Source organism: Camelus ferus, chromosome 26 (genome assembly GCF_009834535.1).
Source record: "Camelus ferus isolate YT-003-E chromosome 26, BCGSAC_Cfer_1.0, whole genome shotgun sequence".
In the NCBI taxonomy this organism is placed as follows: Eukaryota; Metazoa; Chordata; class Mammalia; order Artiodactyla; family Camelidae; genus Camelus; species Camelus ferus.
Window position 1 is genome coordinate 10,874,248 of NC_045721.1, and position 132,023 is coordinate 11,006,270.

General features: G+C 42.2%; 2 protein-coding genes, 1 long non-coding RNA gene and 1 other non-coding gene across 13 annotated transcripts; 2 read left to right on the plus strand and 2 right to left on the minus strand.

Moving 5' to 3' along the window:
* The first annotated feature begins 13,255 nt into the window (after positions 1-13,255).
* On the plus strand, positions 13,256-14,216 carry LOC116659978. Its single transcript, XM_032468397.1, has 2 exons — positions 13,256-13,295; positions 13,557-14,216. Exons 1-2 carry the CDS (start codon positions 13,256-13,258, stop codon positions 14,189-14,191), a joined length of 675 nt encoding a protein of 224 aa, XP_032324288.1. The 3' UTR covers positions 14,192-14,216.
* On the plus strand, positions 14,103-86,854 carry MFHAS1 (malignant fibrous histiocytoma amplified sequence 1). Of its 3 annotated transcripts, XR_004315411.1 has the most exons (4): positions 14,103-17,224; positions 74,715-74,841; positions 79,716-79,826; positions 84,151-86,854. XR_004315411.1 is itself a non-coding variant. In XM_032468650.1 (3 exons), the coding sequence occupies exons 1-3, from the start codon at positions 14,233-14,235 to the stop codon at positions 84,182-84,184; spliced, it is 3,153 nt and encodes a 1,050-aa protein (XP_032324541.1). In that variant the 5' UTR covers positions 14,103-14,232; the 3' UTR covers positions 84,185-86,854. The 3 variants fall into 3 exon arrangements, 1 of the variants encoding a protein (XP_032324541.1); XR_004315412.1 differs by lacking the exons at positions 79,716-79,826; positions 84,151-86,854 and adding an exon at positions 19,960-20,041 and having other exon boundaries at positions 74,715-74,833; XM_032468650.1 differs by lacking the exon at positions 79,716-79,826.
* LOC106729083 lies at positions 22,075-115,643 on the minus strand. Of its 8 annotated transcripts, none has more exons than XR_004315417.1 (8): positions 115,403-115,640; positions 90,724-90,869; positions 64,342-64,446; positions 52,923-53,044; positions 45,599-45,895; positions 39,093-39,217; positions 24,145-24,191; positions 22,075-23,310 (listed from the first exon to the last, which is right to left on the minus strand). It is a non-coding gene; the product is annotated as an uncharacterized LOC106729083 (long non-coding RNA). The 8 variants fall into 8 exon arrangements; XR_004315418.1 differs by lacking the exons at positions 22,075-23,310; positions 24,145-24,191 and adding exons at positions 35,822-35,976; positions 37,898-37,942; XR_004315416.1 differs by lacking the exons at positions 22,075-23,310; positions 24,145-24,191 and adding an exon at positions 35,822-35,976 and having other exon boundaries at positions 37,898-39,217; positions 115,403-115,643.
* LOC116660116 lies at positions 24,317-24,451 on the minus strand. The gene has a single exon (XR_004315501.1). It is a non-coding gene; the product is annotated as a small nucleolar RNA SNORA1 (small nucleolar RNA).
* Positions 115,644-132,023: the final 16,380 nt, after the last annotated feature.

Here is a 132,023-nt window from a genome sequence, read left to right on the forward strand (position 1 = left end):
TGTCTTCAAGGTTCAGCTCTGTTGTAGCATGTATCAGAATTTCCTTCCTTTTTAAGGCTGAATAATATTTCATTGTGTGTAGAGACCACATTTTGTTTACCCAGTTGTCTCATAATTCTTTTTAACTGTTTTATTTCTATCTTTACTTACAAATTCACTGAATTCTTTAGGGGCAAAAGGGCACATAGAATGTGTGGTAGTGGTATTTTTCAAAACCCCAAAGAGGTGAGGAATCTAAGAATCAAACTATAGAATTTAAAGGCTTTGTAAGACCTTTCTAGGGACTCCAACAATCCGAAGTTAACCATTTCAAAAATAAAAACAAACTGTTCTCCACAGTTGTGAGGCCAGGCTGTTCTTTTGTTTAATGGATACAATATCTGTCCCACAGTAAGACATCATTGCAGAGTGCTCTGAACCAGTGAGGCTGGCTCTGTGTGCCCTGCTTGGCTGGTTGGGAAAGAGGACTATGCTCTGGCATGTTGATTCAGTGCCCCTGGCAAAGGCACTGCCAGTGTTTGTTCCCGGACAGAATTTCTCAATACATCTCACATCAGCTTGTAGAGCAGCAAGATGCTGTGAGCCTGCATAAGTCACTTCTAATGTGGTCTCCTGAAAGAATATATAAATGTCAGAGACTCTGATGAGAATAGATATTTTGCATTATTAATGTCAAGCAGGGAATGAAAATCTGAAGATTCTAAATTCATTGTAGTTAATTACATATTGATGGGGTTGGGATCTTGGAATTACAGTTCTAGGACTTCCCAACTTCTTTCCAACCAAATCTTTAAAAATATTACACTAAGGTCAACATCAGGACCATGTGGAGATAACACTGTGTAAAATTGTTTTTAATGTACAAGAAATTTACAATATTTTAATTATATCAACTAAACTAGCAAATTGTGTAATTGCAAAATTTTCATCATTGACATGAAATCTTATTGATTTCAATAATGGACCTAACAGAACTCTAACATATGCGTTAGAGTTAATGGATGGTCAACCATTTTACTGCTTTCTGCATTTTGTAGTTCTTGTGAATATATACATTTACAGACCCCTCTTTATTAAAATGCCTTGTAAATGAGAGAGGAAAGAATGTTCACTTCACATTCCATTTTTATTATTGGAGGAAATGATAGTATTTACCAACTTGAAGTCTAAGCAAACTAAGCATGGTATAAAATTAAGTTTTCTAATGAGGTGGAAGTGCTATCCAAAATATGCATAAATGGAGACTCATGGACTATTAATGTTGAATGAAATTTACAGATCACATAACTCAGGGGCCATAAGCTCTTTGGATACATGATTTGAGAATGCAATGAAAGCTATGGATCTTTTCTCTCAAAAATGCATATAATTTTGCTTATAAGTTCATGTGTTCCTGAACCACCTGATGCCACAATTAAGCATCTGATGTAATTCAGCTCTTTCCTTCTATGCTGAATGGCATTGAGGGTCATGGTGGCTAAACGACTCACCCACAGAAACAGAGTGAGATAAGGTAGAGAGTTCACTCTAGTTACAAGCGATTTTTACTATGACTTGGTTATGAAATTCCTAAGCAAGTAATTGATGTGAGACGCCCCATGGGCCCAAATATATCTCCCCACCCAGCTTCTGACAGTACCTCAAATTCTAGCATATGGGGGTTTCAGGTAGCATATAGTCAGACCTTCGTATTGGAGAGGGGATTGTTTCCAGGACCCCCATGGATAACAAAATCCGTGGATGCTCAAGTCCCTTATATAAAATGGTGTTGTATTTGCACGTAACATACACAATTCTCCCTTATACTTTAAATCATCTCTAGATTATTTATAACACCTAATACGATGTAAATGTTATGTAAATAGTTGCCTGCACATGACAAATTTAAGTTTCGCTTTTTGGAACTTTCTGAAATTTTTTTCCCCTAATACTGTCAATCAACAGTTGGTTAAATACTCAGATGCAGAACCTCAGGATACAGAAAGCCTGACTGTACTTGTATTAACATGGACAAGACATTAAGTGCTGTCCATTCAAATGACAGGTGAAGGCATCTAGTGTATGATGGGGTCACTGACCCAGACTCTCCTTCCCACTCTAAATTGGCCTTTGGGACTCTTGGTCTCCTTACTTGGTTTTGACTGTGATGCCTTTATGCAAGTTGCCTACTTTTCCAGTGACCAGCTCTGCAGAACATGAAGAGAAAGGGCCAGAGAAATCTGGTGTCAAAAAAAAGGAAGGAAGGTAGGAAGGTAGGAAGGTAGGAAGGAAGAAAGGAAGGAAGGAAGGGAGAGAAAGAAAGAAAGCAGAAAAGAAGGAAAGAAAGAAAGAAAGAAAGAAAGAAAGAAAGAAAGAAAGAAAGAAAGAAAGAAAGAAAGAAAGGAAGGAAGGAAAGGAAGGAAGAAAGAAAGAAAGGAAGGAAGGAAGGAAAGGAAGGAAGAAAGAAAAAAGAAAAAAGAAAAGAAAAGAAAAGAAAAGGTGGGGCAGAAAACTCTCTTTAATAGGATTAAAGTTAAGCAAAGGCAGCATTTTCAGAACTTGAACTGATTCAAATTTTTTTTTAGCTGGAAGTGAGAATCCTGGAAATGTTTTGTATTATAATACTAGGCAACGTATTCTCAACATTGTTGAAATGTATTTTAAAATCCTCAACTTTATGAGTCTCATGCAACTAATGTGGAGAAACTGCACATGTTGCATAAGGGTGGTGTTAAGGCCAGGAAGGACACTTAGATTGGTATTCCAGGAAAAGGGGGGATTTCCTTTTGAACATATTTGCTCTCAAACAAACCACAAATTGAAATACAGCAATGTAACGTTAACTATAACAATATAACAATCACTTTTTGTGATTGCTTGAGCAAAATGTATGTACTTTTTGCATGACTTTCTTTTGAAATATAACTTACTCTAATGATAAAGATAATATGTATTATAGAAGATTTGGAAAATAAGAAAGAAAGTAAAATGGTTATAATTCCAGCAAGCACAGGTAACAACCACTGACAATTTGATGCATGTTTTTGGTGATATTCTCGGGCTTTTTCCTGTGAAAGTCCCTTTATACCACCTCCCCACACCTCCAACACACAGACACACACACATACACAAATATACATATAGATATTGTGATGGAGCAGGACCCTGTGAGGACTTCCCTGGTTGCCCCTCCCCTCTTGTCCTCTGCCTGCCTCTTGCTTGCAGAAAAACTTTAGCCTCCTAGGCCTTCCCTGAGTTCCAAAGAATAAATTTAATCATAGGAGTGAGAAAATGCAGAAACAAAGGAAAACAATCAAGCAAGACAAAATAATAATAGTTTAGCCATTAAACAAAGTCAAGGACCCTTAGTTCCTCCTCAAGGGCTATAGATAACATTCTAAGCCAAATCCTTTGAGCTGTTTTGCAGATACTGAAACCCCCACCAGGTGGAAGAAGTTAACTACATGTTGACTACAAGCACATAGACCCCAGATGGGTTGCAACCAGAAAGTTGATGATATTGACTCATGATTACCTCACCACTAGCCAATCAGAAGAAGGTCCATGAGCTGATCACACACCCCACAACCCCTCTCCTCACCCTGTTTTTAAAAACCTTTCCTTGAAAGCCAATTGAGGAGTTCAGGTCTTTTGAGCACTAGCTTCCTGGACTCCTTGCTTGGCATCTGCACTTCCCTTTACCACAACCTGGTACCAGTAGATTGGCTTTACCTGGGAGCAGACACAAGTTTGGCAACATGAGATTATGCTTTATATGAAGAACTATATATCTTGATATTTTAAACAAATGTTACAACATAGGTATCTTAAAAATTACTAAATTTTCTTGGAAAACAATTTCTAATGGCTACATAGATTCTATCATATATGTGTGCCAACATTTATTTAACTGTTCTCTTACTGTTGGAAATCCAGGGTGTTTTCCTTGGATGATCCTTGAATATCCTTGGATGTGGATCTTTGGGGGCATGTTTATTTCTTTAGGACAATTCCCAGGAGCAGAACATTTCTTTAGGATTTTGCTGCATATTATTAAATGCCCTACACAAAGTTGTACCAGTACACTCTTAGCTATAATACTGAGAGTGCCCCATTTCCTTATTCTTCTATTAATATTATGTGTTAAAGCATTTTTTCTTTTGTTTCTTTTTATTGTATCTCTATGAGATGATGGATGCTAACTAATAGTGGTAATCATTCATAATATATGTAAGTCAAACCATTATGCTGTATACTTTAAATTTATACAGTGATGTATGTAAATTTATCTCAACAAAACTGTAAAAAATAATGATATATATACTCTATGCCAATTTTGTGGCTAAATATGGTATCCTATTTTAATTTGCATTACTTTGGAAATTAAGCTATTTTAAAAATATATTTACTATCTATTTGTATTTCTTCCAATGTAAACTGTTTTCTTTGCCTCTTTTTAAAAATTGTTATTCATTATTTGCAAACTGATTTGTAGGGATTCCTTATATATCTTGAATATAAATCCTCCATTGTAGGTACTGAAAATATTTCCCATTTGTCATTTTCTTTAGCTTATGGTGCCACTTTTTCCTTCCCAAAAGTGGCAGGAAGTGTCACCTATGCTCCCAAATTGATTTGAGCTGTACTGCTTTACAGTGGGAACAGGCCTTATCACACTTATCTGGTGGGATGAATGGGGGTGTGGGACACATAGAGGATTTGGGGAGTTAAAGCTGAAGTTTCAGGATTGAAGTCCTCAGCCCCTCTGGTCTCTCCCAGATAGTCCCATTCTAATTGCCGAGATCATACATTTTCTCAATAAACACACCACTTTTAGTTTTAAAAACAGCTGCAATATAGAATCTGGTGGTATTGATCCGTGTCTTTTTAGATGCTTTTTAGACTGACTTTCAGCAGTTGTAGATGGCTGGCTGTGGTCAGAAAGGATCCTGGTACATACTTGGATTCTGACTCTGCTTTTCTGCCTGCTTTTGGCCAGGCAACCTTGGCCTGAAGCCTTTCTCCTTCTCACTCTCATTGTACTTCCTTGAAAGGCTACAAGAACTGAACACGCTTTATCATCCTCTCTTTTGTTTCCTGGACTACCCACTCTCACCCCATCTGCTTTGACATAAGCATTTTCTTAGATGGTCTGTAACTTGCAAACTCACTTTCAGAAAACAATTTCTATGCTAAGAGTGTTATGGTTTCAAGGAAGAGAAGCCAATTCAAGGGTGCTGTTGCAAAAGCAGGGGATTTATTATAAGTATCTAGGGCAGGGAATGTAGCTAAGACTGAAAAATACCAGGCAAGAAACCAAAATGTTGGAAAACCAAGAAATATGCTCTCTTATTAATATCTGCGATCATTGCATGTCTGCCTTTTTCTTTCTTGGTGAACTGGATTTCCTCTTCTCCCAAGTTCCTCTGACAGTCTAAGATAGCTGCTCATGGTTTCGCATTTAACACCTGGACACACAGAAAGACTGATTTTCCTACTTTCAGTCCTGAATGGTAGCAGAATATAGCACCCTGGATTATTCCACTTTGGCATAAGGATTATTTTGAGCTGAAGGCAATTGAGAAGAAGCAGATACAAGAAAAGCTCCCTGTCTTCCATTTGCCTAAAAGCAGGACATATATTTACAAAGGTGTCCCTCCTCCCCTCTCTACCCGGAAGGACAAAGGTTAATCTCCATAGACAACTTTAGACCCTTATCAATGGAAAGGCACTGATCTAAATGTTCATAACCACCACCATCCCGCACTACTACCAAGACTGGTCTCCACACCTTTCCTATGTCTTCAGCTGGAGATGCTATATAAACCAGAGTTCTAAGTCACTGTTGTGAATGGCTCGTTTTTGACCTGGGCATCTCCCATATATACATGAAGTATACACATGAATAAACTTCTATGTGCTTTCCTCTTGTTAATCTGGCTCTTATTACAGGGGTCACAGCTAACAACCCAGATAGGTAGAGGGGGAATTATTTTTTCCTCCCCTACAAAGCTAAGCTGCTAGGATAAAGCTCCAGTGATTTTTTCAGTTTACTTTGGGACACAGTGTCATTTAATCTGTACATCATGTTAAACTTGTTTGAACAAAAACTTACTTTAAAGAGCCAAAGTAAGAACAAAAGAACAATACATTTAATATTCTATACTAGAACAAAACCCAAATTCCTGACACGTCAACCTAATACACCTAGTTTTGAGAATGTAAATTAAATGTTAGTATAATTATATTTAGGAACCATATGACCATGGAACAGTATCATATCACCTTACAAAGGAAGGGAAAGGCTTTCTCAAATTCTTTAACATCTGAAGAGCCACTGTAGTGAGGGAGCAAAGGAACAAAAGGGAAGAGTCTTCTAGGCTTCCATCAAATCTGCTCTGAGAGTTTTGACGTAGACAATATCTTTGTAACTTATGAGAGGTCCACAGCTTTTGAAGACTGTCTTAATCAACAAGAGACAATGCTTTACTTTTCCATCTTGATGAAGACAACAGAGACAGAAACCTTCTCAAATTCTCTTGTATTCAGGCACCCTGCAGAGTCTTACATAAATATGTGTTGGGTTAATAATGACGTTATGACCACCTGTGATATGTGTATTATGATGTACCACCATCCCTTATAGTCACAAGGCATTATTCCAGGGCATTTCACCATTTCATGGGATGAAGTAGAGCAGGTCAGGAGTCAGGTTTCATTGTTCTGTTCTATAGAAGAGTAAACAGAAACTCTTTTTTTGCTACAGGAGTAATATAGTATCAGGAAGAGCATAAATGATTACTTTGGCTTCCCTGTCTTTTAATAGACACCTGGCTTTATTATAATAATCACCAAAATTACAGTTCTTTGGGAGGACTTCACATTTGTGTTGCTACGCTTTGCTGTATGATATATGTCATACTTTATCACCGTAGACTTTGCTTCTATTTTAGAAACACAATATTTCTCAAGGAAGAGGCAATATCCCAGTGTCATTTATTTAAAAGCTGGAAGTTAACTAAATTTGTTTTTAAAAATGGGAAATATTTTGCAAAACTGTGCAGACAGAAGCAAGGTCTTAAATAATTTGTCTCACTATCACCAAATCTCATGGATAAACATTTCAGACTAGTAACTGAAACACCACTGCCAGGGCCACACAGTTTGTGCACTGCAGACCCTACCCTTGGAGGGAGGGACCAGCAGCTGAAACCACCTGATTGTCGTAGGTCTTTGGGGGTGGTGCCTTGTTCTGCTTTTCACAAAGGCACACATAGGCACTTTTCACAAAGACGCACCATATGGTGCCTCCCTGTCCATGACTTATCTTCAACCTTAGGCACAGAAGGCGAGGGCAACTTCTGCTCCCCATCCTCCCCATTCCCTGCTCCTTGACAGGCTTCATCTCAAAGTGCCAAGTGTGCTATAGTTTAGTTTCATTTGTCATAACTACTTCACAGATGTTTTTCATTTATTTTTTACTGGAATGATTTTCCTCCATTTTCTCATAAAGAGGATGTTTACACCAGGATTGAGACTGAGAATGGTGGGGGGAGTGGAGTGGAGGGCTCCAGAATACTGCTGTTTACAGACCCTGAGGGCAAGTTCTGGAATTCTAGGTGACATTGCTGCAAATCCTTTAGCCTTCAGTGAAATTGCCTAAATCCTGCAGAATATCTTCAGCTGAAAGTACTTCCAACAGATGCTAAAAATACATTGCAGTTTATTCTCCTCAGTAGGGAGCATATGTGTTCCCACTTGACCTGGAAACACAAAGAGATCCAATGTTAAATTTAATGCTGCCCATTCCAAGATAAATTTGTTTTTTTGTCGAGCAAGGGGAAGGAAAAACAACAGACATATTGGTATGATTTTGCCTTTGCTCTCTGGCGGAGTTAGTGCTTCAAATACATTTTTTATGTTCCCTGCTGGTAGTTAAACGACCACTCTCAGTCTTCTTAGCCAGTGCTGATACAAAGTGGCTTGCATTCAAATCAGACGGTGAGTCCAAGGCAGATTTATTAAATTTGGGGGAAGAGGGTGAAGTATAGTTTGGTTTTTTTTTTTAACCCAAACAAAAATATCACATTCTTTGTATCTAATCTTAGCTTGATAATTTAGCCTTCCATCTTTTTCTTTCTTTCTTTTTTTAGTGCTCTTCTCAAAAGACAAAATCTGAAATGCCCTTTAACTGAAGTATAGATTTTATGGACATTTGTATTCAATCCTTCCCCTCTAAAACAAAAAGCAGACAAATCAAACACAACTTATCTACAGATGGCATAGAAATTCTGTTTCCTGCTGTAACGTTGAATAACAGATATTCCACCCAGTTCTTGGGGATACTATTTGTTTAGAGCTTTTAGTTGCTCAATATGACATTCTTCATTTATAAGAGCAAGTTCAGTTTCTACTGAAGACGGGGTGTCAGCCCTGCTCTCCAGCTGGTACCACTCTCTGCAGCTTAAAATACAGCCTGTTGATGGTGAACCAAGACCCATTCCCCTCCACCCCCTGCCCAACCCCTCAAGGAATAGCACAGAGATTAAACATGAGCTTTGGACTCTGCCTTGTTTTGAGTCTGGATTCTGCCAGTTAGTAGTTCTGCCTTCATTTTTCTCCATCTGTAAAATGAAGCTAATAGTGGGACCTGCTGTTCAAGGATGTTGTGATGGTTAAATGAAATACTGCATGAAAAGTCCATAGCACAGTGCCTGAGTACATAGAAAACCTTAAATACATATTAGCTGCTAACACTGGTAATAGATTTCTCAGATTTCTCAGTAATAGATTTCTTAGATTTCTCAGTCATGCCCAGTATCAAAGAGCTCAGCTGACACAACTTTGAAGATCCACTTCCTAAACTGTCCTACGGCAATTCTTAAGGCTTGACTTCTAGCCTCTTCTTTGGGGCAAGCCTAAAATCATGACATCCTTTCCTTTTCCTCTTTCTGTTTTTCCTTTGATTTCCTCCATTTCTACCTCCAACAAAGCCAAACCAAGAAGGGTGTGGTCTGATGAAAATTATGGACATGCTTTTTCTCTAATTTACCTTTAACCAGATAGGAGGGAGCATTTTTGTTGTTATTGTTTATTTAAAGCAATATTCACTGGATCTAAAAATTACAAGGAAGGAGAAATGTGGGAAGCCCTTTCCCTCTTTTCATGATAAAGGCAGCATCTACTGGGGTTCTCCAGACTTCAAGGAGACAACTAAGAAAATTTTCTCATGAAATGTTGTAGCCCACCCTCGGGGCTCATTTACACTGAAGGCTTAAGGAATAGCCACATTTCCCTTCAAAGTTAGACAGGTAGTTTTGATATTAAAAAATATTACTTAAAGATGCTAACCATCATCTGAGCCTTCAGCAAGTCATAATCTTTTTGCTGATGGAGGGTCTTGCCTTGCTGTTGATTGCTGCTGACTGATCAGGGTGGTGGTTTGCTGAAGGCTGGGGTGGCTGTGGTAATTTCTCACAATAAGACAATGAAGCATGTGCATCAATTGACTCTTCTTTTCATTTAAACACTTAGAGGCCATTGTAGGGTTATTAAATGGCCCAATTTCAATATTATTGTGTTTCTGGGATGCCAGAGAAGAGGGAGGGAGACAGGGGAGGGGTTGGTCATTGGAGCAGTCAGAACACACACATTTATTAAGTTTATCATTTTATATGGCCACAGTTCATATGCCCAATCACAAAAGGAACATCAAAGATCACAGATCACCATGACATATGACAATAGTGAAAAAGCTTGAAATGTGAGAATTACCAAAATGTGGCACAGAGACATGAAATGAACAAATGCTGTTGGGAAAATGGTGCCAATAGACTTGCTCACTGCAGTGTTGCCACAGACCTTCAATTTGTGAAAAATGCAGTATCTGGGAAGTGCAATAAAGCGAAGCACCATTAAATGACCTCTGCCTGTACTAATTAAATAAATCATAACTATTTTGAAAGTCTAAAGCAGCTGAAGCAAGTAAAAGTCCTGCATTTCTGGGAAGCTGTGTTTTCTAAACTCTTGAAAGTTAAAGGGAGAGCAAGATAGAGACCAAGCAGGTTAAATAACTGTACTGGATTCATAGGAGTGCCCTGGTTTTAGACATAAAATGTCTCCTATGCTGGGAAAACCCTCAGTCTTATGCATACTGGGACATTTGGTCACCCTAAAATAAAGACTTAAGTTGTTTTTGATGAAATTAAAATTCAGTGGAAAGGGCACTTAAGTGATTTTTCCAAATTATGTATCTTTAATATAAATAGAATAACAGAAATATAAACAGAAAAAGCATATGACCAAATATTTTCATAAGAAGCTATCATTAAATAGGGAAATCCTGGAGACTTTGTCCTTGCAGCTATAGTGGTTCATTTGGTAGTACTTATTCAAATTGCAAACTTGATTCCTACAAGGAAATAATTAGCCTTTACAGGGCTCTTTTTGAAATCCCAAACCTTAATGTGATATCAGTTATCCTACAGGTTAAGAAAGGAGAAAGTTTCCAAAGGAAATTGCTTAACATTTTCCATGATGGGAGGTCAAGGAAGGACAAAGGGTGAGCTGACCTTCCAGAGAGCAGTGCTGCTGGCACGGTGGGGATGGAAGCCAGATTACTGGGCCCAAGGATGGACCCAGTGGGGAGATACCAGATGACCCTAGACCACTTATGTAAGATATTTGACAGGGAAAGGAAATAAAGCAATGAACCAGTAGCTAGGGGGCTGGCAAGGTCAGGAGAAAAATCTGTCAAGATGGAGGAAAGTCTAGTGTGTTAAAGACAGAACAAAAGAAACCAGAGATGGAAAGCTTACTTGGAGCTTGTTGCTCCAAAGAGCAGAGGACTCCTGTGGCCTGGGCCATTCTGACTGTTACTGACAAATATTTGAAGGGAAGACTCTTGCACCTGTGTCTGGGATCCTCCCTTCTAACTAGTCACTTCTTTTAAGGCCTAGACGAAGACCCAGCCTTTTCACATGTGCTCTCCTACTCCTTCAGATGACTTGTGCCCTAGCAGAAGGTCTGGGAGCAATCCAAGGGCCATTGTACAGCAGCAGCTAATATATGAAAATAGTCTCAGAGTAAGAAAAATAAGAGAAATGAAACGCTTTTGGAAAATTTATAGATTAAGTCCATGATGTTGGGTGAACATCCATGGCAAGAAAACTTGGAATAACCAGTCCCTCCTCTCCAAACTGAGATTATTACTTTTAGCTTTTAGGAGAACTCCAACCTGTGCAGGGCCACCCTAACAATGGCAGGGCCTGGGGCAAGAGTACAAATGGAAGCCCATATACCATATGCCTGAGAGTTAAATGTGCTACTTCAAGCTAACAAATAGGGCACACCCACTCCCCCTCTCATCCTAACCCGGGCTCCATCCAGCACAGTGAGGAGCCTGTGGGCTCACAGGGATGGTCAAGCCCCATCCACACCTTCAAGGCCTAGGAATGTGCACATCAGCAACTCCTAAATGACTGTGAAAGGCTGCCCACCTTCTCCAAGCAGGCTTCAGGCTGTCTGCACCAGGAATTCAGGGTCCTTCATGATAAGCGTGATCTAGAAGGCTGAGGGGGCATGTCCATCAACCTCTTGGCTCATCAGAAATTTTATCACAAGGGGTAGGGAGTAGCAAGAGGAGAACCGGCTTGGGTGCCCAGACCAGGATCCTTCTTGCCTGAGTTTAAAAATCATACTGGACACACTGTCTTCTCCTGGAGTTACATTTTATCGTTGTATTCTCCTTATCTGATTTTCAAATAACTCTTGGATAAGACTTTACTGCGAGGCTGCCCACAATACTGACTGCAACGGCTCAGAGCCGGCTGAAGGGCTCAGAAAGAATGCAAACTCATCCAACACCAGGCTTTGGTGCTCCAATGAGAGGCCCCAATCAGGATGTTCTCTGGTCCTCTCCATCTCTTTATCTAAAGCAAATTGCAGATTACAAAGTAAGCACAGTGTTTTCAAAGACCTTTGAGATGGAAGTGTAATTTTCTGATGGCTTCTAAAGCAGTTTAGCCTGGGTCATTTAGATCAAATTCAGACCACTTCAGTTTACCCCGAGGAGGGTAGGAAGCTCTTGCCTTCTCCAGTCTCTGTAACCAGGAGCTAAAGCCTGGAGGAGTCGAGGGTCTGACTCAAGAATACCATGATGGGGGAGGGTATGTCTTAGTGGTAGAGAGCATGCTTAGCATGCACTGAGTCCTTGGTTCAATCCCCAGTACCTCTATTAAAAATAAATCAGTAACCCTAATTACCTTCAGTCCCCTCTTCCTCCCACCAAAGAATACCACGAAGGTGATGCACTCAGGGGAATAACCCCATAAAGGGAGTTAACACACCTGGATCTACCCTTTACCTGGCGGACCAATTGGGGCAGTGCTTCTCTTAGGCCTGTGCCTCCTCTGTGAATAAATGGATCAGCCTAGATGATACAGAATTTTCCTTGGGGTAGGTGATCTGGGGAACCCTTGAGCAATTTGATCTTCCAGTCCTTCAGGCTTAACACAGCTCACTTGTCCCTGTTAACATACTTGGAGCTTCTGAGTTCCACCTGGCCCTCGGAGCATTCTCCAGTTGCAGGATGTACCACCCCAGGCTTGATAAACATCACTGGGGCAGATTTCCAGCCTGAGATGTTCAGTACCTCTCTCTGAAGAGACAAACTACTTCTATTCAAATACCTGCACCGAATTTGGGTCTCTAAATGACAGCAATGTCAAGTGTGGAGGAGGGCCACGACATGTTAACTGGTGCACTTATCCAATTAAATTCAGCTTTGCATCTCTGAAAACTATTTGCTTCATCATTAATCAAGCTGCAAGCAACGAGGGAGATGATATCCGGAGACTGGATAGGTTTCAAGGTTGGGGCAAATTCTGAAGAAATTATTTACTTAGTATAGACATGATCTCAAAGAAACGTCCTCACCTAAATAATTACATAAAAAATAAACCTTCGACTTGAGCACTCGCCTGCGGCGAATTTTGCTTGAACCCACAGCATAACAAGTACTGTCACAGTTGGGGATATGGTATTTGCCTCCCAGGCCTGTTGGATGAATGGGATATCCCAGATAAAACCATGTGTGCCCACCGCCTCCCCCCTCCCAATTAGACCAGCTTAGAGCTGTCCCCAGGGCAGCGGAGAACCTCTGTCTTGGTCGGTCTGGCACAAAATAGGGCCTCAATAAATATTTACCGAGTGCATGAATGGTTGCCTGCTTTTCTCCTTCTTTTGTTTAGTCACACTCTCGTTTTAAGCTCCTACAATGGACCCCAGGCCCCTGCATGCTGCCAGTTCTACTGGATGTAGGGTGAGCGGAAGGAGGAAGGCGGAGGTCAGAAATGAGTAACGGAGGCCAGGGATCCGATACGTGAGGGAAGAAAAGAAATCCTTAGAGGCGCAGGGCCAACAAAGAGCCAGACGCAGGCGAACTCCAGCAGGAGCACTTCGGGACCCCGATCTGCGGCCGGGACTGGACCTCCGCTTGCGTCTCCCGCCCTTTGCGACCCATGGCGCCGTTCCGCACCTGGCGAGGCGCCCCCAGCCCCGCACCGGGAGGTGATTAGCGGCCTCCGCCCCCAGGGCGGTGCCGGGAGCACGCGGCTCCTCCGCCGGTCACGTGGGGGCTGCTCCGCCGGGCGGCGCTGCTGCTTCCCGATCGCGCCCTCCCAGTGCTGGGGACGCGGCGCTCGAGCTCCCGCCCGAGCCCGGGAAAACGGAGACGGGGAGGCGGCCCAGCTCTGCGCCCGCATCATGCCCGCCGCAGAGCCAGGCGCCGCCGTCCTCGTGGAGCTCGCGGAGGGGACGACGCTGCGGGCCGCTGGGCCGCGGCAGCGAGGGTAGCGGGGCCCCGGCCCCGAGGCGCCAGAGGCGGGCGGAGCGGGAGGGGGAGCGGCAGGCATCCTCCGCGGCGCGGCGGGCGGGCGGCGGCCCTGCTGCCCCGGCGCGCCCCTGGCCCGGGAGCCCAGAGAATGCGAGCTGCGCTCCACTCCGGCCGCTGCCTACCCCCGCGCCCCGTGCCCGGGGCCCCCCGGAGCTGCTCGCTTCGCCGCCGTCCTCCAGCTGCGGGCGCCCGGCCGCTGGCTGCGCTAGGACCCGCCGCCGCCGCCGCCGCCGGTCCCCGAGGGCTGGTGGGAAGGGAGGAGCGGGAGCGAGAGGGCCCCGGAGACTGGCGCCAGGTGGGGCGCAGCGCGGCATGTAGCTGCGGGCTCCCTCTAGAAGGTGTCGGCCCGGGGCCCCGCCATGGCGGGGACGGGCAGCGGGAACCTGAAGACTGTAAGGCTGTGGCGGGACGCCGCCCTGCGCGCCAGGAAGCTGCGGAGCAAGCTGCGCCAGCTCACTCTCAGTTCAGCGGGGGGCTGCTCGGGGGCCGACCAGATCGACTCCCCCAACACCCCCCAGCTCATGCTGCCGGCCAATATCGGGGACATTGAGGTGCTGAACCTGGGGAACAACGGCCTGGAGGAGGTGCCCGACGGGCTGGGCTCGGCGCTAGGCAGCCTGCGCGTCCTGGTCCTGCGCCGGAACCGCTTCACCCGGCTGCCCCCTGCGGTGGCCGAGCTGGGCCATCACCTTACGGAGCTAGACGTGAGCCACAACCGGCTGAGCGTCCTGGGCGCCGAGGTGGTAAGTGCCCTTCGCGAGCTGCGGAAGCTCAACCTCAGCCACAACCAGCTGCCCTCCCTGCCCGCCCAGCTGGGCGCCCTGGTCCACCTGGAGGAGCTGGACGTCAGCTTTAACCGGCTGACGCACCTGCCCGACTCCCTCTCCTGCCTTTTCCGCCTGCGCACCCTCGACGTGGACCACAACCAGCTCACGGTTTTTCCCAGGCAGCTGCTGCAGCTGGTGGCCCTAGAGGAGCTAGACGTGTCCAGCAATCGGCTGCGGGGCCTGCCTGAGGATATCAATGCCCTGCGTGCACTCAAGATCCTCTGGCTGAGCGGGGCCGAGCTTGGCACCCTTCCCAGTGGCTTCTGCGAGCTGGCCAGCCTGGAGAGCCTCATGCTGGACAACAACGGGCTGCAAGCTCTGCCCGCCCAGTTCAGCCGACTGCAGCGACTCAAAATGCTTAACCTCTCCTCCAACCTCTTTGAGGAGTTCCCTGCTGCGCTGCTGCCCCTGGCTGGGCTGGAGGAGCTCTACCTTAGTCGCAACCAGCTCACCTCAGTGCCATCCCTTATCTCGGGCCTGGGCCATCTTCTCACCTTGTGGCTAGATAATAACCGGATCCGGTACCTGCCGGACTCTATCGTGGAGCTGACCGGCCTGGAGGAGCTAGTCCTCCAGGGGAACCAGATCGCTGTGCTGCCAGACAACTTTGGCCAGCTCTCCCGGGTAGGCCTGTGGAAGATCAAGGACAACCCGCTTATCCAGCCCCCCTACGAGGTCTGTATGAAGGGGATCCCCTACATCGCAGCCTACCAGAAGGAGCTGGCTCATTCCCAGCCAGCAGTCCAGCCCCGCCTCAAGCTGCTCCTGATGGGCCATAAGGCTGCAGGAAAGACCCTGCTCCGTCACTGCCTCACTGAGGGCAGAGTGGAGGGGAATCAGGGTGGAGGTGACAAGGAGAAGAGCTACCTCCCTTCATCTCCTCCCGTGAGCAAGGGCATCGAGGTGACCAGCTGGACAGCAGATGCCTCCCGGGGCCTGCGTTTCATCGTGTATGACTTGGCCGGGGATGAAAGTTACGAGGTGATCCAGCCCTTCTTCCTCTCCCCCGGGGCCCTTTACGTGCTGGTGGTTAACTTGGCCACCTATGAGCCGCTGCGCTTTCCCACCACCGTGGGCTCCTTCTTGCATCGGGTGGGGGCCCGGGTGCCTCATGCCGTCGTGTGCATTGTGGGCACCCACGCAGACCTGTGCGGGGAGCAGGAGCTAGAGGAGAAGTGTCTGGACATTCACCGCCAGATCGCCCTGCAGGAGAAACACGATGCTGAGGGGCTGAGCCGTCTGGCCCAGGTGGTGGACGAGGCACTGGCCCGGGACTTCGAGCTGCGTTCCGCCAGCCCCCATGCAGCCTACTACGGTGTTTCCGACAAGAACCTTCGGCGGCGCAAGGCTCACTTCCAGTACCTGCTCAACCACCGGCTGCAGATCCTCTCCCCCGTGTTGCCCGTGAGCTGCAGGGATCCCCGCCAGTTACAGCGCCTTCGGGACAAATTGCTCTCGGTGGCTGAGCACCGGGAAATCTTCCCCAACTTACACAGAGTGCTTCCTCGATCCTGGCAGGTACTGGAGGAGCTGCACTTCCAGCCGCCTCAGGCGCAGCGGCTCTGGCTCAGCTGGTGGGACTCGGCTCGCCTGGGCCTGCAGGCAGGGCTGACCGAGGACCGGCTGCAGAGTGCCCTCTCCTACCTGCATGAGAGCGGCAAGCTGCTCTACTTTGAGGACAGCCCGGCTCTCAAGGAGCACGTCTTCCACAACCTCTCGCGCCTCATCGACATCCTCAACGTCTTCTTCCAGAGGGATCCTTCCCTGCTGCTGCATAAGCTGCTCTTAGGGACCAGCGGTGAGAGCGAGGGGGAGGGTGAGAGCTCCCCACTAAAGGCTCTGTCCACCCAGAGCCAGGACACGCTTCGGGCCACGCAGCTCCATCATTACGTGGAGGGCTTTCTGCTTCACGGGCTCCTGCCAGCCCATGTCATCCGGTTGCTGCTTAAGCCTCATGTCCAGGCTCAGCAGGACCTGCAGCTGCTGCTGGAGCTGCTGGAGAAGATGGGACTCTGTTACTGCCTCAACAAACCCAAGGGCAAGCCTTTGAATGGGTCCACGGCCTGGTACAAGTTCCCGTGCTATGTGCAGAACGAGGTGCCCCACGCGGAGGCCTGGATTAATGGGACCAACCTGGCCGGGCAGTCTTTTGTGGCTGAGCAATTGCAGATTGAATATAGTTTTCCCTTTACTTTTCCACCTGGCTTGTTTGCACGCTACAGTGTCCAGATTAACAGCCATGTGGTGCACAGGTCGGATGGCAAACTTCAGATCTTTGCATACAGAGGGAAAGTCCCTGTGGTGGTGAGTTACAGACCTGCCAAGGGGGTCCTGCAGCCAGACACTCTGTCCATTGCCAGCCATGCATCATTACCAAACATATGGACGGCATGGCAAGCCATAACCCCCTTGGTAGAGGAACTGAATGTCCTACTTCAAGAATGGCCTGGACTGCACTACACCGTGCACATTCTCTGTTCTAAGTGCCTTAAGAGAGGGTCGCCCAATCCACATGCTTTCCCAGGTAAGGGGGGAGAGGGGCGTGGCTCTTATGCGGTGTGTTCTAAGATGTATTTTTGGAAGATATCTGTTTCTCACTTGGCAGACTGCCTAACCTCACAGGCTCCCCAGGAAAGCTTTTCAAGGTAAATACAGGGGCCTGGGGGACAAGCAAAAGGCAGTGCATGCATGAGCAACATGAAATACAGTCCCCGGTATCAGACCCTTCTAGCAGAAAGACTGGGTTCCAGTCAAAACCGTTTGGAAATGTTTGTCTCTTTTTCCCTCTTCCCGACCTTGCCCACCTTTCATGAAAGGAAATTTCAGATGGTTGAACAGAAGGTGGATGGGGTCTGACGCTGAGCCCTGGGCTATCATGCCTATTAGACAATCTCGAAGGGGTGCTCTGAGTTTGAGATGTCCATTGTCGTAGTCTTTTGTTTAAATTCAGAGTGTGATCATAAAGTAGAAATGATTGCTCATTTTTCTTAAGAAATTCCAGAGAAGAATGTTTTGTAATCAGGGTGAATGACAAAAAAGTCAGTCTGTAAGGCATGACTCACTCCTGGGATGGCTGACGCTCTAGGGCATGAAAGAGATTACTGAAATCTCTTAGGGGAGTTTTTGGGTATTTCCTGGCAGTTTTGTGCTCTACTGACATCTTAAGGTTTAGTTTTTAGTTAAGTATTAGAGAGTGGAACTTTATGGAGATGCTTTGTAAGAGATGGGAGGGACAAAAAGCTGACAAGATTTTTCTTTTTTTTTCTCTTGGGGAGTGTTTTCCAGCAGACTTTTTTTTTTTTTTTTTTAACTGTTAATAGGTGAGAGAGACTTCCAGGACTAGTGGGATTTTTTGAGTCTGGCTAATTGATATTCTAAGAGTCTTTATTTGGGAATGTGTCCATTTCTTCACACTTTGGAACTCTTCTCTAAACAGCTCTGATTTTTGTGAAGCAGACTTGGTTAACAACATTTCAAGTGTCTTGAGGACAAACTCCATGATAGCATCATTGCCAGGTTCTCCCCTCTATCCTCCACCCCCGGGTACATTGTGTGATGAAATGGAAGACCACTCTGATCTTTGTCCTAGTCTGAATGATACTTGTAATAGTATCGGGAAGGAATTGGATATTTCCAAAGGTAACATCTCCCCATTGCCCTAGATCTAGGCTGAGCTCAGTTCTTCAGCTTGAGAAAAGCTACCTTATCCAGTTACCAGTCAGCTGAGCCACCCATTTGGTATGATTATCTGGTGTCTCTTCACAGTTGGTGAGTTGGTAGACTCTTCAGTTTGTGTTATGTTGCCATTGTCTTTTATTCATGAATGCCAAATACTTCTTTATTGTGCCACTAAATAGGAGAAAGTGGTTGAGAGTTACATATTCACAGAGCAGGTTATTGAAGGAGCTACTTAAAGCCAGTTCCTAATGCACAGATGGACTGATAATAAAACTGACGTTGTTGAACAAGTAAGGATCTGTACAGAGGAATTCCAAGAACTTTGAAGAGTAAACAGTAAGGCTGAATTTTTTTTTTTCCCTAACCTCGGCTCTTTATTTTTTAACAGTCATAAATTCCACAAACAAGCTGTCTCCAGATGCAAAAATAACCCCATTGTTATTATTTTGTTATTATCTTGTTATTATTTTGCATTTTTGTGTTTCAAATAAGGCTCACCTGGCTTGCAATCCAGGCTTTAGGGAAGAGATGACTTTTTGAACATTAAATAGCCATTAAATGGTTGAAAATTATCAAATTATCTTATATAATGAGTAGGAATAAGTCATCAGCTTTTTTTTAACAGTGTACACTGTACATTTCTGTCTTATTTATGGTCAGAGGAAGAAATTATCTTTTTTGCTTCATTTAGGATTGTATTTCTTCCAGAAGTAGCAGAAGGTATGGAGTAGTGGGAAAAGATAATTATAGTACATTTATTACATTAAGAAGACAAGGGAAAAGTGCGTTTTCCTCTTTCATATTTTTCTGTGATAGCTGTCATTTGTTAGCATTTGTCACAATTCTGAAAGATTTGAGAAGAGCTAAAATAATAAAAAGCTGGAAGGTGATGTAGAAACAGAAAGAATTATAATGTTGGGTGTTCAGGTATACGTTTAAGAAAACATTCATCAAGTCTCTAGATTATTAAAATATGTTGTAATTCACCAAAAAAAAATTGAATCTCTTGATAGCCTTTTGTCTCTTTAAGAAGTCATTTTGCTTTTTAGAGACATGAAAAAAGTTGGTTACTTAGTTTTACATTTTATTAAAGTGTCAAGTTCTATAAACTAACAATTTTGTATACAATGGTGAAAAAAACATTGGATGTTTAATTTTTTAAACTTCAAGACATTAAGATTAAATAGCAAATTAATCGCAGTGTCTCCTTTGATTTTATCCGGAAGAAACAAAGTTGCATTCATATCTTAAAATTGTGTGTAAAGTCTGTTTTGGCTCTGTCATTGTCAGTAGGGCATTGAATTTTCTGGCCTGAGCTGCACTAAAGTAGTTGGCCTAGGGAAGTATAATGCTAGATTTCTCTCCTTTCTTGTTTTGGTCTACAAAAGCAATGCAGTGTTTTGGAAAATGGTTGGTTTTAAAAATTCTTGTAAAAAAGATCTAATCACATTGTCAGGGAGATGACCTATTTGTTTCATGTGAGCTGAATGGGTTAAGGGACAGCAAAGGGTTTTGGAAACTCCAAGGAGGCCTGTGATGCAGCCTCCCTGTCAGGTGTGAGTCGTTGCCTACTTTCTGCAGGTACTGACTTCATTGCCAGCACCTGACAGCCAGCCTGCCTCCTCCATCACGAATGAGCGTGGTCGAAGCTTCTTGGCCCTGAGTAAGTTTCTTCTTGTGGATATTTATTTATGTTCTTATTCTTTCCTACCACTATGGTGTCTAAACCAGGAAAGCTGATTGCTACTGGGGTTGGATGGTGTGTGTCTGTGGAGTAAGACGTGGAGGCGAGACCGTAGGTCCACAGCAAGATTCTAGTGCTTTGCTCTCCACTTCAGTGTTTGAAAGGATGCTGTGTGTTTTTTAATTGGAAGAGTGCATCTTAGTGTGTTGAACTTGGGTTGCATGTGATATTTCATGAAATACCCCACTCTCCAACTTATTACAGGTCATTCTTAATAATTAGAAAGCAACCCCAGAACTGGAGACAGACTTGGTAGATGCCCTTCTCCATATTTGATGCCTTTCATTCACTCAGTCGCTCAGTGCCTCACCACACCTCCCTATGCAAGTGTCTCTTGTCCTTGTTTAATTTCTTACACACTGTGTCCTTCTCTGAGTCCCTCAGTGAATTTTGCCTCATTCTGTTGCTGTTTGCCTAGGTCATCATATCTCTTTGATTAGGAGGAGACACCCTGAGGCTTTGTGGCTTCTGTAAGAGCCTCTCAGATGTCTGCTGAATGATTGTTTGGTCTTTTGTGAGAAATACTTTTTTTTCTTTGATATTCACATACTGTGTCAGATTCCCAGGTGGTACGGGTAGTGGTCATCTCCCTTTGTCCTGTGTCCCAGCTTCCCTCCCCTGCCCCATAGGTCCTTGTCATGTTTTCATTGTGACTGTATTCTGGTCTGGCCCTTGAATGGGCCCTTCACTTTGACCACTGGAGCAAAGCAAAATTCTTGCCTTATTCTCGCTCCATTTTAGAGTTCCTGGAATTTGAACATGACCTAGTTACTTGGCTTGAATTAGTCATTGTTTTTTAAATTTGCAAAGGTTATTGAACATCTTTTTAGTTTGGCTTTATTAATATTGATGCCTCTCAGCTTTTATTTTTGTGGAGTCCTCTTTGAAGTCTCCTGGGCTTTGTTTCATATAAAAATCAAAACCTTCACTGTGCAATGAAATAAAGAAATATGGTGCAAAACAGAGTTCAAAGACTTGAAAGGCCTTTGGAGGGTTGAAATTATTTTAAGTATTAGGTGCCTTTTCTTTGAACTCTAGAATAAACTCTCTAGCCCATCCCTGCACAAGCAGTTTGGAATCTCCTATAGAAAGTATATTTTATTAACAAGGGTTTTTGTCCTGCTCTGCCACCTGCTCATCTTATTCCCCAGTGAGTCTCACCTATTTTAGTTCTTATTCATCGACTTCATCTGAACACCTAAAACTTGTCCAGGGTGTACTTCACAGGGTTGTTTTGAGGATTAGGTGAGAATGTGTCGGGTAAAGCAGTTATGCTTCTGTGTCTGTGAAGAAGGGAGGGCCCCTGATCCGTGTACTGGAGGGGGCACGGGTTGGGGCTGATACTGGAGTGAACATTTCAGGTTGATTTCCCTGTTCATCCAGTAACTTGCTTCTCTCCATGAGAGCCTGTTTTGATTAAGGACCTGACCATTCATCCATCAGGGAGTTGTCTGTTTATTTGTTTGCTTGTCTTTATTGAAGTATAGTTGATTTACAATGTTGTGTTAGTTTCTGGTGTATAGCATAGTGATTCAGGTGTACATATAGATACATTTTTCATTATAGGTTATTACAAGATACTGAATATAGTTCCCTGTGCTATACAGTAGGACCTTGTTGTTTATCTATTTTATATATAGCAGTTTGTGTCTGCTAATCCCAAACTCCTACTTTATTCCTCCCTCCCCCCTTCTCCTTGGGTAACACTTTATTTTGTTTTCTGTCTGTGAGTCTCTGTTTTATAAATAAATTCATTTGTATCGGTTTTTTTTTTTTAGATTCTGCATATACATTATATTATATATTTATCTTTGTCTGCCTTACTTAGGATGATCATCTCTAGGTCCATCCATGTTGCTGCAAATGGCATTATTTTATTCTTTTTTATGGCTGATTAATATTCCAGTGGGTGTGTGTACACACCACATCTTCTTTATCCAGTCATCTGTCAATGGACATTTAAGTTGCTTCCATGTCTTGGCTATTTTTTTTTTTTTAAAGCAGGGGACAAGTGCCAGCCTTGTCTCTTACCCTCTCTTGTCTGTTGCAGCCCTGGCACCCTTGGGCCTGGGGCTGGAGAGGAGCGTTGTTTGTGTTTCAGGCTCTGCTTGGGGCCAGCCCAGCAGGTCTCTGTTCCCCCAGTTCAGCCTTTCTCACTGCAAAACCAGTTACGTTGGTGTCAGGTTTCCCTTGCTCTGGGGGCTACCTTCACTTCAGCGGGGAGGGCTGAGGAGGCCCCGTTTTGGCCAGCCTGCCCCAGTCCTGCTCTCGCACCAGTGAACCTGACCCTCCAATCCCTGTTTAGTTCCTCAAGGCTGCACAGACTGCAGAGCCTGGAGGGATTGGCAGGCATCTCAGATAACCACAGAATACATACGATGACACGTCTTTGCCGAACTACGAAGACCCTGTTCCATGTAAGGCATAGCAGCTTACTGGACGGTGATACACTCACTTCTCTGACTTCCGATGTTTCCTGGGACGGCGCACCCCTGCCCGGACAGTGCTGCATGGGGCTGAGTAGGCAGAAGGGACTCAAAGCAGATTGGTTATTTTTCAAGAACTCGAGAAATTCTAGTGCTTATTAATTGATTCCTTGGTAGAGTGCTTTTTAAAGGTTACTTATGTTGTTCTTTATCTCGAAGTGTATACTTTAAAGGAAGCACATATAATTTTCCCATGTGATTTTTTGGCACACAAATTCCTGCCGCCTTTCTGCATCCTCCTGACCTTTACAGAAATAGGGGGGCATGGGCAAGGGGCAGCTCATGAGGATGTGAAGGTGAGTGAAGCACAGGAGCTGGCTGCAGAAAGGTGACCACACACCTGACCACACATCTGACCTCTTCGAGACATGGGCACCCCACCCTATGTTTCGTAGCTTCTTTTTTCTAACCAGCCCCCAACCCTCCCCTGACTTTGGCCTCTAGAGTGGGAAAGTGTAAACTGTAAGGTAAGTGAGGATGTGATGTTGGTGATGCAGGAAAGAAGATGTTTTCCGTGGTAGGTACCAGCTGTTTTGCCTTCTTCCAAGAGCCGTTGCTTTCCAGAAGCTTCTTCTAGGGTTCTTGCTGTTTGAGGTCACGGGAGACCGTGGAAGAGTCGCTGCCTGTAAGCAAGGCAGCGATGGTTCGTGTGTACTGTACACCATGGTAACAACTCGCAGACGCCATTGCCAGAGGGGCCGACTTATTCGTGGAAAGGGAGGAGAAAATATTTTTAGTTACTTTTATTTTTGGTGCTGAATGCAAGAAAACATTTTCTTATTTTTCCTGCCTTAATCTAATCTCTTAGCTGAAAATAGTGATGCTTTGTTTCTTAAAGAGTAACTTAGTGAAAAACCATCAGCACATTCTCTTTTAGCTGTGGCTTTACAAAAGGCAAGGAGGAGAAACAAAGTTGGAGCGGGGCGCATGGGAGCAGGTGAGAGGCACACGGGTCCCGGTTTATTGCCTCAGTAAAGAACTTCCTGCTCTGGACTGGCAATCCTAGGCACCCAGGCTGTTCCAGCTGTTTCCTTCACTTTTGCAAATCTGTGCACAAGGGCACTTGGGAGAAGGGTGAGGAGGAAAGGAAATTGTCTTAAGTTATACCATGGCTACTTTGAAGGTTCCTGTTTTGTGTGTGCCTTTCTGCTTTTTTGGGTGGGGTGGCTTACTGAGTCTAGCCCTGCCTCTGCCTCTGCCTCTGCCTCTTCCTCCTCCTTTTTATCCAGGTGAAATTCATGTAACATAAAATTAACCATTATTTTAGAGTGTAAAGTTTTTTTCTTTTGTTAAAAGTAACATGGGCAAAATTATTTAAAGTCAATTCATTTTTACTTAATGCATTTTCATGTTAGGATTCCTCCCACTGCCCATCACCTTAGTTCCTTCAGTGTTTGAGTCATAATCTTCAAGATTGCCCTTTTAAAAAGAACTGTGGCTCAGTTCACAGTTGTCATGTTAGTCAGCCCACGATTCTTTTTAGTTGAGCATCTTTGATCTTCCCTTGAATATGGAGATACTTTGAAAATTCCCCACCTGTAATCTTTGCGATCCAAGTTCTTCAAGCAATTTGCTTTAGGGCCCTAGAAGTTAAATTGTAGGAAGCACATTGTTATTTTGGCAGATGATCTAAAATACAATGTTCTTTCATCATTTCTAATATTGAAAAGTTTTGTTACATCCAATTTTCACTCATGAGCCTAGCAAAAAAAGTCACAGGTCTCACTGTCACCACTGCAATAAAATGACTGTGATGGATACAAAACCTATGTCTTAAGGTGGGCACATCAACCATTTCTGGACACCATGAACAGCAGTACCCATTTTCATCTACAGTGAGGCTTGAAATGAACTACTTTAAAACAGTTTCTGGGCATTCAGTGCAGTCACAATGTTGTGTATTCACAACTATAAGTCAAGTCCTTCTGGAGGCAAGGAGCAGATTAGATTGGTGGCTTCCTTTCTGGGTGAATGTTCTGGAATTCTTTTGCCAGGCTCTTTGTGGCAACTTTCCTTCTGAGGAGTGACTTAAAAAGAGGGATTTTTAGGCCTTGAGATGCCACGTTGATGAATATCTTTTGAACACGGCTGCCATGAGAAGCTTCTTCCTTAGTGTTGATGAGATGACAGAAAATAAGACATGGGACCTTCTGGTCTTTTCTGTAGCATATGTGATTTAATGGGGGGCTGTCACATAAAGAACACATAGGCAAGAAGCACAAATAAGTATTGTGTAATTACTATCTTCTGTACGGTGCTTTTTTTGCAAATAGATTTTGAGTGGAGTTCTGGAATGAGTGGCAAGGCTGTAGGCAAATATGAGGGTTAAGGGGATGGGGTTGCATTGATTCAAAATTGGGTCATTACAAAATTAGACAGGCAAGGGTACCCTAAGTTTATTAGCTGGATTTTGTCATCAATCACTGTTGAATACTTGCTGCATACAGAAGTCTGTACTGAACTTGGAATTTTAGGAGAATAAAATAAAATACCTGGCCTTGGCCATGAGGAGCTGAGGTGGGATTTTGGTTGATGTAATTGTTGATTCTTGTGCATAGGGAATCTGATCATATATGGAGAAATTCATTGCATGTTTGAGGAATGACTGAAAAAAACTGGCTTTTGATTTCCCAGGGAAAAAAAAAAAGTGATCATACTGAGAAAAATTGGGAACAATTTTGAATTTGCTTGACATAAGTCATTCTTTGCAGTTGATTTTCTGTTTGGATCATTTGCTTGCAAGAAATCTTAGGCAGATCTTGCGAAGATGCTGAGAAAGAAAAAGCATTGTATCTGAGGATTTCTAAAAACTTTCAAAACTAATCAACTTTTTTGAGGAGGGGGGAAAATATCTCCTCTTCAGGAATCTTTTACAGAATCATTTATGGATTTGCTTCTGTTTTGAGAGGGATTGACGTCAGCAGGGATTTCTGAACACCAAAGACTATACGAATACTGACTCCAAAGACAATCTAAATTAAATTGGATACCTTCATAATAAACGTGTGTGGCTGCTACTTCGAGATGCCTTCGTTGAGGGATGCTTTGTTAGGTGGTTTTCTATTCTTAGCATATTAAATGTTAAAAGAGTTAAAGAGTTAATTTTCTTAGATGCTCCCTGCTCCTAAAATGAAGCATGTGATCTTGACATTGTGTTAGTACTGTGTTACAGTAGTAGCGAATTTGGGGGTAGTAGAACAAGCCTTTCTTCCTCCCTTCCCCCCTTCTTTTCTTTCTTTTAAAAATAGGGAATTTTTTAAAAAGGTAATGGAGAAGGAAAATATAAAATTAAAAAGTGATATTTCTCCTAGATACTGTTGTGTGACTTAACCAACTTTTATTATTGTTTCCATGAGAGGATTATTTTTCATGCCATAGAGGTTATTATTATATTAATGATCACATCAGTCATTCTAAGGGTATAGGGTTGGGAGAAAATACAAGAATTGGTGACACTGTTGAGTTCCTGTTCTAGAGACAGTGCTGAGTGCTGCTTAAGGGCGATCTCATGCAACCCTCCCGGCAACCCTAGGAGGGGTGATATTATCATTGTCCTGATTTTCAGGGGGAGAAAATGAGGTTCAGAAAGAGGAATGAGTTCCCCAGAAGCACCCTGGGATTTCAGCCCTTCCCCTCTGCTCTTACCTACCACTCTGCCCTGCCCCTCGGGGTTGCACTGCCCACTGCTCTGCAGCAACACAAATTCACCCCTTTCCCCTCTTTCTTAGATGTCTGTTCTGTGTCATTGAGTGCCGGCCACTGTCACAGTGTTGGGCATACATACAGGGTTGGAATGCCTGGGACCTGCCCATGTGGAGGTCACGGTCAGGTGCCAGGGAGTGGTGGGGTCTCAGAGAGGGGTTCCTGAAAGGGTGGTTTCCAGTCCCAGTGAACCTCATGGAGAAGTGGGGAAGGGCATTTCAAATTAGAATGGCTCTTGAGAAGGCGGAGTGTGGGTTCAGATAGTTCAGCAGGCCATGCCTGGGGGTGGGTGTATGTGCACAGAAGCATTTAGAAATTGTCATAAGGAAGAAGCTTTTTTCTAAAGTTTCGTTGATGGACTGGTCACAGTTTGTCATTGGCACTGCTGGCTAATCAACTAGAGTTTTGGAAGCCCTGTCTTGGCTCGTTCCTCTTCCATCGGGCGGGGCCTGTTGAGACCATGGAAGGGGTTTATGGCTTGGAGAACTGGAGAGTGGTTTCATATGATTTGCTCAGGCTCATAATCAGGTTATTGTTGGGCTGACGGAACACCTGTCCTGTGAGTTGCCCATCTAAGCACCCCACTGGCTGCTTTCTCTGTGTCTGAGTACAGAGGGAACAGGGACGTTGGCTCTTCTCACAGCCAGATGGCCACATGCCTCCATAATCCCTAGGAATGTATCCGAGAACATCGATTTTCCTTACTCTAAATCTTACCATAACAGATCGTGCGATAAAGGCGAATTTGGCTATAATACTTTTAGCATTTTATTGTGTACTAAGTTTCTCTGTCTTTACTTTGAGTTTTCTTGTGACACCACAGACTGACTGAAAATATTATTTTTTATTAATTTTGCACTGATGGAACACCATGTTTTTTGCATTTCACTTGTTTGGACTCCACTTACCATGCTGTGACAACGTTTTCCTGCAGCTTTCATTATATCACCATTGGAGTTTGTTTCCCTTGCCTCTCAATTTATCAAACTATACTTAGTTACATTTTAATGGAAATCCTAGGAAGTGCAAGATACTAAAGCACTTTATATTTTGTTTATATTTACTTTATATTTTGATTTGAAACACTTGGAACTTTGTGTTGCATTTTAAAATGGAAGCATTCCAGTAGTTAGTGGCCAGGGCTCTTGAGATTCTGCTGGGTTGGAATCCCTGTTCTAGCACTTGCTAGCTGTGTGACTTTGGATGTCATAATTGCTTCTGTCTCCTAGGCTGGCTCTGCAGATTGACCTAAGATATGTAAAATGCTTTGAACACTACTTGACATGTGGCAGGACCCTAATAGATGTTTGCTGCTGCTGTTACTCCAGAAAGTTATTCCAGGAAGCAGAAGTTTAAAGATCTATTTGGACACATGATAAAATTATGGGTAAAACTCTTCTTTTTCAGAGAAGGAGTATAGTACAGTGTGATCCCTATTCATAAACACCTTATGCTCTTTTCAAAATGCATTTTTCCCCTTATTAAAATATTTACAAATTTGGAGTGTCAAGGGGGAAAAAACCACTCATAGCTGGTTTCTAACATAATTACTATACACATTTTGTTCTATTTCTTTTCAGTTTTTTTTTCCTTTTAAGCTTAGGTTTATTAAAATGTGTAGTGATAATCATATTGTATAAATAATTTAAGTGTTTTTTTAAACCTAAGCTACCATGAGTATGGTTTCATGTTATTAGTATCCTCACGGTAGTTATAAATGCTTGCATAATAGCACATCAGGAAGATTTTTACCTTTGTTTATTTAACCATTAGATACTTGAGTAGTTTCAAGTTTTGTTGTTATGAATAATTCTGTGATGACTATACTTCTGTATAAAAGCTCTTATTTGGGCAATAATCCCCAAAGCGGACTCATTGAGTCAAAGGCAAAGAATGTCTAAGGTTTGATATGTGTTTAAGTCACTGTCCATTCAAGGAACACAGTTTATACTCCTACCTGCACAGGATGCAAGCCTGATTTTACTGCACTTCTTCAGCATTGGGTATCATCTTAAAAATGCAGTAACAATTAATGGAAAACAATATATCACTGATAGATTTTTAAATTCCTAACAATTATTAACTTTTAAATTAGTGAACATGAATGTTTCCCTGTATGAATGTTGCCTAATTTTATTGCTGCTTTGTGAGTCATCTGATCATGCCTTTTGGGATCATCATTTTGGTATTTTTTTTTTTTTAATCACGGTTATTTCTTATAATCACAAAGTTCAGTTTATATCAACACTTTATATATAAAAGATGATAACCTTTTGTCTGTCAAACTGTCGGGGAGGGGAACATTTCCCCCTACTCTTCTTGGTTCTTTTGGCAGGTCTAATAATTAAATGGACACAAGGAAGATTATAGGAGAAAAAGAAAAACAAATTTAATTTCTTATGTAGGGAGGTCTCATAGATATAGGACCCAAGAGGTGACCAAAGCAGGCTGTTTATATACCTTTTAGACAAAATAAATTTGTGAAGAGCTGACAAGACAAAGTTAGGCTTGGGAACTAATTAATAAATTAAGCAGAGTTTGGTTACGCGGCCTTCTCCACCATGAATTCCCTATCTCTGGCAGTAAGAATGTCTCTTTACCTCCTGGTACAGGGAGGGCACCTTTCACATGGGAGATTTATTTCCTTCTTTCAGGAGGACAGAAGAGGGTCAGAGTGCCTTTCTTGTACCAGCTATTTCTTAAGTAACTTTAATTCAAAATATGTGTCAAAATGGCATATTACTGGGGTGGGCTGCCTTAAACTCCTTCATTCTTAAGGTGTTTATTTATACTTAGCATGTGCCTTTTTGATATTTAAAAAACTTATGTTTTAAAACTTTAAATTTCATATGATACAATGTATTGATAGCTTCCTTTGTGATTAAATGAAATACCATCATTATTTTTCTAAATAAAGAGGTGTAACAGAAGGAATCACACTGTGAATCATAATTCTCTACCTGTATAACCTCTGCTGATAATAAAGCAGTAATATCTGTACATGGATGGTATATTCAAAAGCAAAACTCTCTCAACCCCTCCCCAGGGAGGTCCCTTTCTCCTCTCTGAACTCTTCCTTGTGATTGCTTTCAAGGAAAATAAAACCTGAAGGAGATCCTTCTGTATTCATTGTTCTGCACCTTGCTTTTGGTCACTTAAAATATATTTTGGAGATGTTTCCACATGAGCAGTTACAAACCTATTGTGTGTGTGTATGTATACGTACACATACAGCATAATATGCTACCATTGGATGTACTGTTTAGTTAGTCCTATATTGACAGACCTTTGATTCTTTCCAGATTATTTTATAGATTTTAAGCTAAGTTTTCCACCTTCCAGAATTTGGAGAAATAGTCAATTTTATTTCCTTCAGGGTTGGTGACCCCTCTTTGTGTTCAGGACACTGTTGAGATGCAGTTAGAAAAAGAAAAATCTCTGTGTCAGAATGGTGGGACTTAAAAAGGGGGCTGAGAATTATAAAAGCTTAATTCTGTGATGTAAAATAAGGGTAATCTTTTTAATTGGCTTCTGTGATGCCTATTGGAATACCATTGTTTCCACCATAATTAAGCATTTCCCAGCTTAATTCACCCATTATAATGTGATGTAATGTTTAGACATAGCAATAATTACAAATCTTGCATGTCTACAAATACACCACTGATCAAAGTAAGACAGTGGCAGCAAGAATAGTGCTGTGTCCACGTGAGACATTAATGAAAAATAATTGGTAATGAATTGATTCAGAACGTTGCTTCTGCCTTTCCACCCCAACTATCATCTAAAGGATAGTCTGCCTATACCAGTAGGGCAGTTTTTATTTCTGTGTTATAACTAGCCCCAGAATTCCATACCGTTGTATTTTCTAGACCTCAGCTTGGTGTGTTATGCACAGATATGCCCTGGATATTTTATCCTGGTACCCATAGGGGTTCAAAATTTAAGAGATTATCTGAACTGTTTGCTTCTCAGTGTGTGTCATGAATAAAGAATGGTTCTAACCCAGCCCACTAAAATGTGTTTGACCTGGAAGAACAGTAAACAAGTAAATCCTGGTAGAGTTACTTGTGTGTTTAAAAGATATTTAATTGTATATTGTGTTGAACGTGAATAAAATCACCAGTCAGGCTCTTGGAGAAAATAGATTGTTCACAGGACTCACTGAAATGCTCTTTCATTTAAAAAGATCTTTAAAATCCTCCATCTTATACTAAGTGTCCAAGTCAGTGCAGATAGCTTGGAGGGCAAGAGGGTACTGTGTTTTCTGAACATGTTATTAAAACGTGTATATTTGCTGAGATATTCCTGACTCACCTTAGCTGCACATCAACATGGCATAGCTGAAGTGCCTTGAATTCAGGGAGCTTATTGCTTATGAATCGCATGGGGAAGAGTTAAAAATAGAGATGAGAATTTTCCAGAGAACACTGATGCCCAAAGCAGCTTTCTGGTCTGCTGAGAGCTGAGCTGTTTTGTGTCCAGGTTAGAGAAACAAAAAATGGGATTCAAAGCCCCTGTAGGAGGATGCATCTGTCCTCTTTGCCAACACCACTCACCCCCAGATGGCTAGTGAGCGGCACAGCCCTGGTTGTGCCCTGCTCTAGTTTGGGGCAGGTGTTCTTTTGAATTTATTTCTTTTATTAAGCCTCTGCGACCGTGTATGCCTTTTCCCCTCTCCAAGAAAAACATGTGCTCACCCTCTGGTTACTGTGTGATGTAATGTGCATTCTCCCTGGCTGGTACCTTGTTTCCACCTTTTTTTTCCCTTGGTATAGGGAGAAGGAAAATTCACTAGTTTTGTGTTTGGTCATTTCAGGAATTTGCCTTTGGGGCTGTTGGGCCAGGCTTTCCTGTAGCCACACAGCTTATCGGTTCTCTGATAGACTCAGCCAGTTCTTGAAAACTGTTGATGCATCTTAGCCTTGCCTGTGGGACAGGGCACAGCTTTAAAAGCTTACCCAAATAGCAGGGATGATCGCATCTTGTTGATTACTAGTGCTGTTAAAATTCTCTGGCTGAGCCAAAAAAGCAGGTGACTATTTCCAAGAACCAAAAGCTGCTGCATACCCGGCCCCAGGTGTTCCATGAAGGTTGGACTCCTTGTGTCATCCCTTTTTACAGTTCATAAATCTTCTGATTTATCATGCCATTTGGGATTCGAGACACGTTTATTAGTGGGGGGATTTCCATTGAAATCAGAGCCTGCTGTAAAGCAGGAGGACGAATCAGGAATTAGAATGGTGTTCATTGTTCTTTGTTAGAAAAGAATCCTGGTTCTTCAGTTGTAGACAAATATTTGCTTTTGAAGAATCTGGGTTGTGTCGGTGGCTTTGTTCACATCCGTGCACTGACACGCTCTCTTGCCTTCTAAGGATGCAGGTGCATGCATTATGCAGACACTTGGATAATGCTTGGAGTCTGGGTGTGTGCTTTTTAAAGGGTGAATACCTTTCTGCTTCCTCCTTCTCTTCTAACTTAGCTCATTTCTATAATGGGACAGATCTTTACCACAAGGAGTCTACATAGTTTCCTAAGAAAGGTGACCCAGGACAAGGGTCCCTTTAGCTATAGCTGGAGATGGCTGTTGCCATGTGGATTTCTTATATTATGTGAAACCAGCATCAGAAAAAGAGGCCTTGCATCTTTTATCTTTCAAAGCCAGTGGATTAGGGAGAAAAGAAGCCTGGACCTCTGGGAAGCCTGCCTGAACCTTGGATTCTTTATCTGTGAATGAGGAGAATAATTCTAATGCTTCTTAAGTATTTGCTCCTGCTCTCACAACCTCCTGAAATGCTGTGAGGATTAAGTGAATTAATGCATGCCAAGGGTCCAGAGTAGTTTTTACCATATAGTAAATGCTCTGGAAATGTTACCTCATGATTCCTGTTTACAGGGGTTTACAGGGGAGGAACATTGAGGCACAGGAGGGCTAAGTAACTTGGCCCGGGGCACGTGGTACATGAAGGGCCCAGGCCATCCTCCACAATGTCTGCCCCCACCCTGTACTGCCTCTCAGGAAAACCACAGCTTTTCACCTGCCAAAAATGGCTGGTTGGTTGAATGGAAAAGGGAATAACGTGTATGGAAGGCATGTGTGTTTAACTCTGGTGCTGAACTATGAGCACTAACTGGTAATTTGCAGTGACAGTTGGGCAGGTGATGGGGAGTCTGGGGTGAACAGGCCCTGATCCCAGGAAGCTACAGTTGAGGGGAGTGGCACAAGCAGTAAACGTACAATTACAGGGTAATAAATGCCAAGGTAAGAAGCTCTCCAGAGGCCAGGAGAGGCCCGAGGAGGGGAGCTCTCTGGAGCTGCGTTGGTGGGGTTGGATGGATAGGAGCAGGTCTCTAGCTGAGTGGAGGTGATCCTTGGGGACATTCTGCAGACCAGCAGGTCCACTGAAGTGTGATGGAGTAGGGATGAGGGAGGAGGGTTGTGCAGATTATGGGGAGCCAGCCTTTACTTATCAGGGCACAAGCCATGTAAATCTTTTTTATCCTGCCTACCTGATTAGCAAAAATTCTAAGCAGAATTCTTACCAGCTTGATAAAGAGTTAAAATATTTTTGTTTTCATAGTTTTGTTTCCTAGGGTGAGAATTAAATACTGAAGGGTCAAAGGGGGAGTTGCCCGGTTTGTTTTGTAAGATTACACAGGGCAGCAGCATGGAGGTGGACTTGAACAAAGGGGGAATAGAGTCTGGGGATCAATCTCAGGTCACTCAGACGTTACGTGATGCAGGTCCCCAGGCAGGTTCCGGGGGTTGAGGGGGTCGTGGGAAGGAGACAGTCGGAATGTTAATGAGGAAGGTGGAGTCGCAGGCCTCTCCGGCTACCTAGCTGGGAGATCTTGGGCAACCTAAGTAGCCTCTCGGCTTTGTTTTCCTGTCTGTGAGGTGGAAAGCATATCTCTTTGATTGGGATGTAGGGGGTGGGATGGATTTTAACCACAGTGGGAAGAAAACTGGGGCGTTTATTTTTAAAACAGAAAGCAGCAGTGATTTGGTAAGAGCAATTTCAACAGACCTGAAATATGTTGCCTGCTGGCTTAATTGGTTTGTTAGGGCTGTTTAGTCACCCTCCTATGATGGATACCAAGTGAATTCTAGCAGATTTATAGTCTTAGGTTTGTATGTAGTATCATTTGCAGAAGAATAAAGTTTCTCATTTGTTCCTCAATTTGGAAGGGTCGTATAGAAATAAGCGACTTTATAAATATCTAGCAACCTTTCACTGCTTTAAAATATTGAAAGGATAAATGATGCTGATGGTGGCTGGCTCTGTATCATGAATTATGGATGCGGCGTGCCCTGGAGTTCTTTATGGCTGTGCATAACGAATCATCTTTTGTTCTAGCTTATTTTCGGTGGTGGTGCTTGTAAAAGAAGAGGTCAAAGCAGATGCATTAAAGAGATCTGTTTGATGCAGGATGATGGTTTCTTGCCGTCCTATTCTGTTAGTTGCTTTTGTTTGTGCTTTGTTTATTCATTATCAAATTGGTCCGCAGTAGGGTAGGATTTGGGGACAGTGGCAGGAGGACCTCCCGTGGAGTTAACAGCTGTGGGTCAGGCTACTGACAAAGCATGGAGCCTGTATATCCCTTGTGGATTCCCTGTGCCTCTAAAGCAGTCCTCTTCCTGCCCCTTCTTCCTCTTAGCTGCACCCTCTTTAAACTCTTCAAGGCAGTGGGGCCCAATGAAGATCTTTATGCTTTGAGTAAAAGCAGTTGGGCCTTAACTACTTTTTAACCTAATAATAAAATAAAATAAATTGAAATGAATTATTAACAAGCTCATGATCTTTTCTCCCACTAATTTTCTCTAGACTCTCAATGCAATTAGAGAGGATTAAAAAACAAGAAGTGCACCAGAAAATTAGTTTGTTCTCCCTGCCCCAATCCCCTGGCAAAGATTCCTTTAGGATCTGAGTAAGGTATCAAAGGTACTGTTTAAAAATTCATACATGAAGTAATGATGACTGTAAGTGGAAACCAATGGTGACATTGCATATTTTAGTCACTCATAACTTTTTCTATAGTGAAAGCACTACCTACCTTATGAGGGCAGAGCCTCCCAGACACAGATGACAGGCCTGGTTCATCTAGAATCAATTAGTCTATCTATGTATTTCATTGTGGTTAGGTGAGCTGTCTCATCTGCCCTAAGATGATCATTTGTGGGGTGATTAGGTGCACATCTCAAAACTGGAAGTGGCTCCAGACTTTGGCTCCAAGGCCCCGGCCACCTGGGGAAGCACATATCTGCTAAGGGCTGGTCCCCATGCATTCGTCAGAGCTCCAGTTTACAGTCAGTTGCAGATTGTTGGGGCTATCCTGATCTGAGAGGTTAATTACAGTTTTTAGCTCATACTAAATTTTTAAAAATCTTTGCAGGAAATATTTAACTCCATTTGCCTATAGTATTAACTAACTAAAAGTCTTAATACAGTGCTCAAGCAGTGAGAAGCAGAATAATGCCTAGACTTAACACACAGGTAGATGTTTGTCAGGATTCACATTCGCTTAATCCTGTATTCACTCAGCAGGAGCACTGTGGGACATCCAGCAGGAATCACCCTCAGAGCCTGTCCTCAAGGACCCTGGTCTAGAAAGGGACATGAGGCTTGAGCACCACTGTGATACATTTAAAGTGAGTCTAGACCCAGTGCCATGAGAATTCAGAGGATAAGGAGACTACTTCCAACTGAGTGGGTTGTGGAAAAACTAGAATTCCACTTGCAAGTGATAGGAAAGGCATTTATGAGTAAAGGAGGTTACAAACGGTCTTTTTTCTTCTAGAGAGATCAGTCAAATCCCTGGGCTTTTAACCTGTTAGCTAAAAAAGTGTAGTAATTCATAATTTTTGAATTACCACTAGCCCATTCTCATGTAACAATACTTTGCATTGCTTTTCAAATCCTGGGATGGAAATAATAACAAAAGAGTAGAAACATTGATTATTTAAATTTTTTTTTCTCTATGTGATACATATAAGGGACATATGTACCTCCATTTATTTTTATGCTATTTTAAGGATCGTTTATTTCTTTGCTATCTTAGGAGCAGTTAAAGGCATACATTTTTAATTTATGCTATACACATGTAACAGAGTTTATATGGTGAAGAAATTTATTGGGCCTACCTACACTATTAATCACTGCAATTTTAATAAAACTGTAGCCTTTGCATTCTCTGCTGGCATGGACTTGAGCTCAGTCCATCTGCTTTATTGTCTTTTTTCCTTCAAGTGAGTCCTGTTTTGTTTCCCCTTCTCTATTTTACTAATGCATCTTAGTAATATAGGAAATACTGTGACTATATTATGCATAGCTATATGCTGAAAGTAGATCATACTAAGTCATTTCTCTCTTTTTGCTCAGTGTCACATTCTAAATTTAATGTTAGTTATTTACAAATGATGGGATTTTACTTTTTAAATTGTCTTGTATCAGATATATTTCTCCTCATTCTCTAAAGAAATCTCTAATGCAAGTAAATTGTACTTTCTTGATTCATGAGTTCATATCATGATTTTATTTTGGGATTCCTCAAGGTAATTGCTTATTCAGGTAGTTCATGAGACCAGAGAGATCCAAGTGGCATTATGAAGATTTTCTATCACGTTCATGGAGTTCTGTCTTCTGCAGAAAATAAATGAAGCAATCTCTGTGACAATATATGGGAGATTGGAGAAAGAGAAGAGAATCAATCAGTGGTCATTTAGGTTCCCTGTTCCTTTTTTCCAGCTCTAAGAGTGGTATTTACTAGGTAACCACAAAGTCCTCTTCTGAGTCCCCATTTAAATGCCTACGTTTTCTCTTCTGAAAAAGCGATGATCAGTTAGGAGAGTGCTTGGGGCAGGCAAAGTGCCTGTAAAGTGGGTAAAGAGCTTCCCCAGTTTCCCTGAGTTTCTTTTTCTATCTTCCTGCTTCGAGAAAGAGCATAATAAAACCACTTCAACAAGGAGTAAAACTTTCCCAAAATTGCCCAGCCACATCCTGGGAGACCCAGCCTTTGAGCATCTTCCTCATCACTTCCGTTTGAGGTGGCATGGTTGGTGCTTCCTGTGTGGAGTGTGAGGAGGTGGGCAGGAGAGGATGTCATCTCTGCAGGTGAGGATGGTCCTTGTCCTCATTGTCCTGTCTTCCCCAGTAAACTAACAGGACACCAGCTGGTCCATAATAACCAGGCTTCTGGCCTTTTTGGACTGTGAAAATTTAGTTTTTCTAAGATACTGGATGTTAATTTTGGGAACAAAAAGTAGTTGTACTAAGTGGCCGTATGGTTTAATGGTGGTAACTTGATTTTTGTAATATGTAATTACCAGGAATTTCAGAGAAGTTGCAGGCAGCTCACCTGGAGCAACGTAAGTTTTGACAGTTGAGTGATAGGAAATTATACTCAACAGCCACTTTTTAATATGCAGAGAAGTTCTCCAGAGAATAATTGATATCATGTGTTATTGGCTGCTTTTTAGCATGACTCCCCTCTCTCAGGGCTTTCCTAGGCTGTGACCCTGGTTGGGTTACAGGCCATCTGCGTTAGGGTAATCCCTACCCTCACCAGCTCCTACACCTCTGTCTCCTTGCCCATTTTTAATTGTAGTATCCAGTTTCCAAGTATTGCCCTTTGAGTTTAGTTTCTTGAAGGAGAGCCAGGTTTTATAAGGCAGTAGTTTCTAAGCTTCTCATTTTGTGAAACATTGTTTGAAACTTAAAAAAAAAAAACCAAAAATCTAGGTGGACTCCTAATTGATTTGTTTGGAGACTAGGTTTTGTTCTGTTTTGTTTTGTTTTTTAAGTAACTAATTCATACATAAAGCCAAAAGAATTCTCAAGTAATCTTTTGGATGAGAAAAATTTTAGCATGTGTTATATAATTTTATGGTATCTCATCTCAGTTCTTGTTTTTCTTTCCTCCTTCCCTCCAATCGATAGAACAGAATATATATATATTTTTTTTTAATTAATATATATTTAATTAATTTTTGACAAAGGTACAAAAGCAGTTCAGTAAGGGAAGGGTAATAGTTCCAACAAACAGTGCTGAAACAATTAGATATCTGTATTTATATAAATGAACCTTGACCCATACCTCACACCATACACACAAATTAACTTGAAATGAATAATAGATCTAAATATAAGAGCTAAAAGTGTAAGATTTTACAAAGAAAGCATAGGAGAAACTCTTTGTAACCTTTGGACAGATGAAGATTTTTTTTTTTAGTACAGAAACTATACAAGAAAAAATTTGAAATATAAGACTTAATGAAAATTAAAAACTTTTGGTCTTCAAAAGACTTGTTAAGAAAATGAAGGGATAATGCATAGTTCAGGAGAAAATATTTGCAAAAAGTAAGTCTGATTTAAAAAAAAAAACAACAAGAAAAGCAAAATTCTTACAACTCAATAATGATAAAACCCAGTTTGAAATTGGGCAAAAGATTTGAATAAACATGCCCCCAAATAGAATATCTGAATGGCAAATCAGCATATGAAAAGATAGCAACATCATTAGTCATTAGAGAAACGCAAATTAAAACCACACTCCCTAGAATAGCTAAGATTAAAAGAACTGACCATACCAAGTGTTGGTGAGGATTTATAACAGCTGGGGCTCTCCTGCATTGCTGTTGGGAATATAAATAGTATAGTAACTATTGGAACCAGTTTGGTAATTTTTTATAAAGTTAAATATCCATTTACCATACAACTCAGCAACTTCTTTTCTTGATATTCATCTAAGGGAAATGAAAATCTATGTTTAAAAAAAGATTCATACAAAAATGTTCATAACAGCTTTTTTCATAATGGCCAAATATTGGAAGCAACTTGTCTCGTGAACAGATAAACAAATCATGGAATATAATTTAGCAGTGAAAAGAAACGAACTACTGATAAAACAATATAGGTGAATATCAAAAGCATTATGTTAAGTGAAGGAAGTCAAACACAAAAGAGTATGTACTTTTGTATCTGAATCCCTTATAAGAAATTCTAGAAAGGCAAAACTGCTATAGTGATGGAAAGCAAATCAGGAGTTGGGGGAGGGTGGGAAGGGAATGGACTACAAGGAAACTTTTTTTGGGTGATGGAAATATTCCACATCATGATTGTGGTGGAGGGAACAAGACTGGATACATTTATGAAAAAGCATCAACTTCTACACTTAAAATTAGTAAATATTATTATATGTAAATTATACCTCATTAAAGCTAATTTAAAAGATAAGTTCTGATGAAAATAATTCCTTGGATATCTTGAAACAAGTTTTTTCACATTAACATGGTATGTGCCTTGTGATTCTATCCTTTGTATATGAATATTTTAAAAGTGGAACATATTATGAAGATATAGCCAGATTTTCCACCTTAGTTTGTGTGATTGGTTATATTCTGTTAGGTTAAGCCACATGAAATTGTTGATGTTCAGTTATTTTTGACCTTCAAAAGTAGCGATTTCCTATGGTTCAACTAACAGAAGAAATTTTGTTTGCTTTCTAATTAACTGGAAAGACTTTTGGCAATGGTTACAGCTCAAGATTATGTGGCAAGGGTCAGATTTCAAGGGTTCTGTAAGCCAAAAAGCCTAAATTTTTGTTCTAAGTTATGCATGTTCTTTTCTTTCATTTGGCTTTTTCAGTTCAGTAAATGTTTCATGTATCTCTAGTGCTTTTGGGACATTCTACTTGGAATACAGTGGGTGGATATTAAGATGAGTTTGTTGACCTTGCCTGAAAGAATTTAGGTGATCAAATTAAAAGAAATGTATAGACTTTACCATACTCTCGATGTGAAATTCAACTCTTGGTCCTTGTTGTCTCCATTGTAGTCATTAACAGAAGGTATCTGGATTTTTTTTTTTACTGAAGAAACAAGTACTTGTGGATGTGTATACATGTGAGCCTGAAGAAAAAATGGAAACAAGACCAGTAGTCTGCCAAGAGCAAGCGTCTCTTTACATTTTTCAGGGGAAGTCTGTATAGTTTGCCTTTACTGAGTGGATGACCTCACTGACTCTTCCTTTAGTTATTGGTTAACTGTATTGAGCCATTAGTCATAAGTGAAATGATCAGTGCTTAAGGAGAGTTGCTTCTAGGTATCTCTGTGGCCTTTTGTTTGGAGTGCAGAAGATGTGGGGAGAGTGGCTGTCACTTCATCCTAAGACTCAATTTTGTTGTTTGCTGAGATGGTGACAGGGGCCACACTCAGCATCAAATGAAGAACCGTTTAGAAGGAAACTTCTAAAAACATATTAAGAGAATTCAGTACACCTGTGTGTCCAGGCTGGTCAACTCAATGCCCTGTTTTCCTAGGTTTCTGAATGGAGACCCATCCAAACCAAATGGAAAACAGTGGGATGCATGCTTTACGTTTCCTAACTCTGGTGTTTCATCCTTCTCTTTTTCTAAATAAGTCCAGGCGACTGAGAGGGCAGGTGGCTATTTTTATGTGGAGTGAAGCTATCCTAGCAATCAGAGATGAGGTTGTTGGTCGCTGACACATAGCACATGGCTATTGTTTTTTGGACCTCTGCCCCAAAAGATCGCGTACCCAAGAAATGATGTTATGTAAGTAGGGTGGGTTTCCATGTTTTGTTCTGTGCTCTCTTTGTGGGATCTCACTTCTGTTTGTGTTCCCTCTGACAGTAGCCTTTGCTCTTGATCAAGGATTTGCAGTTGTGAGAAGGAGCTGGCCTACCCACATTAGGCAGTTCCCTAGTTTTCATGGTGGCATTGTGGGGCAGTGGAAGACAGTACTGGCTTTGGAGACAGCCAGATGTGGTTTCAGATCCTAGATCTTCCACCTAAGGTATATAATCCTGGGCGAGTTACTTAATTTTGAGCTGCCACTTTCCTTATCTGAAAAATGGGATTAATACTGATGTCACTTAAAATTGTTGAAAAATAGGCACTAAGTTAAGTGCCGATATTCTTTTTTAAATGTTCTTCTTAAAATTATCATGTAGTAAAATTGATTTTTTTGGCATACAATTCTATGAATTTTAACTCGTGTATGTTCATATAATCACAGCAATCAGAGTACAGAAAAATTCTGTTACCTCCAGAAAACTCCCTACTGTTGACCCTTTATAATCTCACCCTTCCTCTATGACAAGGACTTGTTCTTTGAACAGGGCCTTGGGGTATAAATTATGCTTAATTTATATTTATATCACCCCAAACTTAGGGAAATCTTTAGCTTATGATAAAACAAATACATGCATATGTCAGGAATCACCTTTCTCAATGTGGCAGGAGAGTGTGTGTGTGGGACAGTATGTGGGGTATTTCTTCTCCCATTGCCCGTTTCTCAACATAATTCTGCACATTGGAAAAGCTAAACTCCAGAAAGTCTAATTTCAAAAGTACGTCCTTTGCTTTGAGATTCTTTCTAATGAAATCATACACTGACATGAAATTGAACGAAGTTGTGTTATGTACCATATTTAACATTGGCTCCAACCAAGGTTGTAAAATAGGTACTTTGTCTATAAAAATCCCTCCATCTTTTGAGGCAATCAGAGTTCTCTGAAAAATGATATTGCCCTTAGGTTACTTGTAGTCTAATTTAAGAGACAAAACTAAGGACACATTCCTGTCCCTTATGAGTTGAATTGCAGCCCCCGCCACCCCCCAAAAAAGGTATGTTGGAGTCTTAACTCCCAGTATCTCAGAATGTGACCTTATTTGGAGATAATCATCATAGAGCTAAAACTGAGACCATTAGGGTGGGCCCTAACCTACAAGGCTCGATGTCTTTTAAAAAAAAAGGGCAAATGTGGACTCAGAGACACGCACACAGGGGAAAAAACCATGTGAAGAGAAGGCAGAGAGTGGGGTTCTGCATCTTCAAGCCAAGAAATGCTAAAGACTGCAGCGAACCACTGAAGCTTGGGGAGGGGTACAGAACAGATGGCCCCTCACCACTCTCAGGAGAACCACCCTGCCAGCAGCTTGATCTTGAGCTTCCAGCCTTGGGAACTGTGACAAAATACATTTCTGTTGGTTAAGCCATCAGTTTGCAGTATTTTGGATGGCAGCCCTAGGTCATTAATACACAGTCCTGAATAAAAATGGTATTTTTAAGTGGCAGCTTCTTTGTGTATAGGGAGAAAGGACACTGGTGTTCGGTAAATTTAGTCTTGGTGCTAATGACCACTCGGTATATGACATGGACGTTTCCTGGGGCTGACACTTCCAGGTGTGGAACCTGGTACTCTCTTGACTCTTAAAAGAGGTTTTTAACATTATTGTCATGTTCACCTCTCTTCTGTCGTTCCCTCAACCTCATCTCGCTCCCTTTCTCTTCCCAATTCTTTTTCCTCTCTCATGAGTGCCTAATCTGCATCCCCTGGAAGCCTGCTTCCTCCTCCTCCTTTTGCTCTCCTCAGATGCCTTTTCACTCATGGCTGCACAGGGACGATGTGAATCAAATGGTATTGTACCTTCATCGAGCCCTCTCCCTTGACAGGAGGAAATCCATGATTGATAGGTGTTTAGGGGTGACTGCTTCTTAAGTGATTATGTTTTTGTTCAAGAAAACTCCCATCAGATACCAGCTTGAGCTCTAGACAAGACTCTGCTTTACATTTTTTAAAAATGTGATATTTGAAGATCCAAATTCATAGGGCATATTTACATAATCCACTTAAAAATTCCCAGATCCCACTGAGACCTCCAGACCTTTCCACCTTTATATTATCTTCCAACCCCACTCACATCCTCACTTCCTCACTCAGTTTAAATTCCATGATCTATTCCTGACTATTCATCTCAATTCCCTTAGTCCAGTTTCCTTGCTGCACAGGCATTTTGGCATTCAGGTATTTGAATGTAGCTGCAGAAAACAGCCACACTGAATGGTTTCATCCTCTATTGCTCTTCAGTGCCTCTAAGCTGTGTGCACTGTCCCTTATCACAGCTGAAGGAAAAGGGACAGGTCATGAGTTCAGAGCTGCAGTTAATCTCTGGGCTAAGTTCTGAGGACCTCAGACTCACTGATCTCTAAACTCCCGGCCAGTGTGGACCCTGTGGTCTGTGCATTAGAGCCGTGGTTCCCAAAGTGTTTTGTGTAGATTATCAGTCCCAGGAGATCCTCTGAAAAAGGGCTTCTAGTCAAATTATTTTCAGAAAAGCTGTATTTTGTAGAGCTGTTTTTGAAAAGCACTGAGAATCTTAGCTTATTAGCATATGAGGAAGCCTCTGAAAAGTTCCACAGCTAACAAATGTGGTGAGCCTTGTTTAAGCAAGCATTTCTTCTCATACTTATGTGACCATAGAACTTGTGTGTCTATGTAACACTTGTTAACAACCCCCAGAGTTGGTGTCATATAGAATACACTTTGAGAAATGCTGATAGAGAAATCTTGCCCACATTTACCACCATCCCTTTTTTTATTCAGAAAACTGTATCAGTTATGGATATTTTCACTTTCCCTATACCTATTTGGATCTGATCCATGAGCATTTTTCTTATTACAATTTTAGTGAAGTGCAATTGACATACAGTAAACGGCACATATTTCAAGTGTATAGTCTGATGTGTTTTGAAGTATATGTATTCCCGTGAGATCATCACCACTATCAGGATAATGAACATATCCACCACCACAAAAGGCACAGGCGTTTTTCATATAATTGTAATCATGGTGTCATGTAATCGTTTTAAGTAGCACTGACGTAGTCTGTAGCTTTAAGTCCCAGCTGAAAAAAAAAAATCTCAATATTGAGCCCTTCTTAGCCTCCAAAACTGGATGGGCCATTTAACAGAATTTTCTTATATACCAAAGCATAATAAAAAGGTGTGAACATTTTGATATAATTATATTTAGATGACACAGGGACATCTGAGTCTATTTCCTTCACTATGAAAAGACTAACACTATTTCATAGAGATATTGTAAGGATTCAGTAAGATACTAAAAAGTTTAAAATGCAAAACTCTGCCTGGCACATTGTAGGCAATTAATGAACAATTTCCTTCCTTTCCTTCCTGGTTCTTTGACCACTCTCTACGCTTCCCAGTTCAGATACTAGACACATGGCTGTTGCTCTGGTTGGGTCAAGTGTTGTTAGGCTCAGAGGTTGGGAAATGACCCAGGTCAGTATACATCGCTCATTGTATTGAAGCATTTTGTTTGAGGCAGCTCAGGTATTCAGATCATCTTGGTTTTTCTTAATCTGTTTGAAAATATTTTTACCAAAATTTGATGTTGGTGGATTATTGACAGCAGTTTGTATGTGTCAACAAGTGGGGCATTTCAGCAGATGGAACTTGCCTGACTGTAGAGGAAAACTTGCTTTAGGTTTTAGGCACTTTTAAAGTTAGTTTGTAGCAGGGAGAGTATCGCTTAGTGGTAGAGTGGGTGCTTATCATGCAGAAGGTCCTGGGTTCAATCCCCAGTACCGCCTTTAAAAGAATAATAAAATAAAATTAGGTTGTAACTGTCAAGTTTTGTTAGGTTAACAGATAGTTAAAAGTCATATACATCTATTGAGTTTACAAAATGGAAGAATGATTAATTTTGAACTCAATTTTAATTAAAATTATTATTAGAATTAATTTCTCTATTTTAATTCATCTCACTTGGCAGTTATCTATACCCAGGTTTGTTTTTAATTTTATGTACATACTACTTTCATATTATATATACACAACTTATGTGTATATATGTTTTTAATCATACATTACTTTTACATATTATTAAATGTGGTTGAGGTGACTAGACCATTTGTGGCTGAATAAAGTAAAGAAGAAAGTATCTAAAACCAGAAAATTCTCATGTTTATTTTAAGGCAGAAAAAGTTGACATATGTTGGCTTGAAAGATATCTCATTATGGAGTCAGAGATCTGAAAGGGGTATTAAATTAGAAGCAAGCCCATTCTGGGTTGGTTAACCAATGTAAGTAGGGTTCACTGTTTAATACTTAAACAGTGGGGCCACATCTGGAATTTATTTATTGATCTTTCATGAACTTTCTGTTTAAACTTCTATTGCTTTGAATTGATAGGTTTTTTTTTCCACTTTGTTTAGTGGAATGAACTTGTTTTTGGCTTTTTTACGATTTTTTTTTTTAGAATTTGGCAGTGCTTTCCAAAATGTTTCCTTCTGTACTTCCTCCAAAACAAAATTATAAACAGGTTGGCTTCTTTTTTGATAAAGTATGAAATAGTGTTTTTACTTTTCTGACTTGCAAAAGTGTCTGGTTTCAAGTAAGTTTTAATGTTAGGCCTTGAAAGATGAGAACTTGAGTTCTATTCATTTCTCTTTATCACCTAGGGAATCATATTGGCTGTTAGCAAAGTGTGTAAGCAGAGCCAGGTGCCTGCCAGGTTCCCTGTGTGCAGTAATAAACCAATGAGTGCACGTGGTAGGGAATCTGGCCCATAGGCTTGAAACTTCATGGATGCCATCCATTAACTCATGAACATTATAAGGTCTGTGCTGAGGGCCAAGACGACGCTCAGTGCCGGGAATGCAAAGATGAATAGGCTTGGAATAAAAGGCCAGTTTCATTTTTTAAAGTGTTAGTATTTTCAGTACTGAACTATGAGACCTTGTGAGTAAAATAATACAAAGCTAATTACCCAATTTTAAGTCCTTGAATTGTCTTTGGTGTGATGTATGTGATATAGGTTTCCCACCGATGGATCCCAAAGCCTGACCTAATGCACTTGGGAATGATCATGCCCTCTTTCTGTCACCTAAGGCAATTCCAGCAGGAAATAGATACACACCACCTATTTCGTACCTTCCTGGCTTCCTTTTGCTCTCTCTGCTATGATCTCTAAATCAAGGGGAAATGGAGTGATTCTTCACGAAAAGGTGCGGGTGACTTCTAGGCCATAGCCGTTTCTGTGCCAGGCCATGCAGATCACGCCTGCCTGGGTGCCCTCTGAGAGCAGCGTTAGCTGGGCAGGTCTGTCTGGCACTGTCCTTGCCTGACCCCACCTGACCAGTCAACTTTGTGCGTTGCCCAGCTCCTTGGCCACTGCTGCCAAAGACAGCTTGAGATATAAAAGGAGAGTTAGTTTTCCAAATATGGGCTCCAAACCTTCCTTTCAGAGCTGTGCTCATGAGCAGAATGTGGGGAATCCTTCATCTCAGCAGAAATGGGGAAGACTGTCCCCTACACTGTATTTGAAATAGACTCTCAGGCTGTGCTGGCTCTCCAAGCTCAGTGAGGAAGAGTATTTGGTGCTGTAAACAACTCAGTTTATTCTCTAATCTGTGTTTTCAAATCTGTTTTATGGATGGTATCCTCTAAGTCCCTCCAGATTACCTTGACAGTAACTTGCTTCAGGTGCAAATAATGGCAGAAAGCAGAATGAGTGTTCTTCACAATTGTTCAGGTTTGGGGTTTACACTTGAAGGTGGTGTGGCATTGGTAACATTCGGTTCCTTATCCAGATGACCCTTACTGAGCAGCCGCGTGCAGGCCACGGTGCGCTCTGCTTTTGTGTGGGTTGTTGTCAGGTTAGCAGCATAGCTCTGGGTTAAGGAGAGAAGTCCTTAACTCCTGGAGGTGTTGGAAACTTCAGCTTAGCTTGGGGTTTGCTTCTTACTGTGGATGTTACTCCTGAAGGAGGAATGGTGGGTGATGGTCAGTCAGGGACAAGCACTTACCAAGTTCATGAATCAGGGTTATAGAATCTGGAGAAGGTAGACTCTAGAATAAAAAATTCCGTAATGCTTACTTTCATTGTGAAGAGTAGGGATATTTGTGTCCTAAGTTAGGATGTAACAGCTCCTCTGCCTGTGTTTGCAAAGTACTTGCACCTCTGATCCTCTCTGATAACCTATATTGTTCTGGTTCTCACCAGACTGAGCTCCGGGGCGTTGGATGTCGTGTCTTATCCATCTTTGTTCTTCTAGGCCCTAGTGCAGAACCATCAGGGTCACCAGATAAAATGCAGGGTGCTCAGTGAAATTTGAATTTCAGGTAAACAACAACCAAGTTTTATTCTAAGTATGTCTTATATATACATATGTTGTTAAATTTTAATTTTAGATAAGCAATAAACAATTTTTTAGTATAAATATGTCCCATACAGTGTGCAGATTTAATTGGCCTTCTTGTATTTTTATTTGCTAAATCAGGCAACCCTATATAATGTCTCTTATTTAGAAACTATTTTTTTGAACCCAAATAGGTATAATTCTAAAATGTGACCGCACTAAAGGAAATCAAGGTGTTCACTGGGCTTGTAGAATGGGAATTGTAAAAGGAGTAATGACCCCCTTTCACGAATAGCACTTGTGAAGATGGACCACTTCACCTACAACTGCGTAGCCTTGGTGATAGAAATATGTAGCCAGGACCTGAATTAATGGATTTGCTAGTGCTTCTGACCTTCTCTGAGCCAGGCACTCCTAACCTAAGTTTTTAATGTTAGTAACAAGTGGCCATTTTGGGAGATTATGCACATTAACTAATAAAATTTTTGTGTGGGATTATGGAGTTGTGATTAAGAGACACCGGCCTCCTGCTCTGTTTCTGCTCTTTCTCTTCATCTCAGTACAGCTCTCCAGTGCTCCCCTTCCTTCCTGAGGAATGGGAAGGGGCAGGCAGGATAGGAGTTGGTTATCTGCTGAGCTAGAGGGAGATCACTTCACAGGATATGTGAGTGTGTATGTGTGGGTCGGTGTATATCCACAGTTTAACTACATAAGCAGGAGTGGATGGTAAATCCCCATTTTTATAGTAGGAGAAAGTGGAGCAGGTAGCGATGAAGTCAGGGGCTTGAGAGCAGACACTAGGCTGAGTCAGGCAGTTGCTGTTGCCAAGAGAAGAATTGGGACCTCCTTCCTCCTTTGAGTTAAATGGGTTTTTTTAAGGCCATCTTTCCATCCACAAAGTCATACTTTGAAATAGGTCTGGGTATAAATGTTTTTGTGGAAATGTAAAACAGTTCTGACCTAAAGCATTTGGAAGTAAGGACTCATGCCTTTCTCCCAGAATGTAAATTTGACTCATTAGGGCTAAAAACAGTTATAGCCTAATATAAGAACCATTTAACAGACTTTGTTCTGGTGTCACCCAAATTAGAGCTTCACATGGTGGAGAATGCCCTGTTGGCTCTACTCTATTAGGGAGAGCAAAAATAGAATACTTTTTCTCTAGACTTGAGAACCAAATCAAGGTATGGTTATTAAAAGCATCAGTGGCAAATGGCCATGGAAGTTGGAATCTCAGCCCTAACGAAGGGCAGTGCTGTCCTGAGAGCACAGAATTTGCAAAGAAACAAAATACTCCCTCCCATTGGTTTTGAAGCCCTTGAGAGCAGCAGATGCTGGATAGAAAACTGTGTGTGGTATGTTTTAAGCAGTCATGTAGTAATGACGTGGTTAACATACCAGGCACTCCTGAAACCTCAGCTCTCTGGGTATGAGGAGGCTCACGTGGTCGCGGGACCGGGCACCCTTTGACTAGAAGCTAGCATCCCCCCCCCCCCCCCGCCCCGTGTCTCTAAAACTGGGCTCTGTAGGTGTTCTTCAACATCCAGCCCTTAGCAGGGGTCTTAATTACCTGGAATTTACACTTAAGCTTCAACTTTGCCCAGAGAACATATTTTCTCTCCATCACTGAGGACTTACTGAGAATGGAGGACACGGTGATCACTCTCGAAGTCTCACAGGCCTGAGAACCCTTGTTTTATGGCAGGCATTGAAACTTCCTATTTTCCATTTACCTTAGTTTTAGCATTACTGCTAGTGTTTTGCTCAGATTAACTTCCTGCATTTGTTTTTGTTTTAAGTGCATTCTTTGGTTAAAGTGTTACAGAGTGAATGGAAAGAGAAAACTAAGGCAAGAGAAAGGAGTACACTATGAAAGCATAGGGTTTTGTTTCCAGTTGTGTTTTGCAGCAGTAGCTAAGTACTTTACACTTTCTAGTCTCTGACTGTTTCACGGCACATTAAAACTCCATTTTTGAAGACTGTGGTTAAACTTTAGACAGCAGTTCCTCACACAGAGTTAGCAGAGGCTCTCTGGGGGACTCCAGACCTCACGTCTTGGAGGGTTCTGCACCCATGCATTCATGGAGTGTTTGCTTGCTGACTGTCCATCGTGTTCCCTGAGACCCAGTGTCCCCACCTGCTAGTGTAGTACTCATTTCAGTGACAGAAACTTGGGAAATATTAAGTACTGGGAAAATATGACATACCAATATTTGGGATCAGATGACAAAATCTAGTTCCTGTTAATCAGACACCCAAGTCGAAATCATAGCACAAATGAAAAGTGCAGATTCTTGTCAGCAGAATTGGGCATCATGAAAACAACCAAAGCGTAATGAAAAAGGGAAGCAAACCTTGTACTTTTAATTGCTGTACTTCATCTAGCTCTGGAATTTTCTTCTAAACCCTTGAGGAAAACTTACATATGTAACCCTGGATAAGACTTTTGGGTTATGAAGTACAGAGGTGCTCTGTAAGGAAAAGCTGATTGGTGATTGGTTCCAAGGGTGGTAAAATCGTTGATGGAATTGTCTGAATGTATGTAGAACCCACTGAAGGAGGGAGTGGCTAGTTGGGGAAGAAGAAGAGTTCTGCTGAGGTCACATGAGTGTGAAGGGCTAGGTGGGTTGATGTGTAGTGTGGGGGCCTGGGAATTCAGGGTCTTCTGATGTTATTTCTATTAATAAATTCTGTAACTTTGGGCATCTCAGCTTTTTGGTTCTGTCTCCTAATCTTCAAAGGGAGGGGCTGGATTAGATGATCTTTAAAGTCTCTTCCAGGTTAAAAATTCTGCTCTCACTTGGAAATACACTGTTAGGAAAATAATCAGCTCTGTAGTCTACTTTTCTAATATGGGAATTATTTTCAGGTTGGGTATCAGCAAAAATACTGTTACTAATATTTTATAAAATGTATAAAGTGGGAAATGATGAGTGTGTCTTGTCATGCCTGGGTTTAGCTAAGCTATTTGTTTTTCAGTTAATGAAAGAGAACTTTAAGTGACTATTCACTTTTACCAAAGTGCGCAGATGAGAGTTAATAGTTCATAAGTGTTAACTGGTTTAATAGCTGATGATTGCCACTGGATGTACAATTTTACAGTCTAATTTTTAGTTTTGGGAGCCTCAAACTTAGTCAAGAATAGATGATCATAAAATCATCTTCCCAAGAACAGGCATAGTACTGGCTTTTCACTGTTGCTCACAGTGAAGATTTCAAACACTTTGTTAGGTTGAGTTAATTTAATTTCCTTTGCTTTTCTAAAAGTCTCTAGCATCCTGAGAAAGTCTAGTGGCTTCTTTAGAGACCTGGCTGCTTTCTGCCTCAGAGTATTTAAGGAAAGTGCATTTTCTCAAGATGGAATTTTCCCTGGGTCATACCAGGCAATTAGGGCTTTGAGCCATAAACCTTCTCCTAGGGTTTGGTTCCCTCTGAGAGAAAGGGCAAGGAGAGAACTGCACCCTTGCTAGAAAGTAAAGCTTATCTGCCCTTACCTGTTTGCAGTTTAAAGAAAGGAATCATTTATCTATACAAAAGCATAGCGCCCCCGACCACAATAAAGCAGCCACTTGGGCGTCTCACTTTGCATCCAGGAGACACAGATGCATTTTCAGCCCACACAGGCTCTTTTGGTGCCAAATTTGGGCTGAATTCTGAAGGGAACCATAAAGGTATCAATGTGCGACTGGGTAAATATCTTTATAGTAACACCACATTCTTCTTACTGATATATGTATAAAAGTAAAACTAGAATATAAAGATCTAGAGAATAGAATATGTAAAATATTACTATTAGTAATGGGTTTTATTCTATATTATGTTACTATATTACTGTATCATTATAGTAATATGACTGATGTAGAATTATGTATACACTTGTATGTATAGATAGATAGTATATGTACACATACATATGTGGGTAGATGAAGGAATAAAAATCAGTGAACTGTGAACTTTCAGAGTTAACCGTTTCAGAATGCTATGTTTTCAGCTATGTACCTTTACCATGATATTTAGTGGGGAAATGCTAAATTCAGTCAGTCTGTGATTTAAGAGGAACAGAAGTAAATCTCCCTCTCACTTTCGGCAGGCAGGGGGAGGGGGAGGTTGTTTGATTTAACCACTTTCTCCCCAACCAGTTTCACGTGTGGAGGCCCACACTGCATGGTAGTTGTGTGGACATTTAATTTTTTGTGTTAAGTAGCCTGTGGGCTGGTGGCTTATTCTGGTTGTCTGCATTTTTCATTTATTTCCTTAAAAAAAAAAAGTCCTAATGTAAGGACAAAAAGGTTTCTCAGTTCTCTGTTGAATATTTTACTTACTTGTTAAAAATGATTATCCAGCTCTGTTATTAGTCAGCAAGCTTCCCATCCTCTCACGAAGTATTTCAGTATCTCAGTTTTCAGTTGAACAATGAGGGGGTTTTGAGCTTCCCAGAGAGTTCTGTACTGTTATACGTGTGCCTCTTTGTGTTAATGGCTTTCACTTTTATTCCTTTGCTTGAGAGGGAGAAGGAAATGAAATTGGATGACTTTTTTTTCCATGCTGCAGCCTGACCGGCTCTTTATGAAATGGGGAGGAGAGTCACTCCCTCGAGATGGCTCACATGTTCAGCTGTGTGTAAATTGGGGTCAGAGTCCTTTCTCTGAAGACTGGGAGGAGTGCTATTATAATAAGTGTGCTGGAAATGATTAAAGGTAAAAGCATGTAGGACACAAGTGGCCACTTCAAGCCTTTTGGTGGCAGGTGGGACACCCTCTGAGTACAGCTGAAAGAGACTGAGGAGAGAGGGATTTGGCAGCGCAGCCCCGGCCGTGGGGACAAAACGCAAGTCCTCAGAATTTCCAAGCAGTTCGGTTCCATCAGTGTTGGGTTGTGTCTGTCTTTGCTCACCGTTTATCATGGGCTGGGGGAAGATCTCCACAGATAGGAAGGGGTGTTAGTGTACTGCTGAACATCCTTCCTGTGTGTGCCGTGCCAAGTCTGCATCCCCTTGGTATCTACGGATGTTTATCTTAAGCATGACTGTGGTAGGAGGTTGAGGTTACGCAGCTCTGCGGGCTAGACCGAGTATTGGTTATACTAAGTAGGTGATGCCATCAGAGGACGGAGTGACTTAGCCTGCTATCTGAAGTGGTTGGGAATGAAAATATGCCTTTCACTGTTTATGATCAGGAAGAACTTTAGTCAATACACATTTTTCGGGAGGCCTAGAAAGTGCGGGGAATTTACTGCAAAATTGGTTTATGCAGTGAAGTATCTTCACTTGGGTAGTTAATACATGACAATTTTAAATATAGGTCATTTTTATTTCTTAGTATATAACCACTACCTGTCTTACCAATAATGAATTCCTATTCTTCATATTTTTTTCTATCATTTAAATTAATCCTATCTACTTTTGAAAATCTCTCTCAAGACATTTCTAACGAGCTTATTGGAAATAAAAGCCCTGTGGCTGTTCCTTCCAGAGACAGTAAAACACATTTATTGTCAATTCATGAAAGGAGAAGAAAATAAAAATCACTTGTAATCTCACCAACACTATGACATTTGGGAAGCCAATGGGAGTTTCTGAGCTGAGAAATACCACAGAGGGTGTGTGGTGAATAGGCAAGCAAGGAGGGGAAGCGGGGAGGGGAGGTAGGACTGGTGCAGTACCCAAGTAAGAAACAGTGGTAGCTCGGAATCCACCCTAGCAGTGGTGCTGCTGGGAAGTGACCAAATTCTAGATCTGATGGGAAGATAGCTGAAGGGTTTGTTGATAGGCTCCAGGTTATGAGAAAAAGAAGTAAAGAAAGACAAAAGGTTTTGGCCTGAGCAACCAGAATCTAGAGTTGCCATTTATTGATCAGGGAGAGGAGGAAATTTTAATGGGAAAAATCAAAAGTTGAGTGTGGGCCCTGTATCTTTTTTTTTGTTGTTGTTGTTGTGGTGGTGCTAATTAAAAGCTTTTATTGTTTCATTCAGTCTTTTCCATGCTTTTCCACAGGGATACCTGTGCTTTTATTAATAAATCTCAGGTCAACACTGAGATTCAGATAGGGAAACATGAAGTCAAGGAAAGAAAAATTGAGGGTTAAGATCAGAACAGGCCAGTGAGGAAAAGCATCTTCAGGAGCTTGATATGATCCCCTGCAGGAGGGTCTTATAAAAGGCAATTTAATTAAATTGTAGGCTTCTAATTGAGAGCCGTTTTCCAGACAGCCTCACAGATGCCGTTTACAATATTTTGTTCCTTCTTCTGGCTCTAACTGGGTGGGCCCCCACATTTGGACTTTGCTACTTGCTATATTGCGTGCATGATGGGGCTAAGAGTACTGCAAAGGAGTATGGATTTTCCCGTGGGTCATAGATGGATCAATTCTAATCATCTTTCCAATATTGGTTTGCCCTGTGAAAGTAGCTTTTTTTTTTTTTTAATGGAACTGTTTCTGACTTTTACATGAACGAACCTAGGACATTCCATTATTTGCTCAGCTGATCATGCCTGAGAAACAATGGCAATTTTGAAGCAGAATGTTAAAAACAAAATCCACTTTATTTTCTTTGCATATGGCTAAAAGCAGGCTGGTTTAAATCTCTATCTCTAGCTTTAAGGAAAAAAGAACATATGTACCTTCAAAATACTGAAGGAGGCTACTTACTCCATTTAGAATGTCCCCAGAGTCTTCCTCTTATTCGAACTCAAATGAAGTTTTTTTCCTTCCTCCTTCATCTTTTGTTATTGCTGTTGTTCAGAACTTCACCCAAGAGTTGCTTTGTCATTCTTAGTGAAGTAAGCCAGAAAGAGAAAGAAAAATACCCTATGAGATCGCTCATATGTGGAATGTAAAACAGACAAATAAACAAACAAAACATAAATACAAAACAGAAACAGACTCATAGACATAAAATACAAACTTTTGGTTGCCGAGGGGGCGGGGGGTGGGAAGGGATAGACTGGGATTTCAAAATGTAGAATAGATAAACAAGATTATTCTGTATAGCACAGGGAAATATATACAAGATCTTACAGTAGCTCACAGAGAAAAAAATCTGACAAAGAATATATATATGTTCATGTATAATTGAAAAATTGGGCTCTACACTGGAATTTGCATTGTAAAATTATTACAAATCAATAAAAAATGTTAAAAAAGAAAAGAAAAAAAAGAATTGTTTTGTTATGCTGGTAGTATTTGGGCCTTCCTTTAAAAATAAAGCAACAGCCCAAAGTGCCCAGTAGAACTTAAATTTGCTTATTTGGCAGTTTTGGAGCATCCCTATGTGCCAGGCACTGTGTCAGGGGCTGGGGATGAAGCAATGACAGGCAACACCTGTCAGGAGTTGAAAATCTAGTTGGGTGTGTGTGTTGGGCAATCAGTAATCCAGTATCCAAATATATGAGTAAAGCTTTGAGTAAGTATCAGGAGAGTCAGGTCATGCAGGGAGTGATGGGCAGTGCCTGGGGTTATCTGAGAAGGAGGCATCTGAAGCTGAGCTCTGACCTCACACCAGCCTCCTCATTTATAACAGAGAGAGTGGGTGGAGGTCATTCCTGCCTCTGCAGATTTAGAGCATCTTAATTGTGTAGTTCTAGCTCTTTTCATGTAAGAATCTGGTGCAAGAGTCCTGCTAATTTTAAACAATGACAGGAGTGATGTATATGACCGTGCATATTTTATTTGTATTTTTGTAAAGAAACATGGTTAAGTGTGAACACAGTCCTGTTTGAAGAAGGCGGTACTATTTCCTAAAGGAAACAAATAGCGCATTTGAAGCTTGCCTCTGATGAGAACATCTGTGGGTTATTTTTCCCATTTTTAAGGGAGTAATATGGGGACAATGATTCTATGACTTGGAGTCATATCATTTTTAGGGCTGAAATGGAGGAAACTTTGGGGACTATGTAGTCTGATTTCTCCCATTTCTCTGAATGACAAAGCTGAGACAGACAAGCTCTGCCCCGGGTTTCCCTGCCAGTTAGGGGACGGGCTGGTGCTGCAGGCCAGGGTTCTTTTCCTCTCCATCCATTAGACTTTTCCATGGGATTAGAATCTGTGTCTCCATGTTCCTGCAGTCAGAATCCCAGAGAAGAGCAGATTTCCCCAATCATTTATAAAATAAGTCTCTGCTTTTTATATTTTGTCCACTTTATACAGGTATATCTGCCCCAGATAATTCTTCAATTTCTACCTTTCCTTTTTTGGTTTGTTTTCACTGACCTTAGTGTGAAAGCTAATTTTTTTCTCTTTTTAATTTATTTTTTATTGAAGTATAGACAATTTACAATGACAAGAGCCAACAATAAGCTTCCTCTACAAGAGACAGACTTTAGGGTGAAGGGCACACATAGATTGAAAGTGAGAGGATGGAAAAAGATATTTCACGCAAATGGAAATGACAGTGGGAGTAGCAATACTCGTATTAGACAAAATAGGTTTTAAAACAGAGGCCATAAAGAAAGATAAAGGACCCTATATAATGAAAAGGATCAATAAAAGTAAAAGCTTAACTTAAGAGAAATGCTAGTGTCTCATTTTTAGCCTGTAAGATATGGGTGGGTTTGCTAGTGTTTATGGGAAGGGGGCTCAAGGTGACATCCAGGGGAGAAATGACCATGTCTTTACCTTCCCTTCTCTCTCCTCTTTCCCTCCCCTGCCCTTGCACTGCCCATCCTGTACCCAGCTTTCCCTTTAAGTCTTTCTCTCTCACACAGACCCCCCTCTCTTCCTCTCTCACATTCTTATATGCAAACTGGACACCTACTTTGTTTGTTTTCACATGTTGGTTAAAACCATGCTAATTTGTAAACCCAAACTGCCAAAGCACAAGAGAGATCACTGAGAGGTAATATGGAAGGGCATACAGTATTCTTCTGGCTTATTTCACTCAGCATACGATTCTCAAAGTTCACCCATGTTGCAGCATGTGTGAGCACTTCCTTCCCTTTTAAAGTTGAGTAATATTCCATTGTATTAATATATACTGCATTTTGCTTATCCATTCATCTGTCGGTGGGCACTCGGGTTGCTTCCACATTTAAGCTGTTATGAATAATGCTGAGAGTAGAAATACTTCTTTGAGAGCTTGCTTTCCATTCTTTTGAGTATGTACCCAGAAATGAAACTGCTGGATCATACAGTAATTCTATTTTTAATTTTTTTCAGGAACCGCCGTACTGTTTTACATAGCAACTACACTGTTTTATCTTCCCACCAATACTTGTTATTTTCCGTTTTTTTGATAGTAGCCATCCTAATAGGTGTGAAGTGTTATCTCATTGTGGTTTTGATTTGCATTTCCTTAATGATTAGTGATGTTGAGCATCTTATCATGCGCTCATTGGCTATTTATATATCTTCTTTGGAGAAAATCAAGCATTTGCCTCATTCCTATTTAAAATCTTTTGTCCTGAATGCCTAGAAGGATAACTTGTTTGGTCATCTGTTTCAAGAATATATAAAGAGCTTGTCCACATTAGCAGAGTATTTGCACCATCATCTAAGAATCACAGTGTTATGAACATCTAGTTGCTGATTACTTATTGATAAGTTTCTATTTCAGAATACTAAATTTATAGACACAGAGCTTAGTTATGCTTTGCTAGAGTCACAAGGCCACTGTTCCCCCATTGCTCTCCCTAACCCAGTTCAACTTGTACAAAAATACCTAAACATGGAACTATGCTTAGTCTCTACATTAGACAGAATGAAATTCATCCACATGTAAAGAGCCAGTTTAAATAAATAATGAGATGACTATTACTATGGGGAAAAAAGAAGAAAGACTGGTTCACTTCCAGCAACATGATGAAATTCATAGAAGAAAATGCAGTCAGGCTTTTTGGACTCACGTGAATAGAAAAGGGGAACAAAAGAAAGCCAGCTCCACTACATTTTTTTCTCTCCTAAATTATTACTGCACATAAAAATTTTGAGTTCATAGATGCATTGCCTCACTCAGGAAGTGTTTAAAATAGAAAGCTGGGTGCTTTTTCTCAGAAGTTTAGAACCGTTGATACAACTTGAAACAGCCCACAGAAGTAGATATTTTTGAGTGGGATGCAATCCAGAACCTGGTGCTACTTAAGCTACACATTTTGTTAGGAACAACAGAGTAGGCTAACATTTGCATTTGAAATAATAAACTTCCCTCCTGCATCAGAGTCTGCACAGAATTGTTTAGTTGTGCTTAAAAAGAAATTCTTCATTTAAGTGTTTGGTTTTTCTCCTACTCCTTCCTCTCTATCTTGTATGGTATGTACTCTTTTAGATCAGATACATCCTAGGTCAGGGTTCAGCAAACTTTTTCTGTAAAGAGCTAGATAGTAAATGTCTTCAGGTTTGTAAGTCATAGAGTCTCTCTGGCAACTACGTAACTCTGTTGTTGTAGTAAAGTTGGAAAGCAGAGTTGTACCATCTTGGAAAGCAGCCATGGATAATCTGTAAAAGACTGGCCATGGCTATATTCCAATAAAACTTTATTTACAAGAGCAGGCAGTGGGCCCTATTTTGGTTATCCCTATTCTAAATAATCTCAGGGGGCCATGGAAAGTTTAATCTCAACACATGGGTAATGAGAGCCATCTCCAGATGTTGACTCTCCTCCCTGGTATTAATAGGATCCCAGATATTCTTAGAGGGGTACATGATCTCTTACATTTTTTAATATGGAACCCTATTCAGTGACTAGAATCTTGAGAGAGTAAGAGAGAAAGCGTTATAAATATTTATAGATGCTAAAAATTAAATTGCTGAGATAAAAATTTGTTCTCATGAAAAGATAATTATATAGCAAGTTTGGAATTCAGTTTTCAGTTTTCATTTTCTTGTGGAAACATCTTCATTGTGAGGAAAATGAGGGAATTAATGAACAAATGTTTCCTGAGCGGAACCATGATGCTCTACCAGGCCCTACGGGCAGCTGCTGACATGGCTGCCACATGCTTCCTGCTCCGAGGCACTTACCATCTCAGAAAGATGCTCAAGGCCTACAAGAGAGGATATTTTTAAAAATATGTTTTAACTTTTAGGGGGTATTTTATTTTAAAATAAACTCTTTTGAGGCATAATTTACATGTAGTAAAAAGATACTGATTTTAAGCCTATGATAAGTTCCATGAGTTTTGACATGCAACCACCATCCCATTCTTAACAGTATCTTTTGAAGAGCAACAGTTTAAAAATTCAGTTTATCAGTTTTTTTTTTCCCCTGGTTACTACTTTGGTTTTTTTTTTTTTTTTTTTTTTGGCTATCTCAAGATTAAGAAGATTTTCACCTAAGTTTTCTTCTAGCAGTGTTATTATTTTGACTTTTACATTTAGATCTAGACTCCATTTCAAGTTATTTTCGGTGTATGCCATGAAATAAAGGTTGAGGTTTGTTTTTTCCATACAGATATCCAGTTGTTTCACCACCACTTGTTGAAAAAACTATCCTTTCCCTTTGGGATTAACCTGGACCCTTTTGTCAAAAATTGATCGACCATAAATGTACTTATCTATTTCTGAACTCTGTTCTGTCCTATTAATCTATACATATATTCATGTTACCTTGATTTTTGTAGCTTTACGATAAGTTTTAAAATCAAGCGGTGTTACGGAGAAGATGTCTTTTTAAGTTCAATTTCTTTTAATCAAACTTTTCTCAAATACTTTATTCTAGTTACTTCTGAAAACTGAAGTAAGCATATTTCTTTTTAGACTTGGACACTAAGCTGACTTTAAAGACAAGGAAAGGAAGGGGGAGGGCATAACTCAAGTGGCAGAGTATATGCTTAGCATGCAGAAGGTCCTGGTACCTCCTCCAAAAATAAGAAACCTAATATCTCCCCCTCCAAAAATAAATAAATAGATAAATAGATAAATAGATAGATAAATAAATAAATAAAGACAGACAGACAGACAGACAGACAGACAGACAGACAGACAAGGAAAGGATACTGAGAATATAGGATGGTGATCTTCATTGTGAGATTTGATGACCTTGGGCTTCAGTTTTCTTGACTGTCAGAAGATATGGACTCTAGAATAGTCCCCACCGATGTCTCATTTAAATCTAAAACCCTGTAATTTTGGATGGCTAATAGACAATTTTTTCTTTTACTTATGTACTATGCTGTGATTCAAGTTTTAAAATAGCCAAGCAAAAACAATACTGAAAACCAAATAGCTTAATGAAAACAGTGGCTGACCCTTAATAATAACTTAGTACCCTTTTTTAGTCAAAATGCTTCAGGAAAATCTTGATGCCAAATGGGACTCTTTAGTTTAGGAGCTTTTACAATCTTTGCTCCCTTAAGCCTTTCATCTTGGTGTTTCCTAACACATATAACTCCAAGTTATTAACTCTTAGTGGCCAGAAGCTGTGGGTCGCCTCTCCTATCAGGATCCATGGGTGAATCTCAGGATTGGAGAGAACCGGAGGACATGTAGCCCCTGATCTTGAGGTGGGCCCTTGAAGCAGCAGCCTTGGCACCACCCAGGAACTTGGCAGAAATGCATAAGATCAGGTTGTATCCCAGGCCTACTGAGTCAGGTGTGTGCAGGTAGATACCTTCAAGACTGAGAAGCACTGTGTGGTCATCTCTGTGGCCTTCCCACCAGAGCTTCTGGCCTCTGGACCTCTGAGGGTAACCCCACTGGAGATAACCTGTTCCATCTGTGCATAGTTCTGTCCAAGTTTCTTTTCTCTCTGGATCTCCACCTGGCCTCCCATCTGCATTTCCAGGTAGGAAAAGATATTTGGAGAAAAGTAGGAAGAAACAAGGCTTCTGTATTAGGGAAGCTGAGATAGTTCCAGAAATCCTCAGCGGACTTCTGCTTACATTTCATTGGCCAGAACTGTCCCATGGCTCCCAGACCTTCAAGGGAATCTGTGCAGGCAAGGATTTTAATTAGGCCTATGCTCTTCCCTGACACACAAGCCAGGGCCCTGTGAGTGTGGAGGAAGAGGAGTGGAATATTGGGTAGGCAGCTGGAGTGTATCACACACACACACACATGTTTGTGTTTGTGTTACAGTATTTCTGGAAGGTGCCTGAGGAATGGATAACGGTAGTTACTTCTTCAGTATAGACTGGCATTCAGAGGAAGAGGGACATTTATTTTTCACTTTATATTCCTTCCTGCTGAGATTACTTTCTTTTTTAAGAATGAATGTATGTTAACTTTAAAGGAAGGAAGTTGATAGGGAAGTGACAGAACCCCTGGGTACAGCTGTCCAGCCACTTCTTCAGAGCCTGTGGGCTTCAGCCTCAGCTGTAAGAGGAAAGGTTAGACTAGACCCCATCTTGGACTCCTGGGTCTGAGCCACCTCCACTTAATGACTCAGAGAAGGGGATTAAGAATCAGCTCCTTTAGTCACAAAAGAAACCTAGCATCTTGAAGAGGTTCTCATTCAGTCTTTTTTAAGGGCTGAATTTTGTCTCCCTGACCTCTAAATTCTTGTGTTGAAGTCCTAACCCACAGTACCGCAGAACGTGACTGTATTTGCAGAGAGGGTCTTAAAGAGGTGATAAAGTTAAATGAGATCACGAGGGTGGACCCTAATCCAGGATGATTGTGTCTTTATAAGAAGAGGAGACTTGGATACAGATGCACACAGAGGGAAGACTGTGTGAAGACACAGGGAGATGACAGCCAGGAGAGAGACCTCTGAGGAAACCGACCCTATTGACACTCGGATCTCGGGCTTCTAGCCTCCAGCACTGCAAGCTACTCAATTTCTGCTCTTTAAGCCACCCAGTCTGTAGTCCTTTTTTATAGCAGTCCTGGCAAATTATACAGTCTTCTATCCCTTTACACTTTCATGGGGATAGTTATGTATTTTGCTGAATCTCCAGGATAGTGTGAAATTGCACCAGACTTGGCTATTCCGTCTATTCCTGTCCCCGTGAAAGCTGGTCCCCAGGGAGTGCAGCCCTGGAACCTGGAGATGTGAACGTGGGCTGGGAGCAGGGCGGGTCTCTGGCAGGAAGAAGCAAGTGTCTGTTACCGTGAGGCCAGCGCCAGCCTCTCCCCACACACCCCACTCCTGGGTTCCCTGGAGCTCTGCCTCCAGCTTGTGTGCCTCTTCTCTCATCCACCTTCTGTCCTTGACCTTCAGAACCAATGGATGCTCTCCTGTGGTCTTGATTCTTTGGCCTCTGGCTGTGAAATCCGCAGGGTCTACACACCTGTTCCAGCCCCAGCCCTCTGTCTGAGCCAGGCCTTGGCCAGGGCCAGAGGACCCTGAAATGGCCTGCAATGTTCCAGTTTAAGGGACACTTGATCTTTCCTGAGGCCAAACGAGAGCCCACTTTCCAATCTGGAGTGGGCAGTGACCGTGGGGCACTCATGCTTGCCCTAGGGGAACCCAAGCATGCATTTCTAATGGATGCTCCATTAGCAGAGGTTGGCTTCGGGGCAGTCCACTCCCTGCTGAGCCCCTTTTTTGTGAGGCCTTTGCCTGCCTATTTATGGATTTCTTCTCACGGAGCACAGTGTACGGGTGGGACGGGGCAGCCTCAACGGTCAGCATGTCCACCTTGCAGACGCACTGGTGTCAGAGCAGAGAGCCGCACAGATGGAAATATTTAGGTGTGGCTGGTGCTGTGAGCTTCTGGAGGGTACTGATTTTTGCTAAATAAGGAATGAAAAATACTTATTTATATGGAAAATTAAATCTCACTGCTTTTTGTCTGATTTACCATTGTTTTTTTCACTCCAGAGAAATTTGCCATGATGAGAACAGTGGCAGGCCTTTTATGCGAGCGTTCAGCTTTGCATTATGCACGATGTGGCTGAGCTCTTTGAAGCCCAGGGAGGCAGAAGCATCTCCGGGTGGAGGGTTTTACTGGCCATACAATTTCTTTCTTCGGCCCTGACCATTCTCCATGCTAAGCCTGAAACTGAGTTCGCAGATAACACTCTTCTTGGTGCTGGTGGGTTTTGGTACCGTGTGTCGAAGCATGAGGATGGATGAATTAGGGAAGAGATGGAGGGCAGCAGGGGAGAGTGCAGGACATGTTTGTTTGCCCTGTTTTAGAAATTGTTCTACTTCATGCTAAATTGGCGAGGTGTTTACTACAGAAGCCTAGAAAATTCAGTAGAAAATACATTTTCACAGTGTTTTAAGCTGGAACAGACTACTTTAAGCTGAACAGGCCTTGGAGATAAGCCAGTTCAGCTTCTTCCTTTTATAGCAGAAGGACTGAGGCCCGGAGGAGTCAGGGTCCCCAGGAACTGGCAGGGAATTAGTGCAGCGCCAGGATCCGGACCCAGGTCTTAATGCCCAGCTCCTGGCCCCTTCCCTTCTAGAAGGGATGCTCACCGGGCCTTTGCAAAAGCATCTCCCTGGATACAGAGGGATATGGTAAAGCCAGAGGGATACACTAAAGCCAAGGTTTCAAAAGTTGTTTTTATAATAGTTTATTAGAGCTGCATAATTTCATTGCAAATAAGAACATGGTTAATGCACAAAATGGATATTCTCAGTAAAAAGCTGTTTATTGATTATTATGTTCTAGTCAGAGCTCTTGAGATAATTGAAGGGAAAAAGCAACAGGATTATGGCAAGACTAGAGCCATCTTTAGGATCCAAGGAAAGGAAATCCTTCTGTCCCAGCCTCTCTATGTTGCTTGTCCCAGATCCCTGTCCCCCCATTCTCCCTGCCCAGTCTATTGGTGCCTCCTGTCCTGTCATTCTTTTCATCAGTCACCCTGTCTCCCATCTCCATCCCCTTGATTTGGTCCCCCTGTCCCGTCTCTTTGTTCCCTGTGCCCACTTCAGTCCCCTGTCTTCCATCCTGGTCCCCTCCCATCTTCTGCCCTCTGCCTCAGGTGTGGTCGCCTCTCAGTGCCATCTCTATCTCTCCCTAAGGGCTTGCCCCATTTTCCCTTCTCCCCTCAAACCAGTTTACTTTGCAGCTCAAAGATGATCCAGATGTCTGCTCCCACACCTCTCTGTGTCAGTTACTCTTCCCTCTAGACTAACTCTATCTCTTATTCCAATTTCCAGTTCCCCCTGGGAGCCATCTGATCTACCTACTTCAGCTTTTCTCACCAGACTGCGTGTTGTGGCCCCACTTAGGAATTGGCTGCCTGTGGCCAGTCCTGAGCTAGCTATGGGGCCAGGGGCCCAGGGGCCTCATGAGCTCCAGGCAGGGCAGCTAGCTTTGTGCTAAACACGTGGGCGTATACGATCTCATTCAGTCCTCACAGGGACCCTGTGATGTATCGTCCCCCACCTGGACGTGGAAACTCAGGCCCAGCACTGGTAAAGCCATTGCCTGGGGACCCACTGCTGGGAGGCACCAGCCTCCTTCTTGTGCTGGGCTTTTCTGAAGTTAATCTGTGGATCCCTAATAAGTTAAAACGCTCTAATGTGAAGTAGACCCACTGTCTTTTGCACGTGTTTGGATGTTACTATGAAGGCATCTGGGCTATCAGTACAGGCTTCATATCAATAGGATTTTATAAAAACCTCACTTTAGCCCCTTGTGGTATCTACCACATGCTTGGGGTCCCAGGAGGATTCCTTTAATCTAGGTCAAGTCCTTGTAGAAACACCCGAGTGAGGTTTTAACATCACCAGAGGTTTGTGGAATTTTTAAAAGCTCCTCCACCCCTTTTGAAGAAGATGTGAAGCCCTGGAGTAGATCAAATGTTAATTCATCAGTGGTGATTGACTTGTATCTTCCTAACCCCCGGCAACAGGTAAGATTCTGTGTAGACAGAAGAACTGCAAGCATATCTGGAGGCGAAGTGATCATTCTACACTAGTGTCCTGCTGAATGAAGGTTGAAAGTACTTCCCTACATTCCATAAAATTTGCCCTGATGAAATCTGAGAACCATACAAAGCTGGGTGGAAATAGGCTTAGTAGTAAGTGACCTTCCATTTCCACTCCCTCCTCCTTATTCTTTGACCTCCTGCACGGGGGCCTTGGAGGCATCCCGTAAGCTTTGCACGGAAGCCGCTAATCCCCGCTGCAGTTCATTCCGGCTCCATCTGGCAGCTGCTTCCTCTCACACCCGAGGCCAGGCAGGCAGTGGCCTTGGACCCCAGGGGGTGGCCAGTGTGACCATCTGTGTGACCAAGACCCCGTCCCGTTCTGACTCAACTTCTCTCATCTTGAAGGAAGAGGGCTGGGGACGGATGCTGGAGCTCTCTTGCTGGAGAGCTTTTCTCTGTCACTTGTGCTGTTTTTTCTTAATCAAATGTGTGATTTGGTTTTGTGAAAGCTTCCAGTAGCTGCTGCTTTTCAATTGTTTAATTTCATGATGCAAACTCGTCTCATCTTGGAGTCTGGAATCACACTTGACACGTGGCCAGGGCCCAGATTCCCTGACTGGCCAGCAGGCTGAGGTTTGCCCCAGGGCATCCCTGAGTGGGAAGGTGCCCTCAGAGCAGGAACCAGCCCCAGGGGTGGGCCTGGGGAGACCACAGGGTCCCCTGTGGGCACAGAGACCCACCCTACAAAGGGCTGTGAGACTGTTTAGGAGATGGGAGTGGGGATGGTGGCCCAAACCAAACAAACAAAAGGATCCCATTTAAAAAAATGAATGTGTGACATGAGTCCATTTATGTAAAATTGTGAGAGTGGGAGTGGTGGAGAGGCAGGGAAGAGAAAGACATTGAAATTGAGTGGATAGAGAAATTTGGAACAAATATAGTTCTCACTCTCAGAGACTGTCAGATAATGCACTGCCAGATGAAAGAAAGGAGCATTGCACTGATGCTTACAGTCTGATTCTGCCCCGTGGAAAATCAACCCCTAAAGTCCCTGATGTGTGTATGTGCGTCACCCGTGTGCCTGAGCCAGGAGAAAGATACGGAAGGGTCCACACCGCCCACCCCTGGATACTTGGGAGCGGGTGAAGGGGAAAGTGATTATCCCCTCTTTACACATTTTATGTTAATTTGCTTATTAAAACCAGTACATGGTAACTTTTATAATTAAAAATTTTTAAATAGTTAAAAAACAAGAACGCCATTCTAGGGAGGAAAAAGGAAAAAATTTCATTTACACTGGGTAGATTATTTTAAGTTTTATGCTTAATAGGTAGTCTATGTAAAGGGTGTAAAATTCAGAAGGTACCTGAGGCCCTATGGGGAAAAGGAAAGTCTTCTGTCCACAGCCATCCGTTTCTCCTCCTGGAGGCCACCAGTGTTGCCACACTTCTGGGTATTCTTGCGGAATGCTCTGTGTTTTTACAAATGTATATTTGTATGTAAGAAAAGGGGAATAGAGAGTCCCCCCCTCCCATAAAAATAGTAGCATAATATAAACACTGCTTGGGTCTTTTTTTTTAAGTTAAAAATATATACTGAACATAATGATACTTAACAGAGCTGGCTGACTCCTTTTGCACTGGCTGTATGATATTCTGTTATATAAGCGGGTTTTATTTAACCAGGCTTCTGTTGAATGAGCATTTGAGTTGTTTTCAATTTCTTACTTTGGAAACAATACTGAAGTGAATACCTGTGACTTTATCCTTTGACATTTATGGGTAGACCCAGAGAATAAATATCTTGAAGTGGGAATTGCCAAATTTCTCTCCAGAGAGGAGGTGCAAATTGATACTTCCTTCAGAAATGTGTGAAAGTGCTGGATAATCCTTGGAGAACAGTGCTGTCTTGGAGCTGGATTATATACAAAGGCAGCAACAGGGATTTTAGGCAAGGTATTAGGAAAGTCAGGGCCTTTTCAAATGCTCCTCTAAGAGGTACTTCTCTTTTCAGAAGTTATTTTTGTTCAAACCTTGATTTTTATGTTTTAGATTAATATGGTGTGAGGAAGAAATAAACATTTAGTGAACTGCTATTATGTGCAGGCATTGGGTTAGGTGAATTGCAAACATCATTATTTAATTCTTATAGCACTCCTATGAAGTATATATTTGCAATTAACTGTCCACAGTATACAGAGAAAAATAAGGTTCAGAGAGGCTAGGTGACTTCCCCAAGGTCACACAGCAGATAAGTGGTAGAGCCAGCTTTCCAACTTTGTCACAGTACTCATGTTCTTTTTGATCCTCCTCCTCCTCTTTCCTGGAAAAGTAGAAATCTCTGTAACTCTAGCATTGCAGAAAATATAGGGGTGCACTGAGCAATGAACTAGGTATAGAAGACTGATGTCACTTATGGTTGAACGATGAATGTGTGACATTGCTTGTGCCTCAAAAGCCCTTTGAATAGGTTTGCAAGATGTAAAGAGGAAGTTTGAGGGGCAGATCACATAGGTCCCTGTAGACATTGTGAGGACTGGGGTTTTTGTTCTGAGTGATGAATGAGGCTTGGAGGGTCTGAGCAGAGGAGTAACGTGATCTGATCTGCATTGTAAGGGATCCTTCTGGCTCCAATGGGCAATAGACTGTGGGGGCAAGAGTTCCACTAGGAGACCATCACACATCCAGCTTGCTTGTGGAGTGGACTAGGGAGGTGATGAAGTAGTCAGATGTTGATAGGTTTGAAGCTAGAGCAACAGGATATACCAATGTATTGAGTGTACGATGTGAGAGAAAAAGAGGGAAAAATGACTCCATGTTTTTTTGTCCAAAGTAACTGGAAGAACGGAGTGGACATTCACAGACATGGGGCAGCCTGAAAATGGAATAACTTGGTGGGGCATGGGGCCAGTGGGAATCAAGAGTTTGATTTTAGGCACATCAGAATCCAAATGACAATGTTGAATAGGTAGTCGGATCATGGTTTGATATTCAGTCAAGAGCTCAGGAGTAGAGGGACCTCATTGAAGAGGGGGGCAGTTCTGCATAACCTGAGCTGCCCCCAGAAGTGGCTCTTTCCCCTTATGAAGGAAGCTAGTCCTGTCTGGGCTCCCATACTTTTTAATGGGCGTTAATGCTTTTATGATTACATTCTTTATCTACATTGAGACTTCATTTGGAAGCCAACTACACCTGCTTGCAGGAAAAGATGCACCTGAAAAATAAGAAAAAATAAAGACTTAAGTAAGAATTCTTGTTGTTCACAGAATTTTGAAGAGGTTGGAAAGGCTGAGAAGGACTTAGTTTCCATTGGTCACATAATGTAGTGCTTTTCAGGATGCCGTGGGTGCTTTTTGTTTTATAGCCTCAAGTCCAGGCTGGATCTTCAGGGAAAGAAACTTGGGTGGGGAGAGTAGATAAAGAAAAGCTGATGTTGGAAGAGGGTCCTGGCTGGACCATGTTCCCCGGTAGTGTCTGTTTGTGCAAGTGTGAGATATTATTTTTGTGCAAAATAAGGAAGTTGGGCCATCTCAAGGTTCCTTCCAGCCTGAAGACTCTGGGGTCTGACTCTAAGTCTACCAGGTCTTTCAGGCCCCTATAGGAGGCTTCACAGCTCCTCTCTCACTGGGCAAAATTCATTCCTCCTCCCTCTTCCCTTCCTCCAAGAAAAGTGAATTTGCAGGTATTCTTGTCATCTTCCTTGTTGGAGACGTGACGCAAAGATAGTGTTTCTGATCATTTTTAAAGACTTCAGATGGTTCCCTTAGTCAATTTTGACAAGGCCACCGGGCCAGTGTTTCAAATTTCAGTTCAGGTCCTAAAAGTTCCTCCCATTTTCAGTTGAAAGGAAAACTCAGGATGGAGGGAGACAGTTTCAGTCTGAAGGCTTTTATGCTGTCTGCCTTCACTTCTCTGAGCCTGGAACCATTTCCAGTAAGAAGTAGGTGACAAGCTATCCAAATAAAGAGTAACCTTTTGAAAGCACTTCCGTCCAGCAGTGAGGGGGCTTTTTATGATCCTGACTTGCATCTGAGAGAGGGAAGGCCAGAGCTGGGCTGGGGCTCTGGTCCTCCCCACTCCCGCCTCCCCCTAGCGCACTTTGATCTGTGAAGCGTGTCTAATCCTCAGCCAAGTCTGCTAGAACTTTATCCAGAGCAGGAAAAGGGGAAATATTTTTCCTTTCTTGGGTGGATTTGTATTTATATAAACCCTTAGCAGTGGTGATGGAGCCAAGTGGCGGGCACACATGTCTGAGCTGGGGCGAGTTGGAATGAATGAGTGGTGGGAAGGGGTAGGGCCCTGTGTCCCTCTGACCCCAGCCAGCTTTGACTTGGGTCAGACTCATTAAAGGTCTCAGTCCTCACATGCATTTTGCTGAAGGATGTGCTTTTTCATAGAGCGGTGTTTACAACAGCTTCAGCTGAGTCAGCAGCTAATCAATTAACTCTAGCTCATAACTCCAGTGCAATAGCTGTATGTATATGAATGATTAGGTCACCTTATTTCGTTGTTGTTAAGAATATAGGGTTGTGGAAGGCCTTAGCTGTCCTCTGAAACTTCAGTCTCAGAAGCCTGACCTTCTTAGAGTGTGTACCATTGTTGATTTACTTGCATGAATTTGTGTACACCTTTTGGGACCAGCCCTCGCCACTTCTCATGGGTAGTGACTTTTTACTTCTTTATTTTTTTATTGCAGTCACATTGATTTACAGCATTGAATAAGTTTCGTATGTTCTGTTTACCCTACAGTGTGCTCACCACCAAAAATTTAGTTTCCATTCATCACCCTCCATTTGATCCCTTTACCCTCCCAACTGTCCCTTCCCCTCTGGTAACCACTACTCTGTTCTCTAGGTCTATGTGTTTGTTTTTGTTTACTTTGGTTTGTTCATTTATTTTGTTTTTGCTTATTCATTTTTTATATTCCACATATGAGTGAAATCATATGGTATTTGTCTTTCTCTGACTTATTTTAGGGTAGTGAGTTTTTAAAGCATGCTTGCCATTGATAAGAAGGTTTTCTTGTCCTCAGACCACCTTATTTAAGCTTCAAGTGGTGCATCATGGTTCTAGGTTTCTAGGATACAGTGTGGTTCTTTTTTAGACATTCTAGCAAAATCTTGTACAGAATCCAAAGGCAGGCTCTCTTGTTCTTGTGATACTGCAGTTGTATATTATCTGGGCTAGTCTGGGACTGGTGAAGATGCTGCCAACAGCAAGTGTATAGAATGTTGATAGAAAACAGTCTTTTATTTTGCTATTTTTTGCTCTTTTAGAACCAAAGCAAAGCCAGCACAGGCACTCAGATTCTGGAAACTCCCCTGCAGCAATTTCTCCTACATATTAATAAGTGTCACGTGAGCCAGGTTCACCTGCTGTCCCAGGATGTTTGTTCTGGCCCCCAGGACTATTTATTTTGTGTCTGTTGGGACCTCGCACTTCAAAGTGGAACCTTCCCAAAGTTTCTCCCTGGCATCTCTTCCCAGTACTTGTAATGGGCACTTGGGAAAGGAAACTCCTCAGGGACCCTGAGACCCTATCAGCAGCTGGAGAGAGTCTAGGCAGAAGAGCAGCCTGAAGGAGGAGGGGATGGGGGGCTCTTGTTGATGGAAAAAAGGGGGCTGGGGGGAAAGGGAACTTCAAAGAGCCAAGCGAGGAAGCAGTGGGGAAGAGGATTATTTGCATGTGTGCAAATAAAAACACACACAAAAAGAAAAAGGCATTAGGAAGAGGAAGTGTAAGCTTGTAATGTGAGGGAAGGAGATTGGAAAAGCAATTTTGTCAGCAGTTTTTCCCCCTTGTTGAACTTTTGCCAAATGCCTTGGAAGGGGACCTGTGATGTCAGGTCCTGACTCTTGATCCAGAAGAGACCTGCATGAGGATCCATCCAGGAGCGGCCCCATGGACCCTATGCCCCTCTTCTTAGTGGAGCTCACCTGAGGTACTTAGCCACCTCCTTCTATCCCTCAATAAACAAACAAAGAAAAAGCTTTATGTGACTATAAAGCAAGTATAACTGTGAGGACAATCATCTTCTGTCAGGAATTGGGTTAAACAAAGAAAAGCTTGTCTGCTCCAGATGAGCACCTGCCGTAAAGGGAAAATCCAAAGTGTCTGTCACTTGTGCCCGGCGTGAGGGGCTGGCTTGGCTTCCACTGAATTACTCACCAGGAGTCTGAGGGCTTCACAGGTTAGCTTCAGTGTATAAGTCAGAGAAGTAAACAAAGTGTGGCCTTTGTTTTTCCTTCTGCCTGTAACTGTCACCACTGTCACCACATTGGAGGATGTTGGGAAGAAACTGAAATGTTGAAATTTAGTTTATTCAGTGGAGCCTAATGACCAGGCTTTGAAAACTCACTGAAGATAGGTACTGAGTTGTGCTCTTGGTTCTAGGCCATCTCCAAGAACCCAGCTGACCTGCTTCTGTATGGCTTGCAGATTGTAAGTTCTTAATGATAAGACTTTACAAATTGTCCCTAGAGCTTCATGGCACAGAGGGCATTCCTGAGTGATTTTTTAAAAAACAGAATCTCAGCATTCAGAATCAAAACTGGATTTGGGAATTCAACAAATCTCAGAGATGGAAATGCTTTTACACAGTGAAATTGCTTTAGAACTCAGTGAATTCCGACAGTTTGAAGAACTGCAGGGCTATATGGTGGAAATGAAAACCCAGTTGTGGAAGAGATTCACAATGTCTACAGTGTCTGATGGCGTAAGTTTTTGCAGCTGCCTTTGGAATTCATAACTTAGGATATATCCGATTATTAAGCAGTTTTTTGTTTTCCATAGTGGCTGCACCAGTTTACATTGTTTACTTCTCCTGTGTATATGTTTTCTGGGCTTTATTTTGTTTTAAGACAGATAAAAGTGTCCTTTTCTCTCTGTCTGGCTTTCATCTTCCGTATAAAAGTGACCATGCGATTCTCTCATCTTTGCTGTATCTGATAACTCAGTGGACTTGCAGAGTGGGAACCTTCCTGCTCATTGGTTTCCAAGGATGCTGCCTTTGCCCAGAGGGTATGTGGGGAACAAGCATTTGTGTATCTTTGCAGCGACATTCAGACTTAACTAAAAGACAGCAGTAGACTTTGGGGGTTGGAGGGGTGTGAACTTTAGAATATTCAAGCTGAAAGAGGCCTTGAAGAAATCTAGATAATTCCTTATGTAATGGAACCTATATAATTGCTTGTTTTAATTTCCAGACCACTTTTGTTGTTTTGAGGGATGTTCATGACTCTGATCTTGATCCTGGATGAGGAAGTGGGTTTTGTTTTCACCGAAAAGACATGTTTGGGGCTTTTAATATTTTGGTTGCATCATCAGAGTGATCATTTTTAGTGTTTTGCATAAAGTACCCAATGTTTGTGAATTCTGGTGATTAGCAGAAAAAGATGAGCTCATTTCACTTATTTTCTCCTGTTTAAAAAAAAATTGTAATAAAACTTGATGTTCTGTTCTTACACAAGGGAGGAAACAGTTGATAAGAATTTGTTAGCATTTTAATGCCAGAAGTCTTGAAACAGAGTAATTAAGAAGAGTTTTTCATAATTTTAATGGGCACAGGGAGACTGTGAAGGGGGCTAATACAGCCTCAGTGAATGCAATGAGGTCAAATTTCTGCATCTTCAGAAAGACTGTGTAAAAACTGCGTATGAATAGAACATCGCCAACAGAGGAGAAAGCATGGGCGTTTAAAGCTGGCATCTCCCTTTAGTGTGAGGCACACTTAGTCTTTTTTTTTTTAATTGACTTAAGCATAAAAATAAATAAACAATAACCTCAGGACCATTTAATCTTGAATGACCCATTTCACTATAAATTCTTTGTTCTTTGTCAGCTTATATTTCTAATGAAAACATACTTTCAGATTTACCTTCCACATAGAAATATCAGTCTTATAATCTTTAATGACTACAGAGAATTCTGTCTTTCGACTGTGTCGTAGTTTGTAATCAGTTCCCCATTGCTGGATATTTGAGGGGGTTACCAAAGTTTTCACTGTTTTATAAACAGTGTTGCTATGAGCAATCATTGTATAATTTTTGTCAGAAAGAAAGGCTTACTTCCTTGAAGCAAGTTCCTAAAAATGGAAATATACCAGGTCCCATGTGTATTTCTCCTTACCCTATTGGTAATATATTTTATGTAAATATAACATTTATTTTTTTATAGCTCCCACCAACTTTGGGATTTATCTTTTTTTGCTTTTGCTAGTGATGACAGATGTATAATAAATCTTTTTTTTTTTTTCATTTGAAGTTTTCACATGTGTGGCGAGGTGTTTTGCATGTAGATAATTTATGGTCTAATCCTCGTATACTGTTTTACCAGAGAATCTGGGTTCTGATCATATATTCACATGAATTCTTTATATTTGGAAGAGTAAGCTTTTAAAAAATCTTTATGTCTATAATAATAGTGTCAAGAACTTACTAGATGCCCCATGTTTCCTTCTCGTGTGTTATCTAATTTAATCATCCCAGGACAGTATTGTACAGTCATTAAGAGTGGAGTCATCCTGGGTTCAAATTCTGGCACTACCACCTCCCCCTTGTGACCATTGGCGGATATTTAACCCGTGAGCCTTTTCTATGTAATGAGGATAATTGTACGCACTTTATCAGGTTGGCATGAGGACTAAGTGAGATAATACATTTATAGACTTAGTGCATAATAAGTGCTCAGTAAATGTTAGCGGCTGCTGTGATCATTGGGTTTTCTTCTGGGGTTAGTTTGATCTTCAGCTTGACGTGTGCCACAGCACGATGGTAAAATAGAGCACGCGTACTGTTCTCCATCCTGATAAGGAATGTTACTGGGTCTTTTGAGTCAGTGTTCCCGGCACTTCCAGGTCTTTTCCAATCCTGCAGCTCAGTGTTAGTCTGCCTTTCTCATTCATTCTCTAGCATCTCATAACTTCCTGGGGTCACCCACCACGCAGGACGATAGTTCTTTTTTTGTGCACTTGACTTGCTTGGATGCAGAGACCCTCTGCTCAGAGGCTCTGCCTTAAGCTCCTGTATCCCTGCTTCTGCTGCAGCTCCTCACACAGTAAGACCTCCCTAATTAGATGCTCAATGAATAGCTGTACTTTGATTTGAAAATCAAGTTTGTGTTAAGGAAATTTGAGATGATTCACTTCTATTTTAGTAGCTAACACATGTTATGAGTCACTCTTTGAATTATTGATAGGATAGATTTTTTTGAGAGGAAAAAGCTGCTTTTCTTACTTTCTTAATCTAGCCACTAGACACATTTCTTAAATCCTCAGAATACTGGCCCCATGCAGTAGCTTGCTGGCATCCTAGAGACTGCGGGCTGTTCTGTTTCTGCTCAGTCTTCCATAGCAAGTGAATTTTTCATATGCATGGAATTTCTTGGTGCCTTAAATTTTTATATTATTTCAGTGGCTGGCAACGCTGCTAAGGGTAGGACCCAAACAAAACCAGCTCCCTGGTCCTGTGTGATACTGGGAATCTGAGATGGGGGGCAGTAAAGCCCTTGGTTTAATAGAAATTGATAACCAATGCTTTATAGTCAACTGCACACTACTTCACATTGTCTGGGAAACTGGTCTTTTCACCAAAACCTACAGTGTATCCAGCAAGGAAGCCAGCTGTGCAGGGATGGGTGCCCAGGGCGGGGGCTTGACCTCTACATTTGTTATCCTGGTCTCTTGGGCAGCTGCACCCAAAAGGAGCAAAGGCCTGTGTGTGAAATTCTAACCAGGAATTTTCAGGGAAACCAGAGATTCCTAGTCTGTATTAAAGCCTTCGGGGTAATCTTGGGACAGAAAGTAGAAGTTGAAAATATCAGGTGAGGAAGCAAGGGAGGGCAGTCCAGGACCATCCCAAGCCTGGGGTGTTCAGAGCATTCTTTTGGTACAGTTCTAGCCCTGTAGTATGTGGTGGGTTGGTTGGTTTAAAGCTCTCTGTGGGACTTGGAGCAAAACTGTTAAACTCGAAGAGTTTCTGACTCGTTAAGTGGTATTTGGGCTGGATAACTTCCAAGTTTCAGTCTGCTGTAACATGCTCTAACTTTGCTTCATTTTATGACTTCGATAGCATTTAATGCTTATGTTTTTAATTTGCATTTTTATATTTTGACATCTTTCTCTAACTGATGTTAGAGCATAATTCTGATACCCACGTATCCATGATACAAGCTAATGATGCTAAATTAACTTTTGCAGTCATTTTGGTGTTCACAGTAGTTTGGTTTTAAATTACAGTTTTAATTTTCAAATTACATTCAGTTGATATTGTGCAAAGCCAATAAAAGTGTTCAAACCAGGAAATAATTGTCTTTCATAAAAGTACAAATTTGCCAATGTTTAGTTCATTATTTAATGATAGCATTTTTGGCTTGCTCTTCTAGGAAAGATGTGTTCTGGAGTAAGAAAGGAGCCCCCACTTTCGGGGTGTGTGTCAGAGGGTGGTGGCAAAGGGTAAGGGCCCCAGAGATGGGTTCCCAGGATCACATCCCGAGTCACCCTTGCTAATAACTCTTGCTAACTCTTGACTTGGGGAACACCACATAACCTCCCTAAATATTAGCTTCCTCATTTGCAAAATGAGGATTAACCTTACAGGGACATTGTAAAGATGAAATAAGATGTACATTTAAAGTTCTCTGTTCCGTGCTGGGGCTTGCACATGCTCTATCCATGTGAATTCTGCTGAAGGGGAGATGTTTAGAAATACGGTATTTTGAGGCAAAGAATTTTTTGTATCCACACATGTTGCATATACTTTGGAGTCCCGAGAATTTCAAATCAGTAATCCAAGTGATGGCTGCCATAGAGTTGATGTTTTATTTTCAATAGCATCTTTCCCCAGTTAAATATGTTTTGTGTCCTTGGTTTGGTTTATTTACTTTCTGGGTATAAGTAGGGGAATTGGGGTAATAAGGTACCATCATCAGTCAAAAGCTATCTTTTTAATTCTCTGAGCAAGAGCACTGTGCTAGCTGCAAAAACAGAGACAGGTCAGGGTGCTGCCGGGAAAGGGGACAGTGGGAAGCAAACTAAGAAATGGGAGTTATCACTGCTCTTAGGGATTTAATGATCTAGTTGGAAAGATCCGGGGCATGCAAAGTACACAGGTTTCCTTTGGGTGTTGGGGTAATCCATTAAGTTAATTGTCTGTTTTTACTAGTCCCCATTACTCATGAGATAGCATTGTTGTTGGGCCTTTCAAATCTGCACACATACCTACCCAGGAAATCCTCCTGCCAGCACGAAGCTAAGCTGGGCTGTGCACCTTGATAACACACCTAGTCAGCTGCATTTCCAGCTCGTTAATGCAGGGCTTTGTTGCAAGGCTGCCACGAATCCCATCTGCCCTGAATCCTAATTATGAACACCTCCTTGGCAGCCTGGGCTTCTCTGGGCTCTAGGGATCCTGGCTCAATTCGCCTCACCGTCTAGATAAAGATCTCTGGAGTCTGTCTGTGGAAAGGAAGGTGGAGGGAAGAGTGGCAGAGGCTGTCTTTGTCTGGAACGGTGGCCTTCCTGCCATCACCGCTCCTCATGGGGATGCAGACAAGAATTTAGGCAGCGACAGTGAGCAGAGCCGGTTCTGCCCTGGGTGCACATCTGTTCTCTGACTGCAGACCCTTCCCTTCCTCACCACCTGCCCTCCTCCCTGCTTCCCCCACCCCCAGTGCTGTGCTTCTCAATAAGGTGGTCCTTTTCTTGAAGCAGCTCTCACTAATGCATTTTTCTCTCCTCCTGCAGGGGAGTTGCTGAGTCAGCCCAGACCGGAAGGAGTGGCAGAGATCATTTGTCCCAAGAACGGCAGCGAGCGGGTGAATGTTGCCTTGGTGTACCCACCCACACCGACTGTGATCAGCCCCTGTTCCAAGTGAGTTCCGGATGCGCTCGCCCGTCCCGCACTCCTGAGCCCGCCTCAGCAGTTGTGATACCAAAAAGCCGAGTGACAGTACCTTCCCCAAACCTTGAAAACCTCCCCTAGGGCAGACCTGGTACCCACCTGCCATCAACACCAAGGCTTAAGAGAACTTTCATTTTTTTCTTGTTTGTAATTTATTTTTACTTTTGCTGATAAAAGTCAGACCATTTTAAATAGCTTTCTTGAGATATTATTATTTACATGTCATACAGTTTACTCATTTAAAGTGCATGATGCATTGTTTTTTAGTATATTTGCAGGTAGATGCAACCTAAAAGAGCAGTTTTATTTTTGATGGATAGTCTTAATTCTGTCGTTGTAGAATTAAGTGGGCCATCGCTTCAGAAAACAGTGAGAGCCTCTTAATAAGAAAAGCTGGCAGAAGAATCTCTAGTAGATCTTTTTTTCCTGTTGATCTTTGATTCTCTATCAGTTCCTGATAATCAGAGGCTGTGAAGTTTGCTCCCACCTTCCCCAAAATGGACTTAGAGACATAGAATGTACACACGTGAACTCACTTTTGCATACAATGTTAGCCTAGTATTAAACTCAAACTGAGATAATAAACAGGTAAAACTCATCTGTATGGGGTTTTTTTGTTTTGATTTTTATTATTGGTAGTGCTAAGAACTGAACAGGCCACTTTTAAACTGAGATGAAATACCTTTTTGGGAGCAAATCTTGAAAAGTAGCAGTCCCAGGTCTCCCTGGAGATCTCGTTACCTGGGTGAGATCAGCAAGGTGGCTTATACTGCAAAGTATGCATTGCAGGAAACTTCCATTTTTCTTCCTAGTTGACCACAAATATTTTTTTTTTCATATCTAAGCTTTTTATAGGGAGGTTGGGAAGTTCACATTTGAGAATGGTGACCTGTCATCGCATCTTGAGAAACTTGCTATCAGGCTGCATTCCTGTGAGCTGTGTGTGATAAAGCTCATGCCTTCGCCCCTCAGGTGTCAGCTTTCCTGCCTTTGGCATGCTCTCTGCAGAGGCTTTCTCATTCATTAGCAGCTGCTCCTTTTCTCCAAACCGGGTGACTCATTAGACAGAGCAACTCTAATCCATCTTTGCTGGAAAATATCACTGAACACCCGAGGGAACCTCTTCTCTAATGCTCTTCTATTCAGAATGCTTTTTAAGGTAACATGCACATAGTATAATTCATCGCTAATAATGACCCTCTGACATTGTGAAACCTGGAAGTGCTTCTGAGGATTACATAGTAACTTCATATGAACCAGAACATTCCCTTGTGCTGAACGTACCAGCCAGCAGGAATTTTACCAGTTCTTTGACTTGGTGTACACTAGTCCTTTTCTTTCAGATGTGTGTAAGGTTAGGAAAAAGGGATATTATAGAAACAGTAGGATCTGGAATGGAGGGAAACAGTTGATCCATACGCTTTCCACGGGTGTAGATTTTCCTGAGCCAGGAGAGACTGTAACCTCTTGTTTTGCTGTAGCCACTTGGCATTTAATAGGCGGGATAGATAGAAATAGGAATCAGAATATCCACTTGCACAAGAAACCGCGGTGGCGCCAAGCCAGCGTTTATCGGTGTCTTCTTACGGGCTTCTTGTACTGCCAGAGAGAGACATTTATCCCAACCTGCAGAAGTGCTGTCAGCGCCTCTCCCCCAGTTTATCACACCTAAAATGAACAAGCAGCTTTCAAGTCTTGGGTAATCGGAGCCACATGGCCTGAGACATCTAGATTCTGGAGGGAACACGTTTAGGGACTGAACTACTTTTGACCTAGCTCTGTGAATAGTTTTATTTTGAAATGGATAAAAAAAAAAAAAAAGGTCTCACACAATGGGTGGCAGGTGTAGAGGGTAAGTCTCAATTCTAAATGAAGGAATATCCTTGAGAACAAAGTGAAAACAGGCCCAGCGCAGCCCAGTGGAAGCTCAAATTTACAAGCGACTGGCAATGCATTGGAAGTAGGGGATTCGGGTACCAAAGAGGAAAGCGGCCCCAGGAGGTGGTCATTAGGTCAATATAGCTTTGGTCTGAGCCTGAGAGTTCGACTTGGGGTCTCAGCTGGCAGTAGAAATGGGGAGACTGGAGCTATTGCCCTGGCTTTGCGACTCCAGCCCCTGTTGACTTAGGCAAGTCACTGGAAAGTGGCCTTTTACTTCTCTCTCTTCCCCTAAAATGCAGGTCGATGGTCAAGATCAGACTTTCTTGACCAGGCATGTATATCAGAATTTCCAGGGCCAGGGACTAGTCTTTAAGAAAAGAGGAGTGACTCAGATGATTGTCATGTATGTACCGGACATGCTGCTCTCTCAGATCCCTCCGTGGCCCCAGGGGTGGCCTCCCTGGCCAGTGGGCCTCATCTTTGGCTACAGAGCCTCTCTCTAGTCAGTAACCAGTTGTCAGCACTAAGGCAACATTAATCCATGCTGCGCCAATTGACCCAATCCCTTCCACCCCAGTGTCACCCTTACAGCTGGACATGTAATTTGTTGGCCAACTCAGGAAAGGATTGAGGGTGACAAGGACGAGAGCTATTAATAATTATACCAGGATGACAGGTATCATCTGGAACCATCCCAGGCAAACCAGAATCATCATCCTACTCTTACGTCATTGATCTAGATCGTACAGTGGTTTTTAAACAGGCATTTCACGCTCTGCTTTGACCAGTTTACTCCTTTCCTTTTTAGGTCAAATCAGAGACTTGTCATTAATGGCCTGCCTTTGACCACATATAAAATAATGATGCTACTATGCACTTTATAAAGAGAAACCATTGATGACTTACTTGATTGGATCTTTCTTATAAATTCCAAGTTTTTCTATTTCTCATTTTTAAAAATTTAAAAAATTTTAAATACCCTACGGAGAGTGACAGAATAAAAGAGTAGGTAGCAATTTTTTAAAAAAAGAGCAAACCTGACTTACGCTCATAGTCTCCTTGATTGATAGTGAGATCTCTACCAGCATTCCATCGGGAAGAGGTTACATGAACTGAATGAAATGCCCGTCCTTCTGCACCTCACCCTCCGGGGAGAAAACTAGCATTTGAGTGGCTTCTTGGCCCCTTTGCTGATTATTGGATAGAAATATGAGTCATTTCCAGGTTTTGGCAATCCTGGGCTGATTTTCAAGGATATTTGCTTTTGAGAGGAGATGAAAACTCATCTAGAAGCAGATTTGCTGGGTTGCTCTGAAATTCTGAACTCCTTATGGATATGGATTGTCTGATACATTTTTTAAACCTTTATTGGGGTGTTACCTTTATCCCATAAAGCTTGCCCATCCAGTGACGATTCACATATTTACAGAGTTGTGTAACCGTCTCCACAATCTCATTTTAGAAATTTCATTTCCATCATTCCAGAGAGAAGTTCCGTGCCCATCTGCAGTCACTTGTGCCTAATAGAACACCTAGTTCCATGCAGTCAGTACATATTTTTAGTGCTCCTTTCAGGAATGCTTTTGTTGCCTGGTGTGTTGGTATTAAATAGATTTGTGAGTTTTAAAGAAATTCGTATAAACACTAGTTATTCGTGCCTGGCCCAGTTCAGTCTAAAGTTAAAAGGACGCTGACCCTTGGACATTTGGGGTCAGAAAGGACAAAAATACACTTTCAGTGGGGAAAGGAAGGAGAAAGTAGAAGGATAAATTTTTTTACATTTATTTAAAAATTTTTATTTGTGAGTTCTTGATTCCATCCTGTTGCTCTTGGATTGAGACACTTAAAATTCCAGTTTGGAAGGGAAGTGTGAACTTTGGGCAAATGTCAGCTTGCTGTTTGCCTTTCATTTTTAGATACCTTATAAAATATTTCTCTTATTTCTGAAGAGATTTATTTCCCTCCTTTACTAATTAAAGCATATTGTCTGAGAAACTGCCGCTTAACTCAACTTACCTACTGATTTTCATTTTAAAGACAGAATTCAGCAGGTTAGCAAATGCAAATGTTTTACCTTAAAACATACTGAAATGCAACCCACAGCCTTCCATGTGGTTTCTTAATGGACCGGTCCTGAACATGCAGGAAAGGGGAATGTGTCATTTTTATTTCCTGATGAGTGCCACTTCTCTCGTAGTGCTACCCTGTCTGTCCGTGGAGAGGTGGAACTGAAGGAGCAAGCTCATTCTGATCTGGGCAGATCATTTGTTACAGAATTAGAAAAAATGGGCTGGTTCGAAAATTGTTGGGCAAAGCTTTCTCCTTTCTGGAAAGTACTACTGCTAATAAAAGACAAGGCTGACACTGCATTTCAAAACTGCTCTTTAAACCTGGATTATTGCATATATACTGTAGTTTCCCAATTCAAGCCAACAGCTCAGTAAGGTTCCAATTTCTTACTGTTTATAAGTATTCTCAAAAGCATAGTGATTACTTTGCACAGGAATTTTGGCAGTTACTTTGTTATGACATAAGGATATTCAAGACCAGTTCAAATAAGCCTTTTGTAAAAAGTAGGATGAAGATTTGGTAGCCTTTATCTCACCAAATAAATATGCGAAGTATGTTTAACTGCACTAAGATCAGTTAGTCTGGACTTGATAAAAAAGTTTTTTAAAAGGAATGGATGAATTTGGCTTAATCACAATGGAGACTTAAGTGATCTCAGAATTTTAAAACATGAAGCGTGGGGATGGGATGATATTTCAGAAGGAAAGGAGGCTTGAATGTGGAGGTTGCCTGTCGGGGGTATCATTGATTTGCATTGATTTGTTTTGTTCTTTGTAAGAGTAAGACAGTTCATTGCCTTGCTACTTTCACAGGCTGGGACAAACAGTGGTTCTTTGATAATTTAGTCTCCCATCAGCCACATTGACACTGGAATTTGTTCCCTCTCTGCTTAGGTATCTCCATACTTTCTTGGACAATTAAGTGGAAAAGATAGTGCTTCTTTCCCTTATGCCATCATTTTTACTGTACCCACTCTGTGACTTTAGGAGCACCAATTTTTAAGGGTAAGTCTCTGGGAAGCAGAGAGGGTTTCTTAAATAGGTAAGGGCTTTACAAGGACTTGGAGAGTTTAGGGGAAAAAACGGGGAGGATGGGTTTGGGATGAAGAGACTCCATAGAGCAGGGCATTTTAAGATGACAGATCTTTTACTTATGCAGAATCAAGATATATTTGGGAATTAAGAGTAAAGAAACTGCTTGACTCTTTTGCCTGATTTGCTGTACTGCATGTATTAGTAACCTTTGATCCTTTTTGGAAAAAATAAGCGATTTAAAAAATTTTAATGTTAGGCAAGAATCTATCAGGAAAAGCTCAAGTTGATTAACACAGCAAATAGCTTTTTAAAAGCAGTGTTTATTTTCTCAAGGCAGTTTGATGGGCTCTGGGGTCAGCATCCTGAGTTTGAATCCTGTGATTTGTTAGTGCTGTGACAGGTGCAGGTTTCAGAAGCACTGTGTCACGGGGTTTTTCTGTGTGCATTTAGGGAGACCTCTGCAAGGAAAGCACTTAGCATTATTCCTTACACAGAGTAAGCAGCGCTCAATAAATTCAGGTGCTGTTATTTCTACTAGAAATATTAGTGCTGTACACTGTGGATGATATAAAGGTAATTTAAAAAATTTTAAATGCAAATATAGATGTTAGAGTAAAACCCACTCACTGACTCACCTAAGATTGTTTGGCTTCTTAATTGAGGTGCCTGCACAAGGCAGGTGAGTGTGTGTGCTCAGTAGGTAAGTGAGCACGTTGGCCCACCTTCCCCTCCACCACCATGACGGGGTCAAGGTGAGCTACACGGAGATCTGCTGACCAGGCTCCCTGCAGACTGAGTAAACCTCGGTCTCTGAGCCCACCTTCCTGGGAGAGAGGAGATGAGTGGGATCAGTCCTTTGGTCCTGTAGTGCCTGTGCCCCCGGTGCCGGGACAGACTCCTACAGTGCAGGAATGGAACTTACTACTAGAGACGTAGTAAGGCCAGCATGTCTGGAAATGACTGCTGTGCAAGAGCTACTTTATTAGGGCTCCTTAGAAGAGGGGCACGCCATGCCTTGGGGGTGCTGTGCGGTGGGGCACCTGGGCCAGTGAGGTGGCAGATGGAGAGGGCGGAACTGTGGGAGGAGCCTGGACTGTGGTTTCTGCGGGAAGGTACTGGCAAGGCAGGGTCGGGGGAGGTAGAAGATGGGCCAGTTTTGGAGCACTTCTGTGGGCTCTGGGGCATAGACAGTCACGGTTGTCTGGAGCCTGGATCTGGGGTGATTAGGGCAGGTGGACTGTAGCGTGAGAACCCGATAAAGGAGGTGGGTGGAGGTGTGGGCTTGGGACTCGTGGGTTTGTATTTGAGACACATGCTCACACTTGAGTGGTTTACGGTCTCTGGGAACTAACCGACTGATGCTGGGAGGGGCAGTCCCTCCAGGGTGGGCAAGGCCCCGGACGTCAAAGCATCAGAATACAGAAAATCCAAGACCTGCTTAATACAACATGGTATGGCTTCATTTTCAGCTTGACCTTCTAAATACCTTGAATGCTTTTGCTGGACGTAAGGAAGAGCAGGTTCCGTAACCTGAGAGGGTTCTGGCTCTGAGCACCCACGCTGACCTCTGCCTTCAGCTGCGGGCCTCTTCCCATCGCCCTCCGTGGCCCCTCCCTTGGATGTCCCGTGCACTGCGCAGGCGCACGTTACAGCCCTCGTCCCACAGAGCTCTTCATGGTCTGGGCCTCCTGTCCCCGGTGATGGCACAGCTTTGCACCAGCTGCCAAGTTAGGAGTCTGTCCACTCAATGCTTCCCTCTCGCTCTTCCACTGAGACCTGGTACCCCTCTTATCAGTGTGTCCTGAATGAGTGAATTTGGCCACTGAACTCTCTCTAGCCCACACTTTCCTGTCAGTGCATCTGTCCTGCCAAGATCCCAACTGGCCTCCTTCTCGCTAGTCTTTGTCCTTGAAACCAGTACGATCTTTCAGTGTCAGACGTTATCACTTCTTTCCGTATTTAAAAGCCTCGACTGGCTTCTTGGTGGTTATGGGCTTAAGTTCAAAATCCTGGGCACGACCCACAGGGCTTCCCAGTGAGACTGGACCCCACTTCTGACTTGTGACGCTCCCTTACTGTGGGAGGGCCAGCCTCATCTGACTTCTGGCTGCTCTCAGTCCACAGCTAGCTGCCACCCCTGCTCTCCTGCCTGATGAAGGCCCATCATCCCCGAGACCCGGGTCATGTGTCACCTCCTCTGAGAAGCTATCCTCAGTCCTGATGTAATCAGACACTCTTCCCTTCATGTCTTCTTCATGTGTCTCATATACCTCCGTTACAGTGATGATCTCACAGTAGCTTGGCTATTTTTTTGCCTGTAACTTTTTCATCACATCTTATTCCTCATTCCTTCCATGGATCTTTGTGGAGTATTTGCTCTCTTAGCCATTGTGCCAAGGGTTGAGGGTACAGAAATAACAGATTCTTAAGAATCTACAAGCCTCCTTGGGGAGAAAGGGAATCAAAGGCAAAACCAGACAAACCTGTGAGTGTCTAATTCCTATTAAAATGTGATACCTGTGGCGACAGGTATATGGCACAGAGAAGAAAGAACTTTGGTGGGGAGGGGCACAGTTCACTTGTGGAGCGCATGCTTAGCATACACGAGGTCCTGAGATCAATCCCCAGCATCTCCACTTAAAAAAAAAAAAAAAGAAAGAAAGAAAGAAAGAACTTTACCAGAAGAATTGGGGAAAATTCCAGGAAGTAGCAGAGGGCGAGTTTACTAAGACAGAGAAGCAGTGAGAGGTGGGGAGGGTTGGTGATTGGATAGTTCTTCTCTTTCCCCAAGAGCCCGAATGAGAAAAAATGACATCAATGTGGAAAAACGTTCAAGCCGGTTTTCCTTTTTCTCCCTTGAACTCTGGACAATTCCCTGGGTGCCCGAGATTACGTACCCTTGTGGTTCTCAGTCTAAAGAGTGGCTTTGGGGAGCAGACAGCCAGACACAACTGTCTGTGTTTCCCAAGGTTTGTTAGATTCAGCAAGAAAAACATTTACACAGCACCTCTCCGCCATGAAGCCAGAGCCCGCACGGCCAGAGTTCACTGCTTGGTTGGGACGAGTGTTTTCACATTGCCGTCCTCTTCCCACTTAGAGTTATTATATTGTTACTAGACTGTGAGGCAGTTTTCAAACCTTTCTCTACTGGGAAGTTTACTACATTAATAGATCTTCAGTCTGCATGGCTGAGGGCCACAGAAATGCGACTCTCTCCCCAGGGCCCCAGCTATTCCAGCCTTGCTTTGAGCTGTCAAGCATACTTTGGAGTCAAATAACCCTCTTTAAAGGCCTGGCCCTGCGCTCACTGGTGTGTACCTTTGGAGAAACTATTTAACCTATTGGAACATTAGCTGCTTTCTTGGTGAATGCACAGCAAGGCGGAGCGCACCTACGGGGTGCTGTGGGTTAAGGATTTGGTGCAGCTCCCAGCGTGTAGTAAGTGCTTAGTAAAAGGAAGGTGCCTGTTCTGGGTGATGGTATTCGCATTATGCTCGGCTGACTCTTCTGTGGACTGAAGTGATTGATGTCTTAGGTAGACACTAAATTGCCAGTTTCCTTAAAAGCAAGCAGCCTTAAGAGAGATGTGGTGTGAAGGGTGGGGAAGTGGGTCACAAGCCCTTCATGTCTTTATTAAATGTTGCCAAACACTTTTAAAAACATCACATGTTGCATGTCGTTACAGAAAAGCTGAAGGACAGGGTGGGGGCATGTGACGTGTTTTCGTCTAACCATTTTGTCTGAGTTGAAGGCCACTTTTGTTTAGTTAGCTGAAGATACAGCAGTTTCATCATTTTATATTCACCCAACTCCATTTTATTTGACTGCCTTCTAAAGTAAAATGCTTTTTAGTCCAGATAGACACCCATTCTCAGTTGCTAGTGTATGTTCCTACTCGTTGACGATTAGTGTGTGTCTGTGTGTGTCCATGTGTGTTTCTTGAAAGGAAAACAGTGTTGTGTTTAGAGCTTGGGGCTCTTAATCAGAAATCTAGTTGCACTGTGGAATTACAACGGAATAGGCAGTTACAGCCTACTTAGTCTATTTCCCTCTTTATGCCTGAACTTCATGTCACAAACAGAAATGTTTGACGAGGTGTCTAGTAAAAAGCCTCCTTCCTTTGTAGGAATGTTAGTTGTCTGACGTTTACCATTGTATAAGAAGCTCTAGAAGTAGACATGAAAATCTCTGCCAAAAAGATTTATATGACCATATGCTGTTCTTATAATTGAAGAGTATCATCTCCTATTTTCCTTTGGTCATTTCTGTGCTTTCTTCTCACCTACCCATGTAGGAAGAATGCTGGTGAAAAGCACAGAAACCAGTGACTTTTATGGCTGTGGAATTTCCGTGGAGATTAGAGCCTCATCGGGACTCAAGCTGGACCATCTTTCGTGCCCGGCACACCCTGCGTCCTCCCGGGCATGTTCCAGGACCTTGCGTGCGTACGTGTGCAGGGTGCTTTCCGGGGAGGAGGCACACCTAGCTTGTAGGTGAGGCGGGGAGGGGAGGAGGGGAGGATGGGAGAGAATATGGAGCAAATATTTTACAACCTGAACCTCAGAACTGTGATCCTCCAAGGAGAGCGCTACTTGAAGAAAAGGAAAAAAAAAGTCAAATGGCTTCTCAGGGATTTTGTTTTCCATGCACATATAAGCCATAGTTCCAGGAAAGGTGGCAGTATTTAGAGCACTCAGATTTCAGTTCTGTTAAATGTGAAAGAGGGATTGACTGACCATTCATTGCCGTTCCATAACTAGTGTAAAATATGTATATGTTTATCTTTATTTTTATAATATGCAAATACATTTAAATTTATACAGTTTGAAGCTTCTAGCGTTAGCTGACACTGGGTGCAATATTCTGACGAGAACTGTGCCAAGATGGGGCTTTCTTATTTTAGCCTAGGATCTTTTTGTTTATTCTTTATTCTTTAATCCTTTGCAGATTAAAAAAAAAAAAAGATATTTCTCTCTCTGCCCACGGATTAAGTGTTAGTTCATAGAGGTTGACACTATCGGTAAGTCATGCATTTCAGGTCCCCTCCCCTCCTTTTAAATAAAGGTCCCTGCCTGCAAACCGCTAGACAGGGCAATAGGGTTAGTCCTGTCCTTTGCCCACATATGACTAGTGCTGGGCAGAGTCCTCCTTCCTTCAGGCTTTGTGATGACTGAGTTGTCCCTGGCTGAGAGGCTGACAGGGGCCTGATGTTAGGATTCGTCAGGGGACGGGGACGAAGGGCTCCATGAATCCATGGAAAAGCGGAGTCTTGCAATAGCTTATGATAATCAGGAGTCTGTTGTGAAGTGTGTGAAGAGCTCTGCTAACAAGTCCTTTCCCCCCAGAACAGCCTGTGCAGTTTAGCAGGGCGCTCGAAACCGCCCCCCCCCCCCCCCCCGGGCTGCCCGGCCCTCAGCCCGGGGGCTGCCCGCCTGGGCGCACGGCTCCCGGTAGCCGGGCTGCTGCCGGGGCCTACTGAAAGCCTGGTTTAAAATCTCCACAAGGTGAAACTTAAAAAGCCAACCAACCAAACTGCTCCCTCTCCTACTTCTCATCCAGCCCAGACAGCCTCTGCTACAACAGTAACACATTCTTTTAAGAATGTGAAGGGTTCTGTTTACATCTGTCTGCCTCCTCCCGTGTTGACTGAAAATGTGTAAAACTGCTTCTCACTCGTGTGGAGCAAGAAAAGTGAGTCCGCTGGTATTATTCTTTGACTTCCTTTATCAAGTATTGACTCTTAGAATGGCGCAGTATGTGGAGTCTCCACATATTTTTTAAAAGAAATAACAAAGCGGCAAGTGGCCACAGTGGGGAAAACCATGAATTGATTTTTGTAGATTATTTTGTGCCCCAGGAGTGAACCTCGTTAACTCCAGAACCTCCAGGTAAACACGACTGGACTCTTACACTCCTAAAATCAAATGGGATCAGACTAGTTCTGTACTTTTTAATACTTGAAATCGAATACGACACCTTGAATTGGGATTTCATTTTCTTTTAAGCAGTCACGAGATTCACCTGGTTCATCCCTTTGTCACAGTTCTCCTGCGCGTGTGCATGTGCGCGTGGGGGTGTGTGTGTGTGTGTGTGAACTAAATGGTAACATTGAATTGCTTTGGGGGGCATAAAAGTTTTGATTGGCACTGGACGGTTCCTAAACTGTCAAATTAACTGGCTTTGACCAGTCTTTTGAAAAGACTGTTAAGTGTGTGACTTCAGGCTAACTCCCCAGGGGACCGTATTAATGGGGGGAAAAAAGCTCCTTTGGGTGACACATCCTGCAAAGTGTTTGCTATTATGAACATAGATGCCCACATTCTTAATATCTGCTATTTTCTGACAAGTGATGTTTTCTGCTGTCATCTGAACCCTAGAGAAGCAGTGTGAGAGGAAATCTTGGTGTCACATGTATTTTAGCAAGAAGGTCATCATGATAGAGGGTCATGTGACCACAAGCAGCTCCAGAAAAGCTTGAGAACTTGCCTCAGGAGGAGGGGATGGTGGGAGATAGAGAAACACTCTGCTCTGTAGGAACTGTCTTCATCCATGCAGGAAATTCCATGTTCTCTTTCAACACCTGGGAGGACTCAGCCAGGGAGGCTGACAGGCAATTCACTCAGCACAAGGGGAACCTTTTCCAACAAAGTCGTCCCCTGCCTCGCAAGCAGACGCCCTCCAAGTTTGTTATGGTTTCTATTCCTGCAATGTGTGGTATCAAAACCACTTCCTGGAATTGTAAAAATGCTGCCAGAATAAATGTTTTTCCCCCTTCCAAGAAAAAAAAACGACAGTGCTCGTATCTGACGCTTGTGCATTGGACTGAATGAATAAAAAGGAAAGGGTTTGGTGTAATTCCTGTAGGGTGTGTGTTCTTTTTCATGCCACAGTTTGTGAATTGTAATTGTGGTTTCCTATTTAATTGTCGTGACCGGGCAGAAATTAAAAAAAAAAATTCAAAAAGGTGTAATAAAAATACAAAGAAATGGTTAAACAATTATATTGCCAGAGTTGTTATTTCTGTCTGGTTTTTTGGTTTGTTTGTTTCAATTTTATCAGTTAAGGTATCACAGTATCGTATTTTTAGTTCAAAATATTTATTTAAGTTTTGAGCCATGAGAGGTGTACGTGGTGACAGCACTGTCTGGGGCTTGAGGCCCCAGGAAGAAAACCAGAGTCTCCGTTTCAAACTCTGCCTCTGTTTTCAGGCTGGAGATTCGACTCTTGAATATTTATTGTGTCTTAAATCAGAACCTTTTTTTCAGTGATCTGCGCGTGCCTGGCAGAGCTTAGGAACGCAAGGCGAGCCTGCCTTCCCCTCTCCCGGCCTCCCTGCCCCGGGCTGCGCTGCAGGCCCCAGGAGCCGCCCTCCGCTCCGCCCGCACCGCTCCGCCCGCACCGCGTGAGAGGCTTCCAGCTCCCGGGTTAGTTTCCCCCCATTCCTCCCGCGCCCTCTTTCCTTCCTTCCCGACTTTCATTCTTCCTTTCTTTCCTTCTCTCCTCTCCCTCCTTCTCTTTCTCTCCTTCGCTTGGTCATTCCCTTGCTCCTTCTGTCTCTCCTTATCTCTCCCTCCTCTCCTTCCTTCTCTTTCTCCTATCCTTCCTTCTATCCGTCTCTCTCTCTTTTCTCCGTCGCTTCTCACTCTCTCTCCTTTTCTTCCTTTTCCCTCTCCTTCTCTCTCCCTCCTTCATTCCCGCCTCTTCTCTCTCTCCTTCCCTCCTTCTCTCCATCTCTCCCTCCTGTCTCTCCATCTCTCCCTCCTGTCTCTCTTCCATCTCTCCCTCCTGTCCCTCTTCCATCTCTCCCACCATCTGTCTCTTTCTCCTTCTCTCCTTTCTCCTCTCCTTCCCTCCCTATTTCTCTCTCTCCTTCTCTCCCTCCTCTCCATCCTTCACTCCCTCCTTCCTTCTCTCATTTTTTATCTCTTTCGGTCTCTCCCTCCTCCTTTCCTTCTCTCCCACCATCTCTCTATCCTTCTCTGTCCTTATCTCTCTCCTTTCTTTTGTCTCCTTCCATTCATCTCTCTCCTTTCCTTCTTCTCTCTACCTCGTCCTCTCTCCTCTCTCACCATCTCTCCCTCCCTCCATCTCTCTCATTTCTAATTCTCTCCTTCTCTCTCTCCTTCCATTCTTCTCCCTCTTCCTCTCTCACCACTGTCTCTTTCTCTCTGCCTCTCCTCTCTCCTTCACTTCTTTTATCTCCTCCTCTCCGTCTCTCCTTCCTTTTCTCTCTCCTCTCCCATCTGTCCTCCTCTTTTTCTCTTTCCACCTCTCCATCCTCCTCTCTCCTTTTCTCTCTCCTTCTCTACTTCTCTCTCTCCTCTCTCCTTTTCTCCTCTTCTTCCCTAACCTCCTTCTCTGTCTCCTCCTCCTCTCCTTTCCATCTCTCTCTTCTTCCCTCTGTCTCTCACTCCTTCTCCATCCATATCCTCTCCTCCCCTTCTTACTACCTCCTCTCCTCTTTATCTCTCTTTCTGGCTCTCCTTCTCTCTCTCCTTCCCTCCTCTATTTCTCTCTACTTCTGTCTCCTTCCTTCTTTCTGTCTCTCCCTCCCTCTCTCCATGTCTTTCTCCTTCTCCCTTTCCCTCATTCCCTATTCTCTCCATCTCCCTCCTCTCTCCTATTTCTCTCTCCTTCCCTTCTTCTACCTCCTCCTCTCCAGTCTTCTTTCCATCTCTCCCTCCTTTTCTCCCCTTCTCTGTCTCTCTCCTTCTCTCACTCTCTCCTCTCTCCCTTCATCTCTCCATCCTTTCTCCTCCTCTCTCCATCTCTCCCTCCTCTTTCTCCTCTCTCCCTCCTTTTCTTTCTTCTCGCTGTTTCTGTCTCCTTTCCATCTCTCCCTCCTCTCCTCTCTTCCTCTGTCTCTTTCTCACCCTCCCTCTTTCTCTCCATCTCTCTCTCCTCTCCTTCCGTCCTTCTCTTCCTCTTTTCCATCTCTCCTTCCTTTTCTCTCATTCTCTCCGTCCTTCACTCCCTCCTCTCATTCTCTCTCCTTCCTTCTCATTTCTTTTCTTTGTCTCTTTCTCTCCCACCATCTCTGTCCTTCTCTTTGTCCTTATCTCTCTCTTCTCTCCTTCCATTCTTCTACCTCCTCCTCTCACATCTCTCCCTTCATCTCTCCTCTCCCTCCCTCCATCTCTCTCTCCTTTTCTCCTTCTCTCTCTCCTTTCTAATTCTCCTCCCCATCTCTCTCTTCATCTCTGTCCTCCTGTCTCTCCCCGCCTCTCCTCTCTCCTACCATCTCTCCCTCCTTCTCTCCAGCCTTCTCTCTCCACTCCGTCTCTTTCTCTCTCCTCCTCTCCATCTCTGTCCTTCTCTTTCTCTCCCTCCTTCTCTCTCTCCTCTCTTTCCACCTCTCCCTCCTTCTTTTTCTCCTTTTCTCCTCTTCTCCCCTGCCTCCTTCTCTCTTCTGTCTCTCACTCCTTCTCTCCGTCCTTATCCTCTCCTTCCCTTCTTTCTACCTCCTCTCCTCTTCGTCTCTCTTTCTGGCTCTCCACTGTCCTTCTCTCATTCTCTCCCTCCTTCCTTTCCTCTCTCCTCTCCATCTCTCTCTCTGTCCTCTTTCTTTCCTTCATTTCCTATTCGTTCTCTCTCCTCCTCTCCCTCCCTCTTTCCATCTCTCTCCCTCCTTCCCTTCTATCTCTTCCTCTCTCTCCTTCTCCTTTCTTTCTCTCCTCTCTAGTCTTTCCACCTCTCCCTCCTTTTCTCCTCTTCTCGCTGTTTCCGTCTCCTTCTCTCCTTTTCCCACCTTTCCCTCCTCCTTTTCCTGTCTCTCCTTCCTTTTCTCTCTCTTCCTCTTTCTCTCCCCTTCTTGCTGTTTCTCTTTATCTCCTTCTCTCTATCCCTCTTCTTCTGTCTCTCCTTCCCTCCCCTCCCCTCCATCTCTCTGTCCTCTCTCTCCCGCCTTGTCTCTTTCTCTCTCTCCTCTCTTCTTTCTCTCTCCTTCTCTCTCACCACCTTGCTATCCTTCTCTTTGTCCTTATTTCTCTCCTTTCTCCTCTCTCCCTCCTTTTCTATCTTTCTCTCCTGTCTCCTTCTCTCCCACCATCTATCCCTCTTTCTCTCCTTCCCTCTGTCCTTCTCTTTCTCTCCCTCCTTTCTCCTTCCCTTTTCTCTCCTTCCTTTCTCCTCTCTCTCCTCTACTTCTCTCCCTCCTTTTCACCTGTGTCTCTCCTCTCCCTCCTTCTCTCTGTCCTTTCCTCTCTCCATCTCTATCTGTCCTTCTCTTCCTGTTTCTCTCCTCCTCTCTCCCTCCTCTCTCGCCTTTTCTCCTCTTCTTCCCTACCTCCTTCTCTCTCTCCTTCCTTTCTTCTACCTCCTCTTCGTATTTCTGGCTCTCCTTCTCACCATCTTTCTCTCATTCTCTCTCTCCTCCTCTCTCTCCTTCCTCCTCTTCATTTCTCTACCTTTCCCTTCTCCTTTTCCTCTCTCTTTCCCTCTCACCGTCTCTTTCTCTCTCCCCTTCTCACTGTATCCCTCTTTATCTCCTTCTCTCCATCCCTCCCTCCTTCTCTCCTTGCCCTCTCTACGTCTCTCTCCTTCCCTCCCTCCTTCTCACTGTCTCTCCATCCTTCTCTTACTTTCTCTCCCTATCTTTCTCCTTCCCTTCTCTCTCCCCATCTCAACCCTTCTCTTTCTCCTCTCTCCTTCCCTTCTTCTCTTTCCCTCTTCCTCGTTCTTTCTATATTTGGGAATATAAGGAAACACAAAGCATGTGGCTGCTGCTTGGAAAAGCAACATCCTCTGGGGAAGGACTGGGTTTGGACAAGCCCTGCCCTGAGGCAGTGCAGGCACATGGCAGGAGGGGCCCCCTTGTGAGAACGCTGAGAAGGTAGGAGCAGCCAGGGGTGCCCCAAACCAGCTGTACCTCTGTCAGTGGAAACGCTGAAACCACGTGATCAGAATTTCCGTTCACGAGCTGGGAGCCGAGGGGTGTGCCCCGATGGTGGGCTCGCCTGACAGCTGAGTCCAGTAAGGCAGAGGCCGGATTCAGTGCCACCAGTGACCCACCTGCTGGAGAGAACACGAGGAGCGTAAATCATCACTCTGGGCCTCGTTTTTCTTAACCAAGAAACTCAGAGCTCTGTAAGTTTGCCGAGCAGGTCACAGACAAGCAGGTGCTCCTGGTGACAATTAGAAATGCCTCATTCACCACATACATACCTCATCCCCTCCCAAGGCGGTGTTTTTCCCATTTAACTGTGAGCTTTTTGAAGGAGATTCCTGGTTTGCTATCAATACACAGTGTCCCATGAGCAGTGGATTCAAAAACCCAGGGTTTCCCTTGCCTGTGACCGGGACCTGGGGTCCCGGGAATGAGGAAGGACACGAGGGGGTGGGATGTGCGCGGCTGCACTGAGCGGGGCCGCACGTGACCCTCTGACGTTATCTGGGTTTGACAGCATGAGGACATTCACCTGGTATCAGAAACCCTAACTGAATCTTTCAGCGCCAAGTAAGAAATATCTTCATCTTTATGCAAATAATTTAGAGTGAAATGAATTTCATTCTGAACACTGAGGTGAACTCTGTATTCCCCAAACTGCTCCCTGAGCCATTCACATCTCCTGTGGCGCTAAGGAGCACGCCTCTGTGGCAGCATGAGAACAAGTGAGTAAGAAAGCTGCGGTAGATAAAGCGTAAACAGATTTCCACTGCAGGACTGAGAACGGTCCACATGCTAACGCAGATCGTGAGTGTCCGGAAGGGCAGCAGACTGTGCCGAGTGGAAGGAAGCCTTTCCCCAGAGCCATCTGTGGACGTCCTCTGAGACCAGTGTTTCCAAAGTGCAGGCTGTCTTCCGCCAGTGAGACCCAGGGCACTTGCAGAATCACATCTCCCGAGGCCTTTTCTGTTGGTAGCAGGCAGGGCTGCATCCTGGCTCTGCCGTCCAGTTACCCTGTGCCTCAGTTTCCTCATGTGTAAAATGGAGAAAACTGTCCACTTATACAATTGTGATGAATAGTGAATGAGACTTTATGTGTACAGGACATAGGATAGTGCCTCTTCCTGGTCATCAAATACATCTAATGTAACTCTGTTAACGTGCATAATTCTTTTTTTTTCTTTTTTTAACCAAGAGAGCTAGTCTCAAGCCTTGAGTCTTTGACAGTATCTAACTACAATGTTTAAGCTTTTGTCTTCATCATATTTACAAGTTGGTTATTCACACCAGTGATAAAACTTTTTAAAAAATGAATGCATTTAGAAAGAAATACTTCAAATGTATTACAGAGAGAAATATTAAGCACAGGTGGTACACAGAACAAAGGGTGACTATATGGCAAAACTTAGGAGAACGGTACGTGAGCATCCAGGTGACACAATGCTGGGACCCAGTCTGATGCCACCCATGGAGACGAGGCAACTTCCCCATAAGCCTGGAGGATCCCTGCCCCCGCCACATAATCTTTTAAAGATACCTCCCTCAGTTTTAAAATTTCTGCTAGAAAACCATTGGAAGATTACAAAAGAATAATTGTATTACTAGAAAATTAGTATTTCTTGAAGTTTAAATAAGTTCTGCTTTCTCAAATGTTTCAGTGCAGCCAGACTTTTCATATAAATATAATCCTGAAATATTGGAAAATTCCATTTGTGAAAATGTTAATGTGTTTTAGGAAGGCCTTAAAACACTTTTTCTCTGAATATTTTACTGAAGCCAGACTGGAAAAGTGAACTCACATGTTTCACTCATCAGAAATCAAAGCGAAATCTCGCTAACCAATTTGGTACACGCTGAACAGAACAAATTGCTTGGATTCGTTTTACAGTCATTTCAGTCCTTGAGAAATCATGGCATGAAATTAAGCCGGGTACAGGCCACGTGCCCCGTGAGCGTCGGGGGGTGGATGTAATGCCGGCCACCCAGTGACACACTCTTTTCTCTCCTGCTCCAAAAAGCATGTCAAGATGGCAGATGAGCTGAAGAGCTCAGTGGAAATTCTCCCCAGCAAAACAAAGTGAGGAAAATTGTTTAAAAAAAAAAAACTGTCACAATCATTTAAATATCCCTGGAAACTGTCCTGAGGACATACAGCAAATGGAGAAATAGTCATTCAAGAAAGCCTACTAAATAAAAGCTCAGCGAGGGTCTGTGACCTCTGAGCCATGACCTCCCCCCGCTCCCCCAGGCTCCACGCTCTGATACCCGGGTGACTGCTCTGGGCAGGTGTGCTCAAGATGGAGATTCTCCCCTCAACTCTGAGGCTCCAGTTTCACCTTAGGAGAGACAGGCTGCTGTCATTTCTTACCCTGCCCAGCCCCTTACTGCACAAGCTCTCCTCCGGGCGAGGGCCTCCCTTCCATCGCCACAGGTGGGACAGGCCAGCTTAGGGCGGGGGTCCCACCCCGGGACAGGCAAGCCAAGAAGACCAGGGGCTGCACAACTCCCTCCCTCAGTGCCCACTTGTAGAGCAGGGGTGTCACTCCCAGAAAAAGAGGGTCCCCGCCCTCAGTTCCAGTGCAGGGGCACAGGGGTTTTAGGGGGAAAGGAGGGCCATAAAGATGAAGATCTCCACGGCTCTGCTTGAGGAGCCTGACCTTCTTTGCAACAGAGCCCAGGGAACCGCATGCCTAAGGGCGCTGTCACAGCGGTGGCGATGCTGGGGAGCATTAGAGGGGGCTGGTAGCTCCACAGGCAAGGAGGACAGCCCAGCACCCAGGGAAGGAGCCAGAGGGTCCTTCTGGGATCACCGTCGATTCTGGGGGTGCTTAGGCTGTACCCCTCAGGAGTAGTTGGGGCAGGACATGGGGAAAAATTCAAAGCCACACACAGACCACCATCGTGGGGCACAAGGGCTCAAACACAACCTCTGAGCAAATACTGACTGAGCAGTAAGCTACTCCAACCCAGGGGCTGCTGCCAGGAAGCCAGGCTTGTAACTAAACTCACACTTGTTCCAGGGAGCCTGGAAGACTCTGCATGTCCAAGGCGGAGCCCTCTCAGGAGTGATCAGAGAGGGAACTCCGAGTGCCAGTCCCTGGCGGAATGTGAAGCCAAAAAATGCAAATTCCCCGAAGTGTGACAGCAACCTACAAGCTAGACAGACATGCATCCAACAGGAAAGGGTAAAAATCTAACTGGTGGAGAGGGCTGAAGGATCACTTTTGACCAGTAAGTTACTTATGCAGAACCGAGGCACATACACCCCTGTCCCGAAGCTGGGCTAAAAGATAAAAACAAGGGGGAAAATATGAGCAGCGACATCAAAGAGCCCCATTAAGGAAATTATGTAAGAAATGATAAAAACTGTAACTACATACATCTCCTTTCCTTTCTTGACTGGTTTAAAACAACTGCAGAAAACAATAGGCATGTAATGTGTATTGTTGGTCCTATAACTAATGATAAAAGCCCAAAGGAGGCAGGTGGAGCTAAGTTACATTGAAGCAGGGAAATGACAGCAGATGGTAACTGAAATCCAAAGGAAGGGATGAAATGAGCCAAAAGAATAAAAAAGAAGTCATTATAACAAAAGTTATAGTTACATGTCCTCTTCTTCTCTCAGCTTCTTTAAAAGGCATGTTACATAAAGCAATAATTATAAATATTGTTTTTGTAATGTAGATATAATATGTATAGCAATAATAATACAGAAAAGGGTGGAGGGAATGGAGTTTTATGGAGTAAAGTTTCTGTATTTCACTGAAACTAAGCCAATGTGAATCTGAAGGAGATTCTGGTAGGTTAACAAGTTTATTGCTAAGGCTTAGAGAGCACTCCTTAAGGAATTAATTTTAAAATATATTTAAGAAACCATTAAAGGAATTAAAATGTTACACTAGAAAATATCCACTTAATTCAAAAGCAGGCAGTAAAGGAGGAAGAGAGGAACAAAAATGGTATGAGACATACAGAGAGCAAAAACCAGCATGGCAGATGTGCATCTAGCCACATCCTCAATCATAGTGAATGTGAATGGATTAAACAACTTCATCAAAAGACAGATTGTCTGGTTGGATTAAAAATTATGCTTTCTACAAAAAGGTAGACTTTAATTTAAAGATACAAATAGGTGGAAAGTAACAAAATGGAAAAAGATATGCCAGGAAAGCAAACAACCATAAGAGAGCTGGAATGGCTAGACTACTATCTGACGAAATGGACATTAAAGCAAACAAAGTGTTACTAGAGACAAAGAGGGACATTTCATTATGAAAAAAGGTCAATCCATCAGGAAGGAAAGGAAATTTGAGGCATGAACACAAATGTAAAGATTAAGCAACACTGCTAAATACCCAATGGTCAAAGAAAGCACTGGGGAAATTAGAAAATGCCTCGAGATAAATGAAAATGAAAACACAACATATGGCAACGTAAGGGATGTCAGGCACAGAAAAACTTAGAGCTGTAAATGCCTATGTTTAGAAGAAGAGACATCTCAAATCAGTAACCTAAACTTCACCTTCAGAAGCTAGAAAAAGCAAAGCAAACAAAACCCAAAACAAGCAGAAGGAAGGAAGTAACAAAGAGCAGAAATAGATGAAACAGAGAACAGAAGAACATAAAATCAACACCACCAAAAGTTGATTCTTTGGAAAGGTTAACAAAACTGACAAACCTTTAGCAAGACTGGTCAAGGAAAGTTGAAATTTGGGAGAAGACTCAAATTACGAAAACCTGAATAAGAGGCCATCATTACTGACCACTCAGAATGAAAAGGGTTGTAAGGGGACACGACGAACGCCTGTATGCCAATAACTCAGGTAACCTAGACAACATGGACAAGCACACTAATCACCGAAATGGACTCAAGGAGAAATAGGAAATCTGACTAGACCTGCACTAAGAAAAGGGACTGAATTGGTAATTTAAAACCTTCCCACAAAGACTAGGACCAGATAGCTTCACTAGTGAAGTACATCACATCTTAAAAGAACTACTAATCCTTCCCAAATTCTTCCAGGAAATAGAAGCGCCCTCTTGTTCTGCAAACAATACCATCAATAAGCGAAGACAACTCAGAACAGAGAAAATATTTGCAAATCATATGTCTGGTAAGGGATTTCTATCCAGAATATATAAAGAACTCTTAAGACTCAATAAGAAAAAGGTAAATAATCCAATTTTTAAATGGGGAGAGGATCTGAATAGGTATTTCTCCAAAGGACATATGCAAGTAGTCACTAAGTACATGAAAAGACCCTCAGCACCACTGGCTGTGAGGGAAATGCAAACCAAAATCTCAGTGAGGTACCACCTCACACCCACCCCAATGGCTGTGATAAAAAAGACAGACAACAAGGGTTGACAAGAAGGTGGAGAAATTGGAACTCTCATATGTTGCTGGGGAAATGGTCAAGACACTTTGGCAAACAGTTGGACAGTTCTTCAAAAGTGTTAAACTAGGAGTTACCTCTGTCTGGGCCATTCCACTCCTCCACTCCAAACGTATACCCAAAAGACATAAAAGCACGCACCCATCCAAAAGCTTGTCAACAAATGTTTATGGCAGCCCAATTCATAATAGCCAACAGGTGGGAACAACCCAAATGTACCTTCTCCTGATGAGTGAGTAACTAAAAAGTGATATATCCATACAATGGAATATTATCTGACAATAAAAAGAAACCGAGCGCAGATACATGCTGTCACTTGGAGAAACCTTAATGCAGGTAAAAGAAGCCAGTCACAGAAGACCACATGTTGTATGGTTCCATTTATACAAAATATCTAGAACAGGCAAAGATACAGTGGTTGCTTAGGGCTGGGAGGAGGAGGGCTAGAAAATGACGCTAATAGTACAAGGTTTCTTTTGGGTGAGTATATTAGTCAGGGTTCTCTAGAAAAACAGAACCAGTAGCACATACTGGAAAGAGATTTATTATAAAAAAGTGGCTCGTGTGACTATGGAAACTGGCAAGTCCAAAAATCTGTAGAGCCAATGTCTCAATTTGAAGACCGTCCAGCTGGAGAATTCTCTCTTACTCAGGGCAGAATCACCCTTCTGTTCTACTCAGGCCTTCAACTGATTGGATGAGGCCCACCTACATTACAGAGAGCAACCTGCTGTTATGAAAGCTGAGGGCATGGGCTTCCATGAGGGCAAAGGCAGAGTGTGATGGGGCCAAACTGAGAATAGAGTGATGAGTCATGTGAAGACACAAAACTGAAATACAGGAAAATATCTGGGGGCAATGAATTGTTACGCAGCTGGCATGCCAGAGTCTGAGGACATGACAAGAGTATAGAGCCAGCAGCCTGCACCCCGATCAAACCCTTCCACAACCTTGTGCCTACTGAATACCGCTCAGTGCAATTCCCTGGTCAACTGGCATAAATCTAACATCACTTTATTCCCTCTACAGCTGTGCTCCAGACAATCAGTGCAGCCACACCCAATTCTCAGGGAAACGCCTGTGTGCACAGTGCCCGCTGCCCCGCGGCCAGTCCCGTGACGCTGGTTAAAGTAGCCATGGGCATCTGGTCACCTAGTATGATGCAAAAACTGTCCAGGCCAACCAGCTTCCTGCTGGAAACGGGAAAGATTGGGAATAGCAGGGGAGTGTTGTGACATGGAAAGCTGCATTGGGATGGCTGTCACGGCCACTTCCAGACCAAAGGGAAGACGGAGCGGAGACCTGGCTGAAGCAGAGGAAGCTGGCTGAACAATGCAGAAACCATGCCAGGACCACACCCCCGTGACTGGGTCTGGAGACAATCAGGGGTCTCTGGAGTTGCCTCCATTGTCCCAGTCCAAGTAAATTCTTAAAGTGACACCCCTCCCCTGAGCCCCACCCATTCCTAGAGGTACCTTGAAAGGAGCCCTGCATTTGCACCCTAAATACCTGGCTGCACAAGTCTCCCTTCCCTAGGAATTGCTTCACTCAAGTATCGGGCACTCATTCCGTGCTAAGCGCTGTTTGAGGCACAGGAGACCGCACTAGATGAGGCAAGCTGGGCCTCTGCACAGAGCCGGTTTCCTTGTGGTCAGAAACTGTCTCATGTTGGTGGTCACCACTCCCACTGGATTACCCTCTGGCAGCCCCTGGCCCTGCGCTCCCACACCCCTGGCTCCACGCCCTTGACTCACACTGTTCAGAAAGGTTCCTCTCCGTAGAAATCCCTTCACCTGCTAAATGACACCACCTCCTTGCAGCCTTCCAGGATCTCTCAGGCAAAAGTAAGTCCCCTGTTTTCTGTACTACTTAGCACATCTGTGGCCATCATGGAACTCCTGCCACTCCTGCCACTCTGCCTCCGAGTTCAAGTGATTTACATGCCTATCTCACCTTCAGGAACTTGAACTCCTTGAGAACAGAAACTGGGCCTGATTCCCATCACTGAACCTTCCACATGGGATCCCTCCAACGCACAGTGGTTACACCAAACTAAATTCAACCAGTGAGGAGCTTGGGAGGAAGTGAGGAGGTCAAACACCCTTTTCTCATTCTCAGCCTCCGCATCCAAGCACATGGTCCTGAGTCCCTCACTGTCACACTATCTTCTAGAGTAAAATTTAAATGGCACCATGCATCTAAAGCCTTTGGTCCAGCTGCCCTCCTCCAAGTCCAAATCATCCGCAGCTCACAGACAAGCGAGTTATTTTCTCAGCCCTGGCCGTGGTCAGTATTGCCCAGCTAGGAAGAAGGCTTTATAATGAAATACTTCCAAGTGCTTTGAACTGGCCAAGCTGTGTTTATACAATTACAAGCAAACAAGCTAATGTAATGGCATGGCTGAGATTTAATGGTGCCGGGTCAGGAAATTACAGTTCCCTGCTTACATGTTTCACTGCCGACTGGTTTACATCTCATCGGAAAAGAATCTTGCTTTGGACTATTCCTTTGTGCAGAGGGGGCTTGCTATAAATAAGGGGGCGGGGAAGTGAGTTCTTAAGTGAGTTTTATTTCCTCCTGAGGGACACAGACGAAGACAAGGGGGTGACTGTCAGCGTCTGGGCTGCACCAGAAAATTTCACTAACTATGTACAGGTGGCAGCAGCATAAATAAGAATAATAAGGGATGCCTCCCCATAGGGCCAGGCTTGTCTCTCAACCAGTTCTGCCAAGACTCCACGGACATGGGCCAGAGATGCAGCTAACACAGTATCAGAAAGAACACTGAGTGTGCAATCGGGGGGCCTGGGTAAAGACCTCGATAGCCACTAACCAGCCCCGGGAGCTGGGGCATGTCACTGGGCTTCTCTGGGCTTTAAATCGCTCATCTGTATACTCAACAACTGCTTAAGGTTCCTCCCAGTTTGAGTTGAATCTATGCCAACTCATTAGACCATTGCTCCCCGGCCACAAGATTACTAGAGCTAAGCCGGTAACATGAGGGTCATTTTTCTAATTGCACCGATCCCCACACATGTATCTGCCTGGTTCTCCATGTGACTAACCCCACATCTGTCATGCAGTGGCCTAAGGTCATGGCATCTGGCTGGGGCTGTGACACTTTGTGACACTCTTACTCACACGTGGTGTTAGGGGCACAGCCTCTAAGACTGCTCTCTCCTTAGCTCCAGAGTCTAAGAGACAGTGAACGAATGGATTCATGCGCTCACTGGCCTTTCAGGATTTTATCACAGTGTTATTTTTAAACTCAAGTGAAAAGAACTAAGTGTTCAAGTTCTTGAGTGGAGAGGGTGGATGAGTGATACACTTTCTGTGTAAGGGTGATCCCTTGTGAAAAACGTACATGCAGCACAGCTAAAGGAAAACGGTAAATCTGGCTTCACCAGAGATGCTTACCCCCCCAAGCCTACCCCGGGGCCCCTCTGGAATGCAGTTCTTAGAACTCATGCTTTTAAAACATGGACCAACCAGACTACAACGTGAGGCATTTCTGAGGCCAGACTCCCCAGACAGAATCCAAGACAGACTTGTGCTGCATTATTAGGGTTGTCAAAGATATTAATGAAGTTGCTAAGAGGGGTCCTATCAGTAAACACCTCATCTTTGATATCTCGTGTCGTTGGGCGCTACAAACATTCCCCAACAACCTGCTTTTCAAGTTTGCCTCTTTTGTACTCATTTGCTGAGGCCGTGGCAGTGGAAGTTGGACCACTCTCCAGAGCAATTAGGAACAGCTCTCAAAATCCATCAGTGTGTCCAAATTTTATCCCACTCTCAGGAATCTATTCCCACATGATAGACATAAGGTCAAAGATCTGTGTATAAGAATGTTTCTAGCAAAAATGTAAAGCAACAAGAGGGAAGTGACTCCGTAACACAAATACATGATGGGAATTATTACCATGATGCTTCTTAAGGATGTTTTGTAGTAATATACAAAAATTTTTGCTACAAATTTTAAGTGAAAAAAATGAGGTTGCAAGTTTTATATATATTTTTCAATCCTTGAAATGCACAAACAAAAAGATGCAAGACAAAATGCTAACAGATTACTTTAGATTTGAGAGGGTAAGTGATTTTTCCCCCTTCCTCCTTCCCACTTCTCACTTTACTCTGCTTTCCAAATCACCCACAATAAATTTTACCTTGAAATTATAATATCATTATAAAAAACTGAGTGTTCCTTAGATGACCACCCCTTCCTTCATTTGAAATTACCTTGTCTCCCTTCTCATCACCACCATGCCTTTCTCCCTGCAGACGCAATGGCAACAGGAAAATCAAAGCCACATAATTCACTTCGGCTAGTGATAATTACAAATGTCACAGCCCATATTGACAGGTTTGTTGGAGAGTTCCAAGCTGGGTGGGTGGGGGCAATATCTCTATCTACTTTCAAACGATTATTTTGAGGACAATAGGAAAAAACACAGCAAGACAGGCATCGTGCACCACTGCTTGATTCTGAAGTCCTAAGCATCACCCAAAGGCCAGAAGAGAGCGGGCTGACCCCCGCACACCTCCATCCTCCAGGAAGGCCCTGAGGACTTCACACTTTTTCTTGGAACAGGCTTTTCCTGGAAGTCTGTCTTGTGGGATAACCCTGAGCGTACTTTGTAAGATACACAGCACAGGAAGAAATCACATACGAAATGCTGGCGCTGGGGGTGCAATCACAGAGCGGGGGCTGGTTATATGCATATACAGGGCTTTTAAAATGCATACAAAGATGCACAGAGTCTGGAGGGAGACCCCCCAGAGAATTAACATCGCTGAATGATGAAATTATCAGTGGTATTTTCCTTGTGATGTTGTCCTGCATTTTCCAATCTTTGTATGTGTTGTTTTTAAGGAAGAGTTTTATTTTTAATATGATAATTGAGGGATATGCATAAAAGTACATAGAAAAGACTCAGAAGGAGGTAGTGTAAGAGATAAATCTTTTCTTTTTCATACTTTCTTTGCATTTTCTAAATGTTTTGCAATGAAACTGCATTCCATTTTCCAACAGAAAAAAAAAAATACAGTTATTTAAACAAGTCCTAAATGTATTACGGAGAAATGTTTGTTCTCACAGCTAAAATGTCCTTTTAGTTCCAGGGTTAGGGCAGGGGATATTTCTCAGTGATTTGTTGGCTCCACCTCAAGCCAGATGCTGTCAAAATTATTTACTAAGCACTTATTAAATAGCTGGGACTGTGCAAGAGTTCATTTGCTTCATTAATTCATTCACAAATATTTTTGATAATCTATACATTAAAGCATTGATAACCACATTTGTCTCTGTCCTGAAGAAACTTCCTGCCTCGCTGAGAATATATACGAGTTAACTATGATAGCCCTTGCTCAACATCTGTGCGGGCTGGTTCCAGGACCACCCCTCACCCAACTCCACACCTAAATCTTAGGATGCTCAAGTCCCTTGTATAAAACGATGCAGTACAGTTTGTGCTCTGCAACCACGGCTCTGGGTCTGCGGTTGGTTGAATCCGCAGATACAGAACCCACGGCTACAAAGGGCTGACTATATAGTATGGCAGTTGTTCTTAAAATTTAGCTTGCATCAGGATCACTGGGGCGGGGGCAGGCTTCTTAAACCATAGATTGCTGGGCTCCACCTGATCCAGTCAGTCTGATCCCAGATGATGCGGGTCTCACCCTTGGGGGACCCCTGCATTATAAATGCTTGACAGAGAGGTATGCAGACAGGGTGCTGTGGGAGCGCCAAGTTCCACCTCCATCAGACGCTGTGTTCCTACTGAAAGCGGGGGTGGGGAGAGAAAAAAGAGGGTAAGCCCGCACATCAGTCCATAGAATCCTCAATGCCTTACTAGGTAGATTTCTAGACCATCACACTCTTTCTTTCAGGATCTGACAATAGCCACTAGCTCTTTCCCCAAATGGACTAAGGCATACTCGTTAGACACACGAAAGCCTAAACTCGCCACTAGTGAGACAGTTCACCAAATTGAAGCCCTTCAAGAAGGAGGCTTCGATAATATCTGCACAATTAGGGCCTGCAGAGACCATTCCAAACGCCTGTGTATGTGGGCATGTGAGGGAAGAAAAGGACCAACATCTGTGATGCTGGAAATGCTAACAAAACTGGCCATGTTGGGTAAAAGCCTTTGCTAAGGGTGCAGCGACCCTGTTTGGTGACTCTGTTTTATAAGTGCATAATGTAGCCAATGGTTTACCCAAGCCTGTGATCATAAAATGTTACAAAGCGTTCCAATATTATTAAGATAGTAAGGCCACTTATAAAATACTTTCTGGATGAGGGTCAAAAAGTTGATGACAGTGTTCCCTGGATAGAAGTTTAGCTATATATAGACTAAAAGCCAAACAGAAATGTCATGAGCTTCATTTTCTGCACCCTCGAACACTGTACTTTATCAACTGGGTCAGAGTTTAGATGTACCAGGACAGCTAACTCGTTTAAAGGATCCACAGAGTAGATCATTTTGCAGTAGCATACTTACTCTCTATTTTATATTTTACATACTAGGTGTCAGGGGTTATATCTGCAAAATTGAATAAGTCTGTAAGAAAGTCAGTATATCACTACATTATTTTTTCCCCCTGAACAAGTGTGTGTGTTTAAGGACTAAATATGAGAATAGCATATAGAGGGAGAAATCTGGAATCAAATTCATGCAGGTTAAATCATTTCTAGATTTCTTTTAACCTGGTGAATAGTACTACCCATTTGTTCTTGTTGTTTCTTTTCCTTTTCTTGTCTTGCGGCTTATCTGATTTCTCTTCCTCTCTGTCTGATGAATGGTCCATAGAGGGATTGGTAAAAAGTGAAAAACAAGATGCTTAGGACACTGGGAATATCATTAGTGAGAACATTTCCCCCAAAGTGCTTCATTTTGCCTCCAGATGGGTTACAAATATAGTTAAGCTCTTGTCTGTACATTAATTCAGGGCATCAGAGTTTCATAACCTGTTAAAAATGCTTATCTTGCACGTAAGAACTAGCCCGGTGAGCAAGTGTTTTCCATGTGTGATGCAGTGATGACGCAGAAATTACTATACCCAGTTTATAGACAGGAAGACAGGACAATATAACTAAAAATCTTTGGTTTTTTTAAATTGCTATTTTTTTCTTTAGAAATATCACCAAAATGGTCCTGGGAAATATCTTTTACTACTTGTGGGGAAAAAATTTAGACTTTTTAAAAAATTACATACCTAAATTCCAGAGAGGAATAAGGAGATTAAGTACAAAAACTGAAATTAAATAAACACTGGGAAAATAGAGTGAATGTTCATTTGATTTCAGAATAGGGTTGGATTTTTTAACAACAGCCATAAAGGAAATTACCACATTTGATTATGTCTATCTTTTAAAAGTTTTGTCTCTCTGAAAATACCATACACAAAATAAGAAAGTAAAAAGACAAATTTAAAGAAATAGTTACAGTGGGAGGAGGTTATAGTTCAGTGGTAGAGCGCATGCTTAGCATGCACAAGGTCCTGGGTTCAATCCCCAGTACCTCCATTAAAACATAAATAATAAATAAACCTAATTACTTCCCTCCCCAGGTAAATACTGCTGTGCTTTCTGCCACTATAGATTTTACATTTTAAAGAATTTTATATAAGTTAAATAACACAGCACAGTCTTTTTTGGTCTCTACTTTTTCACTCAACATAATGATTATGAGATTTATTCATGCTATTGCATGTATCTAATTAATTCCTTTTTATTTATTATTCCTGAGTAATATTCTATTTATGGATATATCATTATTTATTCATTCACCTGTCAATTGGCATAAAATTGTCCATCTTTTTCTAGACATTTATTCTAAGGAAATAGTAAGATATTTGTTCAAAGATTTATGTATAGAGTTATGTATTACAGCATTATTTAATTATTAAAAAATTAGAGGCTATCTATACATCCAACAATAAGAGATAAATCAAGCAATTATAATCAGTCCATTCAAAGAAAATGCAGCATTTAAAAACCACATTTTTGAATCATTTTTAATTAACACAGGAAAGCCTTCATATATAATGTTAATTTTTTAAAAAGGGATACAAAGCTCATTATCTTAATTTTGTAAAACTAAATCATTGAAGCACTAGAAGAATGCAGGGGTGAATTCTATTATAATATATGTATGAGAGGAAGGTTTTCTAAGATTGAAAATCTGGAAGCAAAAAAAAAAAAAAAAAAAGGAAAGGGAAAAGAAAGAAAAAGATTGATAAAAATCTTTTGCCGAAAAATGAATAAAATCAAAATACATCTGATAACCTGTGAGAAAATTATTGCAATACTTATCACAGATAAATAGATAATGTCCCTAATATATAAGGAACTCTTTAAAATTAAGGGAAAGAAGACCAAAAACTAGATAGAAAAAGGGATAATTTACTAAAGGACAGTTCATTAAAAAAACTAGAAATAGCCTAAATATGTGAAAAATATTCAACTCTACTCATAATTAGGGAAATGCAAATTACAACTTTACTGAGACGCCCATTTCTCACTTATCAGATTGGTGACAATTAAAAAGCATGACAATACATTCTATTAAAGGAATTGTGGGAAATAGGTGTTTTCATACGTTGCTGGTGGGAATGGAACTGGTACATCACCTTTGGAGGGGTCCCCGGCAGTATCTAATGACTGCGTATCTATTTAAAACTACTTTTTGATCCAGCAATTTCACTCCCAAGAATCTATCCTGAAGACAGAACTCCAGCAAAATGAAAATACATATGCACACAGTAATTCATCGCAGCATTGCTTGTAATGTCAAAATACTGGAAGTATCCTAAGCACTTGTATATGAGAGGTTGAACCAACTCTGGTATATTTATACAGTGGAGTACCTTGTACACCTGGGAAAAAGAATGAGGTTCTCTACAAACTGATATGGACTGATTTCCAGGACATACTGTTAAGTAGAAAAAAAAAATCAGTTTGCAAATGTAGTATCTACTGTATTACTTTTTGTGTAACAAAAAAAGTGGGGGAAATATACTTGTATCTACTTATTTTTGCAAAAGGAATCCCAGAAGGACAGACTAGAAATAACAGAGATTGGTCACCCTCAGGGCAGGTGGGTGGGAACAGGGCAGAATGGATGACGGAAGGGACACTTTTTTGAGTAACCTTTTGGTGTACCTTTGATTTTAGAATCATGTTTATGGTTCACTTACTCAGTGAATAAATGAATAACCAAATGTGTTAATTAATAATCAGAATCAGTGAGGATGTGGGATAAAAACTGCACGCAGAATATGAACAGAAACAAATAATCCTAATAGTATTTACAATAACTACCACACAGACAAAGAACGTGGGGATCCAATCAAGTAATTTTGAACACGGTAGTTTGATTTTATACCCTTAGGCTAAACACAAAAACTATAAACAATTATTGTAGCTAGTAAGTTTGTTTTTCACTGTGTTGTATGTTAGCAGTTCTGAACCGACTTATGTATATTCCAGCACTGAGCAGACAGTGGGGTCCCGTTTTCACTATCAGAGAAGGAAATATAGATACACAAAGGGGAGGCAAGGATGCGCCCTGTGGTGCTGAATTGGAATTGGAGGTGTTGGTGTAAAAACATGGTTTTCAAATATAGAAATCAGTACGAATCTCAGGGCATGAACATATATTCCTGGCTCTGTTTGCTGAGAATGTTGAGAACCAATAACATCCCAGTAGCAGTGAACACACTGAGTGTCCAGATCGGGTTTCTAAATACCAACCTCCAGACTAAAAGGAACTGCCTCCTTGAAGAACTGGCTGATTCCAGGGCTGGTGGAGCATCTTGCTGTGCAAAGAAGTAAGGACATGCTCAAAGGATGAGGGGGACGTGTCAAAAAGACATAGCCAGGTTGAAGGGGCTCCCAATGACCACAGGTGGGACAATCTGAGCATCGAAATCAATAAAGACAGCAACAGATTATAAATTAGGCTCAAACGAGAACCTATGAGTATCTTATAGTATTTATATCTTATACTGATAAAAGTGAGTCAATGAATAAGTGGGGAGGAGGAAAGTGCTCCCTTACAGCAGATGCAAATTAATAAATGAGGGATGATGGAATTAGAAAATCTCTATTTGGTAACAATCATAATAATGTTCGATTCAAGCAAGAATCATCAAGGATGGTAAAAATAGCAGGTAAAAACTGAAACATGAATAGGATAGTTACACAGTATTAAGTTCCTCCCTACGAGATAGTTTTTCATTACAAAGGGTAAAGGGGTATTATTTATGGTACAGCATGTTGGCAGACACCACCTTACTCGACTGACCAAGGTTGACATCAGCAGGATGTGTCCAAAGCACAACTCGTGCCCTTGGTAAGATGCTCTGAGGACCCGGCCTCACCCCCCAGCATTCCTGCCGAAGACGCGCAGTGTGAATGTAATCATGAGGAAACAGCAACCCCAGACTCTCTTACAGGGTAACTGCTCTGTACTTTTCAAAGATGTCAGAGCCAGACAAGAAAGGCTGAAGAACCACCCAGATTAAAGGACACCAAAGAGACCAAACGCTCAGTGAAAAAGAGAGGAGGCAAATGTGATAAAGTGTTAATATTTGGAAAATATGGGTGAAGAGCATATTGGAATTCTTTATATTATTTATATAACTTTTCTGTAAACCTGAAACTCTTTCAAAATAAATGGTAGAGATAGTGAGGAAAAAAATATATATTCTCTCTTCCTCCGCTCTCTCTCCCTCTTTCTTCTGTCTCTGTGTCTCTGTCTCTCCATCTCTGTCTTTGTCTCTCTGTCTCCGCAGACCCACACACAGAAACATGTCAGAAGGAAACGCAGCAAAAATGTTAATATTGTTTGTATCTAGAGGGTGGGGCAACACACTTAAAATTAATCTTCTTGCAAAGGTAACAAATCAAAAATAAACTAGTTGAACTACATCAATCTAAAAAGCTTCTGCACAAAGGAAACCAAATGAAACAGAAACAAAATAAAAAGGCCACTTACAAAGCAGGAGAAAGTATTTACAGATCATATATCCAATAAAAGATTAATATCCAAAATAATAAAGAACTCATACAACTCAAGAGCAAAAAAGCTAACAATCCAAATTAAAAATTGGGCAGAGGGTCTGAATAGACATTTTCCCCATACAGATGGCCAACAGGTACATGAAAAAATGCTCAACATCACTAATTACTAAAGAAATGCAAATCAAAACCACAATGAGATACCACCTCACACCTCAAAGACAAGAAATATCACCAAAAGACGAGAAATAACAAGTGTTGGCGAGGACAGGGAGAAAAGGGAACCCTCCTGCACTGTTAGTGGAAATGAAAACTGCTGTAGCCACTACAGAAGGCAGTATGAAGTTTTCACAAAAAAATTAAAAATTTAACTACCATACGATCCAGTAATTCCACCACTAGGTATTTATCTAAAGGAAACAGAAATACTAATCAAGAAGATAATATGCACCCCTATGTTCACTGCAGCATTATTTACAATAGCCAAGATAATGGAAGCAACCCCAGGGCACACTGATGGATGGATGGACAAGAAAATGTGATATACACATTTATTTGTGTGTGTGTGTTGTGTGCATGTGTGCAATGGAATATTATCTAGCTGAAAAGAAGGAGATCCTGCCATTGTGACAATGTGGATGGACCTTGAGGGCATTATACAAAGTAAAATAAGTCAGACAAAGATAAATACTGTGTGTTCTCCCTTATATGTGGAATCTCTTTAAAAAAAAAAAAGTCCAAATTCATAAAAACAGAGAGTAGAATAATGATTGCCAAGGGCTAAGAGGAGGGGGAAATGGAGAGATGATGGTCAAAGGGTATAAACTTCCAGTTACAAGGTGATAAGTTGCAGGGATCTAGTGTACAGCATGGTGACTATGATTAACTATACTGTATTGCATATTTGAAAGTTGATAAGAGAGTAGATCTTAAATGTTCTGACCAATGACAATAACAAAAAGGTAATTTATGAGGGAAGGGATAAATTGGGAGTTCAAGATTTGCAGATACTCATATATATAAAATAGATAAACACCAAGTTTCTACTGTATAGCACAGGGAACTCTATTCAATATCTTGTAGTGACCTATAATGAAAAACAATATGAAAATGAATATATGTATGTATATGGATGATGGAAACATTATGCTGTACACCAGAAACTGACACACTGTAAACTGACTATACTTCAATTTAAAAAAAGGTAATTATATGAGATAAAGGATACGTTAACTAACCTAACTGTGGTAAATACTTTGCAATATATACTTGTAGCAAATCATTATGTGGTACACTTAAACGTACGCAACGTTATATGTCAAGTATATCTCCATGAAGCTGTGGGAAAATAAAAAATTATAAAATCTTCTTCATGCTTTTCTGCTTCACACATATTCAACCACGAGTTTGTATGTACTCTCACAATATAGATATATTGACAATTTTAGGAAGTGCTAGCAAGGGCTGGGACTCTCAATCTGTCACAATGGCACCTTGTCAGTGTCAGCTGTCTTGTCCATATCGCTGCATGCCCCAGCCTGGTCACACCCACCTGGGCTCTGCCAGCAGCTGTGGCAGTGCCAGAATAGTTCCTGATGTATCATGATAGCAAGACAACTGTAGTCTCAAATGACTTGAAGTGTCACATGTTCTTCCCCTGAGGCCACATGTATGCCGTATGACAGAAGAAATTCTAAAAATGGCAATGTGCATACTCTGCTGCAGAAACACCCTGTCACTTTCTGGCAGCAGAAAAGTTCCAGCGTGATGAACATTGAGTCTGTCTGCCCTGTTAAAGTGTCATTGTTTTTTTTTTAAGCAAATCATTATTTCTTACAGATTTATAGAATGTACCATCTCAATCTTTGGGTGCCTTGGAAAACCACCCAAATTCTTTCCCTGTTAGTTATGGTTTTAAAAATAAATTTTAAAACATCACTTCTCAGTGCTGGGCACACATAACAGAGAGCCAATAAATGCTCCTCTGATGAGTGAATCGAGAAGTGAATCAGGGTGGGAGTGACTGGGGTGAGGAGAAAACTCTGCCATCTGGGTTTTGAAGTTTGGATTATGCAATAGGCTTGACAGTTTGTGACCAATTTATTTAACAGTTTTCCAGTTTCTGCCAGTTGGAGGTGACTTTAGTGGGTTACTGAGTTTTCCTCTGGCTTCAGGCAGGAAAGTATCAACATGTCAGGATCTCAGACGTAGGCTGTACGCCAACCGTCTCCAAAACTTCCAGAAAGAGCTGTCACAAATTTATGTCAAAAGACATCCTAAAGTTTTTATCACTTAAAATTCAGTCCTAACGGCTCAAACTTTTCATATCACAAAGCTGGGTCTTGTATTTAATTTGTGATTTCAGAGAGTCATGTGTCCAATTATTCTAGATTCTTCTCATTCTCTTCTGTCACTGAGAAATCATTCTCTGAATTTATTCTCAAAGGCTGCCACCATTCAAATATGGAGACAAATTCTTGACTCCTCAGAGGAATGAGATGTGGATATTCTATTAACCCGATTTCTGAGCAGCCTCTCTGGTTGACTCAGACAACTCAAGACATACTTGTGTAAAATGGTATGCTCTTCGGGAAAACCCAGCTGACTTTGTGATATTTACAAAGTACTTAAGAAATCAAGATAGCCTTCAGAACTAAACCTTGGAGATTTTAAATTTACTTCCCCAATATCAAAAAGGAAATGTATGATGGTTTATTTACTTATTATTATAAATATTTACTTTAAATTTATTATTATTATTATAATTTATTACTGTTTCTTGAAACCTGGCATTGTGTTTAGTCTCTTTTCAGAAAATAAATTTAAATCATGATGTGAATTTACCCCCCCCAGGATTTCATTTTTTTTTAATTGAAGTACAGTTACAATGTGTTAATTTCTAGTGTACAGTACAATGTCCCAGTCATGCATATACATACATATATTCATTTTCATATTCTTTTCACTATGTGAATTTAAATGTAAAAATCTAACAAGATTGGTAAATGGCTTTAGGATCTGAGAATTCAAATACCTCTCTGCCGTTTGCATCAACATTCCTTCTCATGAATATTCATACTTCCATCCCTTTCAGCAGTAACAGTCAACACACACAGCTACTTAAGTTGACTTATATTTATTAATTCATTTAACCCTTATAATAACCTTATGAAGATTGCAATATTATATTCTTTTTACAGAAAAATAGGCACCAAGAGTCGGCTGCTTAAGGCAGGGCTAATCGATGGCAGAGCACAGGTTCAAAGCCTCCAACATGACAAGTTAGTAGCTACTGTGTTTTGCCATGTCTGAATTATTATACAGGCAAATAGTAATACCAAACTCCTTTCCCTTGCCTCCCAGCATAATTCATGGGCCACCTCTCCTTTTTCTCACCCATTGGTAGTTGGTAAATGTTTAACAACCAGTGCTCCGAAGAGCTGGTTTGCAGCATTTAGCAATCTCCACGGCCAATTACAAATTACCAACTTGATGCCTCTGAAACTGGAGCTGGGAATAGATATGCAGTATAATCCATTAGGTAGTATTTGTATTCTGAAGATACAATATAACCTCAAAGAGCACAGAAAAGAGTAAAATGTAATAAAACAGACAATAAATTTTGAATATTTATTACCTTTGTTTTAATATAATCTAGTTTATTGTAAATGCATAGGATCTACTTCTAACTGATTTTTTTTTTTTTTTTTTTTACTTTCTGAAAAATTTACCAATTGGCTCTCAAGAGCCAGCCAATTCTATTAGATAATATATTTCCTGGAAGTATCTTTCAGTGTAAAATTGGGAGAAGGGTGAAATTAAGGTATTGGGCTACACAATCTCAATGGTGTCTGACTCTGCGCCCTCCTCCAGACAAATTTCTGGGGTTCCCAAACTCCTCTTCCGGGGGCACAGCCCAAGGTGTGGGTCAGCCCTGTCCTGCCCAGAGTTCCGCGGTCTGCTGCGCCACCTGGTGGTTTCAGTTAGCAATTGCTCTATTCCCTGCCTCTGTCTTGGTGCTTCAGGGAGCCTCTTAGATGGGGAGCATTCTTTATCCGCTAGCATTTTCAGCTACTAATTAGGCTTCCAGTGAGTAAGTTTCCTCTTTTCATTCACAGTCTCCTATTCTAAGGCCTTTAAGATAAATTCCCAGGCATTGGGCCAACACTTGACTAAGGATTTTTGTCCCCTACAGAGATTACCACCCCAACTCCAGAGCAGTAAGGACAATACCCAGGCCGGGCTTATAAATTTTAAGCAGAATATCCAGGGTCCTAACAAATACCCCAAAGTTCTTGTCACTATTTTCTCAGAGGCTGACAGGGTCCTCAGCAAAAAGATCTTCAAGTATTCCATCTTGACATCTCACAGATCCCAAAAATGAAGCCATAACCCTAACCTCCACCCCATAATCAGGACCTCTCCATCATGGACTCTATCCATTACATAATTTTAAGGTAATAAAAGCACATGGAGTGAGAGAGAAATGATTTGGAGGTTACAACCGTAGGGTTATATTAACCCGTATGATGAATCTCTTTAGTGTAACTGATTCTCAGGTAATTGAGCAAAAATCCTACATTGGGGGTGGGTGTCCTCAACCATTCTTCCAATCTTATTCACTTTTGTTTCTCCCACCTGGGTATTTATTCATTCATACAACTAATATCTGTTGAGCACAAGCATTGCTAGTCAGTTGGCTGGGAGATGTGGATCAAAGAAGAGTAAGACACAGACCCAGTCCCTGCACTTGAGGGCTCCCCAGGGTTGAGATGGAGGCAAAGGAATATACTTGGGAGCATCAGCAAAGCAGCATCTGTGGGTGCCAGTGACCAGAGGAGTTGATTCAAGGCAGAGGATTCGGGATGGCTTCCTGGAGGGGCATCTAAGGTGATCCTGAAGTGTATGTAGATTTTGGACAGAAAGAGAAGACAGGGACAGATGAATCAAGGAATGAAATCATAGACTGGAGGGTTTTCAACAGAACAAGAAGGGCACTTTGGTTGAGGACAGCATGTTCACGAGGCAGAAGTGATGAGTGATGACACTGGAAACTAGGATGGGGACATGTCTTCGTGGTCTGAATTACCATGTGGGAAATGTGGGCTTCATGCAGTTGGTGATAAAAATATTAGCCTTCCAGTGTTTTTAGGTAAAGGAGAAAGTCAGATCCATGATTAAAGAAGTTATCTGTCCAAACTCTGTTGGGCACATGTGCCAAATGTGGGCTTGTCTTCTGCCCAGGGACTCGGGACACTTCAAGCTCCTCGTCTAAAGATGAGAAGGACGGGGACAGTTAGAGAGAAAGAGCATTGCTTGCTACATCAGCCACTTCTGGAAAGTCCTGTCCCATGGAATGAACAACCAATCACTGACAAAAGAGGAGGGAAAGGTGATGGGAGCAAAGGGAAAGCAGAAACACTAAAAGGAAAACTTGTCTCACTTCAAAAGGAGGAGGAGAAGGAGCAGGAGACAGAGCAGAGGAAGAGGAACAGAAGGGGGGGAGGAGAGGGCTACTGGGGAGCGGGACCTGGGGGCAGGAAGGCTCTCCCCACAGCCCAGGTGGGAGAGGACAGGGCTGGAACTTGGGCAGCAGGAATGGGAAAAAAAAAAAAGGGTCTGCGGAAGGAGAACTAGGGTGATTTACTGCTGGAGAGTCTGGGGAGCCTGAGTGTTAAACAAATTTGAGAGAGTTTTCCTAGGAAGGGACTTTGCAAAACATCACAGGAGACTTAAATGTTCCTCCCCATTGATCTAGTCATTTTACTTCTAGGAGTTTATTCCCAAATAATCACACATGAGCATAAAAGGTGTGTAACAATGCTTATCACAGTATTGGTGTAGCAGGAAATAACTAGAAACAACCAGAGGAGATACATACATTTTGATAAATCTAGAAAAGAGATACATTTAAAAATCATGCTTATCAAGAATGTTTAATGACATGGACAAATCCCTTTAATAGATATAATCATGTTAAGTGAAAAAAATCTGGATCCACAGTGCATAGCATGATTCTAATTTTGTAAAGAAACTCTATATGTATAGAAAAAGAAAAAAAGAAGCAAAAGAAAATATTAAGTGTGGCTATCTCTGAATCATAAGATTGTGGACTAATTCTTTATACTTCACCAGTGTTCTAAAATTTTATATAACTAACCTGTATTATTCTACTGTACAAAGAAGTAATAACTGCCATGAAATAGAAAAAGAAGGTAACTGACCCACCAAGCCTGCCCGCTCCAGCCTGCTCACTGGGAAATCACCTGTGGTGACGCACAGAGACCAATAATGCTCATCTAACTCCAATAACCCCTTTTTGAATGCTCATTAGTACTTGAAGTCCAGGGGAAACTCTCACACAACCCCATCAAGTGCTCATTTTCATTATCTTCTTACAGAGAAGGAACCAGAGGCTCAGAGAAGTGAATTAACTTGTTCAAAATCGCACAACAATAGAAGCTATGGCTGACATGGCTCTCACTACATACCCGGCACTGTTCTAAGCACAAACTCATCTATTTAATCCTCATCACATGAGGATTTTTATGAGGCACATTCCATGATTACCCATCACTCTGAGTTAAGTACCATGTCCAAGCTTCCACACTCGTCAGTGGCAAACCTGGATTCACTCTGGCTTTAAATTCCTCCTCAAAACAACTTAATGTTGACTTGGCAACAACGTGGCTGTGCAGAAATTCAAACACAGTTCTGTCTAACCGAACTTCTCACCATCACACTAAGCCCTCAAACCTGCTGCAGGACAGAGGGGCGCCAGGGAAGAGGGGAGCAGCAGGGAAGGGACATGTAAGCATCCTGAAGGGGAAACTGCTTGCTGGACAGAGAGAGGCACCATGCAATTTACGATTTTAAAGGAAATGAAAGTACCCAACTGAGGATTTTGAAAAAGATGATAAAGTAATGAGGAGCAAATAACTTAAATGATTAAAAAGATGTTTCAAATTGAGTTAGAAAAGCTGTATTTTGATTTTTTTCAGTTAGAAAATCTTTTGATGGAAAACAAGCTTTTAATTCCTTTAATACTGACCATCCATTCAAAAAAATCAAGGAACAGTAACGTGTGTAACGTTAAACTCAATTAATCCAGTATTTATTTCCTCGGTCTAAGGACAGCAAGCAGGGCGGTTACCAAGCCTCTCGAGACCTTTGCAAGAGTCTCTCCCCTCCAGGTCCTGAAACACAGCAGTTTAGAGGCCAAAATGAGCCTGGAAATTCAGGCCAAGTACTAGAAGGAACAGGCAAGCGCGCCCTTCCGATGGGGCCAGGGCCGAGTACGCAAGTTGTGGCTCAAAACCTTAAACCAAGGGTTTTCTCCTGGCAACTGATGTATGACCACAGGACAGGCAGCTGCGGAATCAGTAGGACCGTTAGCAGGATTCCCAAACATGAATCCAGGTAGGACCAGGAGGGATGGGAATGATCAGGGGTGGCCGGGTTGGGAGGAATCTGGGAGTCAGTGCCGAACCTGGACGCGGTGAGACACGTCAAGCACCAGTTCTCACTGCAGCCCAGGGCGGATGGACTCTGCTGCCCAAAATGTTTGCTCTGGGGTGGTAAGAGCAACAGGCCAGCAGCGGGACAAGGTGCCTCCACGCGTCCTTGCCGATACAAATGATGATGGACGTGCCAATTAAGTGATTGGTTCCACGTGTCAGAAACGTTCACAGTTTAGCCCCTCCAACAACCCTTCGAGGGCGTCGCCACGACCAGCTCCATTTTACAGATGAAAACACTTAAGCTCAGGGAAGCGAAACAAGCCTTGTGAGCAAAAAGGAAACCCTTAAGTGAAGACAATCCTTGGGCTTAGTTTTATCTAGGAGTAAAGGGGCCGGGTTGGGGCCGGCTGGCTGGGGCCCCCTCGCCGTCCCCACTCGCTCTCCGGGCGGACTGGGAGCAGGCTGGGTGCCGGGGCTGCGGGGCGCGCGGTCCCCGGCCGCGCATCTGCGGGCCCCAGGGTTGCAGCAGCCCGGCCAGCGCGCGGCGCGAAACACGGGCTCGCCGGAGTCAGCCGCCGGGGCCCGGGGCGGCCCTGAGTCCGCAGGTCGCCAGGCTGCAGCAGCTAAACCCGGGCGCGGCGCCGACGGTCCAGCGTCCCCAGGGGTTCCGAAGCCCCGAGCCTGTCGCGAGCCACGAACCGCGAACCTCGGCGCCCAGGACGATGCGGACGCGGGCGGGCAGTGTCCCCGCGAGCCCCTGGCCCTGCCCTCCGTCTTACCGCAGCTGCTCCGGGTGACCAGGACCTCGGCCGTGCGCTCCGGCTTCCTTCGCTGCGCCCCGCCACTCCCGCTGGTGCTGCCGTCGCTGCCACCGCGGCTGCCCGCCACCGCGGTCCCCGCCGCGCCGCTACCGCTGTCTCCGCGTCCGCCGCGGCTTCAGCCGTTCAGTCCGCGCGCTCCCTGAGGCCTTCCCCGCCATCTTTGTTAGGGGCGGTCCTGGAACTCGGACGCGATTGGCTGGAGAGGGAATCCCTGTGTGTAGTTGATAATCACCTGTAAAGAAACTTGTGCCTGTTCTCAGGGGTTCTTAATAACTTACTAAGATACCAGTCCAACCGGTCTCCGTCGCTGCCCTTTATTCCCTCATAATCTTGTGACTTCCAGTACATGCGAGCATTAGAGGTAAAGTTGCTAAATCCGCCACGTATCAGGGTAGAGTTAAAGCTCAGTTAGTATCTACACTCTGACCAACTTCAATTTTAGTCGTGATATCCAAGGAAGAAAAATAAATAAGAAAAACGAACATCTTACTGACAACAGCTAAAAGGCTTATCAGTATAAACTGTCAACAGCAATTATGTATAACCTATGAAATCGAAAGTCTCATGTCCCGAGAAAAACAAATTTGTATAAAAATTTTTTTCAGTGACATAATGTCAAGCATTGTCAAAGATAACTAGCCTAGCATCTCCTGACCACTGAAATGAAGGCCATTTACAGGGTTTTACTTCATTTAGTTTCCTGAAACTGACGCTCTGAGTGGTAAAATAATTTGTTCATTCTCCCCAGTTACACCTTACAGACTTTTGACAATATAGAGAATTTTAGAAATGAGGCATTTCTGCAGCAATTACACCGAATCTTTTGTGTATCAAGGATCAGCCTTGGATTGTGTGGTTCAATGAGATGCCTTTCCTCACAGACTTGCTAAAGCTCAGAATTCACTTTACAGAGGACGAGGTTTGGATTCCAGAGGCGAGATAAAAGCTTAAAGAGCACAATTCCTGCGCTGCTGGCAGCTCCTTCACTTTCCGTCCTTCCTCTGACAAAAGCCCTTCAAGCGGCTCCTGGCTGGCTGTGCTCTCAATCGCAGACCCTAACCGGGTCTGCAGTCCACCCGCAACTTGAGCCAAAGGTCCAGCACTCAGGCCCACGGCTGCTCCAGGCCCAGGCAGGTCTGCAGTGCCCAGTCTGCTACTCTCTGCCCAGACATACCCATCTCCTGTTGGTCCCCAATCTGACTTCACTGAAGGCATCTCGGTCCCTTTTGGCCCCGGTGACTGCGGGATCAGGCCTCTTGTATTAGTAGGGTTCCTCTCAGAAGTGGACATCAAGATAGGATTTGAGGGCGAGACACTTATTTGGGGGAGAAGCTTTGAAGTGTGATGAAGGGGAGAGAGCAGGAGGGGGCAAGGGAGCCCACAAACAGAGATCAGCCCCTACTGGGTGGGGAGTGGAGGAGGGAGGGAGGGCTGGGCAGGAGGGTTTCAGGCAGCAGAGCAGCTCAAGGGCCCTCCCAAAGCCTGGCAAAGGAACATGTTCCTCCTGTGCCTTAATCGTCCCACTGCTTTCCCTGACACAGACGGCATGTATGCCTGCAGTTCTTGGCGTGATACTCACTATATACGCGGGGCCTTCATATTTCTATTCACTGTTCAATATGCAACATAAGCAGTTTTGAAGGACCCTTGTGACCAGTGTGGAAAAATAGTATTTTTAAGGGGAACGTGCTGTGCCCTGCCTGAGCCACAAGGTGGCAGCAGAAGCTCAGGCATGGAAAAAAGCCAGTCCACAGAGGCTTCTGCGGGACTGTGTCACAGTGGATCCTCTATTTGCTTTTGGTCGCTTGCAGTAAAGACCTGAAAGATTCAGCAAGCATAATTTTAGTGCATGTAACACACCAGTTGTAATACAAGAATTAGATAATGAGTTTCTGGCAAATGTAGAAAACATTTTTAAGAGGAGACTGCAATGCCCCCTCTGCACCACAAGGTGGCAGCAAAACCTCAGAAATGGAAAAAAGCCAGCCCATAAAGGCTTCTGCGGGACTGTGTCACAGTGGATCCTGAATATGCTTTTAGTCGCTTGCAAAAAAGACCTCCTCAAAACGGCCTTTAGCAGCCGTAGTTTTAGTGTACTTTACACACTATTTGTAATAAAATATAATAAGAGAATTAGATAATGAGTTTCTGGCAAGTGTGGAAAAATAGCATTTTTAAGGGCAAAGTGTAATGTCCCATATGGGCCACGAGGTGGCAGCAAAACCTCAGTCATGGAAAAAACCTACAGCCTACAAAGGTTTCTGTGGGACTGTATCACACTGGATCCTCTCTATATACTTTTAGTCGTTTGCAGTAGAGACCTGGAAGATCTCAGCAGCAATAATTCGGGTGGATATAACACACCATTTGTAATAAAATGTAATAAAAGAATTAGATAATGAGTTTCTGGCAAATGTGGGAAACAGCATTTTTAAGGGGAAACTGCTATGCCTCGTCTAAGCCACAAGGCGGCAGCAAAACCTCAGACACGGGAAAAAAAAAAAAGGCTTCTGCGGGACTATATCACAGTGCACCCTGTATTTGCTTTTAGACGCCTGCAATAAAGACCTGGAAGCTTTCAGCAGCCATAATTTAGTAGCTGTAACACAGCATTTGTAATAAAATAATTAGATGAATTTCTGGCAAGAGTGGAAAAATAGCATTTTTAAGGGGAAAGTGCAATGCCCAGCCTGAGGTAGTAGGTGGGAGCAAAACCCCAGGCATGGAAAAAAGACACAGCCCACAAAGGCTTCTGCCGGACTGTATCACAGTGGACTCTATTTGCTTTTAGTCACACACACACACACACACACACACACACACACACACACACACACACAGACCTGGACGCTTTTAGCAGCCATAATTTTAGTGGGTGTAACATACAATTTCTAATAAACGAATTAGATAATGAGTTTTGAGTATTTGTTTTAATATAACCTAGTTAATTGTAAATTTTTACATTTTTTAAAAACACCTTTATTGTGGTATGGTTCCTGTACAGTAAACTACACATATTTCAAATGTACACTTTGATGAATTTTGATAGATGTGTACACCAATGAAACCACTACTACAATCAAGATTGTACAATTTTATTCTAATTTAAAAATTTTGTTAATTCCTGGAAATTTTGAAATGGGCTCTCAAGCGCCAGCACTGTCAGATACTGTATTTTAAGGAGGTAACTGTTAGTGTAAAATTTGGGGAAGGGTGAAATTAAGGTACTGGGCTATGACAATCTCAATGGTGTCTAATTCTGAACTCCCCTTTGGACAAATCTGTAGGGTCCCCAAAACAGTAAAATGTAATAAAATAATCAGACATTGAGTTTTGAATAATTATTACCTTTGTTTTAATATAATCTAGTTTATTGTAAATGTATAGGATCTACTTCTAATTGAATTTTTTTTTTTTTTTTAACTTTCTGAAAAATTTACCAATTGGCTCTCAAGAGCCAGCCAATTCTATTAGATAATATATTTCCTGGAAGTATCTTTCAGTGTAAAATTGGGAGAAGGGTGAAATTAAGGTATTGGGCTACACAATCTCAATGGTGTCTGACTCTGCGCCCTCCTCCAGACAAATTTCTGGGGTTCCCAAACTCCTCTTCCGGGGGCACAGCCCAAGGTGTGGGTCAGCCCTGTCCTGCCCAGAGTTCCGCGGTCTGCTGCGCCACCTGGTGGTTTCAGTTAGCAATTGCTCTATTCCCTGCCTCTGTCTTGGTGCTTCAGGGAGCCTCTTAGATGGGGAGCATTCTTTATCCGCTAGCATTTTCAGCTACTAATTAGGCTTCCAGTGAGTAAGTTTCCTCTTTTCATTCACAGTCTCCTATTCTAAGGCCTTTAAGATAAATTCCCAGGCATTGGGCCAACACTTGACTAAGGATTTTTGTCCCCTACAGAGATTACCACCCCAACTCCAGAGCAGTAAGGACAATACCCAGGCCGGGCTTATAAATTTTAAGCAGAATATCCAGGGTCCTAACAAATACCCCAAAGTTCTTGTCACTATTTTCTCAGAGGCTGACAGGGTCCTCAGCAAAAAGATCTTCAAGTATTCCATCTTGACATCTCACAGATCCCAAAAATGAAGCCATAACCCTAACCTCCACCCCATAATCAGGACCTCTCCATCATGGACTCTATCCATTACATAATTTTAAGGTAATAAAAGCACATGGAGTGAGAGAGAAATGATTTGGAGGTTACAACCGTGGGGTTATATTAACCCGTATGATGAATCTCTTTAGTGTAACTGATTCTCAGGTAATTGAGCACAAACCCTACATTGCGGGTAGGGACCTTTCTTCCCTCCTTCCTTTTGTCTCTCCCACCTGGGTACTCATTCATTCATACAACTAATATCTATTGGGCACAAGCATTGCTAGTCAGCTGGCTGGGAGAAGTGCATCAAAGAATAAGACACAGACCCAGTCCCTGCACTTGAGGGCTCCCCAGGGCTGAGATGGAGGCAAAGGAATATACTTGGGAGCATCAGCAAAGCAGCATCTGTGGGTGCCAGTGAGCAGAGGAGCTGACTCAAGGCAGAGGATTCGGGATGGCTTCCTGGGTAGGAGGCAGCTAACCTGATCTTGAAGTGTGTGCAGGCTTTGGACAGAGAGAGAAGACAGAGAAAGATGAATCAAGGGATAAAATCATAGACTGGAGGATTTTCAACAGAACAAGAAGGGCACCTTGGTTGAGGAGAGCATGTTCACAAGGCAGAAGTGATGAGTGATGACACTGGAAACTAGGATGGGGATATGTCTTCGTGGTCTCGATGATCACGTGGGAAATGTGGACTTCATGCAGTTGGTGATGAAATGTCAGCCTTTCAGTGTTTTAAGCAAAGGAGAAAGTCAGATCCATGATTAAAGAAGTTATCTGTCCAAACTCTGTTGGGCACATGTGCCAAATGTGGGCTTGTCTTCTGCCCAGGGACTCGGGACACTTCACGCTCCTTGTCTAAAGATGAGAAGGACAGGGACAGTTAGTAAGAGAGAAAGAGCATTGCTTGCTACACCAGCCACTTCTGGAAAGTCCTGTCCCATGGAATGAACAACCAATCACTGACAAAAGAGGAGGGAAAGGTGATGGGAGCAAAGGGAAAGCAAAAGCACTAAAAGGAAAACTTGTCTCACTTCAAAAGGAGGAGGAGAAGGAGGAGGAGACAGAGCAGAGGAAGAGGAACAGAAGGGGGGGAGAGGGCTACTGGGGAGCGGGACCTGGGGGCAGGAAGGCTCTCCCCACAGTCCAGGTGGGAGAGGACAAGACTGGAACTTGGGCAGCAGGAATGGAAAAAAAGGGTCTACGGAAGGAGAACTGGAGGGGTTATTGTCAGGGAGTTTGGGGAGCTGGAGAGTTAAAAAATGGAGAAAGCTTTCCCAGAAAGGGACTTCGTAAAACATCACATGAGACTTAAATGTTCCTCCCCACTGATCTAGTCATTTTACTTCTAGGAGTTTATTCCCAAACAATCACACAAGAGCACAAAAGGTGTGTAAAGGATGCTTGTCCCAGTATTGGAGTAGCGGGAAATAACTAGAAACAACCAGAGGAGATACATACATTTAAAAATTATGTTTATCAAGAATATTTAATGACATGGTTAAATGCTTTTAATAAATATAATCTTGTTAAGTAAACAAAGGAAATGCAGATTCAGTGCATAGCGTAATTCCAATTCTGCAAGAAAACTCTGTATGTAGGAGTTTACATAGTAACTGTGGCTCTCAGGATTGAAAGATTATTGACCAATTCTTTATACTCAACCAAGCTTTCTAAAACTTAATGTAATTAACCTGTATTATTCTAATGAAAACAAAAAATAACTACCATAAAATGTAAAAAGGAAATAACTGAACTGTCTGGCCTAAGTTACTTGGAGAAAGTCTTGTCAAACATTGAGGTTTGAATACAGTTTTTGCAAAAGTAGACAATGAAATTTATAAAAGATAAAGTAAAATTTCAGAATCAATAAAAATGAGATTATCCTTCTTTTAATTAGAAAGCTCACCATGGCTGTGATTACACTTTAAATTAGCTTACAAGCTCTGGTAGGTCGGGACACAAAGGGAAAACTAGACCAGCACACTTTTTACTGTGATGTGTAACTGGGTCTCATACCAGAACAGCAAGAGATATACTGTATTTCTAAGCCCTGTTTTCTAAATTAAAACCCTTAACAAGCTTAAAACAGGAGAGACTGAGTGCTCTCAGTGCACCACAGACATCAGCACGAACTCTCAGGTTTTATTAGACTGACACCACAGTGCCACACACACATCTGTTTGTGATGTTAACAAAACCCTAGGACACAAGAAAAACCCTCAGTAAAGGCACTTTGGGGCCAAAGATGCAGCTAATGTGCACCCTTCTGGTGCTCCAGCAAGACCTAAAATAGAGAAACGAGATTGCCAAGAGAATATTTCTCAAACTTAATTGCGTTCAGGAAACACACAAGTTGCTTGGTAAACAAACAGCTTCCCAGGCCTGTCTCCCTAAAGTTTTCAGTTCAGTTGGTGTGGGGTAGGGTCTAGGAATCTCCATATTAAACATATTAAATAAACACCCAGATCATATTTGTTGCTGGGTGACCAGGAACCCCATTTAGAGAAACACTGACCTAGAGGTGGATTGTTTCCAAGTTTCTTTGGCATCTTGTCTTAACCACACTTTTCTCAGCAGCCTGTATGCTGAGCAAGAACCTCTAGTCCTGGAGTTCCAAATCAGTAGTGTTTCAACTGGGGGGTGCACAGTCTTTCAAATATTTATTGGGTAATTACTACGTGCTCAGCACAGTGCTAAGATGGTTGAGATGTTTCAAAAGCAATGATGACAATTTTCCAAAGTAAAATTAAATAACTAACGTTTACTAAGCCTTTTTCCATGGAGCATCCCCTCATTTAATCATTTAATCACCATCGGTTGGCATCCTGTCTGTTCTCAGTGTGAATGAACACATCTGAGATCATTAATACAAACTCCAAAGAATCATGCATTCATGCTTATGTTAAAAAAAATTAGAATGTCCTTCTCAGCAATGGGGTGTTATGAAGCTAAGTTCAACATTTAATGAGAGATGGCTTCCGAATTACGGCCTGTGACAGCCATTGTTCCTCTTTCTTATGCTGGAACAAATTCTCCCCTTCTGACGGGGTTGCTAAGGAAACAACGCAGACCCTCCCAGGGTAGACAGGAGACAGGGAGGCCTAAAATGATTCCTCACTGGTAAACCCATATGGGCTCTCCAACAGCTGATGGCAAAGTTACTGTTTTTGCATTTCATTTCATCTGATTTTGTTTGGTTTGCATATGCCTGATTTGTTTTTATCCCTCCCTTAATTTTAAAAAAATTTCTGTGAAATTAAAAAAAATATGTTTCTCTTAGAGAGTATAGAGCTTGATCTTATTTCTTAATCCAGCCTAAGAATCCTTGTTATCTGATACTGGAGTCCAACCTGTTCACATTTCTTCTAATAGGTTTGATCTCCTAACTTCTTTCTTACTTTATATTTACTATTTATTATGTTTATTATCCTTCATACCTTTCCCTTTTACACAAATTTCCAGATTAATCAGGACATTAATTTTAAAATGTCATCCCCCTTCCCTCCTTCTTTTCAAGCAATATACAACTTACTGTACATCCCTCTTTTTTAAAACTCACACTTAAAGGTAGAAGTCTCTAACTATATACTGAAATCACACAGTCACTCTGACTCCATAAAGATTTAACATCATTAAGCCTTTTCTGCCACCAAACGGAGCCACCTGGGATGCCTCTGCCCTTCCATTCATGCATTCTCCCTTTCCTGACCCCTGTATTTTGTTAATAAAATTAGAACCTGTAGTTATGGATTTTTTTAAATTTACAATTAGAAAAATAAAAATAGGAGAAAAATCCGTAATGTCCTTTACCCTGATTTACCTATTACTAACATTTTACTCCAGTTTACTCTCATTTGCTTTCTCTGTGTACACACCACACACACTCCACGCACAATTATTTTGAGCCATCGGAGGGTAAGTTACATCTACATCTTTACCCTAAAACACTTCAGTGTGCACTTCCTGAAAAGAGTGATGTTGTCTTGTACACGCATAATAGAGGTATCAGTTCCATAAATGTGTATCGATAGAGCATTTTGCTCTAGTGTATTATTCACTCTCATATCTTGTCCATTGACTTAAGCATGGCTTGTATGCACTCCTGACCCCTCCCCAGGGCAGGTCCAGCCCAGGGTTAAGTGTCGCATTTCTTTATATTTCTTAAGCCTCCTTTAGTCTAGAACCCTCTACAGTCTTTCTCGGTATTTTATGACATTAATATTTTTAAAGAGTAAAGTCCCCCTTGACATTTAAAAAAACAGCAGATCATTCATTTTGTGCTTTTCGGATCATTCCATCGGATTAGATTTGAGTGAGACGTTTCAGCTCACTCTCATCATGTGAGGCCATGTCTTCCCCGGGCTCCCTTGTTTGCCCTCACACAGCATCCATCTGCCCTCCCCAGGGGATGTTAATTCTGATCTCCTACACAGGCTGTTGTCTCATTCTCCATCCTACAATTACAGTTTTGTTCTCCTTTGCAACTAATAAGCAGTCTGTAGCAAAACACCTCATTGCCACGCAATTATCCTCGTCAAAATTCCCTCCTAGATTTATCCATTGATGATTCTTGCCTGGTCTAATCATTACCTATGATGCTCGCAAAATAGATTTTTTCCTACTCTATCACTCCCTGCCGGTCAGCTCTTGGCACTTTTCTGTAAACAAGAGCCCTCTCTTTTCATCTATCTATCTATCTATCTATCTATCTATCTATCTATCTATCTAGTCTATCTGGTCTATCTATCTAATCTACTGCATAGACTCATCCCTACATTTTCAAAGGTTCATAATTCAATGCTGTACTTCCATTATTTTGGCGCCCAAACTGGCCCAGGTTTGGCAGTGAGAGTCATACGTCCCTTCTTCCATAGTGAGAACTTGGCTTCCAACAGTGCCAACATACTGAGACATTTGCTCAATTTTTAAAATATATCTAAAATAATTGCAGAATTACTTTTTCCACGCTGCTGAAATAAGTAAACTACTAAAAAGAGTTCAGGATTTGTTTGCAGTTCTTCCCCACCTCAATGGCCCTTGCCTGTCCCCACATGAGGCTCTACTGGCAGACCCTGTGTTCGTGTAGCAGTCAGCTCTTTCAGACAGCTAACACCTGCAGCTCTTTCTTTCTCTTTTTTTCTCTCTCCTTCCCTTCCTCTCTTCCTCCCTCCCTCCTTCCCCTTCAGTCTGGTTATGACATTCATTTGAAATACAGTTAGGTGTGTTTCAGTTTGCTTTCAGGTTCTGGTGGGTTTTGGTGCTGCTGGTGTTGTTTCTTCTTTTTCCCTGTTCTTCTGGGAGAGAGTGTGTAGAACTGGTAGCAAATTCCTCTCCTTAAACATTGGGTAGAATTCACCAGTGAATACATTTGGGCCTGGAGTTTTTTCCCTTTTGGACTATTTTTAACTACAAACTCCATCTCTTGAATAGATACAGGACGATTCCAATAATCTTTTTTTTTTTTTGAGTGAGTTTTATAGTTTGTGTCTTTTAAGGTATTTGTCCATTTCATCTAAGACACCTTTTTAATGTCTGGGATGTGGGCAGACGGTCTATGGGGACTGTCTCCCTCCTTCACTCCTGATGTTAGTCATCTGCATCTTCTCTTGTATTCTTGGTGAGTCTGGCTAGACTTTTATCATTTTTTTGGTTAAACTTTTCAAAGAACCAGCTTTTCGTTTCATTGATTTTCTCTATTATTTTTTTCTATTCTCCACTGATTTGATTCATGATCTTATCTTTATTACATATATGCATATGTATTGTCTGTTCTTATTTGCATTATTCATTAACAATTTAAATTATACATTTTACAAGAATATATATACTTGTCACAAATTTTTGTATTCTTAATTTTTTCCCCTCTCATTAGGTCTTGGATTTGAATTAATTTTTCCTTCTTTTTTGGAGCATCATGCGTTTTCCTTAGTAATAGAACAAGGGTGAATACACTTTTGAATTCTTGAACATCTAAAAATAGCCTGCTTTGCCCTCACATTTGAATATAATGCTTCTGAACAAGAGTCCCAGATCACAGTCCTTTCCTATCAAAATCCTGCAAATCAGCAGTGTGTTGATAGTCTCGATTCTCTTTCTATCCAAGTACCTGTTTTCTCTCTCTGAAATATTTTATTTTCTCCATCCTTGAGGTTCAGAAATTTCAATGATGTATGACCAGATATATGTCTATCCTAATTCATTTTACATGGGAATTGGCAAATACTCTCTAAATCAGAACCAAGTCAAAACAATAAAAACCACCACTACCACAACAGAAAAAAAAAGAAAGAAAGAAAGGAAAGCAAAGAAGGAAAGTGAAGGATGGGGGATGGAGGGAGGAAGAAAAAAAATCTGGTAAATGAAGTATCAAGCCTCTTTTAAAAGTCTAATAAAAGCTGATCGCTCTTGTTTTCTCTTAATTATGATCTTGTAGTATTTGGTATACAGAAGCAGAGAAGGAAAATTGCTGAATAAACTAGGATCTATCTTTCATTAGGTGAAAGGGAGTAAGAGTACTTGTGGTCAGAGCAGAGAGTAGCCTGCTGCAGTGAAATGAATGGCTCCCCAACACTCTGATCACAGCCTTTGAGTGCAAACCACTGAGAAGGGCACGTGGGAGGCGCTGAGGGCGGGAGGGTGGGGGCGTGGCCAGTGGGCGTCAGGAGGAGGGGCGTAGGTGAGCGTGAGAAAGCAGGTGCCACAGGTGGGATTACAGAGCCCCGCTAACACCTGACCGAACAAGCAAGGCAAGGGTTAGTACAATACAGAGGAAAGTCACTAACTGCTCTTTTCCTTGTTAGAAACTTAATATGTGAACAGAACAGGCTGACACAGACCCTGCCCCCAAACCTGTGGCTGCAGCTCTGAAGTCTCCCTCTACCTGTACCATTTGTGGTCCTTGCTTGTGATGATTCCATGCTGACATTCGCCACTACTCTTTCTAAGATGAAAAATAATAATGCAGTAAATGAACCACCAATAAGTTACTTACTGTTTTTTTCCTGCTCTGTAACTTCAAGTTCTTTTATTCTGAATTTCGCGTTGAATCCCTGGGAGACACAGTTTGGAGAAACAGCAAAAAGAGTTAGGATGATTCCTTTTTACCAGTGACAATAACATTTTAATGACTCTTCTAGAAATGGAAAGTACAACATTATACATTGAAATCATAAATGACATAAATATGAGCAAGGAGTGAAGTCAAATGGATCCACAGAATGGAGACACCCCCAAGAAACGTAGTTAAAATCACTGGTGTAGAAGCAGGCTATCACTTGGGATGGGACAAAATATCTCATGTCAGACCAGAGTATGTTAGCAATCTGTTAATCAGACGGCCCAGATGGACACCAGTAAAGGAGGCTCAGAAAGATTCTCTGGTATTTATACTCAAACAGATGGATTCTTCCAAGTAACTCCGTTTGCCACATTGCCAAATCAACAGCTATGAAAATTAACACAGCTCTGACTTGCTACATAAATGGTCCTCTGTAGCGTGCTTCTTTTTTATTTCAAATTGCTGCTTAAATTTCACCTCTTTCCTGAAATCTTTTTAGGCCAGTATCTCCTAGCATGTCGTAACTCAACATTTCTTCCTGGAAGCTGTTTCATACTCACATGGACTCCCACCCAATTCTCTGCTATCCAGTCCAACAGAGGATAAGGTGTTGGTGAATCAACTCACTGATGGAGATTCATTATCCTTAAATGTACATAAATTAGCAAATTTCATGTTCAGAAAATAAAATGCACATAACACCAAATAAATAATTTTAGTATCAATCCTTGGTGTTAAACTTTATAGCAATTTACTTTATTTTTATTTCATATTTTTATTATTAATTGCACATTTCTGAACTTTGGCCAGCACACAACATTCACAGTGATGGTGGTATTCATTGGATTACTGATAGGATGTACTGTGATAACTACACACTCATGTTCTCATGAATCAGTCTTTTGGGGGGTGTATTCCATTAACCACACTATATTTTTTTTAGTACGAATTTATGTTTACAACCAAGTGGGATGGATTTATCCCCGGAATGCAAGGTTGGTTGTTGTGTAAGCTCCTAACCAATTAATTAGCTTTTTAAAAATTATTGTAATATAAGTGCCTGACATTAAGCTTTTGATTACTGAGCATCCACTTTGAAGGCTGCTATCTCGAATAAACATATTGCTAGGTACACAACTACGTAAAGAGCCAGGCTGTTTCCTCCATGAAGTTCCCCTTTTTAGAAAGCTCTAGATGACCTTAATAACTGGCTGCTTTAGTGACTGTCCGTCCCTTCCTGCACTTTAATTCCTGGTCTTACGTTTAAAATTCACCAATAAAGAGTGAGCTCTTGAAACCCTAGGCACCCTACTCTCGACCCCAGGAAAGGCAGAGCCCCAGAGCCATGATTGCTTTCTCTACCATGAGCTTGCTGTGCCTCCAGGACCTGTGAGTAACAGACCTTGCATTTTGAAAATTCTCTGGTGGTTGTTGCTGAGGTACATCCTGTAATCATAATGAAAACCACAAGGATTGGTCCAGCCACACATTGGCTCTGGTCTGGGAAATGTCTGTCGGGGTTGCCACAAGTACTATGGCCTAGATGAGTGCCCTAGGCATTTCTAGCCAACAGCATCACTACTGACAGGCTGAGACTGACTCAAGAGTTCTGATGCCAAAGAGCTGGAGAAGATTGATGTCCTGGCTCAAGAAGAAAGAGAGAATTTACCCTTCATCTACCTGTTTTGTTCTACTGGGGCCCTTGATGCCACCCACATTGGTGACAGTGGATCTTCTTTACTCAGTGTACTGATTCAAAAGCTAATCTCACAGACACACCCAGAAACAACATTTTACCAGCTATCTGGGCATCCCTTAGCCCAGTCAAGTTGACACATAAAGTTAACCATCACAACCGGCTCAGGAAGCTCCAGTAGAAAATTACAAAATGTGGCTTGTTGGGGCATGCCAAAAGTCAGTTAAGCATTTGTACACCAGCTTCTGAGCACTTGCACTGTTACAGAAGGAAGCTATCCTCACTGGGAACAGAACAGTTGGCTCTTCTGCTTTAGAAGTCATTCACGACAATCACTGATTCTTTGATTATCATATACTAAAAATGTGCTAGATACTGGAGTTCAGAGATGATTAAGACAAAGTTCTTGCTTGAATTCAAAATCTCAAAGGAACAGATGTGTAAAGAGATAATTACAGTAAAATTCTGTGCAATAACATCAGAAGTAGTAACCAGCATGATCTTATAAAAACTGACTGTAAAGGGAGAAATTGATGTGAATACAATAATGGTAGGAGACTTTAACACCCTACTAAAATCATTAAATAGATCTTCCAGACAGAAAATCAATGAGATAAAGGAGATACTAAATGACACAGTAGAATAGTTAGACTTGATGCTATTTTCAGGACATTACATTCCTCCCCAAAATAGAATATACATTCTTTTCCAGTGCACCTGGAACATTCTCTAGGACAGACCACATACTTGGACACAAAAGAAGCCTCAACACATTTAAGAGGACAGAAATAATTTCAAGCATCTTTTCTTACCATAATGGTATGAAATCAACCACAGAAAGAAAAACAAGAAAAAAATGACTACATGGAGACTAAAAAACATGCTCTTAAAAATATCAATAGGTCAATGATGAAAGCAAAGAAAAAATTTAAAAAATACCTTGAGACAAATGACAATGAAAACATAGCCACATAAAAGCTATGGGATACAGCAAAAGCAGTCCTAAGAGGGAAGATCATAGCAATACAGACCTTCCTCACAAAACAAGAATAAACTCAAATAAACAACCTAACCTACCATCTAAAAGAATTTGAAAAAGAAAAACTAGCAAAACTCAAAGTCAGCAGAAGGAAAGAAATAATAAAGATCAGGGAGGAAATAAATAAAAGAGATTTTAAAAATAATAGAAAAAAATCAATCAAACCAAGAGCTGGTTTTTTGAAAGAGTAAACAAAATTGACAAACTTCTGGTCAGGCTAACCAAGAAGAAAAGAGAAAGGACACAAATAAACAAAATAAGAAAAGAAAATGGAGAAATTACAACCAACACCACTGAAATACAAAAAAAATAAGAGAATCCTATGAACAACTATATGGCAACAAACTGGACAACACAGAAGAAATGGACAAGTTTCTAGAAACATACAGTCCATCAAAACTGAATCAAGAAGAAATAGACAATCTGAACAGACTGATCACTAGAAGTGAAATAGAATCAGGAAAAAAAAACCTCCCTGCACACAAAAGTCCAGGACCAGATGGCTTCACTGGGGAATTCTACCAAACATACTAAGAACTTACACTGATCTTTCTCAAACTCTGCCTAAAGACTGAAGAGGAGGGAACACTCCCAAGCTATTCTATGAAGCCACCATCACCCTGACACCAAAGCCAGAAAAAGACACCACCAAAAAAGAAAATTACAGGCCAATATCATTCATGAACATAGATGCAAAAATTCTCAACAAAATATTAGCAAACAATCCAATAGCACATATAAAAGATCATACACTATGATCAAGTTGGATTCATCCCAGGGACACAAGGATGGTTCAACACACACAAATCAAACAATGTGATACAATACATCGATCAAAGAGAGGACAAAAATCACATGATCATCTCAATAGATGCAGAAAAAGCATTTGATAAAATTCAACATCCATTTATGATAAAAACTTACCAAAGTGGGTATAGAGGGAACATATCTCAACATAATAAAAGCTATTTATGACAAACCCACAGCCAACATAATACTCAACGGTAAAAAGCCTTCCTGCTAAATTCTGGAACAAGACAAGGATGCCAACTCTCACTACTTCTATTCACCATAGTATTGGAAATCCCAGCCTTAGCAGTCAGACAAGAAAAAGAAATAGAAGGATCCAAGCTGAAAGAGAAGAGGTAAAATTGTCACTATATGCAGGTGACATGATACTATATACAGAAAACCCCAAAAGCGCCACACAAAAACTACTACAGCTGATAAAAGAATTCAACAATGTAGCAGGATACATGATTAACATACAGAAATCAGATGCATTTCTTTACACTAACAATGAATGCCAGAAAAAGAAAGTAAAAAAAAAAAAATCCCTTTTAAAATCTCATAAAAATTACTTAGGAATAAACTTGACAAAGGAGATGAAAGACTTATACACAGAGAACTACAAAACATTGATTGAGGAAATTAAAGATGATTTAAAGAAATGGAAAGATATCTCATGCTCTTGGATCAGAAGAAGTAATATTGTTAAAATGGCCATACTGCCCAAAGCAATCTACAGATTTAATGTGATCCCTATCAAATCATCTAGGACACTTTTCACAGAACTAGAACAAATAATCCTAAAATTTATATGGAATTACAAAAGACTCAGAATTCCCAAAGCAATACTGAAGAAAAAGAACGAAGCCAGAGGAATAACCCTTCCAGACTTCAGATAATACTACAGAGCTACAGTAATCAAAACAGTGTGGTATTGGCGCAAAAACAGACACATGGATTAATAGAGAGCCCAGAAATAAATCCATAGACTTATGCCCAATTAATCTTTACCAAAGGAGGCAAGAATATACAATGGAGAAAAGACAGTCTCTTCTTAATGTTGAATCAACTTTGCATTACTAGAATAAACCCTACTTGTTATTCACTATTATGTATTTTTTAAACTTCTTGATGCAATTAATTTTGTTTAGACTTTTGCTCCCATATTCATAAGTAATATTTGTCTATTATGAAGTATTACAATTACAATAATTTCATAAGACAAAATGGACTAGGACACACTCTAATGCCCTCATCTGAAATTAATTAAAAATGTATAGATCCTATTTCCAAATAAGGTCAACATTCTGAGGTACTGGGAGTTAGGACTTCAATGTATCTTTTCTGGGGAACAAAATTCAACCCATAGCAGTATCAAAGAAGAATTTCTACATTTATCTGAAAAGGCTATTGAAATACTTCTGTGGCTAACACATATCCATGTGAGGCCAGATTTTCTTCATATACTGCAACCAAAACAACGTATCATAACAGATTGTGAATACACAAAATCACATATGAGAATACAGCTGTCTTCTATTATCTTTACAGAGATTTGAAAAAATGTAAAATAATGCCAGTGTTCTCATTAAGTTTTTGTAATCTGGAAAATGTGATTATTTTTCATAAAATATGCTATTTATGTTAACATTTAATAGATGTTTTACAAAATCCAGCTGTTTCAAGCTCCCTGGACTCTGATCTGTCTCCTCTGCCCCTTGAGACCACTGTATTCCCCCTCCCTTTCCAGGTTTGGTAATTGCTTCCAGGTAGAATGCCTTTTTACCCTGGGTGTCTGGAAGGAGTGCACAATGTACACTCCTTTCATCATGAGGCCTATCACTGATCTGCTCTTCCGTCAAATTACGCCTACCACTACCCCACTG

Coding starts and splice junctions, on each gene's coding strand:
- LOC116659978 (XM_032468397.1), top strand. CDS start 13,256: ATGGACCCCAGGCCCCTGCATGCTGCCAGTTCTACTGGAT. Junction 13,296..13,556: donor TGCTGCCAGTTCTACTGGAT/GTAGGGTGAGCG, acceptor GGAGGTGATTAG/CGGCCTCCGCCCCCAGGGCG.
- MFHAS1 (XM_032468650.1), top strand. CDS start 14,233: ATGGCGGGGACGGGCAGCGGGAACCTGAAGACTGTAAGGCTGTGGCGG. Junction 17,225..74,714: donor CAATCCACATGCTTTCCCAG/GTAAGGGGGGAG, acceptor CTCCTCCTGCAG/GGGAGTTGCTGAGTCAGCCC. Junction 74,842..84,150: donor GTGATCAGCCCCTGTTCCAA/GTGAGTTCCGGA, acceptor CTACCCATGTAG/GAAGAATGCTGGTGAAAAGC.